Genomic DNA, 144,179 nt, shown 5'->3' on the forward strand with positions numbered 1-144,179 from the left:
CTGTTCAATAAACAAATTTTCTAGGACTTCCTATTTTGGTAGAATTTTTAGAGTTCCAGAAGTTTGCATTAGTTACAGATTGCTACACACTGTTCTGCTTTTGACAGATTCTGTTTTTCGTGTGTTGTTTGCTTATTTTGATGAATCTATGGCTAGGAAAATAGTTTATAAACCATAGAGAAGTTGTAATACAGTAGGTTTAACACCAACATAAATAAATAATGAGTTCATTACAGTACCTTGAAGTAGTCTTTTGTTTTCTTTCTCTAACGGAGCTCACGAGATTTCTGTTGAGTTTTGTGTTGTGAAGTTTTCAAGTTTTGGGTGAATTCTTTTGATGGATTATGGAACAAGGAGTGGCAAGAGCTTAAGCTTGGGTATGCCCATGGCACCCCCAAGATAATCCAAGGACACCAAAAAGTCAAAGCTTGGGGATGCCCCGGAAGGCATCCCCTCTTTCGTCCACTTCCATCGGTAATTTACTTGGAGCTATATTTTTATTCACCACATGTTATGAGTTTTGTTTGGAGCATCTTGTATTATTTGTGTCTTTGCTTGTTAGTTTACCACAATTATCCTTGCTGTACACACCTTTTGAGAGAGCCATACATGAATTATAATTTGTTAGAATACTCTATGTGCTTCACTTATATCTTTTGAGCTTGATAGTTTTGCTCGTAGTACTTCACTTATATCTTTTGAGCGTGATAATTTTTGCTCTAGTGCTTCACTTATATATTTTAGAGCACGGTGGTGGATTTGTTTTAAAGAAACTATTGATCTCTCATGTTTCACTTAGATTATTTTGAGAGTCGTTAATAGCATAGTAATTTGCTTAATGTTAATATACTTGGTGCTCAAGATATGTGAACCTTTCTTTTGAGTGAATTGAATACTAAGATAAGTTTGATGCTTGATAATTGTTTTGAGATATGGAGGTGATAATATCAAAGTCGTGCTAGTTGGGTGATTATGAATTTGAGAAATACTTGTGTTGAAGTTTGCAAATCCCGTAGCATGCACGTATGGTTAAAGTTGTGTAACAAATTTGAAACATGAAGTGTACCTGGCCTGTGCATCCTTATGAGTGGCGGTCGGGGACGAGCGATGGTCTTTTCCTACCAATCTATCCCCTAGGAGCATGCGTGTAGTACTTGATTTTTGATGACTTCTAAATTTTTGCAATAAGTATATGAGTTCTTTTGATTAATGTTGAGTCCATGGATTATACGCACTCTCACCTTTCCGCCATTGCTAGCCTCTTAGGTACCGTGCATTGCTCTTTCTCACCTTGAGAGTTGGTGCAAACTTCGTCGGTGCATCCAAACCCCGTGATACGATACGCTCTATCACACATAAACCTCCTTATATCTTCCTCAAAACAGCCACCATACCTACCTATTATGGAATTTCCATAGCCATTCCGAGATATATTGCCATGCAACTTCCATCATCATCATCATCATGACATACATTACTTTTGTCATATTGCCATTGCATGATCATGTAGTTGACATCGTATTTGTGGCAAAGCCACCATGCATTATTTTTCATACATGTCACTCTTGATTCATTGCACCATCCCTGTACACCGCCGGAGGCATTCATATAGAGTCATATCTTGTTCTAAGTTTCGAGTTGTAGTCCTTATGTTGTAATCAATAGAAGTGTGATAATCATCATTATTAGAGCATTGCCCAAATAAAAAAAAGAGAAAGGCCAAAAAAAAGAAAGGCCCAAAAAAAAGAAAAGAAAAGGACAATGCTACTATCTCCTTTTCCACACTTGTGCCGCAAAGTAGCACCTTGTTTTTCATGTATTGAGTCTCATATATTGTGCTTCAAAGTAGCACCTTGTTCTTCATGTAGTGAGTCTCATAAGTTGTCCTTTTTATACTAGTGGGAAATTTTCATTATAGAACTTGGCTTGTATATTCCTACGATGGGCTTCCTCAAATGCCCTAGGTCTTCATGAGCAAGCTAGTTGGATGCACACCCACTAGTTTTCTTTTGTTGAGCATTCATAGCTCTAGTGCATTCGTTGCATGGCAATCCCTACTCCTCATGTTGACATCAATTGATGGGCATCTCCATAGCCCGTTGGTTAGCCTCGTCAACGTGAGACTTTCTCCTTTTTTGTCTTCTCCACACAATCCCCATCATCATATTCTATTCCACCCATAGTGCTATATCCATGGCTCACGCTCATGTATTGCGTGAAGGTTTAAAAAGTTTGAGATTATTTAAGTATGAAACAATTGCTTGGCTGGTCATCGGGGGTATAGAAGTTGGGAACGTCTTTGTGTGACGAAAATGAAGCATAGCCTAACTATATGATTTTGTAGGGGTGAACTTTCTTTTGCCATGTTATTTTGAGAAGACATGATTGCTTTGATTAGTATGCTTGAAGTATTATTATTTTTGTGTCAATATGAACTTTTGTTTTGAATCTTTCGGATGTGAATATTCATGCCACAATTAAGAATTTTTATATTGAAATTATGCCAAAGTATCACTCCGCATCAAAAATTCTTTTTTATCATTTACCTACTCGAGGACGAGCAGAAATTAAGCTTGGGGATGCTTGATACGTCTCCAACATATCTATAATTTTTGATTGCTCCATGCTACTTTATCTACTGTTTTGGACTATATTGGGCTTTAGTTTCCACTTTTATTGTCACATCCTAGCTAGTCCATGCATTAGTGTGCGCATCATGTTTAAACATCATTTGAATTTGAAATGGGGAAGAACAGAAACCCCCAGAACCCCTTTTAATCCAACTAGGGTTTACTAAAAATTATTTCAATGAACCTGAAATGCCCTTAAAAATGCTCATCACCTTTGCTTTGGTTCAGAGCCTCTGCCAAAAGTGGTGTACCATTTTCTAGGTAATCCTATGGTCTTTGAATTAATTCATAAGTATTTGAATTTGAGCAGTTCAAATTATATAAAATATTGCAAATGCCCAAATATTCCCAAACAGAAATGTTTCATGTTGGAAATAATCCAACTATGGACCAGGAGCAGTTTGGTGATTTTTGGAGCCATCTAAGTATTTTTAAAAACTCCACAAAGTTGCAGAAAAATAGAAAAAGGGAAATAACAGAAAACTTACATGGCGCCCGCTAACCGGCCCACCTGTCGGCCCAGCCCAGCGCCGCGCCAGCGAGCTGCTTGCCGGCCAGGCAAGCAGGCAAGGTGCTCGGCGGCGAGCACCGCATGGGTGCCACGCACCTGCTCGCCGCCTCGCCGCTCCACTCGCCCGGCTAACACCGTGGATCGATCCCTCTCTCTCCCCCGAACCCCCAGATGCCCCCTCTCCTCCTCGGCTCCTCTCTTTCGCGCTCCCCCGCCATGGCCGACGCCACCGCAGCCACGCCGTCGTCGTACACACGCTCCCCGCCGTCCGTGCTCCTCCTCACTGTGTCTAGGAGCTCCGCCGCCCTCAACTACGTCGAGCTAGCCGAGCCCCGCGTGCTCGAGTAGCCCGAGTCCACCGCATCGACTTCGCCCGAGTCCACCGTCGCCGGAGATCCCCTTCAACGCCGTCGTCACTCCGGCCCGTCCCCGGCCGCACCAAGTGTTTCGTCGAGTTCCCTGTGAGCTTAACCATCTTCCCCTCCCTTCCTTTCTTGCCCCCGAGCTGTGTAGTGACCTCTCGGAGCTCAACCGCACCCACCGCCGCGGAGCTCGTCGCCGACGTGCTCCCGGTCACCCTCCGGCCACCACTTGGTGTCCATCGTGCTCACCACGTCACGTAGCACCTAACCAACTACTCCCCGCACCTCACCGACCCCTCTAGCCTCAAGTTCGCCTTCGGCCAAACTCTGGTGGCCGCCTAGGTCGTCGCCGGCGCCGATTCCGGCCGCCCCGACCCCAACCGACTCCACCAGAAGCTGCGGCATGTTCCCAGCTATCAATAGCCACCCTCCGCGGCTCGTTTGGTTGCCGAAACGGCCAAACTCACTTCCGCCGCCGCGTCGGGCTCGCCGGCGGCTAGACGCCGGTGCAGCCGACGTTGACTTCGACCACGGTGGGCCCTGGTTGACTCTGATGAGTCAATGACAGGTGGGGCCCAGCCCTGTTAACTAAATAGATTTAGTTTTAATTAAACTTTAGCTAAACTAATTACCCTGACACCCTGGACCCATAGTCAGGTTTGACCTGGACATCTCCGTTGACCCTGACGTCATTCTGACGCATGGCTGACGCAATAAATTAATTTCTGGATTTATTCTAATATAGGAAATTCCAGAATATAGTTCAAACTTCAAAAATTCATAACTTTTAATCTGTAACTCCAAATCAAACAAGTTATATATGAAAAATGATCAAAAAAATCCAATCTATCCATCTGTACTGTTTTCATGCATGTTTAAACAAGTTAACTTGCTGTTTAGTGCAAAAACATGATAAAGCACTATTTAAGATCACAAATGTGTTTGGAATTTGAATCTTTGGTTCAAATTTGCTCAAACCCATCTGGTCTTAGTTGCATTAGCCCAACACACTCATATTGTCATGTTTCATGCATGCATGATATTGTCGCACATTGTTTGGTGACGGTTGTGTATCGGTGTTCTTTGCGGCAGGTTCTGCCTCCGAGGAGTACCGTGATTACCCTAGCGAAGAATTGTATCTGTGCATCGATCCATCAGGCAAGCAACCAACTAGTTGATCATATCAATACAATCCCATGTTCTCACTTCTGCTCTCTTTTACTACATTAAGACAACACATTTCAAACTGCTGTGTGCTACGGTAGTTGAACCCATTTCCTCTGCATGACCTGTCATTGCCACAGTAATTAGATGAAACCCACTAGCATGTGTAGGAATTGATTGAGCCATATGTATGTGTTGTTCCTACCTTGCTATGCCTGCTATGCTTAGAGTCGTGTCAGGTCTGGTTCATCTGGGTGATGGGCTAGAGTGAAATGATCATGCCGGTATTGAGAGTGATGTGGTGAACACGATTTGGTAAAGGTATCGATGAGAGGCCATGTAGGAGTACATGGTGGGTTGTTTCATTGAAGCCGACCTTAAGCACTGAGATCTGTATGTGTGATCTAAGAATCAGCTACTACCATGCATTGGGCCCGAAACCAATGGACCCTCTCGGCTTCTTATTCACCCTAGTTCTCTGTCCAGGAGTTGCAAGTAGTTTCTGGTGTTTGTAGCCTACTGGAGGCCGTGGAAAGCGCTGACCATAGGGGTGGGCTGTGATGCGGTAGGTACGTGGCACGGTGTACCGGATACCCATTAGGTATCCCGGGAACCCTGTACACATCGTTCGGGGCCGTATGGGAAACCTCGGCCGGACTCCCTGCGGATGGAACCTGGATAGGCAATAAACCTGGATTGGAGACTTAGGTGATTAGGTAGGTCGTGGCCGACACCCACGTTGGGCTTCCGCTTGAAGGTTGCCGAGTACATGTCGTGTAAACGGCGGTAAGTGGTGAGAGTGTGTATGAAGAAGTACACCCCTGCAGGTTTAACCTAATCTATTCGAATAGCCGCGTCCGCGGTAAAGGACTACTTGGTTGCCTATACAGTTCATAGACAAGTAAACTGGAAACTACTAAAAGCTTCAAGATAAGCGTGAGTGCCGAGGATGGCCCTCCGTAGGGAGACGGAGGTGGATTCTCGGTCGTGTATTGAAGTGGTGAGTAGTGGACTCGTGTGCGCAAAACCATTTCAAGTTGGAGTCTCGTAGGATAGTTTAGCCAAGAGTCAAAGCTGGCTTGCTGCAATAACTCCACCAACCCTTCTTGACAATGTGCATGTATGTAGGATCTGACGTAAGTCTTGCTGGGTACCTTTGTACTCATGTTGCTATAATTTACTTTCTACAGAAGGCGCTGCAACCCCTTCTGATGGGTTCTTCGTAGACGTTGACATCGACGAGTAGACTAAGGCCCAGGTGGTGATCCTGAGCACGTGAAGGACCATGTAGTATAGCTAGGCTTTCCAAGCCTCTTTTATTTTACTAGTTGTCTGTACTCAGACAAATTACTTCCGTTGCTGGTTTGTATGACTGTATGACTTGAATGTGGGTCGTGTGACCCGTACTTGTATGTATGTTATGTATGGCTCTCTGAGCCTTTAAATAAAGTACTTGTGTCGTAGAGTCATGTTGTGATGCCTTGTTGTATTTGCACATATCGAGCATATTGTGTGTATGATTGAAATGCTTGGTATGTGTGGGATCTGACTATCTAGTTGTTTATCTTTAGTAGCCTCTCTTACCGGGAAATGTCTCCTAGTGTTTCCATTGAGCCATGGTAGCTTGCTACTGCTCCGGAACACATAGGATGGCCGGCATGTGTCCTTCTTCGTTCCTGTGTCTATCCCTTCGGGGAAATGTCACGCATTGAGTACCGGAGCCCTGTTAGCCCGCTACAGCCCGGTTTACCAGAGTCCTGCTAGCCCAGTGCTATAGCCCGGACCCACTTGCTGATGACCGACACGTTCGATGCTGGGTCATGGATGCCTGTCCCTGTAAGTCTGTGCCACTTTGGGTTTACGACTAGTCATGTCAGCCCGGGCTCCTTATCATATGGATGCTAGCGACATCATCATATACGTGAGCCAAAAGGCGCAAACGGTCCCGGGCAAAGGTAAGGCGACACCCGTGGGAATACCGTGCGTGAGGCCGCAAAGTGATATGAGGTGTTACAGGCTAGATCGATGTGACATTGAGTCGGGGGCCTGACAGCGTTGGCGTCAGAGCCGGACTGCCTGTAGGTTCTCCAAGCCAAACTGGTCGATGTTGAGTCTAGAAATGCTTTAGTTATATGTAGGGGAATTGATTGTGGGATGGTACGTAAGGCTCTTTTTACTTCTTTACCTCATGGCATTCTGATCTGAGTCAGTCCATTCTTCTACCGGGGATTAAGGATTAGGATCTTCTCTCTCTATCAGGTTCACGTGTTACTAATCAGTAGTACCTTATAGGGTTGATGACTACAAGCCTAGTTCAGTTCTACTACCTTGTTATGCTGATAAGTTGAACTCAGAACCTTGATATGACATTGTTGAGTGTCTATGCAATTTTTTTTGATAAATGTCTCAAACCCTTTTTGAGCATTTACAGCCGTTATGCTGTCGAAATTTTACTAGAAATTCTAATGCCTTTGCATTATGGTTGTGCTTTCAGATGGCCACTAGCGACCAAAATCAAGTGGTTCGCCTGACCCGATGCATTGGTGTGACCGGTCATACGTCTATGTTAGTCCGAGTGATGATCGAGACGGGTTACCGTTGATATCCCGAATACACGGTCGAAGAGCAGTTTCGAGATTTTAACCAAAGCCAGTATCTTTGCACCGTCCGGATATTTCCCTCTTATCCTGGTTCTACCGAGGCTCTTCACTGTTCCTATGGGCTCGGTGTTACTATTGAGATGGCTGTGCAAGATGCGGCTTATTCTATGATGACCATCATGCGAGTCAGGTCTGGCCTGCTTCGCAACACCGACTTTCGGTATATGCCGGCTTCACTTCCTGGAGCACATGGTTATCTTCGGGCTATTTATGCTGACCCCAGTCAGGAGGACTCACTAACTCGCACCACTGCTGAGTTGCTCGAGGATAAGGACCGAGAGAATCGGGCCTTGAGAATGGAGCTTTTCAACACCCGCGCTGATCATTGGGCCACCTTGACTCGGTTTGCACCGGCTGTGCAAGCTGGATGCATGGATATGAGAGATCTATATCCTGTTAGGTCTGCTCTGCCGGACATGATGGATTGGCCTGATGTGGGAGGCATCACCCCACCTCGTGGTCCTCGCAGGCCACCGTTTGTTGGTTCAAGACCCCACCCTAGCCCTTTTGGTCCACAGGCTCCTCAGGACCATTTGTTTCCGGATGCTCACGTTGAACTTCCAGGCTATGGAGGAGACTTCTATGAGAACTACTACGAAGATGACTGAGATAGTAGTAGTTCCACTAGGTATTGTAATAGTTGTATTTCCACCGTCCTGTGTGACTTGTGGAATATGACTTAGCATGTAGTAATCCCGGGGGTGTAGGAAAAATAATGTATAGGAGCTTGGGATGCCTTTGATGAGATGTAATCCTCCTCTCACCATAGTAGTACTTGTTGGTCTTGTACTAAACCTCGTATGGTGTGTATGACGATGGAATAAAAGAAGTAGTTTCTGTATCTACCATGTCATACGGATGATCATCTTGCATTCTGAGTTGTCCATTACATTCTACATTCTATGTCGGAATCTTGTCATGTTGGACTAAACCATTGTCTTGTTTTCCTAGGATGGTCAACACCCGCAACAACCCTGCTTCCCCAGAGCAGGCCGAAGGCAGCAGAGTTGGGGATACAAATCTGCCTCACCCTCCCTCTCTGGCAGAAGTTATGCTAGAGGCTGAGAGAAACAAGCGGGAGACCAACCGTTTGTTGGAGCGTATTGAACAGAACACAACACACCATCAGAGGACTAACTTGGTGTCACTCAGTGATTTCATCAAGTTACATCCACCCATGTTCCACCACTCCGTCGAGCCTCTCGACGCTGATGACTGGCTTCGCAGTATTTCTCACAAACTGCGTTCTGCGCTAGTAGCTGAGGCTGACAAGGTCACCTTTGCTGCATATCATCTTGAAGGCCCCGCCAGCCTATGGTGGGAGAATTATGGAGCTATGCGCCCAGCGGACCATGTCACTACTTGGGCTGAATTCAGTGAGGCTTTCCGTGAACACCACATTCCGGAGGGTCTCATGGACCGTAAACGTGAGGAATTTTGTAGTTTCACTCAAGGTCGACTCTCTGTTAACGCTTACAGCAGGGAGTTTGGTAACCTTGCCCGTTATGCAATGGAGGAAGTTTCTACTGATGCCAAGAAGCAGGCAAGGTTCCGTAAGGGGCTTAGTCCTGAGCTTCGCCGCAACCTCCGTCTGCATGAGTGCACATCTTTTCAGAAGCTTGTTAACAAAGCCATCAGTGCTGAGACTGGTCAGACTGATTATGAAGCAACACGCAAGCATGGCCGTGACTTGGGTTCCTCATCCGGTGCTGGTCCACAAAAGCGCCGCGTGTGGGTGCCTAACACTGCCCTGCCACCCAGGTTCACACCGAGGCCATCCTTCCAGGCGCCTCGCCCAGCTCAGCCATATGCACCAGCCAAGCCCTATGGTGGTCCAACCAACAATGCTTCCCCACGTACCAGTTCCGTGACTTGTTTCAAGTGTGGGGAATCAGGCCACTATATGCGCGAGTGTCCCCAAACCAACCCCAACCAGACAGCAAAAACTGTTGGCCGCGACAAGCCGACAGGGAAAGTGTTCCACGCCAAGCCGGCCACCGCTGCACGTGGCCATGTCAACTGTATCTCTGCTGAGGAAGCTCAAGAGGATCCCAACGTCGTTCTCAGTACGCTTCTTGTTAATTGCCACCCGACATCTGTTCTTTTCGATACAGGAGCACCTCATTCTTTCATATCCGAAAATTATGCTCGTTTGCATAACACCGCATTCTGTGACATGCCATCCACTATGGAAATTTCTACTCCTGGTTCTAGATGGCAAACCTCTAGAGTAAGCCATGGAAATGAAATTCAAGTCGACAGACTTGTTTTTCTCGCATCTTTGATAGCTCTCAAATCTTCGAATATTAATATCATCTTGGGTATGGATTGGATGTCAGCCCATCATGCCAAGATTGATTGCTTCTCTAGGACTGTTCAACTCACCCATCCTTCGGGGAAAATAGTCAATGTCTTGACCCGAGTAGCCAAGCGACAGCTATATTCTCTTAACGCCAGCCCGTTGCCAGACCTCGAAGACGTTCCGGTAGTCCGTGACTTTCCGGATGTCTTTCCATAGGAATTGCCAGGTGTTCCACCTGACAGAGATGTCGAGTTCGTAATAGATCTCATTCCAGGAACTGTCCCGATTTCCAGAAGACCCTACAAGATGGCACCTTTTGAACTGGCCGAGCTTAAGAAACAACTTTGTGAGTCCTTGAAAAAGGGTTTCATCCGACCTAGTTCATCTCCTTGGGCTTGCCCCGTCCTCTTCGTCAAGAAGAAGGATGGTACGGACCGGATGGTTGTAGATTATCGACCTGTCAACTTGGTCACAATTAAGAACAAGTATCCGCTCCCCAGGATCAACGACCTGTATGATCAGCTCGCTGGATCCTCAGTCTTCTCTAAAATGGATTTGAGGCTGGGCTACCATCAAATCAAAATCAGAAACAGGGACATTCCGAAAACGGCCTTTGTTACTCGTTATGGCCAATACGAGTACACCGTCATGTCCTTCAGTTTAACCAACGCTCCAGCCACCTTCTCTCGGCTGATGAACTCAGTCTTCATGGAGTATTTGGATAAATTCGTCGTGGTTCACCTCGATGATATACTCATCTACTCCAAGAACGAGGAAGAACATGCCGAACACCTAAGGCTAGTGTTGAAGAAACTTCGAGAGCATCGCCTTTATGCCAAATTCTCTAAATGTGAATTCTGGTTGTCAGAAGTGACCTATCTTGGACATGTAATTTCTGGTAAAGGCATTGCGGTTAACCCTGAGAGAGTTCAAGCTGTCCTTAACTGGACTCCACCTGAATCGGTCAAGCAAGTTCGGAGTTTCCTTGGCCTAGCGAGCTATTGTCGTTGCTTTGTCGAGAACTTCTCCAAAGTTGCCAAACCTCTAACCGAACTCCTCAAGAAAGATAAAAAGTTCGAGTGGACTCCACAATGTGAGCACAGTTTCCAGGAACTGAAGAGACGTTTAACCTCTGCTCCCGTACTGGTACCACCGGATTTTTCCAAGGATTTTGTTATCTACTGCGACGCCTCGCGACAAGGACTAGGCTGTATTCTCATGCAAGATCGACACGTAATTGCTTATGCTTCACGGCAATTGCACCCACATGAGGAGAATTATCCTACTCATGATCTAGAGCTTGCAGCTGTAGTCCATGCACTCAAAACATGGCGACATTACCTTCTCGGTAATCATTGCGAAATCTACACTGATCATCAAAGTCTGAAGTACATATTCACCCAACCGGATTTAAATCTCAGGCAAAGACGTTGGGTTGAGTTGATCATAGATTTCGACTTAGGAATAACTTACACCCCAGGGAAGGCCAACGTCATGGCTGATGCGCTAAGTCGTAAATCTTATTGTAACAACCTGATGTTACAACAAAGTCAACCGCTTCTCCATGAGGAATTTCGGAAGCTTAACCTTCACATTGTTCCTCAAGGATTTCTTTCCACCTTGGTGGCGAAACCTACCCTTACGGATCAGATCATCAAAGCACAGAAAGTAGATCCAGGAATTTCCCGCATTAAGAGAAACATCAAGAAAGGAGTTGCGAATTGTTTCTCCATCGATGACCAAGGAGTCGTATACTTCGGGAATCGGCTAGTGGTCCCCAAGGTGCGAAACCTGAGGCGATTGATCCTTAAGGAAGCTCATGAATCTCCTCTCACTATTCATCCCGGTAGCACTAAGATGTATCAGGACCTACGCCAGAGGTTCTGGTGGACTAGGATGAAGAGAGAAATTGCTCAGTATATTGCTAATTGCGACGTCTGCCGTCGTGTAAAAGCAGAGCATCAACGGCCTGCTGGCACCCTCCAACCCCTAGCTATTCCTGAATGGAAATGGCATAAAATTGGTATGGACTTCATTACCGGTTTTCCCAAGACCAAGAGAGGGAATAATGCTATCTTTGTCGTTATCGATCGTCTTTCCAAAGTAGCCCATTTCCTACCTGTTCGCGAGAGTATAACCGCTAGTCAATTGGCAGACTTATACATCTCCCGAATAGTGTCTCTCCATGGTGTTCCTTTGGAAATTAACTCGGATCGAGGAAGTATTTTCACCTCTCGATTCTGGGAAAGTTTCCAAAATTCTATGGGAACCCGCCTTTCTTTTAGCACCGCTTTCCACCCTCAATCAAGTGGTCAAGTGGAATGCGTCAACCAGATTCTAGAAGACATGCTTCGAGCTTCTGTTATCTCATTCGGAATGGAGTGGGAGAAATGCCTTGCATTTGCCGAATTTGCTTATAACAACAGCTATCAATCCAGCTTGAGCAAAGCCCCTTTTGAAGTTCTCTATGGACGAAGGTGTCGAACGCCTCTTAACTGGTCAGAAACCGGGGAAAGACAATTCTTTGGCCCGAATATGATTCAGGAAGCAGAAGAGCAAGTTCGCATCGTTCGTGAAAAGTTGAAAACAGCCCAATCTCGTCAAAAGAGTCAATATGACCGAAAACATAAGGCTATGACTTTTGAGGTTGACGAGAAGGCTTACCTTCGGGTTACTCCTCTGAAGGGAACCCATCGCTTTGGTATCAAGGGCAAATAGGCTCCTCGTTACATTGGACCCTTTCGCATTCTCGCAAAACGAGGAGAAGTTGCCTACCAATTGGAACTACCTCCGCATCTCTCCAGAGTCCACGACGTCTTCCATGTTTCTCAACTCAGGCGTTGCTTCTCGGATCCTATCCGTGGAGTGGACCACGAAACGCTTGATCTCCAAGATAATCTCACGTATCGAGAGTACCCTGTTCGTATCCTCGATCAAGCTGAGCGTACCACTCGACGTCATAATATCAAGTTTCTCAAAGTTCAATGGTCGCACCATTCTGAGAATGAAGCAACTTGGGAAAGGGAGGATCGTCTTCGACTCGAGTATCCCGCCTTCTTCCCGGAGGAACCCAAATCTCGGGACGAGATTCTTTTGAGTGGGGGTGAGTTGTCACATCCTAGCTAGTCCATGCATTAGTGTGTGCATCATGTTTAAACATCATTTGAATTTGAAATGGGGAAGGACAGAAACCCCCAGAACCCCTTTTAATCCAACTAGGGTTTACTAAAAATTATTTCAATGAACCTGAAATGCCCTTAAAAATGCTCATCACCTTTGCTTTGGTTCAGAGCCTCTGCCAAAAGTGGTGTACCATTTTCTAGGTCATCCTAAGGTCTTTGAATTAATTCATAAGTATTTGAATTTGAGCAGTTCAAATTATATAAAATATTGCAAATGCCCAAATATTCCCAAACAGAAATGTTTCATGTTGGAAATAATCCAACTATGGACCAGGAGCAGTTTGGTGATTTTTGGAGCCATCTAAGTATTTTTAAAAACTCCACAAAGTTGAAGAAAAATAGAAAAAGGGAAATAACAGAAAACTTACCTGGCGCCCGCTAACCGGCCCACCTGCCGGCCCAGCCCAGCGCCGCGCCAGCGAGCTGCTTGCCGGCCAGGCAAGCAGGCAAGGTGCTCGGCGGCGAGCACCGCATGGGTGCCACGCACCTGCTCGCCGCCTCGCCGCTCCACTCGCCCGGCTAACACCGTGGATCGATCCCTCTCTCTCCCCCGAACCCCCCAGACGCCCCCTCTCCTCCCCGGCTCCTCTCTCTCGCGCTCCCCCGCCATGGCCGACGCCACCGCAGCCACGCCGTCGTCGTAGACACGCTCCCCGCCGTCCGTGCTCCTCCTCACTGTGTCTAGGAGCTCCGCTGCCCTCAACTACGTCGAGCTAGCCGAGCCCCGCGTGCTCGAGTAGCCCGAGTCCACCGCATCGACTTCGCCCGAGTCCACCGTCGCCGGAGATCCCCTTCAACGCTGTCGTCGCTCCGGCCCGTCCCCGGCCGCACCAAGTGTTTCGTCGAGTTCCCTGTGAGCTTAACCATCTTCCCCTCCCTTCCTTTCTTGCCCCCGAGCTGTGTAGTGACCTCCCGGAGCTCAACCGCACCCACCGCCGCGGAGCTCATCGCCGATGTGCTCCCGGTCACCCTCCGGCCACCACTTGGTGTCCATCGTGCTCACCACGTCACGTAGCACCTAACCAACTACTCCCCGCACCTCACCGACCCCTCTAGCCTCAAGTTCGCCTTCGGCCGAACTCCGGCGGCCGCCTAGGTCGTCGCCGGTGCCGATTTCGGCCGCCCCGACCCCAACCGACTCCACCAGAAGCTGCAGCATGTTCCCAGCTATCCATAGCCACCCTCCGCGGCTCGTTTGGTTGCCGAAACGGCCAAACTCACTTCTGCCGCCGCGTCGGGGTCGCCGGCGGCTAGACGCCGGTGCAGCCGACGTTGACTTCGACCACGGTGGGCCCTGGTTGACTCTGATGAGTCAATGACAGGTGGGGCCCAGCCCTGTTAACTAAATAGGTTTAGTTTTAATTAAACTTTAGCTAAACTAATTACCCTGACACCCTGGACCCACAGTCAGGTTTGACCTGGACATCTCCGTTGACCCTGATGTCATTCTAACGCATGGCTGACGCAATAAATTAATTTCTGGATTTATTCTAATATAGGAAATTCCCGAATATAGTTCAAACTTCAAAAATTCATAACTTTTAATCTGTAACTCCAAATCAAACAAGTTATATATGAAAAATGACCCGAAAAATCCAATCTATCCATCTGTACTGTTTTCATGCATGTTTAAACAAGTTAACTTGCTGTTTAGTGCAAAAACATGATAAAGCACTATTTAAGATCACAAATGTGTTTGGAATTTGAATCTTTGGTTCAAATTGGCTCAAACCCATCTGGTCTTAGTTGCATTAGCCCAACACACTCATATTGTCATGTTTCATGCATGCATCATATTGCCGCACATTGTTTGGTGATGGTTGTGTATCGGTGTTCTTTGCGGCAGGTTCTGCCTCCGAGGAGTACCGTGATTACCCTAGCGAAGAATCGTATCCGTGCATCGATCCATCAGGCAAGCAACCAACCAGTTGATCATATTGATACAATCCCATGTTCTTGCTTCTGCTCTCTTTTACTACATTAAGACAACGCGTTTCAAACTGCTGTGTGCTACGGTAGTTGAACCCATTTCCTCTGCATGACCTGTCATTGCCACAGTAATTAGATGAAACCCACTAGCATGTGTAGGAATTGATTGAGCCATATGTATGTGTTGTTCCTACCTTGCTATGCCTGCTATGCTTAGAGTCGTGTCAGGTCTGGTTCATCTGGGTGATGGGCTAGAGTGAAATGATCATGCCGGTATTGAGAGTGATGTGGTGAACACGATTTGGTAAAGGTATCGATGAGAGGCCATGTAGGAGTACATGGTGGGTTGTTTCATTGAAGCCGACCTTAAGCACTGAGATCTGTATGTGTGATCTAAGAATCAGCTACTACCATGCATTAGGCCCGAAACCAATGGACCCTCTCTGTCCAGGAGTTGCAAGTAGTTTCTGGTGTTTGTAGCCTACTGGAGGCCGTGGACAGCGCTGACCATAGGGGTGGGCTGTGATGCGGTAGGTACGTGGCACGGTGTACCGGATACCCGTTAGGTATCTCGGGAACCCTGTACACATCGTTCGGGGCCGTATGGGAAACCTCGGCCGGACTCCCTGCGGATGGAACCTAGATGGGCGATAAACCTGGATTGGAGACTTAGGTGATTAGGTAGGTCGTGGCCGACACTCACGTTGGGCTTCTGCTTGAAGGTTGCCGAGTACATGTCGTGTAAACGGCGGTAAGTGGTGAGAGTGTGTACGAAGAAGTACACCCCTGCAGGGTTAACCTAATCTATTCGAATAGCCGCGTCCGTGGTAAAGGACTACTTGGTTGCCTATACAGTTCATAGACAAGTAAACTGGAAACTACTAAAAGCTTCAAGATAAGCGTGAGTGCCGAGGATGGCCCTCCGTAGGGAGACGGAGGTGGATTCTCGGTAGTGTATTGAAGTGGTGAGTAGTGGACTCGTGTGCGCAAAACCATTTCAAGTTGGAGTCTCGTAGGATAGTTTAGCCAAGAGTCAAAGCTGGCTTGCTGCAATAACTCCACCAACCCTTCTTGACAATGTGCATGTATGTAGGATCTGACGTAAGTCTTGCTGGGTACCTTTGTACTCATGTTGCTATAATTTACTTTCTACAGAAGGCGCTGCAACCCCTTCTGATGGGTTCTTCGTGGACGTTGACATCGACGAGTAGACTAAGGCCCAGGTTGTGATCCTGAGCACGTGAAGGACCATGTAGTATAGCTAGGCTTTCCAAGCCTCTTTTATTTTACTAGTTGTCTGTACTCAGACAAATTACTTCCGCTGCTGGTTTGTATGACTGTATGACTTGAATGTGGGTCGTGTGACCCGTACTTGTATGTATGTTATGTATGGCTCTCTGAGCCTTTAAATAAAGTACTTGTGTCGTAGAGTCATGTTGTGATGCCTTGTTGTATTTGCACATATCAAGCATATTGTGTGTATGATTGAAATGCTTGGTATGTGTGGGATCTGACTATCTAGTTGTTTATCTTTAGTATCCTATCTTACCGGGAAATGTCTCCTAGTGTTTCCATTGAGCCATGGTAGCTTGCTACTGCTCCGGAACACATAGGCTGGCCGGCATGTGTCCTTCTTCGTTCCTGTGTCTGTCCCTTCGAGGAAATGTCACGCATTGAGTACCGGAGCCCTGTTAGCCCGCTACAGCCCGGTTTACCGGAGTCCTGCTAGCCCAGTGCTACAGCCCGGACCCACTTGCTGATGACCGACAAGTTCGATGCTGGGTCATGGATGCCTGTCCCTGTAAGTCTGTGCCACTTTGGGTTTATGACTAGTCATGTCAGCCCGGGCTCCTTATCATATGGATGCTAGCGACATCATCATATACGTGAGCCAAAAGGCGCAAACGGTCCCGGGCAAAGGTAAGGCGACACCCGTGGGAATACCGTGCGTGAGGCCGCAAAGTGATATGAGGTGTTACAGGCTAGATCGATGTGACATTGAGTCGGGGGCCTGACATTTATATTACTTTTGGGACTAACCTATTAACCGGAGGCCCAGCCCAGAATTGCTGTTTTTTGCCTTTTTTTAGTATTTCGAAGAAACAGAATATCAAACGAAGTCCAAATGGAATGAAACCTTCGGGATCATGATTTTCCAACCGAACATGATCCAGGAGACTTGGACCCTACTCCAAGCAGTGCCAGAGGCGGTCACGAGGGTGGAGGGCGCGCCCCCTACCTCATGGGCCCCTCGACGCTGCACCGACGTACTCCTTCCTCCTATATATACCTACGTATCCCCGAACGATCAGAATGGGAGCCAAAAACCTAATTCCACCACCTCAACTTTCTGTATCCACGAGATCCCATCTTGGGGCCTGTTCTGGAGCTCCGCCAGAGGGAGCATCTACCACGGAGGGCTTCTACATCATCACCATAGCCCCTCCGATGAAGTGTGAGTAGTTTAATTCAGACCTTCAGGTCCATAGCTGGTAGCTAGATGGCTTCTTCTCTCTTTTTGGATCTCAATACAATGTTCTCCCCCTATCTTGTGGAGAACTATTCGATGTAATCTTCTTTTTGCGGTGTGTTTGTTGGGATCGATGAATTGTGGGTTTATGATTCAGATTATCTATGGAAAATATTTGATTCTTCTCTGAATTCTTTTATGTATGATTGAGTTATCTTTGCAAGTCTCTTCGAATTATCCTTTTTGGTTTGGCCAACTAGATTGGTAGTTCTTGCAATGGGAGAAGTGCTTAGCTTTGGGTTCGATCTTGCGGTGTCCTTACCGAGTGACAGAAGGGGTTGCAAGGCACGTATTGTATTGTTGCCATCGAGGATAACAAGATGGTTTTTTTTATGATATTGCATGAATTTATCCCTCTACATCATGTCATCTTGCTTAAAGCGTTACTCTGTTTTTACTTAATACTCTAGATGCATGCTGGATAGCGGTCGATGAGTGGAGTAATAGTAGTAGATGCAGAATTATTTCGATCTACTTGTTTTGGACGTGATGCCTATATACATGATCATTGCCTAGATATGTTCATAACTATGCTCAATTCTGTCAATTGCTCAACAGTAATTTGTTCACCCACCGTAGAATACTTATGCTCTCGAGAGAAGCCACTAGTGAAACCTATGGCCCCCGGGTCTATTCTCATCATATCAATCTCTATCACTTTATTTACTTGCTTTGTTTTTACTTTGCCTTTTACCTTTTTTACTTTGCATCTATCTATCAAAAATACCAAAAAACATATCTATCAGATCTCACTCGAGTAAGTGATCCTGAAGGGATTGACAACCCCTAAGCGTTGGTTGCGAGTTGCTATCGTTTTGTGTAGGTACGAGGGACTTGTGCGTGGTCTCCTACTGGATTGATACCTTGGTTCTCAAAAACTGAGGGAAATACTTACGCTACTTTACTGCATCATCCTCTCCTCTTCGAGGAAATCCAACGCAGTGCTCAAGAGGTAGCAGCTCCCACATGTTCCATGATGATCTCATCGGATGAACCACGATGTCAAGGATTCAAGCAATCCCGTATACAATTCCCTTTGTCAATCAGTACGTTACTTGCCCGAGATTCGATCGTTGGTATCCCAATACCTCGTTCAATCTCGTTACCGGCAAGTCACTTTACTCGTTCCGTAATGCATGATCCCGTGACTAACTACTTAGTCACATTGAGCTCATTATGATGATGCATTACCGAGTGGGCCCAGAGATACCTCTCCGTCACACGAAGTGACAAATCCCAGTCTCGATTCGTGCCAACCCAACAGACACTTTTGGAGATACCCGTAGTGCACATTTATAGCCACCCAGTTACGTTGTGACGTTTGGCACACCCAAAGCATTCCTACGGTATCCGGGAGTTGCACAATCTCATGGTCTAAGGAAATGATACTTGACATTAGAAAAGCTTTAGCAAACGAACTACACGATCTTGTGCTATGCTTAGGATTGGGTCTTGTCCATCACATCATTCTCCTAATGATGTGATCCCGTTATCAATGACATCCAATGTCCATGGTCAGGAGACCATAACCATCTATTGATCAACGAGCTAGTCAACTAGAGGCTCACTAAGGACATGTTGTGGTCTATGTATTCACACATGTATTACAGTTTCTGGTCAATACAATTATAGCATGAACAATAGACAATTATCATGAACAAGGAAATACAATAATAACCATTTTATTATTGCCTCTAGGGCATATTTCCAACATCTACAACATCTACCATAAAGCCAAATGGAGATGGGACAAGGAGCCAATGTCAAGGCCGGCGATTCCAGATGTCATGGACTGTGTCGCAGTAGCACCGTATCTCCTGACATCCCCCTCTTGTGTTTGGCCCGTACACCATGCACACCTTAGCGAATACAGAGTCGATGGCCTTGGTGGCAGCCGGCAGCGTCTGGGGGACAACTCCTAATTGCCGTCTGCTACTTGTGATAGTTGTTGGATTTTCTCGAAGAGGAAGAGTGATCTAGCATAGTAGCAGATAGTATTTTACTTAGTAAAGAACCAAGGTTATTGAACTAGAAGGAGACGACACACAAAAAAAGTAGCAGTACCTCACACACAAGGTAAATTCTTGCACCCAACAAAGGGAAGGGGGCGTCACTCCCCTTTTCTTGCTAGTTGCAAGTATCAAATCTAGTAGTGACAGGTAAACAAATAAAATAAAAGGAAAGAAAAATAAAACAGAAAAATAGTTGTAGGATTGCTTGATAATAATTTAGAATGGACCCAGGGGATACTTTTAGTCCAGTTGTCAAGCCCACTACCATTCACCTCTTGTTATCCTTGGCAGTTACTCGTGGCTGGTCTCTTCGATAGTCGGATGTCCAGAACGATTTTCTTCATGGTGTGTTAGAGGAGGAAGTTTACATGAGTCAACCACAAGTTTTTGTTGATCCCGATGGTCATCATCATCTTTGTCATTTGGAACTACCGTTCTAGTAGTTTTATACTCGTTGGGTTGCGTTGACCAGGCCAAGCGGTAGTAGTGCTCCTCCGAGCGGTAGTACCGCTTGAGCACGACCAGTGCACATAACGGTTGGATTTGTCTTCCCACTATAAAAGGGGGTCTTCTTCCCCATTGCCCTAACGAATTTGGGCAAGCTTTCTCCTCCATTGTTGACCTCCAAAACCTTTGCCTTCTCTCTATTCCTCTCATGATTCTTGTTAGTTTTTGAGGGCAAAGAAAGAGGAGATCTAGATCTACATTTCCACCAACCCATCTCTTCTCTACGTGAGGGGAACCCCTTGGATCTAGATCTTGCAGTTCTTTGTGTTCTCTTCCTTGTTCTTCCTTCATATTCCTCCATAGCTTTCGTTGTTGTCGCAATATTTGGGAGAGAAGGACTTAAGCACTCCATGTGCTTTTGCCATTGCATTTGGTGCATAGGTTTGAGTTCTCCACGGTGATGCGTGGAAGTGAAAAGTTGAGTAGCTTATTACTCTTGAGTGTTTGGGCACCATAGAGCTTCTGCCTCTTGGGTGCTTGGGCACCCTAGACGGTTGGTGGTGTCATGGAGTTTAATCATTGTGGTGGAAAGCTCCGGGCAAGCATCTAGGTCTCCAATTAAGTTGTGTAAATTGTTGGGGAACGTAGCAAAAATTCAAAATTTTCTACGCATCACCAAGATCAATCTATGGAGATTCTAGCAACAAGAGAGGGAGAGGATGAGCATCTTCATACCCTTGAAGATCGCTAAGCGGAAGCGTTACAAGAACGCGGTTGATGGAGTCATACTCGCGGCGATTCAAATCGTGGAAGATCCGATCTAGCGCTAAACGGACGGTGCCTGTACGTTCAACACACGTACAGCCCGGGGACGTCTCCTCCTTCTTGATCCAGGAAGGGGAGAGGAGAAGTTGAGGGAGAGCTCCGGCAGCACAACGGCGTGATGGTGGAGCTTGTGGTATTTCTGTAGGGCTTCGCCAAGCACTACGGAGGAGGAGCAAGAGTTGGAGGAGGGAGAGGCTGCGCCAGGGGAAGGGTATGGCTGCCCTCCCACCCCCTCACTATATATAGGGGGAAGCGAAGAGGGGGCCAGCCCCTCTAGAGGGATCTAGAGGAGGGGGCGGCCGCCAGGGGAAACCTTAGATGGGTTTGGGCGCCCCCACCCCCTAGGAAACTTGCCCCCCAAGCTGGGAGGGGCGGCTACCCTAGGGTTGGCGCCCCCACATCTCCAGGTTACGTGAGATGGTGTGGGAGGGGTGCTCAGCCCCTTAGTGGTCTGATGTTCCCCCTCCCCTTGGCCCATAAGGCCCGCCAACGCTTGCTGGGGCCTCCGAAACCCCTTTCGGACACGCTGGTCATCACCTAGTACCCCCGGAACAATTCCGGACTCCAATACCCTTCGTCCAATATACCGATCTTCACCTCGGAGCTCCTCGTCATGTCCGGGATCTCATCTGGGACTCCGAACAACCTTCGGTAACCACATACTATTTCCCATAACAACTCTAGTGTCACCGAACCTTAAGTGTGTAGACCCTACGGCTTCGGGAACCATGTCAGACATGACCGAGACACCTCTCCGGCCAATAACCAATAGTGGGATCTGGATACCCATATTGGCTCCCACATGTTCCACGATGATATCATCGGATGAACCACGATGTCGGGGATTCAATCAATCCCATATACAATTCCCTTTGTCCATTGGTATGTTACTTGCCCGAGATTCGATCATCGGCATCCCAATACCTCGTTCAATCTCGTTACCGGCAAGTCACTTTACTCATTCTGTAATGCATGATCCCGTGACTAACTTCTTAGTCACATTGAGCTCATTATGATGATGCATTACCAAGTGGGCCCAGAGATACCTCTCCATCATATGGAGTGACAAATCCCAGTCTCGATTTGTGCCAACTCAACAGATACTTTCGGAGCTACCTGTAGTGCACCTTTATAGCCACCCAGTTACGTTGTGACGTTTGGTACACCCAAAGCATTCCTACGGTATCCGGGAGTTGCACAATCTCATGGTCTAAGGAAATGATACTTGACATTAGAAAAGCTCTTAGCAAATGAACTACACGATCTTGTTCTATGCTTAGGATTGGGTCTTGTCCATCACATCATTCTCCTAATGATGTGATACCGTTATCAATGACATCCAATGTCCATGGTCAGGAAACCATAACTATCTATTGATCAACGAGCTAGTCAACTAGAGGCTCACTAGGGACATGTTGTGGTCTATGTATTCACACATGTATTATGGTTTCCAGTTAATATAATTATAGCATGAACAATAGACAATTATCATGAACAAGGAAATAAAATAATAACCATTTTATTATGGCCTCTAGGGCACATTTCCAACATTCTCCCACTTGCACTAGAGTCAATAATCTAGTTCACATCACTATGTGATTGTAATGAATCCAACACCCATGGGGTTTGATCATATCTCACTTATGAGAGAGGTTATTAGTCAACGGGTCTGAACCTTTCTGATCAGTGTGTGCTTTACAAATCTCTATGTCATCTTGTAGATGCAGCTTCCACGCACTACTTGGAGCTATTCAAAATAACTGCTCCACTATATGAATTCGGTTGACTACTCAGAGTCTTCCGGATTAGTGTCAAAGTTTGCATCGACGTAACCCTTTACGACGAACTCTTTTACCACCTCCATAATTGAGAAAATTCCTTAGTCAACTAGTTACTAAGGATAAGTTTGACCGCTGTCATGTGATCCATTCCTGGATCACTCTTGTACCCCTTGATTGACTCATGGCAAGGCACACTTCAGGTGTGGTACACGACATAGCATACTGTAGAGCCTACGTCTAAAGCATAGGGGACGACCTTCGTCCTTTCTCTCTCTTCTGTCATGGTCAGGTCTTGAGTCTTACTCAATACTCACACCTCATAACACAGCCAAGAACTCCTTCTTTGCCGATCTATTTTGAACTCCTTCAAAATCTTGTCACGGTGTGTATTCGTTTGAAAGTACTATCAAGCGATCTTGATCTATCCTTATAGATCTTGATGCTTAATGTTCAAGCATCTTAATCTAGGTTTTCCATTGAAAAACACTTTTCAAATAACCCTATATGCTTTCCAGAAATTCTACATCATTTCCGATCAACAATATGTCAACAACATATACTCATCAGAAATTCTATAGTGCTCCCACTCACTTCTTTGGAAATACAAGTTTCTCATAAACTTTGTATAATCCCAAAATCTTTGATCATCTCATCAAAGCGTATATTCCAACTCCGAGATGCTTACCCCTGTCCTTAGAAGGATTGTTGGAGCTTTGCATACTTATTAGCATCTTATAGTATTGACAAAACCTTCTGGTTGTATCATATACAACCTTTCCTCAAGAAAATTGTCGAGGAAACAATGTTTTGACATCCTATCTACAAGATATCATAAATAATGCAGTAACTGCTAATATAATTCCAACAGACTCTTAGCACCGCTACGAGTGAGAAAGTCTCATCGCAGTCAACTCCTTGAACTTGTTGGAAAACATCTTAGCGACAAGTCGAACTTTCTCAATGGTGACACTTACCATCATTGTTCGTCTTCCTTTTAAAATCCATCTGTACCCAACAGCCTTATGACCATCAAGTAGTTCTTCCAAAGTCTATACTTTGTTTTCATACATGGATCCTTTCTCGGATTTTATGGCCTTGAGCCATTCGTCGAAATCCGGGCCCACCATCACTTCTCCATAGCTCATAGGTTTATTGTTGACTAGTAACATGACCTCCAAGACAGGATTACGTACCACTCTAGAGTAGTACATATCCTTGTCGACCTACAAGTTTTGGTAGTGACTTGATCCGAAGTTTCATGATCAATATCATCAGCTCCCACTTCAATTGGTGTAGGCGCCACAGGAACAACTTCCTGTGCCCTGCTACACACTAGTTGAAGTGACAGTTCAATAACCTTATCAAGTGTCCACCATCCTCCCACTCAATTCTTTCGAGAGAAACTTTTCCTCGAGAAAGGACCAGATTCTAGAAACAATCCCTTTTGCTTCCGGATCTGAGACAGGAGGTATACCCAACTGTTTCTGGGTGTCCTATGAAGATGCATTTATCCGCTTTGGGTTCGAGCTTATCAGCCTAAAACTTTTCACATAAGCGTCGCAGCCCCCAAACTTTTAAGAAACGACAGCTTAGGTTTCTCTAAACCATAGTTCATACGGTGGCGTCTCAACGGAATTGCGTGGTGCCCTATTTAAAGTGAATACGGTTGTCTCTAATGCCTAACCCATAAACGATAGTGGTAATTCGGTAAGAGACATCATGGTATGCACCATATCCAATAGGGTGCAGTTATGATGTTCGGACACACCATCACACTATGGTGTTTCAGGCGGTATTAGTTGTGAAACAATTTACACAATGTCTTAATTGTGTGCCAAACTCGTAACTCAGATATTCATCTCTATGATCATATCATAGACATTTTATCCTCTTTCCACGATGATCTTCAACTTCACTCTGAAATTACTTGAACCTTTCAATAATTCAGATTTGTGTTTCATCAAGTAAATATACTAAGAATCTACTCAAATCATCTATGAATGAAGAGCATAACGATATTCACTGCGTGCCTCAGCACTCATTGGATTGCACACATCAAATGTATTACTTCCAACAAGTTGCTCTCTTGTTCCATCTCACTAAAAACGAGGCCTTTCAGTCATCTTGCCCATGTCGTATGATTTGCATGTCTCAAGTGATTCAAAATCAAGTGAGTCCAAACGATCCATCTGCATGGAGTTTCTTCATGCATATATACCAATAGACGTGGTTCACATGTCTCAATCTTTTAAAAAACGAGTGAGTCCAAAGATCCATCAACATGGAGCTTCTTCATGCGTTTTATACCAATATGACTCAAATGGCAGTGCCACAAGCAGGTGGTACTATCATTACTATCTTATATCTTTTGGCATGAACATGTGTATCACTACGATCGAGATTCAACAAACCATTCATTTTAGGTGCAAGACCATTGAAGGTATTATTCAAATAAACAGAGTAACCATTATTCTCCTTAAATGAATAACCGTATTGCGATAGACATAATCCAATCATGTCTATGCTCAACGCAAACACTAAATAACAATTATTTAGGTTTAACAACAATCTCGATGGTAGAGGGAGTATGCGATGCTTGATCACATCAAGCCTGGAAACACTTCCAACACATATCGTCATCTCACCTTTAGCTAGTATCCATTTATTCTGTAGCCATTTATTTCGAGTTACCAACACTTAGAAACCGAACCAGTATCTATTACCCTAGTGCTACTAGGAGTACTAGTAAAGTACACACTAATATAATGTATATCCAATATACTTCTGTCAACCTTGCCAGCCTTCTCATCTACCAAGTATCTAGGGTAGTTCTGCTTCAGTGACCGTTCCTCTCATTTCAGAAGCACTTAGTCTCGGGTTTGGGTTCAACCTTGGGTTTCTTCAATAGAGCAGCAACTGATTTGTTGTTTCATGAAGTATCCCTTCTTGCCCTTGCCCTTCTTGAAACTAATGGTTTTTACTAACCATCAACAATTGATGCTCCTACTTGACTTCTACTTTCGCGGTGTCAAACATCGCGAATAGCTCAAGGATCATCATATCTATCCCTGATATGTTATAGTTCATCACAAAGCTCTAGTAGCTTGGTGGCAGTGACTTTGGAGAACCATCACTATCTCATCTGGAAGATAACTCCCACTCGATTCAAGCGATTGTAGTACTCAGACAATCTGAGCACATGCTCAACGATTGAGCTTTTCTCCCTTAGTTTGCAGGCTTAAGAAACTTGTCGGAGGTCTCACACGTCTTGATGTGGGCACGAGCCTAAAATCCCAATTTCAGCTCTTGGAACATCTCATATGTTCCACGATGTTTTAAAATGTCTTCGGTGCCTCAATTCTAAATCGTTTAACATTACGCATTGAACTATCACGTAGTCATCAAAACATGTATGTCAGATGTTCAAAACATCCAAAAATGATGCTCGAGGTTCAGCACACCGAGCGGTGCATTAAGGACATAAGCCTTCTGCGCAGCAATGAGGATAATCCTTAGTTTATGGACCCAGTCCGCATAATTGCTACTATCAACTTTCAACTAAAATTTTCTCTAGGAACATATCTTAAATAGTAGAACTAAAGCGTAAGCTACGACATAATTTGCAAAGACCTTTTGACTATGTTCATGATAATTAAGTTCATCTGGTTATTTAATGAACTCCCACTTAGATAGACCTCCTCTAGTCATCTAAGTGATACATGATCCGAGTCAACTAGGCCATGTCCGATCATCACGTGAGACGGACTAGTCATCATCGGTGAACATCTTCATGTTGATCGTATCTACTATACGACTCATGTTCGACCTTTCGATCTCTTGTGTTCCGAGTCCATGTGTGTACATGCTAGGCTCGTCAAGTCAACCTAAGTGTTTTGCGTTTGTAAATCTGGCTTACACTCGTTGTATGTGAATGTTAGAATCTATCACAGCCGATCATCACGTGGTGCTTCGAAACAATGAAGTTTTGCAATGGAGCACAGTTAGGGGGAACACTTTCTTGAAATTTTAATGAGGGATCATCTTATTTATGCTACCGTCGTTCTAAGCAAATAAGATGTAGACATGACAAACATCACATGCAAATCATAGAGTGACATGATATGGCCAATATCATCTCGCGCCTTTGATCTTCATCTTTGAGGCGCGCCATGATCACCTTCGTTACCGGCATGACACCATGATCTCCATCATCATGATCTCCATCATCGTGTCTTCATGAAGTTGTCTCGCCAACTATTACTTCTACTACTATGGCTAACGGTTAGCAATAAATAAAGTAATTATATGGCGTTTTCAATGACACGTAGGTCATACAATAAATTAAGACAACTCCTATGGCTCCTGTCGGTTGTCATACTCATCGACATGCAAGTCGTGATTCCTATTACAAGAACATGATCAATCTCATACATCACATATATCATTCATCACATTTTGGCCATATCACATCACATAGCATACCCTGCAAAAACACGTTTGACGTCCTCTAATTGTTGTTGCATGTTTTACATGGGTGCTATGGGTTTCTAGCAAGAACGTTTCTTACCTACGCAAAAGCCACAACGGTGATATGCCAATTGCTATTTACCCTTCATAAGGACCCTTTTCATCGAATCTGATCCGACTAAAGTGAAAGAGACTGTCACCCGCTAGCCACCTTATGCAACAAGTCCATGTCAGTCGGTGGAACCTGTCTCACGTAAGCTTACATGTAAGGTCGGTCCGGGCCGCTTCATCCCACGATGTCGCCAAATCAAGATAAGACTAGTAACGGTAAGCATATTGAACAAACCAATGCCCACAACTGCTTGTGTTCTACTCGTGCATAGAATCTACACAATAGACCTAGCTCACGATGCCACTCTTGGGGAACATAGCAGAAATTCAAAATTTTCTATGCATCACCAAGATCAATCTATGGAGATTCTAGCAACAAGATAGGGAGAGGATGAGCATCTTCATACCCTTGAAGATCGCTAAGCGGAAGCGTTACAAGAACGCGGTTGATGGAGTTGTACTCTTGGCGATTCAAATTGTGGAAGATCTGATCCCTCCACATTCAACACACGTACAGCTCGGGGACGTCTCGTCGTTCTTGATCTAGCAAGGGGAGAGGAGAAATTGAGGGAGAGCTCCGGCAGCACGACGGTGTGGTGGTGGAGCTTGTGGTATTTCTGCAGGGCTTCGCCAAGCACTACGGAGGAGGAGCACACTACAAAAAAAAGACACATCCGTGACATTTTGGGCCGAACGATTTTTTTCCTATCATACATATGACACTTCTATGACGATAATTGTGACAAAACCCGGTATCATCATAGATGTGGTGGGCTCCTACTTCTATGACAAAAAATCATGACAGAAAATGGGCTATTCGTCCTGGGCAGGCCGGAGACGCAGCTGCATGAGATTCTTTGGGCCGTCCATGACGGAAAAAACCGTGGTAGAAGCGAGGGCGAGGAAAATTTCGAAGAGTTCCCGGTTATGATGGGTGGTCGGGGGCCGAGCGATGCATGTTTATCTCGTACACGTACGCGCGTGTGTGTGAGGCGTTGGCTCTAACTGATCCCGAGCGAGGCGTTGGGCTCTAACTGAACCCAAGCGATTGCACTGCAGGCTATGCGTTACTGAACCCGAGCGATCGATTCCTTCGATACTACTGCTAACCGAAGCCGATCGATGCTGCCTCTCTAGATGAACAGTGAGCGTTGCGGGGGGGGGGGGGGGGGGGTTGGATGAACAGTGAGCGGTGGGAGTGGATGAACAGGACCCGTGGCGTTGCCTCTGCATGAACAGGAACCCCGATTGATCAAGCCGGTTGGGGCTGGCTGAACAGGACCCCGTGGAGAGCTGGATGAACAGGACGACCCCGTGGACGGCTGGATGAACTGTAGATGGTGGAGGGGTGGATGAACAGTAGCCCATGGAGGGGTTGTTGAACAGGAGCCCGTGGAGAGGGGTGGTTGAACAGTAGCCGGTGGAGTAGCGCGCGGTGGAGGCTGGATGAACAGGAGCCCGTGGATGAACAGTCGTAGGTGGAGGCTGGAGGAGGTCGACGGTGGATGAACAGTAGCCTGTGGAGGCTGGAGGAGGTCGACGGTGGAGATGAACAGTATCCCGTGGAGTCCCGTTTTGCGGTACACCACATCCCTCCCGATGAACAGGACCCTCGTTTCGATCGTAGCACTCCAACACAAGTCCGTTTCGTCCGTTTTGCGGTACGCCACACCCCTCCAGATCAACAGGGCCCCCGTTTCAACCGTAGGAGGTCCGTTTCCTCCATTTTGCGGTACGCCACACCCCTCCCGATGAACAGGATCCTGTTTCGAACGTGGCCGGTCGAACACAAAGCCGATTCCTCTGTTCTGCGGTACGCGAGGCCTCGTTTCCATTGCATGTTCCGTCGAAGCCCTCCCGATGAACACAACCACGCATTCCGTTCCGACCCAACCGGTTGGCTCCCCATGAACACGGCAACGACGCTGTTTCTCCGTTCTGACCCAGCCAATATACACGAGCCCTGGCCGTACGTATATATGCACGAGTAGGCGTTCGAGACCCCGCTCGTGTGTACGTACGTGGCCGTATTTTCTTTCTTGCACCCTGGCTGTTGTACATACATGTACATGCTATGTGCGCGCCTCTACTACGACACGTGCGTGCCTCTACAACGACCAGTATGTACATACACGTTCGCGACTAGATTGACAACGCTACGTACACTTCGACCAGGTGGGTCCCGACTGTCAAGCACTTCCTTGCGTGCGAAGATGTAGCTGGTGGGTCCCAGCAGTCAAGGGGGGCGAATTGTTTTGTTTTTTTTGCCCGGACGCACTTCCTTGCGTGCGAAGGTGTAGCTAGTGGGTCCCAGCAGTCAGGGGGGAAACATTTTTTTCACGAAATACGGTGGCCCGTCCGGTGGGTCCCTGCTGTCAGGTGGAGGAATAATTATTTTGTGCGTAATAAGGAGGCACTTCCTTGCGGCCACCGTGGACCCAGCTATCAGCCTCTCCACATACAGTCCACGTCCGATGGAAGCCATTCCTTGACCACGTTGACCACGCCGCACCGAGAGCACCGGGGCGGTGGACGACGACGCGGAGCCGGGGAAGACCTGGCAGTGGATGCCCACACGTAGAGGAGTATGAGGGTTCACTGGTTCGTTGCGGTGTGAGGCTGTCGTCGCCGCAGAATAGCAGTTAACACGGGGTGTGGGTGAGTAAAGGGATGGCCTGGCCAGCGGTGGGAGTAGTAGGGGGCGGTGAGGCCTCCATCGCATCGCAGCCGGCCACGGGAGGCAGGAGCACGAGGCACGACCGGTGCTGGTTTGGGCGGCTGGAGCAAGAAGACCAGAGGTTGAAGAAGCACTACGGCTGTTGGATGGACATCGTACGGTGACTGGAGCTAGAATCATGCATATTGACTAAGTTGAAAAAGCCCTCCGTCCCCGTCAACTTAGTAGGCCCACAAGTCAGCCTCCCACAATACTGGTTCCCAGCTAACAGGGGGAGTATTCATTTTTTTGTGCGTAATAAGGAGGCACTTCCTTGCGTGTGAAGATATAGCTGGTGCGTCCGAGCTGTCAGCGGCGGTAATGTTTTTTCGCGAAATACAGAGGCCCTCTTGGTGGGTCCCTGATGTCAGGTGGAGGAATCATTATTTTGCGCATAATAAGGAGGCATTTCCTTGCGTGCGGCCGTGGACCCAGCTGTCGGCCTCTCCATGTACAGTCCACTTCAGATGCATGTCGGTCGTTGACCATATTGACCAGGCCGCGCCGAGAGCACCAGGGCGGTGGACAACGGCAAGGCCTAGGAAGGGAACGACACGGAGGCAGGGAAGACTCGGCAGTTGTTTCGCACGCGGATGGGAGTACGACTGTACGAGGGTTTACTGGTTCGTCTGCCGTCGCCGGAGAATAACAACGGGTGTGGGTGAGTAGAGGGATGGCTAGGCCAGCGATGGGAGTACGGTGGGGGTGGTGAGGCCTGCGCGACAGCATAGCCCGCCGCGGGGAGGATGGAGCAGGCAGTCCCGCCGGTGCTTGTTTGAGCGGCTGGAGCAGAAAGAGCAGAGATGGAAGAAGCACGACGGCCGTTGGATGGGCATCCAACAGTCACTGCTTGTGCGTCAACCTTTTTTTAGGAAAGCCTCAAATATGTGAAAACAGCATACAGCCCATCTGCCATTATTTCTAATAATTTACATCCCATTTGCTAATTCTTAAGGTTTGTTTGGAGCCCATATTCTTTGTGTTAGCATTACAGCCCATATTGTGGCCACGGTTAAAAAAATATACGAAATTTTGCATATTTCGGTGCGGTCCGAACTGTTTTTAATCACGAAATTTTGACTCACATTCAAACTGATTTTAAAAATAAATGTATATCAATATAAAATCCAACAAAATCTCCATGCATAAAAATTAATGTAATTTAAAATATCGAAATAAAAAAAAGATATTTGAAACTAATCGCCGGTTTGATGTGTTTTAAAAATGTACAACCCATTTCTCATTACCGATGGGCCATTTTCTCGGCCAGCCGAATGAAAGCTCTCCTCGTCTTAAAAGATTTGCAGCAACAGGCCTGACAATGCGAGTTGCTTGGCAAATCACAAAAAAACTAGGCTTTGGCCGTGGACCCAGCTGTAACGCCCCGGATACAACTTTCCATAATTGAAACTCCAACTCTTGCTTTTCTGGAGATGCGATATGATATTTCCTCCGTGGTTGGGTTTTGTCTTTTGTTTTGCATTGTGTTCATGTCATGCATCTCATCTCATGGCATCATGCGCATTGCATCTGCATGTTTTCATAAAACTCATAGCCGTCCGTAGTTGCCCCATCTTTCTTTGCCTCCATTGTCATTTTGTCAGACCCCTTGTCCTCGTTGACCTCTCTCAGACCCCCTCGCGAGCTTGTCCGAAACTTACCCGAATCCGAACCGGGCTATCATGACCGTTGGATCCGGATCATCCCCTAACATCCGTAAAACATCTTCATTTTATTTATTGGACTCCCTAGCCTATTTTTCTCGACCGTCAGATCTAATCGGAGGGACCCTAACCTAACCACTCGCTATATAATCAATCCAATCCCTAAAACCTAGGTTGTCTATCCCATCCCTATCCTCCCGCCGCCACTCTCTCCCTTGGGATCCTCCCAGATCCCCTTCTCACCCAACCAGCGCAGCCAAGCCTCCACCTTCTCCTCCAAATTCCCACGCCGCCGTCACCCTCTCCATTTCCCTCGGGATATCCAGCAAGCCTACCACTAGCGCTCACCTTCAGACCCACAAATCCATCCATCCCGCAGCCACCCCGCACGCCTGCAGTGCGTTTGCCCGAGACCCCGAGCAGGAACGCTCGGCTTCGTATCCTCCTCCCGCTTGCCGCACCTCACCTCCTCCCGTGCGCCCCCATCTCGCGCAGCCAGCCATGCCTTCCCGCCGGCGACGAGCAGCAGCACCCGAGCCCCTGTGCCGTGCTCCTCCTCTGCCCATGCGCCCGAGCTCGCCCATTGTCACGCGCCTCCAACCTCGAGTCCTCTGCTCCGGCCGTCCTCGCCGTTGACCAGACAAAACTAGCTAATCCGGCGCCCCTGCTCCCTTCTCCTCGCTAATGGCTTCACCCGCGCCGGGGCACACGAGCAGCCGTAGACCAAGTTGCCTCCCGCATCGCGTCGCTGACCACCTCTCCGGCAAGGACCGTGCCCTTCCTCTCCATCCTCCTCTCTGTTATCTTCTTGATCACCGGCAACGCTCTCTCTCAGTGTCTCTCATCTCTCTCGCTTCTCTTCACAGGGAGCTGCCGCCGCCATGGTCGTCCTTGAAGGCGTCGCCCATCTCCAGCCATATCTAACGCCAGGGACCGGATCCGGCCCGGATCGACCTCCCGGAGCCCTCATCGCCGGCCTCCCCTGCTTCTGCGTGCGGGGACGACAACGACCAGCGCCAGCTCCCCTGCACCGCTCGTCCTCTGCTTCAGGTGACACGGACATGCGCTTCCTCTGCCTCGCTCGCCCGTGATTAACCCCGTCCCAGCCGGCCTCGTCACGATCTCCAGCCCAGCCAGCCGGCCTGCCTTCCGTCGAACTGGGCCATGGCCCATGGTGAGCACCCCAGCGCCCAGCAGTTTCGGCCTGTGTCTTTTTTTTCAGATCTGCGTTTTAGCATTATCTAGTGTATTGGCAGTTTTACAGAAAAGTCCCTAGAGTTCATGCATTTAATAACTCATCAATCATGCATCGGATTAAAATAATTTAAACATGTAAAATGATTAGTTTTTCATCTACTTTCATAATATGCCACTTTCATCCATGTTTAAAATGTTTAAAATGTTGTTTGTTTAAATTTTCTCAAATGCCATGTTAAAATGATTTATTTCATAACTAAATAACCGTAGGTCGGTTTTAAATAAACTTTATATGTAAATGGGGTGGAAGAATGCCTAGTTTAACATGGTGCACTCATATTGCATGTTTAACAACTCTAAAATATGGTTTAGTGCAGAACAGTACCGAATCTAAAATATGCATACGAGGATTTTCTGGAATTGTTGTTTGTTCTTCCGGCCTCACTTAAACTTGCCTAGATAGGTAGTTTAATTACTCTTCACCTCTTGCCATGTTTAACAACATTTAATATTGTTTGGTAGCTTAAACGAGATTAAACTAAATCTGTCGATGTGGTGTTTTGTCAATATGCAACTCGTTGCATAGTGAGCTCCACTTAACTTGTAGTATTGTTTGTTGCACTATGCCATGCCATGCCTCATTAAACTGGACATGCATCATACTTCTTTGTGCATCATGCCATGATTATGCTTGTGTTTTTACCATGTTGTTTCCTCCTTTCCGGTTTGCTTCTCTCGTTAGCTTCGGTTTCGTTCCGGAGTTGTGAGGATTCGTTCGACTATGTCTGTTTGTCTTTTCGTGGACTCGTTCTTCTTCCTAGCGGGATTTCAGGCAAGATGACCGTCACCTTGGATCTCACTACTATCATTGCTATGCTAGTTGCTTCGTTCTATCGCTATGCTGCGCTACCTATCATTTGCTCTTCAAACCTCCCAAATTGCCATGTCAGCCTCTAACCTTTTTTCACCCTTCCTAGCAAACCGTTGCTTGGCTTTGTTACCGTTTTGCTCGCCCCTCTTATATCATTGTTAGTTGCAGGTGAAGTTGAAGATTGCTCCATGGTGGATAGGAATTATGTTGGGATATCACAATATCTCTTATTTAATTAATGCATCTATATACTTGGTAAAGGGTGGAAGACTCGGCCTTATGCCTGGTGTTTTCTTCCACTCTTACCGCCCTAGTTTCCGTCATACCGGTGTTATGTTCCCGGATTTTGTGTTCCTTACGCGGTTGGGTGATTTATGGGACCCCCTTGACAGTTCGCTTTGAATAAAACTCCTCCAGCAAGGCCCAACCTTGGTTTTACCATTTGCCTCACCTAGCCCTTTTTCCCTTGGGTTTCCGGAGCCCGAGGGTCATCTTTATTTTACCCCCTCCCCCGGGCCAGTGCTCCCCCGAGTGTTGGTCCAACCTGAGCGATGTCCGGCGCCCCTGGGCAACCAGGGTCTATGCTAACCCGACGTCTGGCTCATCTGGTGTGCCCTGAGAACGAGATATGTGCAGCTCCTATCAGGATTTGTCGGCACATTGGGCGGCTTTGCTAGTCTTGTTTTACCATTGTCGAAATGTCTTGTAAACCGGGATTCCGAGACTGATCGGGTCTTCCTGGGAGAAGGAATATCCTTCGTTGATCACGAGAGCTTATCATGGGCTAAGTTGGGACACCCCTGCAGGGTATAAACTTTCGAAAGCCATGCCCGCGGTTATGTGGCAGATGGAAATTTGTTAATGTCCGGTTGTAGATAACTTGACACCAGATCCGAATTAAAACGCATCAACCGCGTGTGTAGCCGTGATGGTCTCTTCTCGGCGGAGTCTAGGAAGTGAACACGATTTTTGGGTTATGTTTGACGTAAGTTGGAGTTCAGGATCACCTCTTGATCATTGCTAGCTTCACGACCGTTCCTTTGCTTCTCTTCTCGCTCTCATTTGCATATGTTAGCCACCATATATGCTTAGCCACTGCTGCAACCTCACCACTTTACCCCTTCCTTTCCCATTAAGCTTTGCTAGTATTGATACCCATGGTGATGGGATTGTTGAGTCCTCGTGGCTCACAGATTACTACAACAACAGTTGCAGGTACAGGTTTATGCGATGATCATGATGCGAGAGCAATGTTTGCTTGTTTTGGAGTTCTTCTTATGCTGCTTCTTCGATCAGGGGATAGGTTCCAGGTCGGCAGCCTGGGCTAGCAGGGTGGATGTCGTTTGAGTTTCTATTTGTGTTTCATCCGTAGTCGGATGGTGCTCTTATGTAAGATGATGTTGTATTCGTGTGGCATTGTATGCCTTATGTATGTATCCCTACCTATTATGTAATGTTGATGTAATGATATCCACCTTGCAAAAGCATTTCAATATGCGGGTCTATCCTTGGTGGGACCTTCGAGTTCCTTTTGGATAGGGTCGCATATTGGGCGTGACAAGTTGGTATCAGAGCCTCGACCGACCATAGGAGCCCCCTTGATTGTTGGCCATTGTTGAGTCTAGAAGAAAACTATTTTGAGTCTTAGGATTATATATATATCGGAGAGTAGGATTCTTTTTACTCCTCAGTCCCTTCGTCGCTCTGGTGAGGTCTCCTGACGTAGATGTTTTGTCTTTCCTCTCCTCAATTTTTCACAATTTTTTTAGGATCTCGCGGGTATCTTGGAATCGTTCTGATAGTCTTGTGACGAGAACATTGTTCTTGGTGCCTCCTGACATTTAGGGGTTGTGGCAGTGTCTCGGGGAGTTGAGCTCCGAGGTGTTGTCGTCACAATTTTATCGTTGCAGTTCTAAAATACCTGAGTTTTGCCGACATTGAAAATCTCTTTTATGCAGTTGTTGGTGAGATAACCTCGATGTCACCCAGTACTGGGGAGTTTGGGAGTATTGCCCGTATAACGGATGCTTTTCAAAGGTTGAGGTACACGATTTCCGAAGGTTTCTTGGTTATGTGTTGACGGATGGACACAGCTTGGATGTAGGGATTGTTAGTTTTGGGTGAGATATATTGCTTCCCCTGTATCCCCAACACTAGATTTCATAACCAGAAAGTTTCGGGAATTTTATACGTGGGAATTCAAGTAGCTCCTAGAATATCTTTTCGACAGATGCATGATATGGGATTGGGTAAATCTCTATCATATGTATTTGTGCCGACTTATTCTGCAAGCCAAATCCTTTGTTTTTTTTATTTGTGGTATCCGAGTTGCTTCATTGTCAAGTGTTGATTCCATATCTTTCAAGCGGTGTCCTCATATTGCTATGCGAATACTAATCCTTCTTGATCATCGAGGTCGACATGTTAATTCTTTTCCAACCGGCGTGCTTCTCTTCAAGTGGATCCGATCATTTCAACACTTGTGAGATCAATTCTAAATTTTCTCAACGGTGTTTGTTTCATCCGTCCAAAGTTGTCTTTATTTTCCTGCCCTCCCACCCTTTTCTTCAAGGACTAATATATTTTACGCAAGTATCCATTTATTCATGTGAAGTCTCTTCACTCTTTTCAATCAATGTTCTGATCTGGTGATCCCTCGTGAACATGCTCACGAGCTTCAAGTTCATTATTCTTCATCGCTTTTTCTTCTCCGGTGGATTCAATTCAAGCTTTGTCGATCATATCCTTTCCTCGTTTCTAATGCTTTCTCATGCCGATGCACCTCTTAATCATTCACTTCTTCCTATCCATTTGTTCTGGAGTGCTGAAGATATCTCAGAAGGCTTATCTTTTCATTCAAGATCCGTTCAAGCAATTTGGAGATTGTTATCTCATTCAAGTCATTTAATTCTAACGGTGCAATATCTATTTCAAGCAATCCTTCAATGATGGTTCTTTTGAGTGGGCCCTAACCCACAGGTCTTTTCTCAGGATCTTACCTGACTCTTCTAATTTTCCCGGAGCCATTCCCAAATTCTTTTCAAAGTGTGACGTAAGAATGGATTTCATCAGTCACATGCCTTCTCCAAGATCAATTTCAAATTCTTTTCATTGTTGGTTCAACCTTTCTAATTTTCTCCCGGAGTATCTCAGTAATTTTGGTGGTGTTTATCATCGTCATTCTCGGATTTTGAAGACCGAAGAGGAGTTCCTCTTAAATCCTTACCCATTCTTCCAAAGATGCGTAGTTCAAGCTTGATGCCATCCCCTCATAATTGTTTTCAATTGTGAGAATTCCTTTCACCCATCCGGAGCAATTCAAGAGTCTTTTCAGATTGATTCTCCATAGCCCATCATCTCAGAATTCTTCATTCTCAGCATGTAGCTATCATTCTCCAAATCTTACCGGTGAATCGTTCAAATAACCTCTAATCAGTTCATGGCCTCTTCATTCTCATGTATCTAAATCCCCTCAAGTATCTTCATTCATTTTCCAATTCTTCCCGGTGAATTGTGCCTTTGCTACTTTCATTTTCAATTCTTATAGTGGTTCGTTCAAGATTTCACTTCCTTCGTTATCATATCAAATATTTGTTGTTTCCAAATCCCACCGTGGTTCCATCAATACCTTCTCAAGTTTGCCCTATATCTCTTTTAATCCTTTCTACGGGAATAAGTAGTATGCCAAATCCATTGCTTGTCATCAATTTAATTTGATGAAGGATAAGCATACAATAAATCTTATTCTTATTTCCTCGAGGTGATTCAATTCTTTTCTTCCGGAGATTGTTCATGATGAAGTAGTTCTCGTTTCTAGTGTTCCATCTTTTCTTTTTTTCGGAGTTCCAAGTTTTCTCGGTTATATCGTCGCAAAGCGCCATCTAAATCATTGCAAGGCTTCACCTTGTGTTTTCAACCTCTCTTTCTTTCTATCACCCTTTTATTACCGGAGTTCTCCATGGAGGCTCTACATGATGGTTCGTCAAGGATTCTTTTCATTCTTCAATTGTTCTTCAAGATTGCTCTTGAAGTTAAGATCAGCCAAGCTATACTCTAAATTAAACATGGTGCTCAATACATGTTTTGTTTTGTGGAGTTCAAGTATTCTTCATCTTGCATTCCAAAGTGCAATTCTTTCTACCTTATCTTTTGAGGTGGTGTTATGTCACTCTTGACAATTTCCTTCATGTTTCATGATTCATATTGTTGTCAAGAATGAGGTATTTTTAAATCCATCAATCTCTTTGTGTGAGTTATCTTGGTATAGATTTCACCTAAAGCCTTCCCTAAGGAATGTTGCTTTTGTGGTGATTACCAAGGGTCCAAGTTATCTCTCTATCATCTTGGTGGAAGAAGTTTTTCATCTCGTTGGTGTTATCAATTATATTATTTTTTTCCGTAGTGGCAGAGTTTCGCCTCAATTTTGAGAAGTTTTCCATAAGCCCACTACAAGCTTATTCGTTTCATTGTGGGTTTTCCAACAACTCCGTTCGATTCTTCTTTGCAAGGATGATTTCCAAGTTCACTTGCGGCAAAAGTTGTCATTTTCTTCTCCGTCCCTTTATCCCAACGGTCTAACTTCTATTCTTTTGTTACGGAGGCATTGTGATGTTGTGCTCTTCACCCATCACCTCGTTTTGTGAGGATCGTGTTCTTTTCTTGCTTATCCATTTAACCGGAGTGTTGTATCATCTCTTCAATATCTTTTCATCTCATCAAGTTTTCTTCTCTTTTCTACCGGAGTGCTGTCCAAATTCTGTCATTCTTGTTCCTTGGCTATCTCATTATACCGAGGTGGTCACATTCTTTTCGTTCGTGAAGCTCTTATTTCCATGTCTTTCAACCTTCAAGTTCTCGTAATACTCCTTGTCCCTCTTTTCTAACAGATTGTTTGCAATCTCGTTCATCTATGTTGTTACTCTTTCTTTTAAATTTCTCAACCTCTCAAGGTTCGTGTTTTCACTCGTTCGTCAAAGAAGCAACTCAGTTTTACCTCTTCTCTTCCTCTTCCATTTCCCTTCGGTGCCATCCTAGATCTCGGGCCGAGATCCTCTCATAGTGGTGGAGTGTTGTAACGCCCCGGATACAACTTTCCATAATTGAAACTCCAACTCTTGCTTTTCCGGAGATGCGATATGATATTTCCTCCGTGGTTGGGTTTTGTCTTTTGTTTTGCATTGTGTTCATGTCATGCATCTCATCTCATGGCATCATGCGCATTGCATCTGCATGTTTTCATAAAACTGATAGCCGTCCGCAGTTGTCCCTTCTTTCTTTGCCTCCGTTGTCATTTTGTCAGACCCCTTATCCTCGTTGACCTCTCTCAGACCCCCTCGCGAGCTTGTCCGAAACTTACCCGAATCCGAACTGGGATGTCATGACCGTTGGATCCGGATCATCCCCTAACATCCGTAAAACATCTTCATTTTATTTTTTGGACTCCCTAGCCTATTTTTCTCGATCGTCAGATCTAATCGGAGGGACCCTAACCTAACCAATCGCTATATAATCAGTCCAATCCCTAAAACCTAGGCTGTCTGTCCCACCCCCATCCTCCCGCCGCCTCTCTCTCCCTTGGGATCCTCCCAGATCCCCTTCTCACCCAACTAGCGCAGCCAAGCCTCCACCTTCTCCTCCAAATTCCCAAGCCGCCGTCACCCTCTCCATTTCCCTCGGGATCTCCAGCAAGCCTACCACTAGGGCTCACCTTCAGACCCACAAATCCATCCATCCCGCAGCCACCCCGCGCGCCTGCAGTGCATTTGCCCGAGACCCCGAGCAGGAACGCTCGGCTTCGTCTCCTCCTCCCGCTTGCCGCACCTCACCTCCTCCCGTGCACCCCCATCTCGCGCAGCCAGCCGTGCCTTCCTGCCGGCGACGAGCAGCAGCACCCGAGCCCCTGTGCCGTGCTCCTCCTCTGCCCATGCGCCCGAGCTCGCCCATTGTCACGCGCCTCCAACCTCGAGTCCTCTGCTCCGGCCATCCTCACCGTTGACCAGACAAAACTAGCTAATCCGGCGCCCCTGCTCCCTTCTCCTCGGTGATGGCTTCGCCCGCGCCGGGGCACACGAGCAGCCGCAGACCAAGTCACCTCCCGCATCGCGTCGCTGACCACCTCTCCGGCAAGGACCATGCCCTTCCTCTCCATCCTCCCCTCTATTTTCTTCTTGATCACCGGCAACGTTCTCTCTCAGAGTCTCTCATCTCTCTCGCTTCTCTTCACAGGGAGCCGCCGCCGCCATGGTCTTCCCCGAAGGCGTCGCCCATCTCCGGCCAGATCTGACGCCAGGGACCGGATCCGGCCCGGATCGACCTCCTAGAGCCCTCATCGCCGGCCTCCCCTGCTTCTGCGTGCGGGGACGACAATGACCAGCGCCAGCTCCCCTGCACCGCTCGGCCTCTGCTTCAGGTGACACGGACATGCGCTTCCTCTGCCTCGCTCGCCTGTGATTAACCCCGTCCCAGCCGGCCTCGTCACGATCTCCAGCCCAGCCAGCCGGCCTGCCTTCCGTCGAACTGGGCCATGGCCCATGGTGAGCACCCCAGCGCCCAGCAGTTTCGGCCCGTGTCTTGTTTTTTTTTCAGATTTGCGTTTTAGCATTATCGAGTGTATTGGCAGTTTTATAGAAAAGTCCCTAGAGTTCATGCATTTAATAACTCATCAATCGTACATCGGATTAAAATAATTTAAACATGTAAAATGATTAGTTTTTCATCTACTTTCATAATATGCCACTTTCATCCATGTTTAAAATGTTTAAAATGTTGTTTTTTAAATTTGCTCAAATGCCATGTTAAAATGATTTATTTCATAACTAAATAACCGTAGCTCGGTTTTAAATAAACTTTATATGCAAATGGGGTGGAAGAATGCCTAGTTTAACATGGTGCACTCATATTGCATGTTTAACAACTCTAAAATATGGTTTAGTGCAGAACAGTACCAAATCTAAAATATGCATACGAGGATTTTCTGGAATTGTTGTTTGTTCTTCCGGCCTCACTGAAACTTGCCTAGATAGGTAGTTTAATTATTCTTCACCTCTTGCCATGTTTAACAACATTTAATATTGTTTGGTAGCTTAAACGAGATTAAACTAAATCTGTCGATGTGGTGTTTTGTCAATATGCAACTCGTTGCATAGTGAGCTCCACTTAACTTGTAGTATTGTTTGTCGCACTATGCCATGCCATGCCTCATTAAACTGGACATGCATCATACTTCTTTGTGCATCATGCCATGATTATGCTTGTGTGTTTACCATGTTGTTTCCTCCTTTCCGGTTTGCTTCTCTCGTTAGCTTCAGTTTCGTTTCGGAGTTGTGAGGATTCGTTCCACTACGTCTGTTTGTCTTCTTCATGGACTCGTTCTTCTTCCTAGCAGGATTTCAGGCAAGATGACTGTCACCTTGGATCTCACTACTATCATTGCTATGCTAGTTGCTTCGTTCTATCGCTATGCTGCACTACCTATCATTTGCTCTTCAAACCTCCCAAATTGCCATGTCAGCCTCTAACCTTTTTTCACCCTTCCTAGCAAACCGTTGCTTGGCTTTGTTACCGCTTTGCTCAGCCCCTCTTATAGCATTGTTAGTTGCAGGTGAAGTTGAAGATTGCTCCATGGTGGACAGGAATTATGTTGGGATATCACAATATCTCTTATTTAATTAATGCATCTATATACTTGGTAAAGGGTGGAAGACTCGGCCTTATGCCTGGTGTTTTGTTCCACTCTTGCCGCCCTAGTTTCCGTCATACCGGTGTTATGTTCCCGGATTTTGCGTTCCTTACGCGGTTGGGTGATTTATGGGACCCCCTTGACAGTTCGCTTTGAATAAAACTCCTCCAGCAAGGCCCAACCTTGGTTTTACCATTTGCCTCACCTAGCCCTTTTTCCCTTGGGTTTCCGGAGCCCGAGGGTCATCTTTATTTTACCCCCCAGGCCAGTGCTCCTCCGAGTGTTGGTCCAACCTGAGCGATGTCCGGCGCCCCCTGGGAAACCAGGGTTTATGCCAACCCAACGTCTGGCTCATCTGGTGTGCCCTGAGAACGAGATATGTGTCGGCACATCGGGCGGCTTTGCTGGTCTTGTTTTACCATTGTTGAACTGTCTTGTAAACCGGGATTCCGAGACTGATCGGGTCTTCCTGGGAGAAGGAATATCCTTCGTTGATCGCGAGAGCTTATCATGGGCTAAGTTGGGACACCCCTGCAGGGTATAAACTTTCGAAAGCCGTGCACACGGTTATGTGGCAGATGGGAATTTGTTAATGTCCAGTTGTAGATAACTTGACACCAGATCCGAATTAAAACGCATCAACCGCGTGTGTAGCCGTGATGGTCTCTTCTCGGTGGAGTCCGGGAAGTGAACACGGTTTTTGGGTTATGTTTGACGTAAGTAGGAGTTCAGGATCACCTCTTGATCATTGCTAGCTTCACGACCGTTCCTTTGCTTCTCTTCTCACTCTCATTTGCGTATGTTAGCCACCATATATGCTTAGGCGCTGCTGCAACCTCACCACTTTACCCCTTCCTTTCCCATTAAGCTTTGCTAGTATTGATACCCATGGTGATGGATTGCTAAGTCCTCGTGGCTCACAGATTACTACAACAACAGTTGCAGGTACAGGTTTATGCGATGATCATGATGCAAGAGCGATGTTTGCTTGTTTTGGAGTTCTTCTTCTGCTGCTTCTTCGATCAGGGGATAGGTTCCAGGTCGGCAGCCTGGGCTAGCAGGGTGGATGTCGTTTGAGTTTTTGTTTGTGTTTCATCCGTAGTTGGATGGTGCTCTTATGTAAGATGATGTTGTATTCGTGTGGCATTGTATGCCTTATGTATGTATCCCTACCTATTATGTAATGTTGATGTAATGATATCCACCTTGCAAAAGTGCTTCAATATGCGGGTCTATCCTTGGTGGGACCTTCGAGTTCCTTTTGGATAGTGTCGCATATTGGGCATGATAGTACAGTACTCTTCCGATGGAATGTCGTTGACCACATTGACCACGCTGCGCCGAGAGCACCAAGGCGGTGGACGATGGCGAGGCCTAGGAAGGGGATGACACGGAGCCGGGGAAGACGCGGCAGTGGATGCCCACGCGGAGAGGAGTACGAGGGTTCACTGGTTCGGCTGCGGTGTGAGGCTGCTGTCACCGCAGGGCCTGGCTAGCGGTAGGAGTAGTAGGGGGCGATGAGGCCTCAACGGCTGCACAGCCGACCACTGGAGGTAGGAGCAGGCGGTCTCCCCGGCGCTGGTTTGGGCGGCTGGTGCAAGAAGAGCAGAGATTGAAGAAGCAGCAGGACCGTTCGATTCAAATCCAACGGTTACTGCTGCTAGAATTGTTTGTTGACTAAGTTGACAAGCCCTGTGTACGCGTCAACTTAGTAGGCCCACAAGTCAGCCTCCCAACCGGTGCGCCCCAGATGTCAGTGGGAGGAATCATTTTATTCGTGTAATAAGGAGGAAGTTGATTGCATGCGGCCAGGCCAGCAGAGGGAGTAGGATGGGCCGGGGAAGCCTGCGTGGCATCATAGCGGGCCACAAGAGACGGGAGCAGGCAGTCCCGCCGGTGCTAGTTTAGGCGGCTAGAGTAGGAAGATCAGAGATTGAAGAAGCACGTCGACCGTTGGATGGACATCCAACAGTCACTGCTGCTAGAATCGTGTGTTCACTGACAAAGCCTTGCGTAAACAAGTCAGCCTCGAAATATGTGGCGTGTACAACCCATTTGCTATTATTTTTATAATTTTTACTCATTTTCTAATTCATATGGAATTTATTGCAGCCCGTTTTCCATTTTTAGAATTGTTGGCCATTTTCTGGTTAGTACCAGGATCAAAAAATTAACTAAATATGTGGGAAGTTTTGAAAATTCGCAAATTTTTGCTGGGGAACGAAATATTCTTAATGCAAAAATTAATAGCCATAATAAAACAAATTTAAAAATAAATTAGTACTATGTCATGTTAAATCCAATGAAATACGTATAAGATATCAGTGAAGAACAAAAACAAAAAAAGAAACTAATATCCCATTTGCTATAATTTTTTTGGAATTTTCAACCCCTTTTGATATTACTTTTAATAGACATTGACCATACTCTTCGGCCAGGCCGGAATGCATCCCTCCTCGTCTTGAAAGATTTGCAGCCCAGTAATTCGGAGAAAACAAATAGGCCTAGCTTGGGTATTCTTCAAAAAGAAATAATGGGCTACCTATTTTCCCAAAGAAGTGGTGCATGAGCATTTATCTTTATTTATTTATTTACTTATTTATGTTTAGGGGACCATGAGCATGTACCTGGGCCGGATTCATGTGAGAGCCTCCCTTCCAGTTAATTATGGGCTTCTCTATTGGGCCTTCATCAGTGGGCTGCATGTTATCAACAAGTGAAAAATGTGTGCCGTACGAAAAATAGTATGAGCTACGTACGGCATGGGGCACTAAAGGATCGAACCGTGCAACGACTTCCAAACATTGTGTTTGTCGTTCTAACAACACATTTATTCAACCAACAGACGAAATATACTACTAATTGTACATTGAAAATAGCAGCAGCAGCAACCAGGGTTGGGGGTGCAACAGAAGTAGTAAGCAGGCCAGAAGAGTGAAGACGCAGCTCTCTCTTCCAAACCAAACATCATCCATCATTACAAAAAGGGCTACCAAAAAATAACAAGTGTATGCATCAAACTAAATAAAGATCCTACTACACCAAGTGTACGCATCTAACTAACTGGCTCAGTTAGACGTTACTATTTATTAAGCTGTGGAGATTGGCTGACGGCTTGAACCAGATGGGTGCCTGACGGGGGAAACTCCAGCCAGCAGGTCGAAGTCTGATACTTGCGACCCTCTCTCCTACTTTGGGCTGCAGAGCGTGGCGGCACATATCAGGGTATGGTGCATGCAGAGACGCATGGTACGCTGTGTACACATAGTTTTTCCTGATGAACGAAACCGTGCTGTCATCATGATCCTTGCCATCGGTTATCTCCTAGTTAATCGGATAATTCAGTCCGACAAATAGAGAGCTTGTACCAAGGCTACTTACCAGCATCTAGTCGAAAATTCCTGAAGGCCTAGAGAAGATGGGATCCTGCTCAAAGACCTTGCAGTGAATGTGATTGTATTTCGTGAAACAACACGTCCGGTACGTGCGAACGATCATCAATCTTTCGTTGTTGTCTGATCGAGCCAGGAACCACCTGCAACTGCCATGCCGCTTTTCTTTGAAAGGTTCTGGGATTAGGAAGGGTAGGGACACCAGGCGGCCTACAACATCATATCAAGTTGGAGTCAAATAAAAAGGTATCTTGATTTAGTCAATCTTAAGAACAACATGTTATGAGCATGAATATTTTTTCAGTAAATGTTGACAGTAATATAAGCAAGCCATCATGATATCATAGGAAAGTATCTGTGACGCCCGGGTAATTAAGCTACAGTGAACCTCTGCTAATGATGCCACGTCACCTCGATTACTGTTCCTAATCACGTGTTAGTTCGAAACTGATTCAAATTCAAATTCAAAATCAACCAAAGAATAAAAGTTTTCAAATATTAAAACTAAAATGTTCGGAGTGAACCAAATATTGCATAGGTAATTATGGTGGAGAAAGCACACCTTTATAAAATGTTTAAACACTCTAAAATGAATAAAAAAGTAACAATAATAATTATTTAAATGCTTTCAAAATGTTAAACAATTTCAAAACTATTTTGTTTCGGTGCTAAGTGGTTTGTGGCTGTGGCTTAGTTTGCAACCTCTATTTTGGTGCCACTGTAGTATTTTACTAAAATGAGAAATAAAAGAAAACACAAAAAACAGAAAACAATACAAAAGAAAAAAAAACTAAAACCTAAAGCTAACAGAAAAAAATGGAAGACCCCCTCCCTGGGCCGTGGCCCAACTGGACCAGCCCACTGGCCCAGACCGGCCCCCACTCCCCCATAACCCCACTAAACCGAAACCCTAACCCCCCACTCGCTCCACTCCCTCCCCCGATTCCCCTGGATCAGGATCGATCCCCACTCTCCCCTCACCCTCGCTCCTCTCGCTCCCCCCCCCGAACCAGATCGGGACGCAACGCCCCCCCCCCTCGCTAGACCCCGCCGCCCCTGGCGCCCGTCGCCACCACCTCTCCGCCATCGCCAAGCCGCCTCCTTGCCGGAGAGGGGACGGATTCCGGGGGCCCTGCCGCGGATCCGGCCTCCCTCGCCACCCGTCCACGACCACGCTGACGCGGGACCCCGCCCAGAGCTACCTCGTCCCCGCCGCACGAGGACCGCGTCGCCGAACTGCCTCCTCGACGCCGTCGTCCCCGCCCTCTTCCTCATCCCCCACTGCCTAGCCCCTACGCGCCTCTCCCCGTGAGCACCTCTCCTCCTCCTCCCCGCGCTGTGCCTGAACGGCGCCCCGGCACGCGCCTAGCTCCGACCCAGCCCGGTGTGTCAACGGGCGCGCTCGCGCCCGCCCCCGTCCGCACACACGCCCCGTTCCGGCCATGGACTCGCGGTGACCACCGCACCCGTGGCGCTCTTGCCTGCGTCGATGAGCCCCTGCTCGGGTCGTCCTGGTCCGGCCGCACCGCCCACGGCCTCGGCAAGCCCCAGCCCTCCTCTTGTCGTGCTGCCGCGGCTCCGCCGCCCCCCAACCGCGCTACTGGCCCGCGCCGCGGCGAACCCCTCTCCATCGACGCCCCGGCTCCGGACGCTCCGGCCGCCGCGGCCGACGACTCCCCTGGCCGGTGCCCTGCTGCGTTGGGTCAGGGGCTCGGCCCGCTAACGGGCGCCCCGTAGCCTCCTGCACCCGCGCGCCCATGCGCCCACACCCGTTAAGGCCCCCTGGGGCCACTGACATGGGGGCCCCAGCCCCAGAAACGTTTAAAAAAATAATAAATATTAATAAAAATAATTAAATAAATAAACAATAATTAAATTAATTAATTAATTAAGGAATTAATTAAGTTAATTAATCATAATTAGATTAACCTAATCAACTAATTAGTTTAATTAAACAGTAATTAGATTAGTTAAACATTAATTAGACTAAAACAGTCAATGACAAACGGGACCCACACGTCAGTTGACCAGTCAACGCCTCTGTTGACTGCTGACGTCATGCTGACGTCATGCTGACGTCAGCGTGCACTGTTCTGGATAATGTTGGATTAAAATAATTTAATAAATGCTAAAAATGATTTTAATCTTTTAAAATTAATATAAAATAAACCGTAGCTCAGATGAAAAAACTTTGTACATGAAAGTTGCTCAGAACGACGAGACGAACCCGGATATGTAGCCCGTTCGTCCACCACACACCCCTAACATATCAAACCCGCAACTTTCCCCCTCCGGTTCATCTGTCAGAAAACACGAAACACCGGGAATACTTTCCCGGATGTTTTCCCCCCCTTCACCGGTATCACCTACTACCGCGTTAGGGCACACCGAACATCGCGTATTGCCTTGTTATATTTTGTGATGCTTTGTTTGCTCTGTATTCATTATTTCTTCCCCCTCTTCTCTCCGGTAGACTACGAGACCGACGCTGCTGCTGACAAGTTCGACTACGGAGTTGACGACTCCTCTCTCTTGCCAGAGCAACCAGGCAAGCCCCCCCTTGATCACCAGATATCGCCCATTCTACTCTATACTGCTTGCATTAGAGTAGTGTATCATGTTACTGCTTTCCGTTATACCTATCCTGATGCATAGCCTGTCCTTGTTACTACTGTTGATACCTTTATCTTCAATCCTATATGCTTAGTATAGGATGCTAGTATATTCATCTGTGGCCCTGCATTCTTGTCCGTCAGCCGTGCTATACTATCGGGCCGTGATCACTCGGGAGGTGATCACGGGTATATACTACATACTTTATACATGATACATGTGGAGACTAAAGTCGGGTCGGCTGGTGGAGCACCCGCGAGTGGATCTTTGTGGCGGAGCGACAGGGCAGGTTGAGACCGCCTAGGAGAGAGGTGGGCCAGGCCCTGTTCGGCGTTCGCGGATACTTAACACGCTTAACGAGATCTTGGTATTTGATCTGAGTTGGCTACGAGCCTATACGCACTAACCATCTACGCGGGAGTAGTTATGGGTATCCCGGCGTCGTGGTATCAGCCGAAGCACTTCAGACGTCAGCGACGGAGCGGCGCGCGCCGGATTGGACTGGAACGCCTGCTAGGCTAGGTCTGCTTCCGGCCGCCCACGCAACGTGCAGGTGTGCTTAGGGCGATGGGCCCAGACCCCTGCGCGCTTAGCTTTAGACCGGCGTGCTGACCTCTCTGTTGTGCCTAGGTGGGGCTGCGACGTGTTGATCTTCCGCGGCCGGGCATGACCCAGGAAAGTGTGTCCGGCCAAATGGGATCAAGCGTGCTGGGTAAGTTGGTGCACCCCTGCAGGGAAGTTAATCTATTCGTATAGCCGTGATCTTCGGTAATAGGACGACTTGGAGTTGTACCTTGACCTTATGACAACTAGAACCGGATACTTAATAAAACACACCCTTCCAAGTTCCACAGACAACCCGGTGATCGCTTTTCCACAGGGCGACGAGGAGAGGATCGCCGGGTAGGGTTATGCTATGCGATGCGACTGGAGATGCTACTTGGAGATGCTACTTGGAGATGCTACTTGGAGATGCTACTTGGAGATGCTACTTGGAGGACTTTAATCTACTCTCTTCTACATGCTGCAAGACCGAGGCTGCCAGAAGCGTAGTCTTCGACAGGATTAGCTATCCCCCTCTTATTCTGGCATTCTGCAGTTCAGTCCACCGATATGGCCCTTTACACATATACCCATGCATATGTAGTGTAGTTCCTTGCTTGCGAGTACTTTGGATGAGTACTCACAGTTGCTTTTCTCCCTCTTTTCCCCCTTTCCCTTCTACCTGGTTGTCGCAACCAGATGCTGGAGCCCTGGAGCCAGACGCCACAGTCGACGACGACCCCTACTACACCGGAGGTGCCTACTGCTATGTGCAGCCCGCTGACGACGGCCAGGAGTAGTTTAGGAGGATCCCAGGCAGGAGGCCTGCGCCTCTTTCGATCTGTATCCTAGTTTGTGCTAGCCTTCTTAAGGCAAACTTGTTTAACTTATGTCTGTACTCAGATATTGTTGCTTCCGCTGACTTGTCTATGATCGAGCACTTGTATTCGAGCCCTCGAGGCCCCTGGCTTGTATTATGATGCTTGTATGACTTATTTATGTTTTAGAGTTGTGTTGTGATATCTTCCCGTGAGTCCCTGATCTTGATCGTACACATTTGCGTGCATGATTAGTGTACGATTAAATCGGGGCGTCACAGTAACATACTACTGTAAGAGCCGTTTGTAGCGATGACTGGAGTAGGCCAGCAATACGTCCAACCATAGAAGGAGTCGACAGCGTAAATGAAGCCCTTGTGTTCAATGGCATCAGAGAACCATGGAGGATGCATGATCATGCGATGGACGTGCAGATTTATCCACTTACCGCAGTGACCTGTTAGATAGGCGAGACCGCGGTTGAAGAACGCAATTAGCCTAGAGTCTTTATAATTCACAGATCTTGTGGGCACTTGGCAGATTACAACCTTGAGCAAATCAAAATTGGTATCATGTTGGCTACTGTAAGATTCCAAGTATTCTGGGCCACGGTGCCAAAGCAGTGCAGTGTTAATCGATGGAAGGGGGATCAATCGCTGGGTGTAGACCTCCACGAGCATCCAGCTGTCGCGACCATCGACGAGCACCATCCAAGACGTGTTCATGTCGACCCAGTACATACCGTTAATGTAGCTGAGGCTGACGGGGATCGGATCACAGTCAAGGGGGTTGATGCTCACCACCCTATGATCGTTATGCTACGTGACACGCTGTTTCTGAAGATCAGGCGACATCAACAAGCAAGGAGCTGGCTTAAAAAGCTCTGGCCTGAGGGCTTTGAGTAAACGGTACAGCCCTGACGAGCACGCGGCTAGCGGCACGGTACTGAGATTGTCCACACGTGAAACAATGAGCTTGATTACCTCTGTGGGGAGCGAATTCCAGCCACTCTTTCGGTGGACGCTGCTCGGTTCTGCCATTGTTTGTGCTTGGGTTTCGGACGAGGGGGGAGGCGCCTTATCGGGGATGGAAGATTGGACGATATTATGTGCGGACAAATATGGACAAGCGAATATGTGCTACGGGAAGTGGACAGGTGATGATGACTACATCACGCCACTTGACTTTCGAGACACATACCAGCAGCGTAGGGTCATATCGATGTCAGAAAACTTGCTTGAGTAGAGTAGTAGAGTAGGAATCTGCTCTACTACTAGCACCGGAGGAGTAGTATATTCTAATCTAAAATAGTTACAAACTTCAATGCCCGATCGTGGAACAACAACGAACCGTGCTCAAAGACTCTATCTATGTGGTGTTTGGACTTATATGCAAAAAAATAGCAAGATGCCCGTGCATTGCACGGCACACCATCATCACCAACTCGGTTTTTTCTCTACTCCTACTCCTATAAAAGACTCAGTTGGTGATGATGGAGGCGAGGAGGCGTGTTCAGCCAGGCGTGCAGCGGACGGCGCATCACTATTCGATTTGTTATAAAAAACAAAGAAGAGTAGTAGAGATAGAGTCTTAAGGGAGGAGCACGAGGTTGTGGGAGATAAGGATGAACGAGGTAAGGCCTTATCTGTAAATGTGGAGAGAGGTGCGGGTATCTTTTGTAAAATTGTCATAGTTGGCATTCTATCCGTAAGATATAGATCAGACGGTCTATATTACAAGATGGCAGGCATACCATCATCACCAACTCTGCTTTTTATAAGAGTGGTAAAAAACAGAGCTGGTGATGATGGTATGCCTGCCATCCTGCAATATAAGCCGTCCAATTTATATCTGACGGATAGGAAGGAAAAATGGAAATTTTGCAAAAAAATACCCACAGCCACTCAAAATTTGCAAATAAGGCCTTCCCTCGTTCATCCTTTTCTCCCACAAGATAAACTACTCATACAAATGCGTCTTGATGTTCCATGCAACACATGGGCATCTTGCTAGTAGATAGATAGAGACTAGGGAGTACTAGTAAGGACACCATCTACTACTTTGTGTGCTACTCCTGCGCTCCATTCGGCAGCCGCAACGTCCCCTACAGCCACTCCCTCTTGCACTCCATTCGGCAGGTGCTCTTGACATTTGGGGAGCGCACTCTCGTGACTGCTGGCAGCCATGACTTCACCGACGACGACTTCTTCCCCGACCTCGGCAACCTCTTCCTCAATGACATGCGTGACAACCTCAACGCCAACGGTGCTGCTCCCGTTGCACCGTATGTGTTTCTCCTTCCTGTTCGAAATCATGGTAGAATTCATTTTTCTACTCTGTATCCTACTACTATGCTAGTCCACATGATTAGTTTCATCTCTGTTATAGCCGTCATGATTCATTTTGTGCTTATTCGGATTATATCTTGTAGTAACTTTCTCATATATTCAACGCGCAACGTCCCCTATAACCACTCCCGTTTCATGGACGGCCTGGTCGATGCCTCCAAGGAGCCCTTCGTCTACTTCTATGAGTGCCCGATGCCGTTTTGGGGCTCGCCGGCGGACATGGTGCATCACCTCACGGATGCGTGCAACGGTCACTACTGGCCCTTGGCGGAGAACATCAAGTACGAGACGTGCTACCCGTTCACCATGCCGGAGTCGCTAGAGGATCACCACCTCCTGCTAGTCTCGGAGGAGGATGGCAGGGTCTTCCTCTTGATCGTGGGCACTGGCGAGGCCCATGTAGGCTGCCGCCCTGTCTCTGTAGTGTGCGTCAGGGGCGACACCACTGATGCTGACACTAACACAAGGCCGATGTATGGGTGCATGGTCAGTGTTACTACCTCACGTGGGCGGCGACACCGGCCTCATTGAACATACTTGGACTCTGGGGAGCTGGTAGTGGACTTGGAAATCCCATGGCATCCTTTACCCGTGGACGCGGTGCTCAAGGACTCCAAGGAGGTTCACCTGGACATACGCATTATCAAGTTAAATGTTGATCATTAGTATTCGCTCAATGTAATCCGCTGTCTAAGCATGTGGAGACTTCCATGCAGGATCTTGATCTATTGGAGTATCGTGCATGAATAAAAGTGTATCCGTTTATGGTTTAGTCTAGAATCTTCCATGTATGAATTTTTACTACAGTACTGGTGAAAGACTTACGATGAACCATTTCTTACATCTCCTCTGCCCCCTTGCAAGTCATCCTGATTTAATCCCTCCGTCTAGGTGTATAAGGGCATGGTTAATATTACTTAATAGTATAGCCAACTGTTGACTATAAGAAAGTGCCATGTCATCTGTAGCCAACATGTATAACAATCGATACTCAAAAACTAATTCTTAAAGATCATTTATTGCAAAGCACAATAAGTGTTATTTCTTCACAAGTTTTGCATGCAGGTTGAACAGTTGAACGCTTTTGTTTGCAAAAGATACCTTTTATCTATTTCACTCGGATGTTTGTGAGCTCTAGAGATGAAATAATATCCGAAGAAACCTATCGATACCCGTTACACATGAGATGACCCCTACATCCTTTGTCAAAATAAACAACTCCCCGATCAATGCATTTCACTCTTCGGTGCAACGCACGGGCACCTTACTACTATAGATTAGTATGACCAAAAATTGAACTAACATTATATATAGTACGATAAATGCTGATGCATGTCACCTAAAATTATATCATTCAAAACTATGTTCAAATACGAATCCAACGATATAGTTTTTGTTGACATGCACTAACATTTTGTGAGTTAAATCTTCAGTCAAATTCAATGGGGGACTAATAAACCACGACCGATGTAGTACAAGTGTAGAGGGCGGCGCTGCACGGGAGTCTCACCTCTCACCCCGCTCGTGGCGGGCAGTAAAGCCGTCATATCACAAAACCCAACCACTCCCAGTAATAAGTGGCCTGGTAAAATAAACGGACAAGCAACCATCACATCCCTCTGTCTTTTTTTGCATTTTATCTCTCTGCATTTACTTTCTCCGGTTCATCTCGCACACATGATCCCTAGCTACTACTCCTAGGGCCAGTTCTTTTGGCGGCTTCCCCAGCTTTTCCCATAAGACTACTCACAGTGGAGAGTAACAATAAGGCGCCTTGCTCATTTATTTGGGCTTCTAAACTACTACTCCGTCCTGGTTTATTCCTCACCATTGTAATTTGTGCTAAATTTTGACCAAAGATTTAACTGATAAAACGTTACTCCCTCCGTCTAGGTGTGTAAGTCATCTTATGAAAACCAAATAATCCCAAAACACTTAGGCACGGTGCATTAACTTCTACCTCGTTTGTTGTTTCTTGACATATCAACCAATAAGAGATAAAGAGTGTGCATCCTTTTAATGACTTGAGATATCAAACACGACATGCAGTGGTTAGTTCATTGCATGCAATACTATTAATTAGCAAATAAACATAGTAGTGCATGTGACATGCACTAACATTTCATTAGTTAAATTTATGATCAAAATTTGACACAGATTACAATGGGGACCAATAAACCAGGACAGAGGTACTAATCTAGAAGCCTAAAAGAACTGGCCCCTGGTACTCCTACTAGTAGTAGTACTCAAGTTGGAATTCCAATTGCACGGCACAACTTGTTAGGCAAAAAAATCAATACAGGGTGTAGGAAGCGGTTTGGGAATTTGCATGCCTTTCCAACCAGTGAGATACTCCGTACAAAGTACGACAGAGAAATAACCAAAGAGAAGGAAGCTAAAAGTAAACAATCAAACGAGAATTTTTTCATTTGTTTTGCATTGAATCGTTTCACAAGCTTGACTAGTGCTGTTTTTCTACTTTAAAAAAAACGCATCGTAATGTTAAAACGTGCATTTGCACATACATAAGTAATAGTAGTACTCCCTCCGTCTAGGTGTATAAGTCTTCCCTCCTTCTTGGTCACGGTGCACAACCAAAGGTGACTTATTGACCTGGACGGAGGGAGTAGCACAGTCTGCAAGCATATATCGAGAGAGACGTGTAGAGCGATAGTATAGAGTAAAGTTTGTGCTATATGCACGTACTTGCAAAATCCGTATGAATACACAAGGTTTCCAAACTTTCCCTTTTACATAATTATTTAAGGAAGCTAAAAATTCCTGAACGTTCTAGATTTATCATTTGCGTCCCAAAACTAATGAGATCGCCTTACGAAACAAAAATTATACTCCTCCTAAAAGCCACGGCGCTCGCAGGAGCGCTTGCGGCGCGCCACGAGTGCCCTGGTGCGCGGCCGTTTCCAAGCGCGCCGACACAACACCTCTTCCTCAGCCTCGCAACTCGTGAGGTGCTGATTGGCGGCTTGCCGGCGGGGGAGCACGATCTCACCGGTGTGGTGATCCGGTGCCAGCAGGTACTCCTCCTCGCTGGAAGTGTGCACCCGGTCCACGTACCGCCAAGCGTAGATGAGGCGCTTGGGCCCGACTGCATTCAGGGCGTCGGCACGGGCGTCCTCCGCCACCCTCACGGCCGTCGCACGAGCCTTCTGCGAAAGAGCCAATTTCCTGAATCTCTCGGACGCGACATAGGCCTCCCAGGCAGCTTGTTTCGCGGTGCACTTCTCTTCCTCGGCCTTCTTATCCGCATCTATTTTGGCGCGCTCTGCTGGAGGCAAAGCCTCCCACAAGGCGACATCCATTTCTTTACAAATCTCTTCAAGGCTGGGGGGCTCGGCGGGCGGCGCGGCGTTCTCCTCGTAGCAGGGAGCCGACGCGTCCTCCGACGTACATGCTGGCGAGATTGGGAACACCGACGCGTCCACCTCGACACGTCGCGGCGAGGAGCGAAACACCGACGCGTCCTCCTCGACTAGTGGCGGCGAGGAACGGAACGGCGATGAGTCGCGTCGCGGCGAGGAGCGGAACACCGACATGTCCTCCTCGACTAGTGGCGGCGAGGAACGGAATGGCGATGCCTCATGTAGCAGCGAGGAGCGGAACACCGACGCGTCCTCCTCGACTAGTGGTGGCGAGGAACGGAACAGCGACGGGTGACCATCCGCGCGGTGCAGCGAGGGGCTCCTAGGGCTTGGGAGGGGCGATGCAATGGTGGTCGACGTGAGAGGGAGGGGGAGGATATAGCGATGAACGAGAACGTGAGGGGGAGGAGATAGCGATGTCATGGGAGGCGCAATATTTATAGCGAGCAATGGCACACCTACATAAGATATGGACTGAGCTGCACTGACTTAACTGCAGGTCCAGTTGCGTCACTGACATGTGGGCCAGATCCCTGTTGGGCCCATATGTCAGTGACCCAATGCACCCGCAGTTAAGTAAGAGCTACGTGGGCATATTTGTTGGAGTAAATTACGGGGGAGGGAAGGGGTGGAAATATTGCTGGTCACAACAGATTGGACAAGCGTGGGGGGAGGAGAGTCATGCATGCAGATTTTTTCACACGGGGTGGAGTGGTGGGACCACTGGAGGGAGAAGGAGAGTTTGGCAGGCATATTGTTTCCACACATGGAGAGGAAAAGATTTGGAGACGAACGGGCTTCCTGCAGGTATGAGAAATGGTGCATAATAAGTCATCTTGCATTCCGGGCTAGGTATAGTCTCAAGTCATTAAAAACATACACACCCCACACAAGTTCATATTTCAAGGTGCACTAAGTTATTGCATGGCGATGATTAAGGCTGGCCATAATGGTGGTATCTTAGCTGGTATCATGCACACGGGAATAGCAAACATGCTGATGTGGCAAAGAATTAAAAAAGAGAGGGGGGTTAGAGTAACTAGTGTTCATGCATGCACTGGTAAACACATTCTTTTGTGAAGAACGACAACATTAGTTGAGTACTTTTGCAGACTTCAAAAACTATTCCACCACCTCTACTATCTTGCTAAGAGTAGGTGAAAATTTTGAATCGAGCCCTTTAAACTAGAAGGGAGGTAGTGGTACTCTAATAGCTAACCTTGTTCTAATGACAAGCATGCACCTGGACGGGAATTAGTCTGCATTGTGCATTTAAGTTTTGTCTGAAGTCAATGTACCTCTACTTTCACCAGACTTATAGAAAAATGTACTATGAACATTCACAATGTCAAATCAATATTTTTACACTCATTATAAAACGTAGTTCTTATACTCATTATAATCAGTATTGTAGATATTGATATTTTTAGTATAAATTTGGTTGTGGGATTTCATTGATGCCTGTCAAAGCGTGGAGGAAGCGGAGCTTAGGGCTTGCATTGCCGGTCTCTACATAGGTATTTCTCTTCATAGTCCTGTAATTTTAGAGACTGATTGCTCTTTTGTGGTAGCGTCTCTTGCATTGGGGGACTATGACAGGTCTACTATGCGTGACCTGAAGATGAAAGCGTTGAGCATCTTGAAGTTGATCAACAATCTTCAATTGTCAAAGATTAGTCGTTCGGCCAATGTGGCACACTTAATCGCTAAGTATAGCTTTGACAATAGATTAGATGGTATTCTTGTAAATAACGTACCGCCCTGTGTGGTGAATCATGCATGCGGAGTAGGAAAAAAATTGCTCATTTATAGCCGGTCGAAGTCTCAAAGGGCGCGATCGCGCGAGGGAGGCGAAGGTCGTGGGAGGCGGGACGGTTGAGGGAATTAAGTGAAGTTACATCCATGCGCCGACATGGCGTGCGAACAGGAAGAAGCTATACCGTTAGGCCTATGATATGGGTCTAGTAGACATGACATCTAGTGGGTCCCGCATAGTTCTTGAGAACTCTTTGGGGGCTTGCAGCCGTTTATCCACCGGACAAGCCAGCAACCCCATGTCGTTCGCATGCCCTACTCGTCCCCGTCTTCTACCTTACAACAGTTCGCTCCCAGTCATCCCGTCCTTTCACATTAGTTCGCTCCTAGTTTTTTTGCGGGGTACAACCGTTCAACTTCTCCTAACCCTCCTCCAAAATCCATGGCCTCCCAAATCTCCATGGTCGCTGTTGAGTACTAGGTTAGAGCCATCACCGACGATGAGTTCATTGTCATCTACACACGTGGATCTGCGACGGTGAAAGCATGCCTTGCTCGTTTCCTACGCATGTTCAACAGTTCAACGGATGAGTGGGTCGCTGGGCTAGATGTTGAGTACACCACAGTCCTGGGACGAGAGAAGGATCTAAAGTACGAAGAGAGGAAGAAGCCCGCCGTGATCCAGGTTTGCGTACATAATGTTTGCTTGGTCTACCACATATGCCATGCCGACATTGAGTGCCAGAATTTTAAGAACTTCCTCAAGGACAACAGAGTGAAATTCATTATTCTAGGCTTTAAGAACGACAGGGATGTCCTGTGTCGGATAGGTCTCATTGTAGGCCAGCCCTTCGATCTCGAGAAGGCAAGCATGGTGTCCTCCTCTCAACCTTCAATGATGACCCTGGCAGCAGCCATGATTGATCCTTCGTACGCTAAACTGAAGAAACCTCATCACGAGTTTCATCATGCATGGGAGTCAAAGAAATTAGATGAAGATCACATCCTGTATGCAACAATGGATGCCTACCTTTGTTTAAATATCTACAAGGGTTGGATGAAGAAGCAGAGTCTAGTGTCCGGTTCAAGCAAAGAAGCGTCGGCGAAGAGGAAGAGGAAGAGGGACGAGGACGAAGTCGAGGACGTGGACTCGGACTCCGAGTAGGTGGCAGTGCTGTCGCTCATGCTGGTTCTACTGCAGTGTCAAGCGGACTAGTTGCTTAGTTTATTTTCAAGGGTGCGTTGTGCTGAGGCCCCAGCAGAACTATGTTTATGTTCTTTCTCGTTATTTGAACTCTTTAGTATGTACAATAGTACTAGTACTATGTCTTACTACTGTTCTTCTTGCAGTTGGTACTACTGCTCGTATCTTCGTGTTCCTACTGTACTTAATGTGTTCGTACTAGTAGTATAATTTGGGTCAGTCGATTTGTGAAAGAACTTCGACGGAGCGAAGGAAGAAGACGGCAGAAGAGGTGGAAGAAGCCCTTCTAGCCATCCATGTTGCATCAAACGGCTCACAAGAGTCGACTGACCCAAATTGCTCCTTCAGATTGCAGGATCCATGTGGCATTCAAGGTCTCGAAGGTAGATTCCGCGTCTGCACCTGGTTTGCGGGCTCGACGCGCGCGCGACCGGCTTCCGCCACGACAGCCACCATGCGCGCCTCCTCCGCGTGGGCGGAGACGACAATGACACGCCAGTTCCTCCTCGCCATCGTGCTGGAGCACATGCTTGTCCTCCTCTTCGTATGCTGCATGCATAGACGCGGCTCCACCAGCTGCTCACGTACTTGGCAGCGCGACGGCATCGCGAGGAGGGACTGCGGACGACATGAGCGGGCGAGCCTTCGGCTTCATGGCATAGGGATGGCGGCAACACGGCGGTGATGGGCGAGAAATTGTTGGCCGGAGCAGGCGGGCGCCGGCATGCGCAATGGCGGCGGCGGCATATTGACGAGTGCGCACTTTAGTTTTATATAAGGTTGGTCAAACTTAAAAGAAAACCGTACTAGTACACGTAAACATTAGACTTAGGCAGCGCTCCTTTTATTAGTTAGTACCACAGCCACGATACGGAATCCTGTATAAGCGCGTGAACCGCGGCCGCGCGGTCGATCAAATGGTGCGTCACTGTGTCGCGCTCGAAGGACATCCACCGAACCTTTTTGTGTGTGTGAAAACAATCCTTGAATATTACTCAACTTTTTTTCCTGGGAAAGTTCTTGACGCTGCAATATTTCCATATATTTGAATTTAGCTCCAGTTCGTGTTTATTTGGATTTGGACGTTTTAGGTGCGCCCTAGTTTTTTATAATACTGATTTTGTGTGTGTGACTGAGAGAGAACGTGTGTATGTGTCCATATGTGTGTTGTGACGGAAGGGCAATGTGGAGACGGTGTGCGTGTGATACAGACATAGAGAGGTGTGAATGTGCAAATGATCATGCATGAGTGAGACATAGATAGATGCCGATACGTTGTGTATACATGAGAGAACGGTCTTCTAGTTTACTTGTGTGTGTGAGAGAGAGAGAGAGGAGCATCCATAACACAACAACCATCTCTCTTGATTCGTCCGTCCCTCGCACGATCGCATGCAACACATGCATCAACGCGCACATTTTGAAACCCTCACCCGGCCCCTGCCCACCTCAAGGCCCACACAATCTCTTCATGAATACCCATTTCTCTCCTTAGGTTTGTTTTCTCTCAATATTTGACACACACACAAAGAGAGAGAGAGACATGCAGCATAACACACACACACACCCTCCCCCGAGCACACAATTCATCCCCATCCAAGGTTATACGGCGACCACTCTCGCTTGTGCTTCTTTGCACCCCAACATGCACAACACCTCAATCTTCAAAGAGGGCATCGGGAAGATCGAAGACGGCGACCACACCGTGCTAGAGAAATGCAGGGTCATTTGGAAGCAGGGTGATGTGACGACGGCTGAGTGACTCCTCCCCCACCCCCTCTCTCTCTCTCTTGCACAAAATTACCAATCCCTCTCTATCCCGCACAAAATTGTCAATCCCTCAACCCACGAGATCCTTCCCCTCTCATCCATGTTTTTCCAGCTCTCTCATCAAACATGTTGTCTCTTCTCCTTCCACGTATACAGAATCCGGATGCACACGCATCTCACGTATATTACATGTCTCCATCTTTCTCACAGACCTAACTTCTTCCCATCTCTTTCTCTCTCTGTCTCGTTAGGTTTGTCTCCTACTCTCTCATCCACATACATACAATCTTTCCCACCCTATCTGCTCCATCTTCAAAAGCTCTCTCTGCACGTTTCATTCACACATTGGGATATGTCAAAATGTTGCTTCTATAATGGTTGATGTAGAGTTATGGTTGTTTTTGTTGCGTCCTACAAAGTAATAACCATGAAATGAATTTAGATTCTCATTTGACTTGGATTATGTGAGTTTGAGCATGTTGTGAAGTACTATAGACCTTGTATACATCTTGGGATTCGACAATGATTGTAACTATTGAATTGTATAGACCATTACATTCGTAGTCAATAGCCTAATATATTTATTTCACAATTTCAAAAAATGATTAGTTCACTACAAACTAAAAAAACAAATGTGTACTCCCACCGTTTTTATTTAAGTCCGCATATTAGCATTGGTCAAAGTCAAGTTTTGTAAACTCTCAGAAAGCTTATAACAAAAAATATTAACATATACAATAACAAATAAATACCATTAGATTCATTATTGAATGTACTTTCACATCATACATATTTGTTATGGTAAATGCTTAGATTTTTCTATAAACTTGGTCAAACTTTAGGAAGTTTGACTTCGGTCAAACCTAATATGCAGAGTTTACTACTACTACTTGCTAGTTGCTTAGCCGAATCACTCAACACGCCACACAGGGAGTCCAGTGTCACAAAATTTTGAGGTCGGCGGGAAAATCTCCCGCGACCCTGAATCGAGCAGTGGGAAGTTACCATCATAGCCTTCGGAACAGGCCTACGGATGACGCTTGGTAGGGGGCTATTTTCATAACTTCAGGTTCACCCTACCCAGCCAACCCCACCCCGGCACCCAGAGTAGTACACCTGAATACTCCCCATTTTCTATCCCCACCGCAAAATAGACTTCTCCACGGCACCGCAGCCTTCGTGCTCCTCCCCTTTACATCAGCACACTCGTCCACCACAGTGCATCTACCTCATCGAGGACCTCGTACGCCGCACTAAATTTGGTCCACCGTCGTCGTCATACACGGAGCCTCTTCCCCAGCATCGTCTTCCATGGTCTCGGATCTTCTTCCCGGAAGCCGACGCCAAGCACAGAAGTACCACCGTTGTGGACAATGAACTGACTCCCGTTGCCGACCATGACTCAAAGAGGCCGCCGTGACCATCGTTCTCCTCCTCGATTGGTAATGTGTCTATTGAATCACTTAGCAATACATGTGCAGTTCCAATTTTGTTCATACCTACCCTTCAAATTTCCTGGGTGCTATTGTTCCTGTAAAAGTAATTGGTTATAGCCTCCATTGTCCAACAGAATATCAACTTGTAATTGTGCGTCGCTCCTGTATCGCGCTGTGCTTGGGTAGGTTTTTCATCTGCAACCAATAGTGTGACAAATGATGGAACAGTTTTTAGAACTAGCAAGATGCCCATGCGTTGCACGCATCAAGATGCATTTGTATGAGTAGTTTATCTTGTGGGAGAAAAGGATGAACGAGGGAAGGCCTTATTTGCAAATATGGAGAGGGGTATGGGTATCTTTTTGCAAAATTCCCATTTGTTTTCTTCCTATCTGTCAGATATAAATCGGACGGACTATATTGCAAGAAAAAAAGTATAGAGAAAAAAAAGTAGACAGTAGAGAAGTAGAGATAAATATTAAATATTAAGTATAAAATAAATATAACAGTAGAGAAGAGAGTAGAGATAGCAGAGACGTCAGGAAAAGATCGCGTGCGCGCGGGAAAAAGCGGTCGGGCGTGCGCTAGTTTTGGCACGCGGCGTCCAGCGCGCTTGGGATTTTTGCATTCGTGCCCCTAGTTGGGTCACGCTCGACTGATTTGCCCCTAGTTTTCCAACAACTGCGGTTTTGCCCAGCCCACTTCACTCGCCTTGTGTTTTTGCCCTTCCGGGGTGGTTCCGACCAATAACGGTTCGCCATGTGGCGACTGCTCATTGGTCGGAACCGCCCCGAAAGGGCAAAAACACAAGGCGAGTGAAGTGAGCTGGGAAAAACTGCAATTGTTGAAAAACTAGGGGCAAATCAGTCGAGCGTGACCCAACTAGGGGTTCCTTTATAAAATCCAATGCCCTTCACCGCTCTGTGCCTTGCCACCGCTCTCTCCCCGCTCTGTGCCTCGCCACCGCTCTCTTCCTTCTCTTTTTCGCCTCGCCGCCGTCGCGCCACCATGCCGCCGCGTCGCCGGGAAACTTGGGGATACCGCGGCGTCCGCGCGCGCCACTCCGACGGGTTCTCCGCCGAGATCCGGTTCTGCGGGATGCGCCTCGGCCTCAGCAATTTCGACACCGCTAACGAGGCCGCCCGCGCGTACGATGCGGCGGCGTGGCGCCTCCGGTGGCCTCATAGAACATTGAACTTCCCCAACGTGCCGACGCGGGAGCGGGCACAGGAGCTCGCGCCTCTGCCACGGTTAGCACCGACGAGGATCATCGCGACAACCGGAGGCGGGAGCACCGTCTCGGCATCACAGAGATGGACGAGGAAGCCATGGCGCTGTGGCACCAACACTTCCTGCAGGACATCATCAACGAGCGCGAGTTCTACGCGCAAAGGAGGGTGGAGTGGGATAAGAGGAGGGCGGTGTGAGCCGCCTATCGCGAGGACAAGCGTAGGCGAAAAGCGAACGCTCAATTCAACATGAGGGTAGGAGCAGCGTCGCCCTGGGAATCCGACGAAGATCGGTATCTTCACGCATACAGTCAGACGTCGGAGGAGGACATCACTGAGGAGGAGTCGGACGACGAGGAGTAGTTGAATTATCTTTTTTTATCTATCTATGCTGAGAACTATCCTCAACTCTCTTTTCTCTACTTCTTGATCTCAGCACTATAAACGCTTTTTTAAAGCGCCACACATTGCGATTCTGTTGGAGATGCTCTAACATGGCAGACGAGTGCTTTAATGTTGCCACAAGATGCACGAGTATTACTAGTAGTATATTTTTCTTGCCATGTTGAGATTTTAAAACCACGAGTGCGAACATGCAGAGGAGCAATGAAGACCAAACACAGGATATTCGGGACATCTTCAAGGAGCGTGGCAAGTCAAAAAGGAGCTGCACCGAACCTGTAAAACGAGCTTTGGTAAGTAACACCCTTTCAATTACTTTCATTTAGCCTCGTGTTCTTCGATGTGTATATGTTGTAGTTTCTGTTTCTCTTAAGCGTGGTGTTCTTCGATGTGTAATAAGAAGAGTCTTAATCATCCTAATGCTTTCGTTTTTAGCTTGATGTAGGAAGTGGGTGTTCTCACCTTGTAGTCTATTTTTATATTTTTTTTGTCCTTTTGAATTCACTTCTCCGAGTTCTGTTTATCTGGCTTCTACTAAATGGATCTAGGTTGCTCTGAGTATTGATCTAAAAAAGAAGTAACTTGAAGCAGGATGCAGTTCCTGCGAGGAGGGAAGTATGGTCAACCTCGAGATCATGTTTCCAAAATGAGGTTGGATTACACACAAGGTGCCAGTTCCCTAATGATGCTGGATTAGACACAAGGTGCAAATTCCCAGATGATGATGGATTACACACAAGCTAGGTGGAGTCGTCAGCTGTTCATGTCCCCGTGGCATTAGTAAAGGCTGAAAGAAAGCGTGCAGTAGCCCTTGAGAATGTAGCTGAGTTCCTGAAGAAGCAAAAAGAGCAATCAAATGCTGCCACGCCCAATATGCGGCCCTATCCAAAAGGAACTCGAAGGTCCCACCAAGGATAGACCCGCATATTGAAACGCTTTTTGCAAGGTGGATATCATTACATCAACATTACATAATAGATGGGGATACATACAAGAGGCATACAATGCCACACGAATACAACATCACAATACATTATAGCATCATCCGACTACGGATGAAACACAAATAGAAACTCAAACGACATCCACCCTACTAGCCCAGGCTGCCGACCTGGAACCTATCCCCTGATCGAAGAAGCAGAAGAAGGAGAACTCCAATACAAGCAAACATCGCTCTCGCGTCATGATCATCGCATAACCTGTACCTGCAATTGTTGTTGTAGTAATCTATGAGCCACGAGGATTCAGCAATCCCATCACCATGGGTATCAAGACTAGCAAAGCTTAAAGGGAAAGGAAGGGGTAAAGTGGTGAGGCTACAGCAGCGACTAAGCATATATGGTGGCTAACATACGCAAATAAGAGCGAGAAGAGAGCAAAAGGAATGGTCGTGAAACTAGTAATGATCAAGAAGTGATCCTGAACTCCTACTTACGTCAAACATAACCCAGAAACCGTGTTCACTTCCCGGACTCCGCCGAGAAGAGACCATCACGGCTACACACACGGTTGATGTGTTTTAATTCGGATCTGGTTTCAAATTATCTACAACCAGACATTAACAAATTCCCATCTGCCTATAACTGCAGGCACGGCTTTCGAAAGACTATACCCTGCAGGGGTGTCCCAACTTATCCCATGATAAGCTCTCGCGATCAACGAAGGAATAGACCTTCTCCCAGGAAGACCCGATCAGACTCAGAATCCCGGTTTACAAGACATTCGACAATGGTAAAACAAGACCAGCAAAGCCTCCCGCTGTGCCAACAAATCCCGATAGGAGCTGCACATATCTCGTTCTCAGGGCACACCGGATGAGCAAGACGTCGGGTTGGCATAGAACCTGGTTGCCCAGGGGGCGCCGGACATCGCTCGGTTTGGACCAACACTTAGACAAGCACTGGCCGGGGGGGGGGGGCTAAAATAAAGATGACCCTCGGGTTGGCCGACCCAAGGGAAAGGGATAGGTGGTGGTGAGGCAAATGGTAAAACCAAGGTTGGGCCTTCCTGGAGGAGTTTTATTCAAAGCGAACTGTCAAGGGGGTCCCATAAATCACCCGACCGCGTAAGGAACGCAAAATCCGGGAACATAACACCGGTATGACGGAAACTAGGGCGGCAAGAGTGGAATAAAACACCAGGCAAAAGGCCGAGCCTTCCACCTTTTACCAAGTATATAGATGCATTAATAATATAATAGATATTGTGATATCCCAACCACAATCCTGTCCACCATGGAGCAATCTTCAACTTCACCTGCAACTAGCAACGCTATAAGAGGGCTGAGCAAAGCGGTAACATAGCCAAACAACGGTTTGCATAGGAAAGGTGTCAAAGGTTAGAGGTTCATGGCAATTTGGGATGGCTTGATAAACAGGTGATAGGTAGCACAACAAAGCGATAGAACGAAGCAACTAGCATAGCAATGATAGTAGTGAGAACCAGGGTAGCGGTCATCTTGCCTGAAATCCCGCTAGGAAGAAGAACGAGTCCATGAAGAAGATGAAGCCACGAAGACGAACCAAGTGTAGACGAACGAATCCTCACGATCGCAACAGAAACAGGAACTAACAAGAAGAAGCACACAACATGGTAAACACACCACACATGAACATGACATGATGCACAACAAGCATGATGCATGACCAACCTAGATGAGGCTAGTCATGGCAAGAGATGATGCAAACAGGAGCAACACATCAAGGCAAGTTTAAATGAGGCCGGGAACAACATATAACAATTCCGGTAAGTCCTCATATGCATATTTCGAAATTGGTCCAGATCTGAATAAACCTTATGTTCAAGTTGATAAACAGCAAGTTAAGATGAACCGAGATGATCTACACGAGATTCTAGTCAAGTTACATATAAAGTTCATTTAGTTCGGAGCTACGGCCTAGAAGATATGAGCAACACAAGTTAAACATGTCATTGATGCAAAATGCACCCAAACATCAAGCAAACACACCAAAACAAGGATGCAACATGATAATATGAAGGTACATGAAATTCTAAGCAAGTTTCATATAGAGCACACTCAAAACGGAGCAACGGTTCAACACACACACATGAAACAAGTTTAAAGGACAAGCTGTCCAAAACAGCAACTAGGCATATTGCAAGCATCAAAACAACAAGCTACAACATCTCAACATGAAAACAAAATACATGGACATGATGTACAGGTAAAGCATTACAAAACATGAACACTTAGCTATCTCCAGAAATCACTAGAACATGCTCAAACACACATGGTAACAATTTCAGACTTTGTAAAAAATAACATCAGGTTGCAATGTTTAGAGCTATCAAACAACATGTTACAGGAACTTATCATGGAAAACAAAGGCATGGCATGAATCTACTAATTGCATAGATCAAAAGTCCTTTACTGACCATAAGCCAAAAAGGATCAGAAAATATGATGGCACCCATGTAAACATAGCAAGTTATATTACAGATTCAAACATTGCAGGAACAGATTTATGAAGGCATGTTTATGATCTTGTGCAACTCACTACAGAGCAATACATGGCATGGCAAGGCAACCAACAGTAAGAAGGCATGTTTGTGAAGTTAAGAATGGCAAGAGCAAGGTCATAGGGTGCATGGAACACTAGCAACAATCATGGTAACAACTGAACTTAATGTTAACAGGCTGACAGCAACATTATGAAGCAACTTTGGAGCAAGGAAACAACATTCTACAGCAAGCCATAAATGCAACCAGGGTCATGTATGGTTAGAGGATGACATGTAGATCAAAACATATTTAGTGATCATCTCCATATTATGTATAGAATGATTAGTAGCAACATGTTTATATAGCATCACGAAATAACAGATTCAGCTTAGCAAAACAGCAACATCAAGTACACTACTTAACAAGCTCGATTCACTCACCACAAGTCATTGCATGACAAGATAAGCATAGCATCATCAACAAGACATGTTTGTGAAACAAACCAAGTCAAGAACAAGTCAATAGCATGCAAGGATCAACTATAGCAAGCTTGGCCAAATTGAATAACACGTAAACAATCTGCCAGGAAACATTTTGAAGCAAACGTAGAGCACGAAAATGACATGCTAGACTACTCCATAATTGCAACCAAGGGCAGGGATGGATAGAGCATAACCATATGTCTAAAACACCCTTACTGAAATATCTCAAAATATGCATGGATCTCTCTGTAGCATGATGTTTACAAGGCATCAAAATAACAGCAGAACAGGGACTAAAATCAGTAACATCATGATGCCTAGTTTGCATGCTTGTGCTAGTCACCACATTGATCACAAAAATATATTGTAAGCACCTCTGTAAAGAAGACATAGCATATATCAAAACACATGTAGACATCAACCTCATAGGATGCACACATCAATCATGGCAAAAATGACAAAAGAGCTCGTTCTGTTAACAGACAGCAGAAAACACCATGAAGCACTCTTACAATAATGATTCAGGCATCAAGAAGGACTCAAATTAATATGATGCAATGGAAAGAAATGATGTACTCGCTGAGAAGAACAATTTGACATATTAAACGCACAAAACGAAGCTACGGATGAAGAGATACGGCATGACGAACATGGCATGAAAATTGCTGCAGATTCGGGGACTTGGTGAAATCTCGGGGAGGGGAAAGTCAACCTCATGTGGCATGGACTTTGAGGCAGGAGGCGGCTCGCCGGAGTTGTGGCCGAGGAGGTCTCCAGCGAGGTCGAGGATGACGCGAGGAGCTGCTCCCGGACCGGATCCGGCCGAATCCGGCCGGCGGCGGGCACGGGAGGCGCGCGGGGAGGCGCGGGAGCCGGCGGAGGGCGCGGCGGCGAGGCGCGCGGTGGCTCCAGCAGGGAGCTCGCCGGCGGGGCGGGGCACAGAGTGGCGGAGGAGCACGGGCTGGCGGAAAAGGCGGCCGGCGGCGCCCTGGGCGGCGCCGAGCAGGCCGGGCGGACATGGCCGACGGGGAGGTGGCCGGAGAGGAGCTCCTTCGGCGGCGGCGCGGCCGGGAGCCGGCGCCGGCGAGCGGCGGTGCGGGGCTGAGGCGCTCGGGGGCGCGGAGCTAGGGCGACGGGGCTGCCGGGCTCACGCGGACCCGCGGCGGGCCTGGCGGGCCGCGGCGGCGCGCGGGACGGGGAGGGATAGGTGGCAGACGCCGGTTGGCTACGGGTGGCAGCGGGGGGTGACGTGGCGAAGCCGGATTGGCTGCAGTGACGTGGAGGCTGGACATGTCCGGCGCGGATGGACATGTCCGGCGGCGCGGTGGAGAGGGGCTAGGGTTTCATCTTTGATTTTTCGGGGGGAGGTGTAAATATATAGGTAGAGGGAGCTAGGAGAGTCCAAATGAGGAGCGGTTTTCGGCCACGCGATCGTGATCGAACGACCGAGAGCATGGAGGGGAGTTAGATGAGTTTTGGTCCACTTTGGAGGGGGTGTTGGGCTGCAAAGAGAAGGAGGCTTTTGCGGTTACCCGGTTAACCGTTGGAGTACCAAACGACCTCCAAATGGCACGAAACTTGACAGGCGGTCTACCGGTGGTATACCAAGGCCACTTGACAAGCCTCGGTCCATTCCGAGAATGCTTAACACCCGCTCACAATGAGAGACGAAAGGGAAACGTCGGAAGGCATAGGAGCGCCGGATTGCAAAACGGACAACGGGGAATATGCTCGGATGCATGAGACGAACATGTATGCAATGCAATGCACATGATGACATGATAAAATGCAACACGCAAGCAAATGACATGGCAACGATGGTGAATAACTGGCGGACACCTGGCGCATTGGATCCGGGGCGTTACAACACTCCTCCACTAACAAGAGATCTCGTACCGATATCTTAGGACTGAGACGAAAAATAAAAAGGATGAGGTGAAACAAGAACTGAAGAAAAGAAGCAAAGAATCAAGAGCATTCGAGAAGAATAGAGGAACGGCGAGAATTGAAAGCTCACGGAATCAGATAGACTATGAAACCACTCCGGTTAGAATGAGATAAGAAACGAATAAGACTGAAAGGATTTAGGCAGCACTCTAACTGAACATGGAAAGAATAGAACACGAACTTAACCCGAAGAGATGGCAGTTGACAAGATGACCAATGCAATGCCTCCGGAAGAATTGAAAGAATTGAATGACAAGAACTTAGAAGGAAGGATTGAACGGAGTTGTTGAGAAAATCAACAACGAAAGAATAAGCTTGTTGTGGACTTATGGAAAACATCTCAAAATTATGAGGTGATAACCGACCGCAAACGGAAATGATTGGATAACTTAGAAGAACAAAGAAATGCAAAACTCCACTTCAAAAGAATACGGAGAATTAATTACACTTTGAGACGCGAGAAGACAGATACTTGAATTCCACCAACAAAATCTTGATGAACTCTTGGGAGAATGAATTAAATCATGAAGAACCACCATGAACTCCGTTAACAAAAGAATGACGAGATAAAATTGAAGGATGAAAGAATAAGATGAGCGTTGCGATGATTTAGATGGAGGTTCCGACGAAATGGCCAATGAAACTTGAACACCGGAAAGAAAAAGATGAAAACACTTGGAACTAGAATTTATTCATCAAGAACAAACTCCGAAGGAAAGGATTACTCGCTTGGATGAAATAAGAATAAGATTTATTATATGCTTATCCTTCATCAAATTTAATTGATGACCAACAATGGATTTTGCATATTACTTATTCTTCTTGAAAAGGGTTGAGAAGTGACATATCACAAACTTCAGAAGGTCTTCATGAACCACCGGTAGGATTGAAAAGAACGAATGGATTAATATGATAATCAAGGGAAAAGAATCTTTGAACGAACCACCGTAAGAATTCGAAAATGACTGACGAAAGAGAAAGAATCACCGGGAAGAATTAGAAGAACAAATATGCTAGAGGGGATTTAGATACAAAAGAACAAGGAGATCATGAGCTGATTAAGGAACACTTGAACGAAGCACCGGGATAAATAGAGAATGATAACTGGAATGATGGCCTCCGGTGAAAAGAAATGGAATAGCAACTCCTGAAATACTCCGGATGGGTGAGAAAGAATATCTGACAGACTGAAATAATTCGAGAGGATGACATGAAGCTAGAACCACGAAAGTTCGAGAGAACAGACAAGATTTAGAGGAAAAACTCTTCTTCGGTCTTCAAATGACGACGAGAAACACCATCACAATACTGAGATACTCCGGTAGAATGAAAAGCAGAGAGGTTGAGCCAACAATGAAAAGAATTTGAATGAGATCTTGGAGAAGGCATCTGACTGATGGGATCCATTCTTACGTCACACTTTGAAAGAATTCGAGAATACTCCGGGGGAATCAGAAGAGTCAGGTAAGATCCTGGAAAAAGACCTGTGGGTTAGGGCCCACTAAAGACAAAACACCGTTGGAAAAGGGATGTTGAACAGGTAGATGATGCACCGGAACAACTGAAATATTTGAATGAGGTGACAACCTCGAATTAATTGGAACACAGACGAATCTCCTGAGATGTCTTGAACACACCGGAATGATAAACTGACGAGAGGCGAACGAGCGAAGAAAAAAAACACTTGATCCAAGGAAAAGAATGCGATCAACATCGAAAAACATGAATTGAGTCCACCGGAGAAGAGATGAAGAATGTCGAACAAAACGATAATTCATCGGTTGAAATGATTAACGAAAGACTGAAGAGGCTCCACACGAATGAAATTGATGCTCGAAAGAGGCTCAGGCTCCGGGAAGAAAAAGGGTGGGAGGGCGGGAAAACAAAGCCAACTTGGAAGGGGAAAATCGACAAATAATCTTGAATGGAAAACACCGATTGAAATCATGGAGGAAAGAAGGCAAAGACTTCACACGAGTAGGATGGATACTCGATTACGGACTCTGGTTCCGAGATGAAAAGGGGAGGGCGGGTGGGAAAGAAAACAACTGAGGATTGAACTCAAAGATGAAGAGGCTCGAGTCAACTTGACGAGAACTGCACCGGATGCAAAGAGCTGAGAACCAACGATCGGAAAACCAACTGCGTGATCCTAAAGAAAAATTGAAGAGGAAGAGGAGTAGTTCAAAACACCTATGTCAAGATTCCTCACCAGAGCGACGAAGGGGCAGAGGAGTAAAAGGAATTCCTACTCTCCGATATAACTAGACTCTGAAAAATAGTTTTCTTCTAGACTCAACAATGGCCAAACTACACGATCAATCAAGGGGGCTCCTAAGGTCGGTCGAGGCTCTGATAGAAACTTGCCACGCCCAATATGCGACCCTATCCAAAAGGAACTCAAAGGTCCCACCAAGGATAGACCCGCATATTGAAACGCTTTTTGCAAGGTGGATATCATTACATCAACATTACATAATAGATGGGGATACATACAAGAGGCATACAATGCCACACGAATACAACATCACAATACATTATAGCATCATCTGACTACGGATGAAACACAATCAGAAACTCAAACGACATCCACCCTGCTAGCCCAGGCTGCCGATCTGGAACCTATACCCTGATCGAAGAAGCAGAAGAAGGAGAACTCCAATACAAGCAAACATCGCTCTCGCGTCATGATCATCGCATAACCTGTACCTGCAACTGTTGTTGTAGTAATCTATGAGCCACGAGGACTCAGCAATCCCATCACCATGGGTATCAAGACTAGGAAAGCTTAAAGGGAAAGGAAGGGGTAAAGTGGTGAGGCTGCAGCAGCGACTAAGCATATATGGTGGCTAACATACGCAAATAGGAGCGAGAAGAGAGCAAAAGGAACGGTCGTGAAACTAGTAATGATCAAGAAGTGATCCTGAACTCCTACTTACGTCAAACATAACCCAGAAACCGTGTTCACTTCCCGGACTCCGCCGAGAAGAGACCATCACGGCTACACACACGGTTGATGCGTTTTAATTCGGATTTGGTGTCAAGTTATCTACAACCGGACATTAACAAATTCCCATCTGCCTATAACCGCAGGCATGGCTTTCGAAAGATTATACCCTGCAGGGGTGTCCCAACTTAGCCCATGATAAGCTCTCGCGATCAATGAAGGAATAGACCTTCTCCCAGGAAGACCCGATCAGACTCGGAATCCCGGTTTATAAGACATTCGACAATGGTAAAACAAGACCAGCAAAGCGTCTCGCTGTGCCGACAAATCCCGATAGGAGCTGCACATATCTTGTTCTTAGGGCACACCGGATGAGCAAGACGTCGGGTTGGCATAGACCCTGGTTGCCCAGGGGGCGCCGTACATCGCTCGGTTTGGACCAACACTTAGACAAGCACTGGCCCGGGGGAGGGCTAAAATAAAGATGACCCTCGGGTTGGCCGACCCAAGGGAAAGGGATAGGTGGTGGTGAGGCAAATGGTAAAACCAAGGTTGGGCCTTGCTGGAGGAGTTTTATTCAAAGCGAACTGTCAAGGGGGTCCCATAAATCACCCGACTGCGTAAGGAACGCAAAATCCGGGAACATAACACCGGTATGACGGAAACTAGGGCGGCAAGAGTGGAATAAAACACCAGGCAAAAGGCCGATCCTTCCACCCTTTACCAAGTATATAGATGCATTAATAATATAAGAGATATTGTGATATCCCAACCAAAATCCTGTCCAACATGGAGCAATCTTCAACTTCACCTGCAACTAGCAACGCTATAAGAGGGTTGAGCAAAGCGGTAACATAGCCAAACAACGGTTTGCAGAGGAAAGGTGTCAAAGGTTAGAGGTTCATGGCAATTTGGGATGGCTCGATAAACAGGTGATAGGTAGCGCAGCAAAGCGATAGAACGAAGCAACTAGCATAGCAATGATAGTAGTGAGAACCAGGGTAGCGGTCATCTTGCCTGAAATCCTGCTAGGAAGAAGAACGAGTCCATGAAGAAGATGAAGCCACGAAGACGAACCAAGCGTAGACGAACGAATCCTCACGATCGCAACGGAAACAGGAACTAACAAGAAGAAGCACACAACATGGTAAACACACCACACATGAACATGACATGATGCATGACCAACCTAGATGAGGCTACTCATGGCAAGAGATGATGCAAACAAGAGCAACACATCAAGGCAAGTTTAAATGAGGCCGGGAACAACATATAACAATTCCGGTAAGTCCTCATATGCATATTTCGAAATTGGTCCAGATCTGAATAAGCCTTATGTTCAAGTTGATAAACATCAAGTTAAGATGAACCAAGATGATCTACACGAGATTCTAGTCAAGTTACATATAAAGTTCATTTAGTTCGGAGCTACGGCCTAGAAGATATGAGCAACACAAGTTAAACATGGCATTGATGCAAAATGCACCCAAACATTAAACAAACACACCAAAACAAGGATGCAACATGATAATATGAAGCTAAATGCAATTCTAAGCAAGTTTCATATAGAGCACACTCAAAACGGAGCAACGGTTCAACACACACACATGAAACAAGTTTAAAGGACAAGCTGTCCAAAACAGCAACTAGGCATATTGCAAGCATCAAAACAACAAGCTACAACATCTCAACATGAAAACAAAATACATGGACATGATGTACAGGTAAAGCATTACAAAACATGAACACTTAGCTATCTCCAGAAATCACTAGAACATGCTCAAACACACATGGTAAGATTGCAAGTTATAACAATTTCAGACTTTGCAGAAAATAACATCAGGTTGCAATGTTTAGAGCTATCAAACAACATGTTACAGGAACTTATCATGGCAAAAAAAGGCATGGCATCAATCTACTAATTGAATAGATCAAAAGTCCTTTACTGACCATAAGCCAAAAAGGATAAGAAAATATGATGGCACCCATGTAAACATAGCAAGTTATATTACAGATTCAAACATGGCAGGAACAGATTTATGAAGGCATGTTTATGAGCTTGTGCAACTCACTACAGAGCAATACATGGCATGGCAAGGCAACCAACAGTAAGAAGGCATGTTTGTGAAGTTAAGAATGGCAAGATCAAGGTCATAGGGTGCATGGAACACTAGCAACAATCATGGTAACAACTGAACTTAATTTTAACAGGCTGGCAGCAACATTATGAAGCAAATTTGGAGCAAGGAAACAACATTCTACAGCAAGCCATAAATGCAACCAGGGGCATATATGGTTAGAGGATGAGATGTAGATCAAAACATATTCAGTGATCATCTCCATATTATGCATAGAATGATTAGTAGCAACATGTTTATATAGCATCACAAAATAACAGATTCAGCCTAGCAAAACAACAACATCAAGTACACTACTTAACAAGCTCGATTCACTCACCACAAGTCATTGCATGACAAGATAAGCATAGCATCATCAAGAAGACATGTTTGTGAAACAAACCAATTCAAGAAAAAGTCCATAGCATGCAAGGATCAACTATAGCAAGCTTGGCCAAATTGAATAACACGTAAACAATCTGCCAGGAAACATTTTGAAGCAAAAGTAGAGCACGAAAATGACATGCTAGACTATTCCATAATTGCAACCAAGGGCCGGGATGGATAGAGCATAACCATATGTCCAAAACACCCTTACTGAAATATTCAAAATATGCATGGATCTCTCTGTAGCATCATGTTTACGTGGCATCAAAATAACAGCAGAACAGGGACTAAAATCAGTAATATCACGATGCCTAGTTTGCATGCTTGTGCTAGTCACCAAATTGATCACAAAAATACATGGTAAGCACCTCTGTAAACAAGACAGAGCATAGATCAAAACACATGTAGACATCAACCTCATAAGATGCACACATCAATCATGGCAAAAATGACAAAAGAGCTCGTTCTGTTAACAGACAGCAGAAAACATCATGAAGCACTCTTACAACGATGATTCAGGCATCAAGATGACCTCAAATGAATATGATGCAATGGAATGAAATAATGTACTCGTTGAGACGAACAATTTGTCATATTACACGCATGAAACGGAGCTACGGATGCAGAGATACGACATGACGAACATGGCATGAAAATTACTGCAGAATCGGGGACTTGGTGAAATCTCGGGGAGGGGAAAGTCAACCTCATGTGGCATGGACTTTGAGGCAGGAGGCGGCTCGCCGGAGTTGTGGCCGAGGAGGTCTCCGGCGAGGTTGAGGACGACGCGAGGAGGTGCTCCCGGACCGGATCCGGCCGGATCCGGCCGGCGGCGGGCACGGGAGGCGCGCGGGGAGGCGCGGGAGCCGGCGGAGGGCGCGGCAGCGAGGCGCGCGGTGGCTCCGGCAGGGAGCTCGCCGGCGGGGCGGGGCACAGGGCGGTGGAGGAGCATGGGCTAGCGGAGAAGGCGGCCGGCGCCGCCATGGGCGGCGCCGAGCAGGCCGGGCGGAGATGGCCGACGGGAAGGTGGCCGGAGAGGAGCTCCTTCGGCGGCGGCGCGGCCGGCAGCCGGCGCCGGCGAGCGGCGGCACAGGGCTGAGGTGCTCGGGGCGCGGAGCAAGGGCGATGGGGCTGCCGGGCTCGCGCGGGCCCGCGGCGGGCCTGGCGGGCCGCGGCGGCGCGCGGTCGGGGAGGGACAGGTGGCGGACGCCGGTTGGCTACGGGTGGCGGCAGGGTGATGTGGCGAAGCCGGATTGGCTGCAGCGACGTGGAGGCTGGACATGTCCGGCGTGGATGGACATGTCCGGCGGCGCGGTGGAGAGGGGCTAGGGTTTCATTTGCGATTTTTCGGGGGGTGGTGTAAATATATAGGTAGAGGGAGCTAGGAGAGTCCAAATGAGGAGCGGTTTTCGGCCACGTGATCGTGATCGAACGACCGAGAGCATGGAGGGGAGTTAGATGGGTTTTGGTCCACTTTGGAGGGGGTGTTGGGCTGCAAAGAGAAGGAGGCTTTTGCGGTTACCCGGTTAACTGTTGGAGTACCAAACGACCTCCAAATGGCACGAAACTTGACAGGCGGTCTACCGGTGGTATACCAAGGCCACTTGACAAGCCTCGGTCCATTCCGAGAACGTTTAACACCCACTCACAACGAGAGACGAAAGGGAAACGCCGGAAGGCATAGGAGCACCGGATTGCAAAACGGACAACGGGGAATATGCTCGGATGCATGAGACGAACATGTATGCAATGCAATGCACATGATGACATGATAAAATGCAACACGCAAGCAAATGACATGGCAACGACGGCTAATAACTGGTGGACACCTGGCGCATCGGATCCGGGGCGTTACAGATGCTCTCTTCACCTAAGCCAAAGAAGAGATGGAAGAAGCCAGAAATAAGCTAGCAGAGGCAGAGCAGGCTAGGCGTCTCCTGCTATCTAAAACTGTTGTCAATACAAAATTTCCTTCATTATAGCTAGGTTCAAATATTTATCCAGTCAGCATGCCTGTTGTGATGTCCGTGCATCTACTGATGTGGCATAAAATGTTTTTTAGGTCATGTAATAACAACAATTACTTTCCAAACAATAATAGAAGAAGCATTGGACATGGTATAGTTCACGCGCAAGCCCGACATTCCAAGTTCAACTTCCACATCAAACTCATGTTCACAGATATCTGCACATTCATACATAATGTCCACAATCGTGATTCACTTCAAAGCCAAAAAAATGTGAGGAGAGTTATAAATAAAGAAAAACCTCTACTAGTTCCTGCTACCAGTGCGAACACAACAAGTCAAGACCATGCATAAATAATTATATTTTAGTCATTTTTTGTGTTCTAAAATGCCTGCCGGCTCGCGGAAGGATGTGTTGCCAGCACACGCGTGGATTCAATGAAGGCAGGCGGGGAAGTCTTAAGCTGGTTGCACACAGTGAGGAGACGTGCTCAGCCGGGACTGCAGCGAGTGCGGCCCTCTTGGCCGGCGCGCCGGTTCAATGTCTACGCTATGAGAGGTCGCGTCGGTGTCAGAGCAATCACTCCCTCCAGTCCTTTTTGTTTGGGTATAACAAAATCTCGTTTTCCATTCACATTTTACAAGTAAAATTCATGGACAAACTTTGACCCAAAGTACGATGGGGACTAGTAAACCAGAATGGAGGTAGTAGTTTTTTTTAATCAAAGAAGAGTTTCCCCTTCCGATTTTCATTACTGAAAACCAGCATCTAAATCTAAACCATAGTATTTGCCCTAGAACTACCAGTTTCAACATCTTGCAACATAAACACATACAACCATACGCCAAGGAGGTACGTAGTACTATGAATTCCATTTTCGCTCCATACCAATCGTTCTAAAAACTAGTTACTACTTATAACACGCCATTGAAAATCGGAACTCTTAACCCCGCTAAAAAATGATATTTTAAACATGGCCACTCGATCTGTGGCAACTGGCGAGCCACCGCGCTCCAAGTCGTTCACCTGTGGTCCCGACCATCAACTCCTACGGATCAAATTATCACGCGAGCTGACTATTCCTACAAAGGTGCCCCACCACGTATCCGATACCCGCGAATGCAGCAATCGTGCACCTAGGGTTTTAGGGTTTATTTGTTAATGTCGCCTTTACGTAACACTCATGTGTGCGAGACAGCGAGATGCCGACTGCGTGCGTGCGCCTCTTCTCTTCGTATATGTACTCCACCATTTGTCTGGTGTCCAACAAATTATAATAACTACTAGCAATGTGCCAATGCGTTGCCACATGATCAAAGTAGATTAATACATATTCACCGATTTGATAGAAAAAAGTCTAGTTTTGAAATACGTATATCACTAAAAATATGTTAAGTTTCACTCAAAATATATTCCTTTGGCAGTTTTGATGAGATAAGGGAGGAATGTTGTTGGTTTCAAGATTCGAGAAGTGGTATATGTCTAATATCTACTCTTACTAGCAAGATGCCCGTGTGTTGCACGGAACATCAAGATCTTGTGGGAGCAAAGGATGAACAAGGGAAGGCCTTATCTGGAAATGTCATGGAGAGTGCGGGTAAATTGACATAGTTTCCTTCCTATCCGTCAGATATAAATCGAACGACCTACATTGCAGGATGGCAGGCCCACCATCATCACCAGCTCTATTTTTTATCCCTACTCTTATAAAAAGCATTGTGGGTGATGATCGTGTGCCTGCCATCCTGCAATATAGGTTATCCGATCTATATCTAATGGGTACGAAGGAAACTATGGCAATTTTGCAAAAAGATACCCACACCCCTCTCCACATTTGCAAATAAGGCCTTCCCTCGTTCATCCTTTTCCCCCACAAGATAAATTTCTTATACAAATGCATCTTGATGTTCCATGCAACGCATGGGCATCTTGCTAGTTGTTGCAAAAAGCCCATGTGTGTGTGAGAGAGGGAGAGTGGAGGAGGACGGAGTGCATGTGTGACAAAAACACAAGGAGTGTGTGTGCGATAGGTATCAACTTAAAATGAGGCAATAGTGTGTGTGTGCACGATCGAGAGGGTGTGTCTCAAGAAGGGAAGAAAAATCTACATAGATACAAGGAGCGGGAGAGACATGTATGCGATAGTGGAAGCACGGGTGTGCGGGTGTATAAACCTATCAAGAGGCTAGCTAGTTGATAAATGTTTGTGAGAGAAATACGAGTTGGGGTGTGAAAGCGAGAGTTTTGTGTGTGCAAGAGAGAGAGGGTAGTCGGGAAGGGTAGTGGAAGCAGGAGTTGTGTGTGTGTGTCTATGAGAGAGGGGGGGGGTTGTCTGATCGGTAAACAAATGAATAATGTCAGTCTGGGATGGAGACGAAAAGGAGACCACAACAAATGTTGTGTCTATAGGAGAGAGAGAGAGAGAGAGTAATTTTAGTGGTATGGTCATATGTAGAGACATATAGGGTGTGTGAGAGAATCCCATAGAGAGAAAGACAAAGTGAAAGATGAGTGGAGACTATGTGTGTGGCGGTGAAAAAGAAAGCTTAGGTACCGAGTGATACCAAAGAACAGTAGAGACGTGAGAGATAATGAAAATCGTGTAATGTATAATGATAGGGAGGAGTGTGACACTTCTCAAGGGAGACATCGAGAGACCATGTTTGCGAGGATCGGAGAAACATGAAGTGAGCGTGCGGGTGAGCTGGAGAAAAGAGAGTGATAGCTACCTGAAGGAGCATGCATGCAAGAGAGATGGGCGTGAAAGGAGTGAACATAGAAGGGATTCAAATATTTGAATTCGAGATGATGATACATGTAATCCATACTCGAACCAAAAATGATCTATCAAACATTCATACTCATATGAATTCACGCACATATATGTTATTTAATATGTAGATATTACTGATCCATACATTTTAGTAGAACATAATTTGGTTAATTTTTTTCGAATTCAACCTTAAGATTTTGAGATTGTTGTATTTGTAAATCATATTATACATATAAAGGAGCAGCATTCTTTGTTGTGCTTTGGAAAGTATATATAAAAAAATGATGTATATAGAATGTAACTCCAATTGAAAATGGATCCCGCCTGAAAAAAATAGAATACAAACGGGATTTGAATTGAGTTGGCACGAGCGTAAACGTGCATTGTGCAAAATTTGAACGAAGCGGGGAAAGTCGCAGTAACCGCCCGAAACCAAAATCTGCGAGATGGAAATTACTACTGCCTATCCCTGCCAAGCAAAGCCTATCTGCTGGATTTCTATAGGTTTCGATAGGGGTAGGTTTGTAATTTCACCCACATGTGACGTAACCGCCTCTCACCCGGACTCATACACGGTGGGCACCAAAACATAGTGTGTCCTCGGCCAAAATTGACTCCCTCCCCGATTCATATTCATATACACGGTGGGCACCAAAATTAAACTCTCGTCGGCAAATATTTGGTGTATGCCAGATTATTGTCCTATCCCCAACGGACTAATGTTGTTGTGATGTAGTAGAAATTTGAAACGGGGGCTAAATTTGTAAATTTCCTCGCATTTGAGACAAGCGCGCCCTAAATACATGTTTCCCCTTCCTCTCTACCTCCCTTTTCCCCATTCGTACTCCGTGGGCACCAAAACACCCTCTCCACCCCACCCTCCTCCGTCCGCCACCCCATCCACCACCGTCCTCCTCCACCATGTCGGAGCTGATACACCGACGCTGTTTTCCATTACAAGAGATCGACCTCTCTCATCCACGGCTTCGGACCGGGATCCTTGCATCCCATCCTCTCGCTTCATCCCCGCCGTCGTCCACCTTGCCGGCGCTGCTCCTATGACCGTCTCGTCCACCGCGCTCCGCCGCCACCGTCTACCCTCCTAGATCTGGCTCCTCGCCGCCGACAGCCATCGCTACCGCAGCACCGTCAATTCTCAGCAGATGCGTACACGGCACCGCACCAGAGGCGGTACTCTTTCGTATCTGCTCAACTTATTTATCGCAGCAAGAAAATAGATCGCCACTGCTTTACTCTGATTTCTTGTCTTGGTTGCGAAGTTGCCTTTGTCTGGTTTGCACCTTCAGATCTGCCATGGCACGCTCAACACTATACTCCCAATGCTTATGGTTTTCCCCTTTTATATTCCACACTAGTTAAATCACAGTAGACTAAATTTTTCAGAGCTCGCCGGAGTTCGCCGGTGCGAACAAAGGGGCTCGGGTGGTTGTGGGGCCTCGCCGAATGAAGAAAACTCGACGCGGGTGGGGGTTGGGGCGGGGGTTGGGGGTGGGGGTGGCGGAGGAACACAGGCGGTGGGGGTCGGTGGTCCGCCGGCGGCCCGTGCGGTGTTCTGTATGGGAAGAATCGGAGATGAGGAAGAAGATGGGTTAGGAGACGTAGGATCTTCATCCAACCGCCTGAAATGGTCGAGAGACAGCTGGGAGTTGCATTCTTAATGCGCTCTAGTTCATCATGTGTGGGCACTGTGCAACCAACATTTTATTATCCAAAATCTGCTTGCTCTTCTTTACCATGTTCCTCTTCCGTTCTTCTTTAATATGTACTCTCTCTGTTCCTAAATACAAGTCTTTGTATAGATTCCACCATGGACTACATATGGAGCAAAATGAGTGAATCTACACTCTAAAATGTATCTGGATACATCTGTATGTGATCCATAGTGGAAATCTCTACCAAGACATATTTTGGAACGGAGGGAGTTTGATAGTAGTACAGTATGTTCCTTGTACTGAAGATGAGCAGGGACATTCAGTGTAGAGGTCTATACGGTCGGTTGTGATGGACACTTTGAGCCTCTTTGATTCGTAGGATCTTGTAAACATAGGAATAGGATTTGTAGTGGCCTGCCCACTTGAATCCTATAAGAACAGCAAGGAAATGCGGGGAGCTGTGTCGCCTTTCAGAGTTACACTGATATTAACAGTGCCGCACCTTCACTTGAAGAGAGCTGGTATCCGAAGCCTTTCTAGTCGTACCAGCAAACTAGCACATATATTCCAGCAAGCTCCACTTTGCTGATTTTACTCTGATGCTTAAGGTTTTCCTGTTATATCTACACTATGATCTATGTAGCTGCTTTGTGTCGCACTAGCAACAGTTCACTCTTGAAGCTAAACACTGCAATGACTCACAAAATTGGCACCAAGGCATTGGGTGCCATTCTGGATGCAATGAAACTCATACGCTCCCCACCTGTTGACTCTTGTTCAGAATATGATCCTAATGACTCTTGTTCAAAATTGCCACATATAGAGAGACAACATGGAATTGCATTTCTTTGGGCATTGTGATTCATCATGAGTGGGCAACCAACATTGTATGCAATGAAGCGGAACCTCAAGAATATGCTTCCTCTTCTGTTCTTTAACATGTTCCTCTTTGTTTATTCTGTATTTAGTACGTACAATATGTTCCTTGTCAGGACGGGGCGCAGGGACATCTGCAGTCAACAGCTGATAGAGCTGGCCTGTACGTGATCAATAGGCTTTCAATTACTAGCGGCAATACAACACCGTATTTTCAAGCGAGTTCCACTTTCCCGATTTATATATCGTGGTTATGGTGTACCCCTGTTATGTACACTATGATCTGCCTAGTTGTTGTGTGCTCTTGTTATCATGGTTTGGCAATAAACTCTCTATACAGTATATTATGAACCTGTCACACTACTAGGAAAAGGCCTACTAATGGCGCACCGGTTTTGCCTACTAATGGCGCACTACCGGTGCGCCATTAGTAGCACGCCATTAGAATTTTTTACTAATGGCGCACCACTGGTGCGCCATTAGTATCTGGTATACTAATGGCGCACCTGGCAGTGCGCCATTAGTGTGTAAATCCATGCGCCATTAGTATGCCTCCCGGGGGGCCATATGTAACCATGTGCTTTGTCACACTAATGGCGCACTCTGCCTTGATGCGCCATTAGTATCCTTTGGCACATTAATGGCGCACTCTGCCTTGATGCGCCATTAGTATGAATATTTGTTTTTTTTGAATATTTGTTTTTTTTCTTTTCTGATTTTTGCACAGGTTACAAAATATATTATTGGACAGAATATAGACAGCAGCACACAGCAACATCAGATTCATCGAATACAATAGAAGATTAGTCTCCGAATACAATTCATCATATTAGTCTCCGAATTCAAAAGACCGAACAAAGATAAAACATTACAAGTCTCAAGACCGCGAGTATCGAGTTTGTCTTCACATTACAAGTCGATATCGATCATCTAAACTACCATCACATAAAAGAGAGTTGTGGTCATCACGATGAGCATCATCGCGATCAAACTGGTCCCCGACGCCACTAGGGGTTGTGTAATCAGGATCGGTGTCTTCCGCGGCGTCCTCATAGCGGTGAGGTTGTTCCTCCATCTCCTGGGACAGCTCCCAGAATTGTTTGCCGCCCGAACCACTGGCCTCATCGTTGTGGGCCATGTTTCGCTCTAAATAGGAAAAAAGTTTGGTCAAAAAGTTGGTCATTGTCAAGGAACAAGATCATGGTCTCATCATTTAGGGTTTGTCGACACCGAGGCACCCTAAAAGCCTAAGCTTTCATCATTTAGGGTTTGTCGACGCCGAGGCACCCTAAAAGCCTAAGCGTACATCATTTAGGTTCTCATCGACACCGAGGCATCCGGGGCAGCCAAGTTAAGTTTTCATCATTTAGGGTTTATCGATGCCGAGGCACCCTAGGTTGGGCCTAATCACTTGGCACTAATCACTTGGCTCTATTGCCACCTATGTTGGGTTTATCATCTAGGGTTTATCGATGCTAAGGAGAATTCTAAGTTGGGCCTAATCACTTGGCTCTATTGCCACCTATGGTTTAATGCAGCAAGGAAAATTTCAGCATGACCTTTGCTGAAAATAGGACATATGGAGTACCCGAATTTGCCGGAACGGAAGTTAATCAACATTCCGACAAACTCAAGGGCCTCTCGGGGTACCTGCAAATTCATCACGACACGATGGTCGGAGACATGACCTTTGCAAAATGGTCGGAGACACGATGGTCTTTCTCAATGTGATCAATTGATGGATCAACACATAAAACATGTCCAATAAGTATGATTTATAGAGTCAACATCAGTATGAATATATATAAAGTTTTTCTTCATCAGCCAGGCCCATGCAAGTAACTGCATCAGTATGAATATATATAAACAAGCAAAGAATACATGCAAGTTTAAAGTAAAACGTTTCAGTTAATGCAAGTACTCCTCTTGCTCTCTACTTTCTCTCTTCGCTTCTTCAGTTAATTAACTAAATTTTACTAATGTTGTTGTTAACTGAATTTTAATCAGCTGCTGAAGAACACCTTCAGTTTCGTCAGATATAGGTGTAGTTTTCAGAAACAGGAGGGCCCACGTCTCCCCTCCTGGACGTTTCAGAAACAGGAGGGCCCACGTCTCCCCTCCAGAGTTTTCGAGGGCCCACATCTCCCCTTGAAAGGGCAGGACATTTGAGTTTTCGAGGCAACTCCCCACATCTCCCCTCCACTGGCAAGTCCCCACGACGCCTCCTATTCCATTGCCACGTCCAGGTAACTCCCCTCCTATTCCATTGCCGCTCCATCTTCCTCCCTATGCCTCCCTCCTCATTCCATTGCCGCTCCATCTTCCTCCCTCTACCTCCCTCTGCCTCCAGCATCAAGCAACTCCCCTCTGCCTCCACCATCGCTGGCCAGGAGGGCAATGGCAGAGGAATCATGGAGCAACTCCCCTCCGTCTGCCAAGAGAATGGCGGAGGCATCATGGAGCAACTCCCCTCCGTATGCCAAGCATCACCGTGGTGAGGCATCTGGCAAGGAGCCGCTGGTGGTCGACGACGACGTTCCGGTCCTCGGGCAGAAGCGGGACTACACCGTGCCGCTCAAGGTTGATATCCACCTGAAGGAGCCGCTCGATGTCGTACGCACCAGCAATCCAGACGAAGCAGACAAGATGATCCGCAAGATGAGGAGGAGGCTCGGCGGCATGCTTCATCGGAATATCGGTGTTGATGTTGAGTATACCAGGGAAGACAAACCTCCGCAAATTGTTGCAGTTCTGCAGTTATGCGTGGAGGATCTCGTCCTGGTATACCACATCACCGCGGCAACCAAATGGTAAAAACATCCAGTTCTGAAGTTTCTGTCTAATTAGTAGTTTCTGAAGTAGATGCAATAGTTATGAAGTTCTGAAGTAGATGCATACTAGTTCTGAAGTTATGAAGTTTCTGAAGTTCTGAAGTTTCGTTTTAATTAGTAGTTTCTGAAGTTTTTGAAGTTTCTGAAGTTTCTGAAGTAGATGCAATAGTTCTGAAGTTCTGAAATAGATGCAATACTAGTTCTGAAGTTATGAAGTTTCTGTCTAATTAGTAGTTTTTTGGTGATCATACAGAATGTTGTCTACAAGTTTTTGTGATCATTTAGTAGTTGTTATGAATGTTGTCTTGTAATGCAAAAGATTGCAAAAAAATACATCATTGAGATGTTATGCTTGCTGTTTTGATCAAACAGAATGTTGTCTTGTAGTTGCTGTGATCATTTAGTAGTTGTTGTGATCATACTGTTTTAACTGAATTTTGGTCAGAACTGAAGATGCTATTTTAACTGAATTTTGCTTCAACTGAACCCATTTTAATTCTGTAGTTTCTGAAGTTTTTGAAGTAGATGAATTTGATGCACCAGATTAATTTGATGCAGGCCCAAGGAACTCCGCCCGCTCCTGCAGGAGAAGAAGCTGTACACCTTTGTTGGCTTCTGCATTAGAGGCGACAAGGAGAAGCTGAAGTTGTCTGGTTTGGAAATCAACCCCAACAAGTACGTCGACTTGCAGCGCAAATGGAGAGTTCCAAACAATGGAAAGAAGTGGCAGGCTTTGGCTGAGTTTGCAGCCAGCCTCGTCCACCCATCCTACTCAAACATGAAGCAGAAGATCGACAGGAATTCGGACCACCTACTATGGGGGGACAGCCCACTGCCAAACAAGCTCATCGAGTACGCCGCGAAAGATGCGTACGTCACCTACGAGGCATGGAAGAAAATCGAAATCACCAAAGAAGGTTTGGAGCTCTGGCAAGAGGCGGAGGAAAATTGGGATGACCCCTACTACTGGGGATATTGAGTTGTTTGTGGTATTGGGATGACCCCTACTACTGTGTCTCAGTTTGTAGTTATGTGGTTGAACAAGTTTGCTTTTGTTATGTTGAACAAGTTTGCTTTTGTTATGTTGAACAAGTTTGCTTTTGTAATGATGAACAAGTTTGCTTTGGTTGTCAGTTGACATCATCTCATCGCTGAGCTATTCAGGCAGAGCTATTCAGGCATGGAAGATATAATCATCCTTATGGTTACAATGACACATGATCTTTCCAACCACATAACTTAACTGCAAACATTTCCCCTGTAAATTGTAGTTACACATTCCAACCAATACCTGCAGGTTGTAATTTCATACTGAATGACCATCAATGACTAAGTGAAGCAAATAATTGCTATGCAAATAATTGCTATAATCATCCTTGTAGTTACACATTCTCCTCTTGCTCTCTACTTTCTCTCTTCTCTTCTTCAGTTAATTAACTGAATTTTACTGATGTTGTTGTTAACTGAATTTTACTAGTTAAACACATTATAACTTGAGTGTAACTCAGGACAAGTTAAACTTAAGCTAGAAGATACAAGTTGAACACACACCAGGCAGTTTTTATAATATTATCAGAAAAATATCTTCAGTGTAACTCAGGACAAGAAAAATCTCCACCAGAATAGGACTAGCATTTAAGAGTAATTTCCTCCAGTCAAACAAAGTTCGAACAAAAAATGACAACAGTCTTTTGATTAAGAGCCAAGTCACAACACTCTTTGAAGTTCAAACAAAAACTGACAACACTTGTTTGATCTGTCTCCTCCAAGAAAGAGCCAAGTCAGTCTCACCCAACTAGGGAAACATCAGTTAGACCACTAGCAATTGGGAATACACAACTGGGGCTAGGTTTGTGCTCTAGCTAGGCAGTAAAACAGAGCATATAGAGGCATTGTCTGCCTCTGCTGCAAGTGGGGATGTGAGCAGGATTATCACAATTAGATCACTAATTTGCTGGAATCTTATTTACAATTTTCTTCAAACTAGTTACCACTCACTAGTACAATGTTTTCTAAACTGGTTGCCATCATCTCCCTTTTTATCATTTTGGTTATGTGAAATTAGTTGTAGTGAGTGGCCAAGCAACCACTAGCAATTTGTGCATAACAATTCCCGGTAGTTTTACCTGTAAGCCCCCCTCTTCTGGCAACCTAGTAAAAAAATTATACTACACAGGAAGCATTTGTTTCCATCTCTCTGTATAAAGGTTTAGCATTTGGCTGAATTGACTGAAGGAGAAATGGGAAAAACTAACAACTCAAACAAAATGATGCCACTGCCATTCGGCGCTACTGTTGGATTGAAATACTACAGCTGGAATCAACAGGATTATCGCTGATTTCCTGGACAAACAGAGTGTTTGCGAGAAGGAAGAGGGGAGAGGAGGCCGAGCTCACCGGGGAGGCGCAAGGAGGCCCTGCGACAGCTTAGTAGCAACAGAGGTGGCCGAAGTTGAGGAAGACAGCGGCGATCCGAGGAAGAAGAGGTGGAGGGGGGTGGAGGGGTCGAGCGCCATCGCGCCCTGGTTCCACGGCTCGCCGGCCCAGTGTTGAAGCAGATTCTGCCCGCCGCCTTGCCTGTCGCCTCGCACGGTGGAGCTCGAGGGCTGGGAAGGCAGGGAGGGGGTGGGTGGGTGCGATGAAGGCGAGGGAGGGGGTGGATTGGGAGCGGACGGCGATGGGGGGCAGGGAAGGGGCTGACTGGGGGCGGCGACGGAGACGGAGGCGCGGGGGCGGCGGCGGCGTGGGTCGGGGCAGCGCGCGGGTGGATCTGGTGGCGAGGGAGAGAGGGTCGAAGGGTGGGAGGATAGCTAGGGGGAGGGTTCTAACGGCGCACCGTCGAGTCATGCGGCATAAGTATGACTATTCTAATGGCGCACCACACCACGGTGCGCCATTAGAATTTTGTTTTAATCTAGCCCACTAACCATATCTACAACCTAACCCTGTCTACACCAGAACCCACCCACTAGCCCGACTGGTCAGCACGCAGCACACACACTAGGAGGTCCTGGGTTCGATTCCCAGGCTCCCCAATATTTTTTATGCATTTTAAATGCTGTTTTTTATATTTATTTGTGTTTAAATATGTTCAAACTTGTTTAAATCATAACAGTAATATTTTTTTTATAAAAACAATAATAATTTTTTTAAAAATATGTTCAAATTTCTTACTTGAAAATATCATCGGCGGCGGCGGTGGAGCGGGGGAGGGTGCGGGGATCGAGATCGAGATGGAGGGGGAATCGAGATCGAGATGGAGGGGGATCAAGACGAGAAATGAAGACTACGATCTTCTTGCCCTTCTTTTTCGCAAATGGAGTTCTTCTGTGGAATGAACGTCCTTTAGGTAGGGTGGTCCTGCTTCTTCTTGTGCTGTGTGCTGCTACTTCATCATCGTCGTCATGTTCGATCTTCGGGTCGCCGTACTTGTCGAAGTCTTGCTCATTGGCTACTTCATCCATTCCGATGATCTTCCTTTTGCCTCTCCTCACGACAACACGACTGGGCTTTGGCGGGTCGGTAAGCATTGGTCCACTTGGGAAGCCAGTACCCATGGCTCATTTTTCGCGGTGACGTTTGCGCCCGCGGTCTTGGATTTGGCTTCGGGTATAAACACGACTGGGCTTTGGCATAGTGCGCCATTAGTAGGTTTGCAAAAAAGTAAAAAAAAATTATATACTAATGGCGCACTGTCTCGGTCGTGCGCCATTACTAGTTCTAACTAGTAATGGCGCACTTTGCCATCCCTGCGCCATTAGTTTGTATGGAAAAATGGGAAAAAAATCAATAGTAGTGGCGCACCATGAGCATGGTGCGCCATTAGTGTCTTCCACACTAATGGCGCACAAGCAACCCGTGCGCCATTAGTATATAGTAGTGGCGCACTATTTACCTGGTGCGCCATTAGAATCAGTCCTATCTATAGCCCTTTTCCTAGTAGTGTCATCTGCCAGCTATCCTTACTTCTGGAGCCTATTTTTTGTGTACTTTTGCTAGATTATATAAATGCACGCAGCATATTACAACACACATGAGCTCTCTCATCAGAATCCAGTGATAGCACACAAGTGTTTACAGGGGCACCCATATATTAGAATATCATCTGCATTACAAAGGTAATCTCACAACTATTTATGTTTTCATGGTTCTCAGATATTATACGCAATTACAGTGAATATCAGAATCCGTGCATCAGAAGATTATTGTGGAACACTGCAATGACTTACATAATTGGCACCAAGGCATTGAGTGCCATTCTGGAAGCAATGAAACTCATACGCTCCCCACCTGTTGATTCTTGTTCAGAATATCATCCTAATGACTATTCTAACCTCGAGGAGTCAAAGGTAGATGGCCTGTCCTATTCACCCATCAAGGTGCATGTTCTAATTTGGCAAGGTTTTATTGATTGCGCGTATCTTGCATACGTTGTCTTGCATTTCTTCTACTTTGTTGCACCGCCATCTGCTTAGTTTACTCATCATATAACTCGAGATGCCATGCCCATCCATTATCAATACATATTCCATCTGTCATCATACCATGATTTTCTACTCAAATGTTGTTCTTGTGCATCAGACATCAAAAAGGAAGAGGGTGATTTCCGAACCTGAAGGAGCACCAGCAAAGTCCTTGAAAAACATGGTGGTGCCAGAGAAATCAGACAGCGCCCCAGTTATATTGGTTGTACAACCAGTGACACAAAACGTAGGACCGACTCCAGCAGACTGTACCCATACTTCACTGGCAACACCACTAGGCCCACCACACAGGACCTGCACTCCAGCAAAAGGTATACCGATTTCATTTGCCATAGCACCAGCCGTACCACAAAAAAATCCCACTCCAGCAAAAAGTACAGCAAGTCCACCGGCCAGAGACCTATCCCAACTGCAGAGACGGCCAGTTCCTGCAGATTGGAACCCCATTCCATTTATCCCCAGTTTAAAAGACAACGCTTTCAATGTTGTTAGGGACTACGTGCATATATTCCCATCATGGGAAGATTATAGTGAAGACAAACACCATTTTCACATCTTCCTGTCCAACTTACGTGTAAGTGCTATTATTCATGGTTATTATTTTCCTGTTATCTGATGATCGAACACATCAATGATTTACATTACATTGTTGTAACTAGGCGATGGTCAATCTGGATAGTCATGACGAGCAAATCTTGCTTGTGCTTTTCAAGGAAGCATTGCAGCAGTATCGGTGTTACCTGAGGAAATCACACTTTGATGGCAAGTCTATAAACGAATTTCCAGTGAAGTCTCTTGTGCTAAATTTAGAAGACATTGAATGGAAAAACCTTGTTATGCACTGGTCTCGTTCCCAGGATGAGGTAAGTCTATGAAATCACATGACAATTTGAACTTCTACTTTTCCACATGTGCCTTACGGATCTTTTTGCAGGAAATTTGCTCGAAGAATAATTCCGGTTTGAAAAGAACGACAGGATATCGCAAATATGTTGCCTGCTGCTTTGCTCTTGTTAGTACCTATTGTCCTGTATCACTATACTTGCATACATACCTGGTTCATTATGTGACAGCAGTATGCATGATAGCTTGCTTATCAATTGTTCGCTCCAAATTATCTGATCTGTATGAATGGTTACATTAGTGTAGAATATATCCAATGCCAATGAATTTTTTTAGCTCTGCATTGTTCTTGTAAGTACATGATGTCCTTTATTAGTGTACTTATATTGACAGGTAGTTGTTCATGTACCATCACTCTGCAGCTTATTTTCCTTTGCCTTCCATTTTCTACACATCAGATCTATATTTACTCTTACCATAAGGTTGGTACTGAAGAAGTTTAGTTGTGCATTGCTCCATGCTGTGCCTTTTGCCTGTATCGCTGCACATACATTTATAGCTACTTGGTTATGTAGCATCACTCTTCATCTTATCTTAAATATTCTCCATTTTTTCGTATATTATCACATCTATATATACTCTTAACAAAATGTAGAATAAAGGCAATGCTTATGAAGAAGATTCTATGGTAAACTTCTTGAATTGCCCCCCCCCCCATCAGCATGGACAAGGGCTTTATAGAGCCTGTCTTCACCAGCAATGTAAGTTTGTCCTTCTCAAGCCTTCAAACTTTGTTGTATATATTTGGTTAGGCATGACTGCAACAGCTGTTTATTTTTGGTGTTTGCATCAAATTGCATGTTTAAAGTTTATTATGTACTAGTTCATAAACAAAAGTTTGTCCTTCTCAATTTAAGTTTTCAGTTGTACAACCAAGTTCCTTCTTCATACCATGTAAATTAAACTATACAGAGCAAGTGATCTTCTTTTGCACTGCATGTATGCTTCTGTTCTTCATCCGTAATCCAGTGGTGTGGTGAACCTACCCACTATAGCACAATGTCATATTCTGCAATGTCTTAACTATGAACAATGTCATATCATTCTACTATTATTTAAACCATCTCTTTATTTGCCAATCTGAAATGGGGTAAATTGACAGCACACTAACCATTGATACTTATGAGTTCTTGATCTGTAATCTAGTGGTGTCATGAAGCTGCCAACTCCTTCACAATGTCATTTCCTGCCATGTCTTGACCTGAACAATACCATATTGTGTTAATGCATTTTTAAACTGTGTCACTTTATTCGTCAGTAAGAAATGAGATGAATTGTCAGCACTGATACTTTTATGTGCAAAACCTGTCATCTGTCTACTTGTTTATCTTTCAGAGTGAGGAAGATATAAGTGTTGAACAAGCGCAGTCTCATCATCTTGCTCAGGTGCTTGCGCTGCAGCTCGCCAGCTAGGCTAACCTTTCTTGAACTCTATTGAAGTGCTGTCGGTTTTGTATATTATTTTGTCGGCGTGTTTATTTGCACTGGTGGCAATCTTTGATGCCCAGTGTATGTAATCTGCTATCTGCTTGTGCTTTATTATCATAGTGGCGAACTTTGATGCCCAGTGGATGTAATATGACGTAATTTCTTTATTGTATAGTCTAGGTTTTTTCTTATTCACGATGTTGCAGTTATTTTCCTGTATATATATCCTGTCTTTGCAGTAAAGCGGCCAAACCGTAAAATTACGGTACATAATCGGGCCGTCATGCAATCACGATGTATGATCCGCATCATGGGCTCCGTCAAACTGGCCCACTAGTAGATTTGGGAGTTTAATAGGCCGAGTAACCCCCGGTCCTCTTTTCGCAAGAAAACTCAATGGGCTTTTAGGAGGCCGAGAAGTAGATTGGGCCTGAAACGTGTCGAACAGCTCACGGGCCGGCAGCAGCCCGAATTCGACCCCAGTCCATGATTGTGCGAATCAAGTCACGGGCTTTTAACAGGCCAAAATTGTCTCGGTCCTTGTTTGGCCCAATCAGATATCGGCTGCAAGCAGGCCAGATGCAAACCGGGTCGTAGTTAGGCCCAACTATATGACGAGATTTTAACAGGCCGAAATTAATATAGGGCCGAAATGTCAAACGAGCCCTTAACAGGCCGAAACTAATATCAGGCCGAATTACTAAATGGGCCTTTAGTAAGTGGGCCCAAAAGCATAGCGTCCAGTTAACGGGCCGAATCTTATGTGGGCCATAATTGAGGCCAAAACCTCTTAAAGGGTCGGACCTGATCTGGGTCGTGATTTGGCCCAGAACATGGGAGGCTTTTTTAACGGGTCGGATCTTATATGGGCCATTATTAGGCCTAGAACATGGCAGGCCATTAATGGACCGGATAAATATGGGTCGGCATTTGGCCCAAAACATGGCAGCCAGTTAATGGGCCGGCCTACTAGGGTCCTCAAAATCTTGTGGGCCTACAGCTGGGCCGGCCAGTTAGTGTCAGCAAAATCTCGTGGGCCTTTAGCTGGGCCGGTCCATTGTGATCCACAAGAATTTTGTGGGCCTTTACCTGGGCCGGCCCATTATGGCACACAAAAATCTTGTGGGCCTTTACTTGGGTCGGCCCATTATGGCCCGCGAAATCTTGTGGGCCTTTAGCTGGGCCAGCCCATTATGGTCCGCAAAAATCTCGTGGGCGTTAAGCTGGGCCGGTCCATTATATTCCGCAAAATCTTGTGGGCCTTTAGTTGGGCCGGCCCATTTAAACTTGATGGGTCGTGCCACGTGTCGACGTATCATAGGCGCCTTCTGTCCAATGAGTGCATGCCATCTGTCCCAACGATGAGCCGACACATGTTTCCTCCAGCCAATGATGATTTTACACGTGGAAAATCCCCATTGGTCGGGGCTGTTAACGGGTTATCGGATCCAAAACCCGACCCGATAGCTTAACGGCGTTCCGTTACGGTGGATGCCACGTGTTGGTCACCCTTGATGAAATCACTTCTATGACGCGCGATTTATCGTCATGGAAGTGGACACTTCCGTGATGATAATTTTGGTAATGTCATGGAACACTTCTACGACAGCACAGGTATGACTATCTTGATTCTGTCATCAAATCGTCATGGATGTACATGCATGACAAAAAACGTGACCTACTGTGACAAACACGTATCATCACGGAAGTGTATTTTTTTGTAGTGGCAAGAGTTGGAGGAGGGAGAGGCTGCGCCAGGGGAAGGGTATGGCTGCCCTCCCACCCCCTCACTATATCTAGGGGGAAGGGGAGAGGGGGCCGACCCCTCTAGAGGGATCTAGAGGAGGGGCGGCGGCCCGGGGAAACCCTAGATGGGTTTGGGCGCCCCCACCCCCTAGGAAACTTACCCCCCAAGCCGGGAGGGGTGGCTGCCCTAGGGGTGGCGCCCCCACCTCTCCAGGTTACGTGAGATGGGGTGGGAGGGGCGCTCAGCACCTTAGTGGGCTGATGTGCCCCCTCCCCTTGGACCATAAGGCCCCCCAACGCCTGCCGGGGCCTCCGAAACCCCTTTCGGACACGCTGGTCATCACCTGGTACCCCCGGAACAATTCTAGACTCCAATACTGTCGGATTTCGGGTTCCGGCAGACCCTCAAGGTTCGAACTCTGGGGTGCGCGCGGATATCACACCTCCCACCTACTCATGTTTCGTCGCCTCGCAAGGATCTAAACTACACGAAGAACAACACTAGGGACACGAGGTTTATACTAGTTCGGGCCACCATTGTGGTGTAATACCCTACTCTAGTTTGTGGTGTGGTAGATTGCCTCAAGGGCTAGTGATGAACAATACAAAGGAAGAACTGCCTCGCGAGGGGAGGAGTTCTTGTGGAGGTGATGCCTCTTGGGAAGGATTGGATCCGGATCCCTTTCTTCTATGGTGGCTAGCCCTATTTATAGAACGAGGCCTTGGTCCTCTTCCCAAATATTGAGCGGGAAGGGCGCCAACAATTGGCCATTTTGAAGGGGAACATCTAGTACACTTATCCTGGCTAAAGTCGGTCCTCGCCTGCCAAAGACTCTGACGGTGACGCCGGCTTGGGCTCCACGATGACCTCCATCCTGTCGTTCTGCTGGTCTTGGTCTTGTTGCACCGAAATGGTTGCCTTTGCTTGATACTCTTGCCTGCGCTTGCCCCCTTTGCACCAAGGAGTAAACAAAGACTCTGCGCAGGCCGGCGCCCGCCTGGCGCCCGCCTGGCTTCGGTCGGCATGGCTTGCATCATGGGGACCTCGTGAGGTACCCTCCCTTGATCTCTCCGCCTCCTCGCGAGCCAGCCTGACGAGGTTGTTCCCGAGGAAGCTTCCTGTCGTCCGCCCCGCGAGGCTTGGCCCCTCGCGAGGGTCTTGAGCATGTGTTGATGAAGATGGGCCGTGATGGGGTCATGTACCTAGGGTAGGGTCACAGACCTGATCTAAGTACCCTGCCCAAAGACACCCTTAGAAGAGGTCACCTTCCAGTCGACCAACGAGGGACTCACTCGACTGACTTGAAGGACTCGACCACGAAGACTCACTCGACCACCCGAAGGTCAAGAGGCACTCTGCACTGCAACGGCCTGTAATTAAGTAGACTTTATGATAGTAAAGACACTTTATGTGGGGCGTTACCAGTAACGCCCCGGACTTAACTCACCTTAAACCCTCTCCTACGTGGGCTGGCTGGGGTCCTGGCGCACTCTATATAAGCCATCCCCCTCCACAGGTAGAGGGGTTCGGCACCTTGTAACTCATATACATATAATCCACTCGACCGCCTCCGGGCTCCGAGACGTAGGGCTTTTACTTCCTCCGAGAAGGGCCTGAACTCGTACATCTCTTGTGTTTACAACCTCTCCATAGCTAGGACCTTGCCTCTCCATACCTACCCCCCACTCTACTGTCAGGCTTAGAACCACGACAGTTGGCGCCCACCGTGGGGCAGGTGTTTTAGCGATTTTGTGGGGAAGTTGCGATTCTTCCGAGTACTTTCATGATGGTGGCTGCTGGAGTTTTGGTCGAGGGTCGAGAGATCCGTCTCGGCGCTCTCACCTTCATCACCGATGACTCCGCCTGGCTCCAGGAGGCTCCACTCGACGTTGATGCGCTCCCCGTCCGCGGTGCGACGCATTTTCGCGCATGTGTCCGCGGCGTTCTGCTGCGGCAACCGTCGACCCCGTATCGGTCGACTCCTCCATCGTCCACCCTCCCGGTCTACCGCCAGCGCAAGCGCTCGGGCCGGTCGAGGCTTCAGTGGTGGGTGAGGCACGCGGTGGCTCGCCAGACGGCCACCACTCATGTTGCGGCAATCGAGCCCGACGAATCTCTCTACGGCCTGTTCGATCTGTCGACTGGCTCCGTGGAGACTGCATCCGAGTGCGATAGCAGTGATCCAGCGGCGGAAATCCTGATGGTCGACGGGCCCCGCAGTCCCCCTGGCTTTGCCCGTGATGGTGGGGCAGGCGACGGAGGCGACCCTGCACGAGACCACGAAGAGTACCAGCCCGAGCCACTCGACTCTCTGCAAAGAGAGGAACTTCGCCGCAGGAACGTGGATGCCCTGCGTACACCCATCGCAGGAGAAACTTGGCCGAACGCACTCGACTGGAGAATCTTCAGCGAGCACTCGACGAGCACGCGCGGCAACGAGTTCCCGACAACAGTCGACGTCAACTCTTCCCGCCGACTCAGGTATATCGAACCCCAATCCAGAATTTAGCAGCTGCGACCCGTATAGCAGAGTCTATCCAGCCTTCTCAGTCGGAAGCTGGCAGAGGCTTGATGCAGATCAGGGATCTACTCCGGGCAGCAGGAGATCAGAATTCAGCCGTGTCGCTGTCGCGCAACAGAATTCACAGTCGATCCGTCGCTGCAAATACGGTTCAGTCGGCTCACAGCCCCAGATCGCCTCCACGGCGTGAAGGGCACGAGAATCGGCGAGACCAATATGGTGACCGACTCGACCGAGATGATAGGCGTCGAGTGCCCAATTCCCCTCCGAGGGGTGGGTCTTACACTCCTCGGCAGCAAGATGACAGGCGTCAGCTCAGTGCGGGGCGAAGAGTTCCAGTCAACCCCAGAGAACCAGGCTTCGACGCGCGATCCATTATCGTGCAAGGTTTGGTCGACCGGAACAGAGCCCATCGAGGTGGACTCGACAGAGATGCGCCCACAAGCAGTCGAGTGCATGTTTCTGGTCCTGAATGTTTCAGCAGGGCTATCAGAGCCGCAGTTATCCCCCCCAATTTCAGGTTGGCAACAGGAGTGAGCAAGTTCACTGGTGAGTCCAAGCCTGAAACTTGGCTTGAGGACTACCAAGTGGCGGTTCAGATTGGTGGTGGGAACGATGAGGTGGCCATGAAGCATTTGCCCCTCATGCTGGAAGGTTCTGCCAGGGCATGGTTGACTCAATTACCTCCTAGCAGCATTTACACTTGGGAAGATCTGTCCCGAGTGTTCATCAGAACGTTTGAAGGAACTTGCAAGCGACCTGCTGGACTGACAGAGTTGCAAGTCTGCGTGCAGAAGACCAATGAGACTCTCAGAGAATATATTCAGAGATGGATCACTTTGCACCATACTGTGGAGAATGTGTCTGATCATCAGGCAGTCTGCGCCTTTAAAGATGGCGTCAAGAACAGAGAATTGAGTTTGAAGTTTGGTCGAACCGGCGACATGACCTTGAGTCGGATGATGGAGATTGCTACCAAGTACGCCAACGGCGAAGAAGAAGACCGACTTCGAAGCGGCAAGCACAAGCCGAGTCAGTCAGAAAAAGGAAACACCAGTCGGAAACAGAAGCGGAAGGCTGAACCAGCAGCTCCTGGAGAGGCTCTGGCCGTGACTCAGGGAAAGTTTAAAGGGAAACCAAAAGGATCCTGGAACCCTAAGAAGGTAAAGGATAAAGAAGGGAACAACGTAATGGATATGCCATGTCACATCCACACGAAGAAAGACGAAGAGGGGAATATCATCTACCCGAAGCATACCACTCGCCAATGTCGACTCCTGATCCAACAGTTTCAGGGAAAACAGTCTAAGGACAAGGAGAAGGAGTCGGACAAGGCCGAAGACAAGGAGGACAGCGAGGAAGGATATCCGCATATCAACTCCACTCTGATGATCTTTGCAGATGTGGAAAGCAAGAGTCGATTGAAAGTCATTAACCGAGAGGTGAACATGGTTGCCCCAGCAAAAGCAAATTATCTGAAATGGTCCCAAATACCCATCACATTCGACCAATCTGATCACCCGACTCATATTGCCACCCCTGGGAGGCAAGCTTTGGTGGTCGATCCAGTTGTTGAAGGCACTCGACTGACAAAAGTGCTTATGGACGGTGGTAGTGGGTTGAATTTGCTGTATGCAGACACACTGAAAGGAATGGGCATTCCGATGTCCCGACTGAGCACCAGTAACATGAGCTTTCATGGAGTTATACCAGGGAAGAAAGCCGAGTCACTCGGCCAAATAGCTCTGGACGTGGTGTTTGGTGATTCGAAACATTTTCGCAAAGAAAAGTTGACATTTGAGGTCGTGGATTTTCAGAGTGCATATCATGCCATTTTGGGGAGACCAGCTTACGCACGGTTCATGGCTCGACCATGTTACGTGTAGCTCAAATTGAAGATGCCCGGCCCCAAAGGAGTGATCACTGTCACCGGTGATCGGAAAAAGGCAGAAGAGTGCTTTCAGAAGGGCTCAAAGATTGCCGATTCCCAGGTGACAGCGGTCGAGTTCGAAGAATACAAGCAAAATGCAGATCCGAGTGATTTGCTGCGATCCAAGAAACCCGCCATAGAGTCTGCATTTCAGTCGTCCGGTGAGACGAAGCCTGTTCACATTCACCCGACCGACCCCGATGCAGCTCCGACCCACATCTCCACAACACTCGACCCGAAATAGGAAGAAGCGCTCATCCAGTTTCTCCGTGAGAACTGGGACATTTTTGCATGGAAGCCCGCTGGCATGCCAGGTGTTCCCAGGGGACTGGCTGAGCATCGCCTAAGAGTCGACTCATCTGCAAAGCCAGTCAAAGAGCATCTTCGGCGGTCCGCCGTCCAGAAGAGAAAAGCCATTGGTGAGGAAGTGGCTCGACTGTTGGCGGCAGGATTTATCCGAGAGATATACCACTCCGAGTGGCTCGCCAATGTCGTCATGGTTCCTAAGAAGGACAAATCACTCCGAATGTGCATTGATTTCAAGCACATCAACCGGGCCTGCCCGAAAGATCATTTTCCTCTCCCTCGCATAGATCAAATTGTTGACTCGACCGCGGGATGCGAGAGATTATCTTTTCTAGATGCCTATTCCGGGTACCACCAGATCCGTCTGTACGGACCCGACGAGGTAAAAACAGCTTTCATCACTCCATTCGGGTGCTTCTGCTATATCACCATGCCGTTCGGCCTCAAGAATGCCGGAGCCACATTTATGCGAATGATTCAGAAGTGTCTACTCACTCAAATCAGTCGGAATGTGGAAGCGTATATGGATGATATCGTTGTCAAGTCACGAAAAGGTTCCGACCTGCTCGCTGACCTCGCCGAAACATTTGCCAACCTCAGAAGGTATGATATCAAGCTCAATCCATCAAAGTGCACATTTGGAGTTCCTGGTGGCAAGTTACTCGGTTTTCTCGTTTCCGAACGAGGAATCGACGCTAATCCAGAGAAGATCGGCACTATTCTCCGAATGAAACGCCCTGTGCGAGTGCACGATGTCCAGAAGCTTACTGGATGCTTGGCCGCATTAAGTCGATTCATCTCACGACTCGGTGAAAAGGCATTGCCTCTTTACCGACTGATGAAGAAGGCAGACAAGTTCGAGTGGACTCCAGAAGCTGATGCAGCGTTTGCCGAGCTAAAAGCTCTGCTCTCCACCCAGCCGGTGCTTGCTGCTCCAATCAGCAAAGAGCCTCTGTTGCTCTATATCGCAGCCACAGGACAAGTCGTCAGTACTGTGCTTACGGTCGAGCGGGAAGAAGAAGGAAAAGCTCTCAAAGTTCAGCGCCCAGTGTATTATTTGTCTGAAGTCTTGACTCCATCCAAGCAGAGATATCCTCATTATCAGAAGCTTGTGTATGGAATATACATGACCACAAAGAAGGTTGCTCATTATTTCTCTGATCATTCCATCACAGTCGTCAGCGACGCTCCACTATCAGAGATTTTGCACAACAGAGATGCAACTGGTCGAGTGGCTAAATGGGCGATTGAACTTCTTCCCCTTGATATCAAGTTTGAGGCAAAGAAAGCCATTAAGTCCCAGGCAATAGCAGATTTCCTCGCCGAGTGGATTGAACAGCAGCAGCCGACTGAAGTTCACTCGGAGCATTGGACCATGTTCTTTGATGGCTCTAAGATGTTGAATGGTTCCGGTGCTGGGGTTGTCCTGGTTTCCCCCAGAGGAGATAAGCTCAGATATGTGCTCCAGATTCACTTTGATTCCTCCAACAATGAGGCAGAATATGAGGCCCTCTTATATGGGTTGCGCATGGCCATTTCACTCGGCGTCCGTCGCCTGATGGTCTATGGCGACTCGGATTTAGTGGTCAACCAAGTGATGAAGGAGTGGGACGTGAGAAGCCCAGCCATGACTGGATACTGCAGTGCAGTGAGGAAGCTGGAAAAGAAGTTCGAGGGGTTGGAGCTCCATCATATACCCCGACTGAAAAATCAAGCAGCTGATGATCTAGCAAAGATAGGTTCCAAGAGAGAAGCCATTCCGAGTGGTGTGTTCTTGGAGCATATACACACTCCGTCAGTCAAAGAAGATCCTTTCACCGAAGAAGCTCCACAGCCCAAGAGTGCCACAGATCCGACTGAGGTTGAAGTCCCAGCGGTGGTCGACTTGATCATGGAGGTCTTGGTGGTCATTCCCGACTGGACAGTTCCATATATCGCGTATATCCTGAGAAAAGAGCTTCCGGAGGATGAGGAAGAGGCTCGACAGATCGTCCGTCGATCTAAGGCCTTTACCGTAATCAAAGGACAATTATACAGAGAAAGCGCGACTGGAGTTGGTCAGAAGTGCATAACACCAGAAGAAGGTCGACTCATCCTCAATGATATCCACTCGGGGACCTGTGGTCATCATGCGTCCTCTCGGACCATCGTGGCCAAAGCATACCGAGCCGGATTTTACTGGCCAAAGGCGAATGAGATGGCAAAGGAGATAGTGGATAAGTGCGAGGGATGTCAGTTCTACTCGAATATATCGCACAAGCCTGCATCGGCTCTGAAGACCATCCCACTCGTCTGGCCTTTCGCGGTATGGGGGTTGGACATGGTCGGTCCTTTGAGAACAGGGCGAAGCGGCTTCACGCATGTACTGGTGGCAGTCGACAAGTTCACCAAGTGGATCGAGGCTAAACCAATCAAGAACCTTGACACCGGTACTGCTGTTAGCTTCATCAGGGAACTAATATTCAGATATGGAGTCCCGCACAGCATCATTACAGATAATGGGTCGAACTTTGACTCAGAGGAATTCAGAGTTTTCTGTAACTCTCAAGGCACACGGGTCGACTACGCAGTCGAATGGACAGGCGGAGCGAGCCAATGGCCTGATTCTCAAGGGATTGAAACCCCGACTGATGCGTGATCTCAAGCATGCAGCTGGAGCTTGGGTCGACGAACTTCCCTCAGTGCTTTGGGGACTGCGGACCACACCTAATCGGTCGACCGGAAGAACTCCATTCTTCTTGGTCTACGGAGCTGAAGCAGTCTTGCCGAGTGATCTTCTCCACAATGCTCCTCGAGTTGAAATCTACAACGAAGCAGAAGCTGAACAAGCGCGGCAGGACGCAGTCGACCTTTTAGAGGAAGAAAGGGAGATGGCTCTGATCCGGTCGACCATCTACCAACAAGATTTGCGTCGTTTCCACGCCAGAAATGTGAGAGGTCGGGCCTTCCAGGAAGGAGATTTGGTTCTCCGAGTGGATCAGCACAAACCACACAAGCTTGCTCCTTCTTGGGAAGGTCCCTTCATCGTCACCAAGGTTCTCCACAATGGGGCGTACCGTCTTTACAACGTCGAGCATAATATCGACGAGCCCCGAGCTTGGAACGCGGAACTACTCCACCCATTTTACACTTAAGGTTTATCACTCGGATGAGTTGCAATAAAGTACTTCTGTAGTTCATGGACCTCAAAATAATAGTGTCATAGTTCCTCCATAATTTTTGTCACTTTTTATTTTTGTCCAATAAAATTCCCCCTCAGTGGGTGGCTTAGCCGCGAATCCGTTTCGGCTAAGTTTGTAAAAATCCTACCGAGTGGTGAGCCAGACTCCCACTCGGAGGCTTACCTGCGAATCCGATTCGCCTAAGTTATCGAAATCCTACCGAGTGGTAAGCCAGACTTCCACTCGGGGGCTTAGGTGCAGCCCTGTGCTCGCCTAAGTTTGTAAAAAATCCTACCGAGTGAAGAGCAAACCTCTCACTCGGAGGCTTAGCTGCGGCCCAGTGCTCGCCTAAGATATAAAAATCCTACCGAGTGGTAAGCCGGACTTTCGCTCGGAGGCTTAGCTGCAGTCCAAGTACTCGCCTAAGTTATCAAAATCCTACCGAGTGAAGAGCAAACCTCTCACTCGGAGGCTTAGCTGCAGCCCTGTGCTCGCCTAAGTTTGTAAAAAATCCTACCGAGTGAAGAGCAAACCTCTCACTCGGAGACTTAGCTGCAGCCCTGTGCTCGCCTAAGTTTGTAAAAAATCCTACCGAGTGAAGAGCAAACCTCTCACTCGGAGGCTTAGCTGCAGTCCAAGAACTCGCCTAAGTTATCGAAATCCTACCAAGTGAAGAGCAAACCTCTCACTCGGGGGCTTAGCTGCAGTCCAAGCACTCGCCTAAGTTATAAAAATCCTATCGAGTGAAGAGCAAACCTCTCACTCGGAGGCTTAGCTGCGGCCCAGTGCTCGCCTAAGATATAAAAATCCCACAGAGTGGTAAGCTGGACTTCCGCTCGGAGGCTTAGCTGCAGTCCAAGTACTCGCCTAAGTTATCGAAATCCTACCGAGTGAAGAGCAAACCTCTCACTCGGAGGCTTAGCTGCAGCCCTGTGCTCGCCTAAGTTTGTAAAAAATCCTACCGAGTGAAGAGCAAACCCCTCACTCGGAGGCTTAGCTGCAGCCCTGTGCTCGCCTAAGTTTATAAAAATCCTACCGAGTGAAGAGCAAACCTCTCACTCGGGGGCTTAGCTGCAGTCCAAGCACTCGCCTAAGTTATAAAAATCCTACCGAGTGAAGAGCAAACCTCTCACTCGGAGACTTAGCTGCAGCCCAGTGCTAGCCTAAGTTATCAAAATCCTACCGAGTGGTAAGCCGGACTTCCACTCGGAGGCTTAGCTGCAGTCCAAGTACTCGCCTAAGTTATCGAAATCCTACCGAGTGGTAAGCCGGACTTCCACTCGGAGGCTTAGCCGCAGCCCAGTGCTCGCCTAAGTGGACTAAGGAATAAGTCGATTGCAGTAAAGGCGCCCTGCTTTGAACCTGCAAAAGACATTTCGAGCCAAAAGCAATCATATTCAAGCACCAAATTCAAGTTCGAATCGATATCTAAAGGAACCGAAGGTGCTCAGGCGTTAAGCCCGTTAAGGTTTATCGGTTACAATTCCACTCGGCATTCCGAGGCAAATTTAAAGCGTCGAGCTTAGAAGAAGTTTTTTACCCCTCCTGTGGAGGGCTGGAAGGTGCAACAAACTCATCAAGATCAATTCCGTCTGCGATCCGAGTGGCAGCCGCAAGGAAAGTTTCCATAAAGGACCTGAAGTCGTGTTTCTTGGTGTTGGCCACCCGGAGGGCCGCCAGCTTCTCTTCTCGCGCATCTTTGCAGTGGACTCGGGCCAGACACAGAGCAACATCTGCACCGCACCGAGCCGAGGACTTCTTCCATTCCTGCACTCGACCAGGGATCGTGTTCAAGCGAGCCATCAGCGACTCAAGGTCATTCTGAAGTGTCTCCCCGGGCCAGAGCGTCGAGTCGATGCGAGATGTGGCGACCTTCAGCCTTGCGAGATAGTCCACGACAGCTGCAACACGGGACTCCAGTCGGAAAACATCCATGGCAACTTCGTCGTTCACCGGAGAATTGACGGGGTCGAGGTTTGGCTCCAGCCGGCTAGTTTCTTCTTCAAAGTTTTGGCAAAATTCTGCAAGGACGATCACTGAGTCAAGGGAATGGTCGAATGGAAAAACCACGATTGGAAATGATTGCCGAGCATAGAGGTTTACCTTCAAGCATAAGAAACAGCTTCTTGGCAAGACCACTCAGGAAGGCCTCCAGATCATTTTTCTTCCCAGTCAACTTACTGACTTGGTCGGTCAGGGCAGCTTTATCAGTTTTCAGTCGACTGACCTCCTTGTTGGCGATCCCAAGAGCAGCTTTCAGATTGGTATTGTCTTGTTCAAGCTTGGTGACTGAAGCTAACTTCTCGTCAGCAAGCTTGATCTTCTCAGCTAGTTCAAGGTCTTTCTTCTGTTGGGCCTCCCTTACCTTACCTGCAAGTTACAGCAAGATCAGATTTTGAAACAAACAAGGGGAAAAGCAGTCGTCAGGGTCTCACCAAACATACCTTCGGTCTCCTCCTTTGCCTTCGTCAGCTTCTCCTGAACCAGCTTCAAGTTCAGCTCGAGTTGAGTGTGCTTGTTTTCCAGATCAGAGTAGCGAGCCACAAGATCACAGGAGTTCTACGAAGAACCAATCGACTAGATGTCAAAAATAATTCACTTCCGAGTGAAAAAGGGAAAAATCACACGTTTCTAAGACTACAGCCGAATACAAGCATTCGACCGTAGTCTCGGGGACTACACCCAGTGGGTGCACTCAGCGTGCCCCCACTAATCCTATTGAAGATAGAGTCGACCAGTCGACCTCAAAAAAAAAGAGATGTATTCTTTAAGACTGTAATCGACTGCAAGCAGTCGACCACAGTCTCGGGGACTACACCCAGTGGGTGCACTCAGCGTGCCCCCACCGGTTTGCGAAATCCAGTCGACATAGTCGAATGACAGAAAGATTGAAATTATAAAGCCTAAGGCCGACTGCCAGCAGTCGACCTTAGCCTTGGAGACTACACCCAGTGGGTGCACTCAGCGTGCCCCCACTAATCCTATTGAAGACAGAGTCGACCAGTCGACCGGTTTGCGAAATCCAGTCGACTTGGTCGAATGACAGAAAGACTGAAATTATAAAGCCTAAGGCCGACTGCCAGCAGTCGACCTTAGCCTTGGGGACTACACCCAGCGGGTGCACTCAGCGTGCCCCCGCTAACACGAGTCTGAATCGACACACCCAGTGGGTGACTACTATAAATTCTAGAAAGAAAAGTTTTTGATAGCATATCCTAACAGAACAGGCGGTGGTCGACTGACCTGAACATTGCTTTGAAGGGCGGAACTGGCGTCGTAAGCTGCCTGGCTCGCATCCCGGATGGTCCTTAACTGCTCCATCATGATCCCTGCCTGGCGTATCGCCTCCTTCGCGGCGCCAGCTTGGTCCTCTGGGACGTGGTGCGTCGTGAAGAGGGAGGGCTGCTGAGCACTCGTCAGTGGATCTGCGAAGGACACAGTGTGTCGAGTGGTGTTCTCTTCCTCCGCAATCACAATCTCAGGCGCCGTCACATCCTGGGGCACCCTGCTGGCGGACGCTTTCCTACTCCTTCTGCGCTTCAGCAGTTCCTCATCCTCATCATCATCAAGGAGAGTGATAACAGCATTGGGTGGAGCTACAGAGAAGAATCAGGATCAGAGATCATGAGTCAGTCGACTAAAAACGGCGTTAAGAATATAGTACCTGGTTTTGAGGTTGCTGCGTCCTCCATCTCATGGTCATCAGCCCGGGCTGAGGTCTCAGAAGTAGCAGCACTGCAACTCCAAAGAATCAGTCGACTAACTTCAGCGTCAACCAGAGACAAAGTTCACACAAAATAAGAAGACTTAAGCAGCATGATTACCCTGATATGGTGGGGATGGACACCTTCATCTTCGGCAGGAGCTTGGTCGGCTTCGACGGAGCCGCCCGGGGCTGCTTCGGCGCCTTTTCAGTCGGCACCGGAGAGGTGGTCCGAGGGCGCTTGGTCGACTGTGCAACGGTCGCAACCCCCTTGCCACGTTCAGTCGAAGGGTCGTGGACAAGCTTCGACCGCCTTTCTGAGCGCGGTGGTACGACCTCCTCCTCCTCTTCTTCCTCGTCTTCAGCGTCATCTTCATCACCGTCATCGTCGTCATCGTCATCATCATCCTCAGCAACGTCCGAGTCCCATTCCTCCTCCTCCTGGCTCTCGCCCCCACTCGCCTCACCCTCCTCAGTCGGAGCCTGTGCTCCATTGGGCATCGAGTACAGCTCGGTGAGGGCCTGATAGACATCAAGACAAGGATCAATCGACCAATTGGCAGAATAAACAGAAATGAATATGACAAGAACACAGTGGAGAGCAGAGCAGGCATACCTTGTTTGGATCACTGTTGTGGTCGAGTGGAGGAATCCTTCTGGCTCCGCGTGGGTTATCCTTGTTTCCGGTAACGGCGGCCATCCATCTTTCCAGAGTGACATCGTCGACTGCTTCTGGATGGACTCGAGTCTCGTCTTCAGTCCCACAGTACAACCACATGCAGTGGCTCCGGAACTGAAGGGGCTGGATACGACGCCTAAGGAAAACCTCCAGGAGATCCATGCCCGTCACTCCCTCCCGAACCAACTGTACCACGCGCTCCATCAACATCTTCACGTCAGCTTTCTCCTCCGGAATCAACTTCAGAGAGGAGGGCTTGTTCACTCGGTCCATGGTAAACTGAGGGAGTCCACTCGACTGCCCCGGCGTCGACTGATCCTGGCAGTAGAACCAGGTCGACTGCCAGCCTCTGACTGACTCGGGAAAAGTCATGGCTGGGAAGGTGCTCTTATTCCTCACCTGGATCCCCAGGCCCCCACACATTTGGACGACTCGGGTTCTTTCGTCGCCTGGGCTCGCCTTCTTCACGGTCTGAGAGCGACACGTGAATATATGCTTGAACAAGCCCCAGTGCGGTCGACAGCCCAGAAAACCCTCACACATGGACACGAACGCGGCAAGATAGGCGATAGAATTTGGGGTAAAGTGGTGGAGCTGCGCTCCAAAGAAGTTCAAGAAACCACGGAAGAAAATACTCGGCGGCAAAGAAAATCCACGATCAACATGGGTGGCCAAGAGCACGCACTCACCCTCTTCTGGCTGGGGCTGCCACTCCTTCCCCGGAAGCCTCGCAGCTCCATGAGGGATCAGACCCTCATTGGCCATGTCGAGGAGATCTTTCTCCGTGATGGTCGACTGGATCCAATCTCCTTGGACCCAGCCCTTCGGCAGGCGGGATCTAGACGAAGACCCGCCGCGGCTGGTGGATCTCCCCTTCGCCTTCTCCGTCGCCGGCGCCTTCTTCGCGCGTTCCAGCGCCGCCGTCTTCTCCTTGGCCATGGTTGCCGGTGAGACGCGCGAGGAGAAGTTGTGCGGAGGCGAGAGCGAGCGCGCTGGACGGAGACGAAGGGAGCAGAGAAAGAGAATGCTGAGGCACTATACAAAAACCCTCGCCGGGCGCATTTATAAGGTCCCTTCCGAGTGGATGACAGGTGGGCCCGGTCGATCTAATCATATCCAGGAACAGTTATGCAGGCGGGATACGTGGCGAAGAAAGCGGCGCGGGGATCGAGGCGTCTATGTCCCGTCCCATCCGAATGCCGCGGCCCGCTCCGCTTCGCGCGCTTCCCCAAATTTCGCATCCCGCGGAATCCGCGAACGGCAAACCGGTCTGTCAGACGCGGGATTCCCTGCGATCCGTCGCTCGGAAATCGTCAAAGCCCGAAAGATCATTCGACGAAAGAAGAGAATGGATCGAGTCGACTGAAGACAAGTTGGTCACTATCAACGAAGAGATTCTTTGGTCCAGAACAACGCACGACCAGTGTGCAAAAGTTAATCGGAAACAACATCAACTCTTCCTCACTCGAAGCCTCAATCCATTCGGGGGCTAATGATGGGGTCATGTACCTAGGGTAGGGTCACAGACCTGATCTAAGTACCCTGCCCAAAGGACACCCTTAGAAGAGGTCACCTTCCAGTCGACCAACGAGGGACTCACTCGACTGACTTGAAGGACTCGACCACGAAGACTCACTCGACCACCCGAAGGTCAAGAGGCACTCTGCACTGCAACGGCCTGTAATTAAGTAGACTTTATGATAGTAAAGACACTTTATGTGGGGCGTTACCAGTAACGCCCCGGACTTAACTCACCTTAAACCCTCTCCTACGTGGGCTGGCTGGGGTCCTGGCGCACTCTATATAAGCCACCCCCCTCCACAGGTAGAGGGGTTCAGCACCTTGTAACTCATATACATATAATCCACTCGACGGCCTTCGGGCTCCGAGACGTAGGGCTTTTACTTCCTCCGAGAAGGGCCTGAACTCGTACATCTCTTGTGTTTACAACCTCTCCATAGCTAGGACCTTGCCTCTCCATACCTACCCCCCACTCTACTGTCAGGCTTAGAACCACGACAGGCCGTACTGGGCCACTTCCTGAGGCAAGTCTGGGTACCCCCGTTCCCAGAACGCCGACAGTAGCCCCCGGGCCCAAGGCGCGCCTGGACTTGGCTTAGCAGAGAAGCAAAGGGGCAAGTGCGAAGTGCCACGGGCCCCATCAGCCTGCGACCTCGGGTGCCGCATGGCGGTTGATTGGATGTGGGCGTCCCTGCTTCCCCACGACGCCTCGGCATCTGCACGAATTGACAAGAGAGCGGTACCCGGCCAGGCTTACCTTCTTTGCCTTCTCCAATCATTGCCCAGATCCCCTTTCTCGCTCCCATCCTCCTTGCTTCCGAAATCCCCAGATCTAATCCAACCCTGCATCTTAGCAAGGCATGGCGGCTCGCCAGACCCTGGCCGGAGCTTGGTACTCGCCCGCTCTGGATCCTCCGAACGTGTCATAGAAGAACCTTGCTCGGACGCGCCAGATGATGGCGGCGCAAGGCAACGACAAGGCGGCTGCGCTCAAGGTTGGTTCCGCCCTTCCCGAGGACAAAGGAAGCACCTTCTACCCGCTCTTCGTGAGCGCCATCGCCGCCGGTCTGGTGCCTCCCTTTTCCGAGTTCTTCCTTTCTGTTCTCCGCCATTACAACCTGCAAGCTCTGCACCTCCATCCCAACTCTGTTCTTCTCCTGGCGATTTTCGCCTACTACTGTGAGGCTCATGTTGGGGTAAGGCCCTCAGTGGCCTTGCTGCGCCATTACTTTTACCTCCAGGTTTCTCGCGGCCCCATCACTGCGTGCGTGAGCTTTATTCCGTACTCCAGCTCCAATGCTATCTCGAAGCCCGGGAAGAGGATCGAAGGCTCCCGGCTGATCCTGCCTACGAGGCAGCCCGATGCCGTCGACGCTTGGTCCCGCGCGGAGCTCGTCGATCCCCGCGCGAAGCCAGTGCTGGAGAGGATGGACGCGGACCTGTGGCCGGGCAACATGGCGACGGTGAAGCTGAACGGGGCATCGCTCCTGAGGGAGTTCCTGGAGCATCGGGTGTCTCCACTTCGGGAACACTCGCTCCCGCTGTGGAGGCTCAGGGGGGGCAATGCCGCCCTTAGCCCGAGCTCCGTAGTCTTGGCCGACGGAGATCTGGCCGCGGTCCTCCAATCCTTGGTTGGGGGAGACGTGGCGAGATTGGAGGGTGCTCCTGTACCCCTGTTCCTTCGGGATGATTGGGAGCAGGTGGTGAACTCCATGCCTGCTTTCAACGGGGACGGGCTTGTGCCCGCGGAGGTTCCTGAGGACCTGGCGGCCCTGGCGATGGTGAACGTATCCTCCAGCGACTTCGGCAGAGAGGAGGAAGAAGAGGGGCAGGAAGAGGAGCCCGATTCCGAGGCGACCGACGGGGAGTCGAGAGAGCCCCTCCCTTGGTGCAGGTCCCGCGCTCTTCGCCTCATGCCGAACAACGACGAGGATGGCGATGAGCGAGGCGGTGAGTGCTCGCCCCTGATCCCGAAGAAGGACAGGATGGGGCTGGTTCTCCGCGGGCCTGCTCTGGCTCCGAGGCGATCTACAGACGTGCCTCCTGCTCCCGAGTCTCTTGAGGTTGACCCCAGCAGCCGGCTCTCGGGCTTCAAGTTCGTCCGGAGGTTGCTTGAGCCCGCGGGCGATGACCAGTAAGTGCTTGATTCTCGTTTTGCTTCTTGCTTTGTTACTGAGGCTTGACGTCCATATTCTTTGGCTAGGCCAGTGCCTGCGGCGAAAAGGCTGAAGGGGGCCCCTGAGGCTTCGTCCGGGGTAGCACTTCCACCCGCGGGAGAAGGGGGCGGCTGATACGTCCATTTTGCATCATGCTTTTATGCCAATATTTATTGCATTATGGGCTGTTATTTCATGTTATGTCACAATACATATGGCTATTCTCTCTTGTTTTACAAGGTTTACATGAAGAGGGAGAATGCCGGTAGCTGGAATTCTGGGCTGGAAAAGGAGCAAATATTGAAGGACTATTCTGCGCAACTCCAAAAGTCTTGAAACTCCACGGAATACTTTAAAATAAATAAATAAAAATCATCGCCAAAGATGAAGGCCAGGGGGCCCACACCCTGCTCACGAGGGTGGGGGGCGCCCCCCTGGGTGCGCCCCCCTACCTCGTGGGCCCTCTGGTGGCTCTCCGACGCCCGTCTTCTCCTATATGAAGTCTTTCGATGGGAAAAAATAACAAGCAACCTTTTGGGACGAGACTCCGCCGCCACGAGGCGGAACCTTGGCGGAACCAATCTAGGGCTCCGGCAGAGCTGCTCTACCGGGGACACTTCTCTCCGGGAGGGGGAAATCATCACCATCGTCATCACCAACACTCCTCTCATCGGGAGAGGGCAATCTCCATCAACATCTTCACCAGCACCATCTCATCTCCAAACCCTAGTTCATCTCTTGTATCCAATTCTTCTCTCCAATTCCGGGATTGGTGCTAGTAGGTTGCTAGTAGTGTTGATTACTCCTTGTAGTTGATGCTAGTATGTTTATTTGGTGGAAGATCATATGTTCAGATCCTATATGCACATCATTTCCCCTCTGATTATGAACATGAATATGCTTTGTGAGTAGTTACGTTTGTTTCTGAGGACAAGGGAGAAGTCTTGATACTAGTAGTCATGTGAATTTGGTATTCGTTCGATATTTTGATAAGATGTATGTTGTCTAACCTCTAGTGGTGTTATGTGAACATCGACTACATAACACTTCACCATTATTTGGGCCTAGAGGAAGGCATTGGGAAGTAATAAGTAGATGATGGGTTGCTAGAGTGACAGAAGCTTAAACCCTAGTTTATGTGTTGCTTCGTAAGGGGCTGATTTGGATCCATATGTTTCATGCTATGGTTAGGTTTACCTTAATACTTTTGTTGTAGTTGCGGATGCTTGCAATAGAGGTTAATCATAAGTGGGATGCTTGTCCAAGTAAGGGCAATACCCAAGCACAGGTCCACCCACATATCAAATTATCAAAGTACCGAACGCGAGTCATATGAGCGTGATGAAAACTTGCTTGACAATATTCCCATGTGTCTTCGGGAGTGCTTTTCCTATTATAAGAGTTTGTCCAGGCTTGTGCTTTGCTACAAAAAGGATTGGGCCACCTTGCTGCACTTTATTTACTTTTGTTACTTGTTGCTCGTTACCATTTATCTTATCACAAAACTATCTGTTACCACTTATTTCAGTACTTGCAGAGAATACCTTGCTGAAAACCGCTTATCGTTTCCTTCTGCTCCTTGTTGGGTTCGACACTCTTACTTATCAAAAGGACTATGATAGATCCCCTATGCTTGTGGGTCATCAAGACTCTTTTCTGGCGCCGCTGCCGGGGAGTGAAGCGCCTTTGGTAGGTGGAATTTGGTAAGGAAAAATTTATTTAGTGTGCTGAAATTTTCTGTCACTTGTTACTATGGAAAGTAATTTTTTGAGGGGCTTGTTCGGGGTATCTTCACCCCGTCTGGTTGATCCAAGAGTTGCTCCTCAACCTACTGAACCTACTGAACCTATTGAAAATGAAACTGCTTTTCAGATTCCTTCGGGTATGATGGAAAAACTGCTAGCTAACACTTTCATAGGAGATGGAACAAAGCATCCTGACGAACATCTACGCTATGGGGATGATATTTGTGGACTATTTAAGCTTGCAGGTATACCCGATGATGTTGTTAAGAAGAAGGCTTTCCCTTTATCTTTGGAGGGAGACGCATTGACATGGTATAGGCTATGTGATGATACGAGATCATGGAACTATAAAAGAGTGAAATTGGTATTTCATCAAAAGTATTACCCTGTGCATCTTGTTCATCGTGATCGCAATTATATATACAATTTTTGGCCTCGCGAAGGAGAAAGCATCGCTCAAGCTTGGGGGAGGCTTAAATCAATGTTATATTCATGCCCCAATCATGAGCTCTCAAAATTGACAATTCTCCAGAATTTTTATGCTCGGCTTTCTGATAACAATCGCACCATGCTCGATACTTCTTGTGTTGGCTCTTTTATGATGAAGTCTATTGAATTTGGATGGAATTTATTGGATAGAATTAAATGCAACTCTGAAGATTGGGACCTCGACGAAGGTAAGGAGTCAGGTATGACACCTAAGTTTGATTGTGTTAAATCTTTTATGGATACCGATATTTTCCGTAAGTTTAGCACTAAATATGGACTTGACTCAAAGATAGTAGCTTCTTTCTGTGAATCTTTTGCTACTTATGTTGATCTCCCCAAGGAGAAGTGGCTTAAATATCATCCTCCCATAGAAGTAAAAGTAGATGCACCTATTAAAGTTGAAGAAAAGATTGTCACTTATAATGACCCTGTTGTTCCTACTTCTTATGTTGAGAAACCCCCTTTTCCTGTTAGAATGAAGGATCATGCTAAAGCTTCAACTGTTGTTCGTAAAAGCAATACTAGGACTTATACACCTTTTGAGCAATTCAAAGTAGAACCCAATATTCCTCTTGTTAAAGATCTCTTGTCTGATAATATTGATGGGCATGTTATTCATTCTCTAGTGAAACTTCCAGAATTGCTAAACCCTGTGATAGAGATAAACATAGACCTGTGGTAGGCGTGCCTGTTATTTCTGTTAAAATAGGAGATCATTGTTATCATGGCCTATGTGATATGGGTGCTAGTGCTAGTGTTATACCCATTGGCTTATACAAAGAAATTATGCATGAGATTGCACCTGCTGATTTAGAGGAAATTGATGTTACAATTAAACTTGCCAATAGAGATACTATGTCTCCAATGGGAATTGTTAGAGATGTTGAAGTCTTGTGTGGGAAAACCAAATATCCCGCTGATTTTCTTGTTCTTGGTTCTCCACAAGATAGCTTTTGTCCCATTATATTTGGTAGACCCTTCTTGCGTACTGTTAATGCTACAATAGATTGCGAAAAGAATGTTGTTACTATTGGATTGGATGATATGGTTCATGAGTTTAATTTCTCTAAATTTAGTAAACAACATCGTGAGGAAGAATTGCCTAGTAAGGATGAAATTATTGTACTTGCTTCTATTGCTGTACCTCCTAGTGATCCTTTAGAACACTATTTGCTAGACCATGAAAATGATATGTTCATGAATGAAAGAAGGGAAATAGATGAAGTATTCTTTAAATAGGAACCTATTCTGCAACACAATTTGCCTGTTGAAATCCTAGGGGATCCTCCTCCACCCAAGGGTGATCCCGTGTTTGAGCTTAAACTGTTGCCTGATAATCTTAAATATGCTTATCTGGATTAGAAGAAAATATATCCTCTTATTATTAGTGCTAACCTTTCAAAGCATGAAGAAGAAAGATTATTGAAAACTCTGAAAAAGCACCGTGCCGCTATTGGATATACTCGGGATGATCTTAAAGGAATCAGTCCCACTCTATGTCAACATAAAATAAATTTGGAAGCTGATGCCAAACCAATTCATGATCCTCAACGACATTTGAATCCTAAAATGAAAGAAGTGGTAAGAAAAGAAATACTCAAGCTTCTGGAGGCAGGTATAATTTATCCCGTTGCTGATAGTCAGTCGGTAAGCCCTGTCCATTGTGTCCCTAAGAAGGGAGGTATTACTGTTGTTCCTAATGATAAAGATGAATTGATTCCATAAAGAATTATCACAGGTTATAGGATGGAAATTGATTTACACAAGTTAAATAAGGCTACTAAGAAAGATCATTACCCCTTACCTTTTATTGATCAAATGCTAGAAAGATTATGCAAACATACACATTATTGCTTTCTAGATGGTTATTCTGGTTTATCTCAAATACCTGTGTCGGCTAAGGATCAATCAAAGACCACGTTTACATGTCCTTTTGGTACTTTTGCTTATAGACGTATGCCTTTTGGTTTATGTAATGCACCTGCTACCTTTCAAAGATGCATGATGGCTATATTCTCTCACTTTTGTGAGAAAATTTATGAGGTTTTCATGGATGACTTTTCCGTCTATGGTTCCTCTTTTGATGATTGTTTGAGCAATCTTGCTCGAGTTTTGCAGAGATGTGAAGGAACTAATCTTGTCTTGAATTGGGAAAAGTGCCACTTTATGGTGAATGAAGGTATTGTCTTGGGGCACAAAGTTTCTGAAAGAGGTATTGAAGTTGATAAAGCCAAAGTTGATGCTATTGAAAAGATGCCATGTCCCAAGGACATCAAAGGTATAAGAAGTTTCCTTGGTAACGCCAGATTTTATAGGAGGTTCATTAAGGACTTCTCAAAAATCTCTCGGCCTCTGACTAATTTATTACAAAAAGATGTACCATTTGTCTTTGATGATGATTGTGTAGAAGCATTTGAAATACTTAAGAAAGCATTAGTCTCTGCACCTGTTGTTCAGCCACCTGATTGGAATTTACCCTTTGAAATTATGTGTGATGCTAGTGATTATGCTATAGGTGTTGTTCTATGGCAAAGAGTTGATAAGAAATTGAATGTTATCCATTATGCTAGTAAGACTCTAGACAATGCTCAAAGAAATTATGCTACTACCGAAAAGGAACTTTTAGCAGTCGTGTTTGCTTGTGATAAGTTCAGACCCTATATTGTTGATTCTAGAGTAACTATTCACACAGATCATGCTGCTATTAAATATCTTATGGAAAAGAAAGATGCAAAACCTAGACTCATTAGATGGGTTCTCTTGCTTCAAGAATTTGATTTGCATATTGTTGATAGAAAAGGAGCTGAGAACCCCGTTGCAGACAACTTGTCTAGGCTAGAGAATGTTCTTGATGACCCACTACCTATTGATGATAGCTTTCCTGATGAGCAATTAAATGTCATAAGTACTTCTCGTAGAACTCCATGGTATGCTGATTATGCTAATTATATTGTTGCTAAATTTATACCACCTAGCTTCACATACCAGCAAATGAAAAAGTTTTACTTTGACTTGCGACATTACTTTTGGGATGACCCACATCTTTATAAAGAGGGAGTAGATGGTGTTATTAGACGTTGTGTACCTGAGCTTGAACAGGAACAAATCCTACGCAAGTGTCACTACGAAGCTTATGGAGGACACCACGCTGGAGATAGAACTGCACATAAGGTATTGCAATCCGGTTTTTATTGGCCTACTCTCTTCAAGGATGCCCGTAAGTTTGTTTTATCTTGCGATGAATGTCAAAGAATTGGTAATATTAGTAGACGTCAAGAAATGCCTATGAACTATTCACTTTTTTTAACCATTTGATGTTTGGGGTTTTGATTATATGGGACCATTTCCTGCCTCTAATGGATATACTCATATTTTAGTTGTTGTTGATTACGTTACCAAGTGGGTAGAAGCTATTCCAACTAGTAGTGTTGATCATAACACCTCTATTAAAATGCTTAAGGACGTTATTTTTCCGAGGTTTGGAGTCCCTAGATATCTTATGACTGATGGTGGTTCACACTTTATTCATTGTGCTTTCCGTAAGATGCTTGCTAAATACGACGTTAATCATAGAATTGCATCTCCATATCACCCGCAGTCTAGTGGTCAAGTAGAATTGAGCAACAGAGAGCTCAAATTAATTTTGCAGAAGACTGTGAATAGGTCTAGAAAGAATTGGTCCAAGAAACTGGATGATGCATTATGGGCCTATAGAACTGCATACAAGAATCCTATGGGTATGTCTCCGTATAAAATGGTTTATGGGAAAGCTTGTCACTTACCTCTTGAACTAGAACATAAGGCATATTGGGCTATTAAAGAGCTCAACATTGATTTCAAACTTGCCGGTGAGAAGAGGTTATTTGATATTTGCTCACTTGATGAATGGAGAACCCAAGCTTATGAAAATGCCAAGTTGTTTAAGGAAAAAGTCAAAAGATGGCATGACAAAAGGATACAAAAGCATGAGTTTAATGTAGGTGATTATGTATTGCTATACAACTCTCGTTTAAGATTTTTTGCAGGAAAACTTCTCTCCAAATGGGAAGGTCCCTACGTTATCAAGGAGGTCTATCGTTCCGGTGCCATAAAAATCAACAACTTTGCAGGCACAAATCGGAAGGTGGTAAACGGTCAAAGGATCAAACACTATATCCTAGGTAACCCTATAAATGTTGAAACTAATATTATTGAAACCGTAACCCCGGAGGAATACATAAAGGACACTTTCCAGAATGTCCCAGACTCTGAAAAGGAATAGGTATGTGGTACGGTAAGTAAACCGACTCCAAAACAATTTTTAAGGCAATATTTCTCCGTTTTGGAATATTTATAAAAATAGAAAAATAAGCAGCAGTTCGGGGAGGACACAAGGCCTCCACGAGGGTAGAGGGCGCGCCCTACCCCCCTGGGCGCGCCCCCCTACCTCGTGAGCACCTCGTGTGCCCTCCGCACTCTGTTTCCTTGCACGATACGTATTTTGGTCGGTAAAAATTCATTATATATACTCCCGAAGGTTTTGACTCTCGTATCACGCCAATATCCTCTGCTTTCGTTTCGAGCTATTGCTGCTGCAGATTTGAATGAGATGTCGTCCCAAGATTCGGAGGGGGAGAGCTACTTAGATGATTATATTGCAAATCCAAGAGTATATGGGGACGTGGAACGCTATGGCTGGACCACGGAAGAAGAAGAAGATTATGATCCAAAGAGGAAGGAAGAGACAAGCTTTGACGAAGAGGATTGCCCACTGCCTCAACCTGGCGATATGCATGTGGAGTTCAAGAAGTCAAGCCTCCCTAAGGTCCAATCTATCCCACCACGTTTTTTGCAGGACAGCAAGGCAACACTATGCAAGAAGATAATGAAACTTGAGCTCGAGAATGAGGATTCGAGGGAGGAAAATTTTAGCCTCAGGCGTAAGCTAGAGAAGAAAAGTGCAACGACTCCCACTTCACCACCTCCATCACCTCCGAGGACATAATCATCTGGGTATGGGCACTCCCCTTGGCAACTTCCAAGCGTGGGGGAGGTTCCTTGGTATCGTATCACCATCACAACTCCTATCTTTACCGTTTTCTTAGTTTGATCCTTTTAGTAGTATCTTGATTTAGTAGAATAAAGTTATGGCATGATCTAGTTTCGAGTTTTGCTTTATGATCCTTCTCTGTAATCGAGTCTGTGAGCTATATAATAAAGATTAGTGTTGAGTCAAGGGCTTGAGTATTTTGTCATGATCTTGGGTGATTAGAAGAAAAAGAATAAAAAGAATCAAAGATTTCATATTGATCTTAGTGAAAGTAATGACTTCACATAGAAAGAGTTTGATGATTAAAAGTTATTAGGGGTTGGCAAATATAGCTTTGGTCATCGTTGCAATTAATATGAAGTAATAAGGAAAGAGAGGTTTCACATATAGATACATTATCATTGACATCTTTTATGATTGAGAGCACTCATTAAAATATGACATGCTAAAGAGTTGAGGTTGGACAAGGAAGACAACATAATGAGTTATGTTTTCCTATATTTGAGATAAAGTATGTTGTCATGGTTCCTCTACCGTGTTGAGCTTGCCTTTCCCCCTCATGCTAGCCAAATTCTCAGCACCAATTAGAAATACTACTTGTGCTTCCAAATACCCTTAAAACCAGTTTTGCCATGAGAGTCCACCATATCTACCTATGGATTGAGTAAGATCCTTCATGTAAGTTTTCATTGGTGCAAGCAATAAGAATTGTTCTCTAAATATGCATGACTTATTAATGCAGAGAAATAAGCTTTGTACGAACTTGTTGTGGACGCAATAAAAGCGACGGACTGCATAATAAAGGTTCACATACAAGGGGCGATATAAAGTGACGTTCTTTTGCATTAAGATTTTGTGCATCAACCCTAAACGCGCATGACAACCTATGCTTCCCTCTGCGAAGGGCCTATCTTTTATTATTATCTTTTACCTTATGCAAGAGTCACGGTGATCTTCACCTTCCTTTTTATTTTATCCTTTGGCAAGCTCAGCACGTTGGAAAGAACATGATATTTATATTTAATTGGATGTGGGGGAGCATGAATTATTATTGTTGACATTACCCTTGAGGTAAAAGGTTGTGGGGCAAAACTATAAGCCCCTATCTTTCTCTGTGTCCGATTAAAACTCCGTAACCTCAAGTATCGCGTGAGTGCTAGCAATTATGAAGGACTAGGTGATAGTTGAGTATGTGGACTTGCTTTTAAGCTCTGACATAGACTCTTTCCGATGTTATGATAAATTGCAATTGCTTCAATGACTGAGGTTATAATTTGTTGGTGCTCAATAAGGTTTCTGATTCATGCTTTTTGCTTTATGAATTGATCATCACTTGAACATAAGTAATCATATGACAAAATCTATATATGTTGCTGCTATGAAATAATCATGATGCCTTCATGTCCGTATTTTATTTTTATCGACGCCTCTACCTCTAAACATGAGGACATATTTATTGTTATCGGCTTTGCGCTTGAGGACAAGCGAGGTCTAAGCTTGGGGGAGTTGATACGTCCATTTTGCATCATGCTTTTATGTCAATATTTATTGCATTATGGGCCGTTATTTCACGTTATGTCACAATACTTATGGCTATTCTCTCTTGTTTTACAAGGTTTACATGAAGAGGGAGAATACGGGCAGCTGGAATTCTGGGCTGGAAAAGGAGCAAATATTGAAGGACTATTCTGCGCAACTCCAAAAGTCCTGAAACTCCATGGAATGTCTTAAATTAAATAAAGAAAAATCGTCGCCAAAGATGAAGGCCAGGGGGCCCACACCCTTCTCATGAGGGTGGGGGGCGCCCCCCCTGGGTGCGCCCCCTACCTCGTGGGCCACCTGGTGGCTCTCCGATGCCCGTCTTCTCCTATATGAAGTCTTTCGATGAGAAAAAAATAAGAAGCAACCTTTCGGGAAGAGACTCCGCCGCCATGAGGCGGAACCTTGGCGAAACCAATCTAGGGCTTCGGCAGAGCTGTTCTGCCGGGGACACTTCCCTCCGGGAGGGGGAAATCATCACCATCGTCATCACCAACGCTCCTCTCATTGGGAGAGGGCAATCTCCATCAACATCTTCACCAGCACCATCTCATCTCCAAACCCTAGTTCATCTCTTGTATCCAATTCTTGTCTCCAAGTCCGGGATTGGTGCTAGTAGGTTGCTAGTAGTGCTGATTACTCCTTGTACTTGATGCTAGTTGGTTTATTCGGTGGAAGATCATATGTTCAGATCCTATATGCACATTATTACCCCTCTGATTATGAACATGAATATGTTGTGTGAGTAGTTACGTTTGTTCCTGAGGACAAGAGAGAAGTCTTGCTATTAGTAGTCATGTGAATTTGGTATTCGTTCGATATTTTGATAAGATGTATGTTGTCTAACCTCTAGTGGTGTTATGTGAACATCGACTACATAACACTTCACCATTATTTGGGCCTAGAGGAAGGCATTGGGAAGTAATAAGTAGATGATGGGTTGCTAGAGTGACAGAAGCTTAAACCCTAGTTTATGCATTGCTTCGTAAGGGGCTGATTTGGATCCATATGTTTCATGCTATGGTTAGGTTTACCTTAATACTTTTGTTGTAGTTGCGGATGCTTGCAATAGAGGTTAATCATAAGTGGGATGCTTGTCCAAGTAAGGGCAGTGCCCAAGCACCAGTCCACCCACATATCAAATTATCAAAGTACCGAATGCGAATCATATGAGCGTGATGAAAACTAGCTTGACGATATTCCCATGTGTCCTCGGGAGCGCTTTTCCTATTATAAGAGTTTGTCCAGGCTTGTCCTTTGCTACAAAAAGGATTGGGCCACCTTGCTGCACTTTATTTACTCTTGTTACTTGTTGCTCTTTACCATTTATCTTATCACAAAACTATCTGTTACCACTTATTTCAGTACTTGCAGAGAATACCTTGCTGAAAACCACTTATCATTTCCTTCTGCTCCTCGTTGGGTTCGACACTCTTACTTATCGAAAGGACTACGATAGATCCCCTATACTTGTGGGTCATCAGTGGCGAAGCCCAGGACTCTCCTGCCCGGTCATCCTCGCGAGGCCAGGTGGGGCATGCTGGGGCGAGCTCAGCCCCCATGGCCCAAGCGACTCCCGAGGTGTCCTCGCCTGACGCCACTGCCGCAGTCATCGGGGCGCAGAAGGTCCCAACTCATGGTGTTGTGATCACGCTGCCGTCTTCTCCTCCTACTCCGCCAACTGCCATTTCTCTGACTCCTTCTACTATCCTGGATCGTGCTGCTGCTGACCTGGACCGGCTGCGAGAAGATCTTCAGGGCGCCGACCCTCGCTTGGTGGCCGAGCGCCTGGAGCTGGCCTTTGGCTGGGTCCTCTCTGATGCTTCAGTTTGAGCGACGCTGGTTCAGGCCGCGACGGCTTGCGACGAGGAGAAGCATGCCATCCTTTAGGCCCAGGCTGCTCGTGACGCCACCTTGGGTGAGGTTGCGGATGTCCGAGTTCGCTGCAAGGTGCTGGAGAGCGAGCTGCAAGGCCTGCACGACCAGCTCGCCAAGGAGGCCCGTGACCGCCAGGAGAAGGAGGAAGAGATGAAGGCTCGTGAGATTGCCGCCAAGGACCGGGATGCCAAGCTTGATGAATTCCATGGCCGCTTAGATACGCTGGAGCAGGCGTTGGAGGCGAAGAGGATCGAGCTGGACGGCAGGGCACGGGTCCTGGCCGAGGACCGCGTGGCCTTCGCGAAGCTGGAGGAGAAGGCTCACGCCTCACTGAAGACGCTTTATGATGGAAGCCTAGAGAGCCCGCTGGCCGATGCCGAGGATGCCCCGCCAAGTTGCTTCCCTTTCTGGTCCGTGCCCTTGAATATGTCGCCATCGGCCTTGGCCCCATGGCTGAGGCTGAGGCGCATGTCCTTTCTTCTGCAGTGCCGACACGCGTCTTCACCCACGTCTACCTTCATGACCCCAACGTTGACCTTGACAGCCTGCTGGAGCCTGCGAGCGGCGAGCTTGCCGCTGCCACTGCTGAGGTTGTGAAGGGTCGAGCAGAGGCTCTGCTCACGAGGTTTCGTGCCTTCAGCACCAAGCCAAGGCGAGATGCTGCCGATCCTGAGGCTCCACGAGGCGAAGCCGCCCAGCGCATGTCCGTCACCAGCGATGGCACTGCCGGAAAGTGACCCCTTCATGGCTCATGTCCTGTTTTTAGCTCCTGCAACATGCATCATGCCTCGTGGAGGCGTTTAAACTTGTGTTTGGCGTTGTGAAAACAATCTATGGACTGTAATATTTGCTTTTGAATTCCTTGAGATTTGCGTTTTTCCTTCCTACTTGCTTATGTCTACGTCGGCAGAGCCCGGCCCCGCGCATACCTCAGCCGCCGTTAGCCCCGACCGGAAACCAGGACGGGACCAAGGAGTGAGGGGCTACGTGACCAGTTAGGCTCCTGAGTCGCGATGCTCGGGAGTCCCCCTTGACGCGCGAATAGCAAGTAGGGGGGGGGAGATGTATGAGTAAATCTACCGTTCTACGTCGGCAGAGCCCGGCCCCGCGCATACCTCAACCGCCGTTAGCCTTTCAGAACTAAGGGGTGAGGGGCTACGTGACCAGTTAGGCTCCTGAGTCGCGATGCTTAGGAGTCCCCCTTGACGTTCAAACGGCCTTCGTACCTTGGCACCGCTCGGGGAGAGACGTGCGACGAACCAAGCCCGAGGGGTCTGGCTGGGTGGCATGCGTCTGGGCGTGACCCAGGCGTAGCCCTCGTGCCCAGCCCCCTCGCGTGGCACTCCCGAGGGGAGGCGTTATGATGGGGCCGGACACTGAGCTCTGGGCTCCCTGAGGTTGATGTGGCCGGGGGCCACCCTCAGTTGTTTATCACCAGCGCGGAGCATAACGCTTTCATATATGTACAGGCATAGCCGCTCCTCGGTAGTGTCGTCAGCCAGCGCGGAGCATGGTGCTTCCACTGGTGCGTGGGAGGGGGCTCCCCTCCGGGAGGAGCCCCCAGGGCATGTACAGCCCCGCCCTAACATGTGGCTGGCACGGTAGGGCCTGACGAGGTGTATCTGGGCACCCGTGAGCCAGCGCGGGACTCACGGGGCCCTACCTCAAGGCGGGTTGTGCCTGGCTCTGGGCCTTTACTTGTAATGTGCTCCTGCAAATTTGGTTAGATGCTGACGCTCTACGTCCTCAAGTCCCGGCCCTAGAGCGAGCTCAGCCGTCGCTGGTATACCAGGTCGCGATGCCGTGGACAAGGCCAGGAGGTGAGGGCTGGAGAGCCAGCAAGAGTCCATGAGTCGTGATGCTCAGGTACCCCCCTTTAACGTGCAAGCGGCCGGCATGAAGGAAGAAGGGTGCCGCCACAGGCATCAAGTACTGATCATGGTGGGTCAAACACACGACCCGAATAAACGCGAGAGGGATACATGCCACTGGGTTAGGCCCGAGTGGCTTGGGGATAATGCAGCCCGAGGGGCGCCCCCAATAAATTAAGCTAAAAACATGAACCAAAGGGATACATGTCACAGGGACGGACCCACGCGGCCTGGGAATGATGCAGCCCTGGGGGCACTCCCAGCTGAAAATGAAACTCGAAGGATGTCACCTGATGATGTTGAAGATGAAGGGATGCTGAAGTAGCAGACGGCGTGCGCTGCAGAAGCCGATCTTTACGAGCCCCCAGGCCCAGGAGCCTCGGGAGGCTCCGGAGGCGCTAGCGGCTCCTCGCGGACCATCTCCATCTCTGCCAGGACTGTGGAATGCCTGGCCGCTTGAGCCTCCAGGATGCTCCTCATGAGGCGCTGACGCACAGCAGCCGCGTTCGGCAAGCCGTAAGGCATGCGAACATAGCTGTGGGGTGGACCTTCGCAGCGTCCCACGCGTGAGGGCCAGAGGCGCTCCTGAGAGGCGGCTCGGTTGAGTCCTGGTATGTCGATGCAGACGCGCAGCCCACCATCCTCGCCCAGATGGGGAGCTACGGCGGGTAAGCGCGGCTGCCACTCATGACTCTTGACTCCTGCAGCTCTTGAATGATCTCGCTGACGAACTTCTGAGGGTTTGGCCCTCCTTGCCTCGCTCCTTCCTGAGGGAAACATGCTTTGAAACATGCCTCCAAGTGGTGCCCGAGTGCCTCCCTCGTGATCTTAGCAAAGTTGATGGCCCTCCAGGAGAGAGCCCCCGAGCCTTGCTCGAGGAGGGCGTCGGGCGCGCCTTCCTATGTGACAGAAGGAGGCGCCCCCAGAACGGGCGCGGACCCTGAGGGGCTTTCCTCCCGAGGGTTCGGACCAGGTGATGTCTTCTTCTTCTTAGGGACTGCCTCGGGAAGCCTTCCGCTCCTGTGATCTGGGTCTTCAATTGACGCGTCTTGAAAAGCACGCTCCAGAGAACACACATCATCCCTCTCTTCACAAGGCACCGTGATGACTCCACCACTTCCTGGCATCTTCAGGACATTGTAGCTGTGATGAGTCATGGCCATGAACTTGGCCAGAGCTGGGTACCCGAGGATGGCATTGTACAGCAGGCGAATGTGCGCGACGTCGAAGTCAATGAGCTCGGTGCGGTAGTTGTCGTGCTTCCCGAAGGTAACAGGAAGGCGAACCTACCCTATCGAAACCGTGGAACCATCAGTGACTCCTGAGAAAGGCTTGGTTGGATGAAGCTGATTGTATGGCACTTGGAGATTGTTGAATGTCTCGGTGGACAGGACATTGAGCCCTGCTCCACCATTGATGAGGGTCCTGGTGACTTGCACATTGCTGATGATTAGGGAACAAAGCATCGGGAGGACTCCGGCTGTGGCCGCGCACTTGAGCTGATCCGCTGAGCTAAACGTGATGGCGCACGCTGACCACCTGAGAGGGCGTGTGGCCTCGAGCTTGGGGAGGACTGCATTCACTTCATGAGCAAACTGCTTGAAGATGCGCTGAGAGGCCGGGGCCTAAGCGCCGCCCAAGATGCAAGCGATTGCGCGCATTTCCTCGAAGCATCCAGCCCCCTCGTCCTGATGATGGTCTTCATTCCTCCTCGGTTGTGGTGGCAGAGGAGGGAGGCCCGCCTTGTGGGCGATCCTCGCGAGGCTGATCCCTCCAACCTCCCTCGCGAGGCTGGTCCTGCCAGCGGTCCTCGCGAGGTCGGCCACACCACCTTTGGCGAGGGCCACGGTCTTCCCATCATCCTCCACCTCTTCCTCCTCCTCGGCCATAGCCCCGGTCGCTGCGCTCGGGGCGTCGGCCGGCACGCACGTCCTGCACGGCCCGGAGCTCTTGGCATTTGTTGGTGTTGTGGGTGTGGAGGTCGTGGTACACACAGTACCGGCTGCCCTTGGATGACTCAGGCAGATCCCTGCCTTGCTTGGTGCCCGGTTCTGCTGCAATCACAGCACCCCCTTGCGCTTCATGTCCTTGACCTTGGGCTTCTTCTCTTCTAGGTTGGCCCTGGCGCACTTGGTCGCCAAATTGAATAGCTCCAGGGAGGTGCACAGGTCTTCATGGATCGCAAGCTCCTCTTTCATCTTGACGTCACGCACGCCGTTGGAGAAGGCTGAGATGATGGCCTCCTTAGACACCCTGGGGATCTTAAGGCGAGCGTTGTTGAAACGCTGGATGAACTTTTGCAGGGTCTCTCCCGGCTGCTGCTTGATACGGCGCAAGTCGCTCATGGTCGGGGGTCGGTCGCGGGTGCCTTGGAAGTTGGCGATGAATCGGGTGCGCATCTCGTCCCAGGAGGAAATCGTGCCAGGAGCCAGGTTCAGGAGCCAGGTGCGGGCACCGTCCTTGAGCGCCATGGGGAACCAGTTCACCATGACCTTCTCGTCCCCGTTGGCGGTTTCAATGCCCAGCTCATAGAGCTGGAGGAACTCTGCAGGGTCAGCCGTGCCATTGTAGCGCGGGGGCAGATCTGGTTTGAACTTGCCCGGCCAGGCCACGCTGCGCAGCTTGGTGGTGAAGGCACGGCAGCCTGCAGTGGCCACGGGAGGCCTTTGGTGTCGGAGAGCTTGATCTTGGAAGTCTCTATGCACTGCCGCCAGGAGCAGCGCGGGGTCTTGGCGCGCTGGAGTAGGAGCGCGGTCGTGACGGGCCGGTGCGGGGAGCACATGGGCAGCTTCTTGGGGACGAGGGATCTCTTGGCAGCTCTTCTCTTGCTCTTCTAGCACCGAACGGAGTGGGTTCCGTCCAGGGGCCACGCGCCTTGGGGCCAAGGCGCCTTCTTGAGGGGGAGGCGGCTGAGGCGCCCCCGGAGCTTCATTGCCCGCACAGGGCGGGGCGCGGTCCAACGAGAGGGGTGGCGCAGGGGAGCCCCCAGCGGCGCTGACGAGCTCGATGATGTGGGCGAGCCACTCGTCGTAGAGGTCATCGACGGGACGGTAGTGCAGGAGCTCCCACACCAGGAGCAGCGCGGCGTGCGCGTCCGCAGGAGCGTGACGGGCGTGGGACGAGGAACTGGCTGGAGTCAGCGACGGGGTGGCAGTGCGGCCTTCTCGCCGCACCGAAGGATGCAGGGACGACACCTGCTGCTCGTTCCCCGTTGGGCCGGTGGCGGCGTTGATGGCAGGCGACGGGGAACAGCGGGGGCATCCGCCGACGAGGTCCGTCTGGGCGATGTGAGTGGCGAGAGCAGCCCGGCGCTCGGCGCGGGCTCGAGGAGCGTCTGTCATCGATGCGACGGGCGGCGAAACACAGGGCGGTGGAAGGCGGATTCCGGTGCACCCCTACCTGGCGCGCCAAATGTCAGATTTCGGGTTCTGGCAGACCCTCAAGATTCAAACTCTGGGGTGCGCGCAGATATCACACCTCCCACCTACTCACATTTCATCGCCTCGCAAGGATCTAAACTACATGAAAAACAACACAAGGGACATGATGTTTATACTAGTTCGGGCCACCATTGTGGTGTAATACCCTACTCTAGTTTGTGGTGTGGTAGATTGCCTCAAGGGCTGGTGATGAACAATACAAAGGAAGAACTGCCTCGCGAGGGGAGGAGTTCTTGTGGAGGTGATGCCTCTTGGGAAGGATTGGATCCGGATCCCTTTCTTCTATGGTGGCTAGCCCTATTTATAGAGCGAGGCCTTGGTCCTCTTCCCAAATATTGAGCGGGAAGGGCGCCAACAATTGGCCATTTTGAAGGGGAACATCTAGTACACTTATCCTGGCTAAAGTCAGTCCTCGCCTGCCAAAGACTCTGACGGTGCCGGCTTGGGCTCCACGATGACCTCCATCCTGCCGTTTTGCTGGTCTTGGTCTTGTTGCACCAAAATGGTTGCCTTTGCTTGATACTCTTGCCTGCGCTTGACCCATTTGCACCAAAGAGGAAACAAGGACTCTGCGTAGGCCGGCGCCCGCCTGGCGCCCACCTGGCTTCGGTCGTCATGGCTTGCGTCATGGGCACCTCTTGAGGTACCCTGCCTTGATCTCTCCGCCTCCTCGCGAGCCAGCCTGACGAGGTTGTGCCCGAGGAAGCTTCTTGTCGTCCGCCCCGCGAGGCTTGGCCCCTCGCGAGGGTCTTGAGCATGTGTTGATGAAGATGGGCCGTACTGGGCCACTCCCTGAGCCACGCCGCAGGCCGCAGGCAGGCAAGTCTGGGTACCCCCGTTCCCAGAACACCGACAAATACCCTTTGTATGATATACCGATCTTCACCTCTGGACCATTCCAGAGCTCCTCGTCATGTACGGGATCTCATCCGGGACTCCGAACAACCTTCGGTAAGCACATTCTATTTCCCATAACAACTCTAGCATCACTGAACCTTAAGTGTGTAGACCCTACGGGTTCGGGAACCATGCAGACATGACCGAGACACCTCTCCGGCCAATAACCAATAGCAGGATTTGGATACCCATATTGGCTCCCACATGTTCCACGATGATCTCATTGGATGAACCATGATGTCGGGGATTCAATCAATCCCATATACAATTCCCTTTGTCCATCGGTATGTTACTTACCCGAGATTCGATCGTCGGCATCCCAATACCTCGTTCAATTTCGTTACCGGCAAGTCACTTTACTCGTTCCGTAATGCATGATCCCGTGATTAAATCTTAGTCACATTGAGCTCATTATGATGATGCATTACCGAGTGGGCCCAGAGATACCTCTCCGTCATACGGAGTGACAAATCCCAGTCTCGATTCGTGCCAACTCAACAGATACTTTCGGAGCTACCTGTAGTGCACCTTTATAGCCACCCAGTTATGTTGTGACGTTTGGTACAACCAAAGCATTCCTACGGTATTCTGGAGTTGCACAATCTCATGGTCTGAGGAAATGATACTTGACATTAGAAAAGCTCTAAGCAAACAAACTACACGATCTTGTGCTATGCTTAGGATTGGGTCTTGTCCATCACATCATTCTCCTAATGATGTGATCCCGTTATCAATGACATCGAATGTCCATGGTCAGGAAACCATAACCATCTATTAATCAACGAGCTAGTCAACTAGAGGCTCACTAGGGACATGTTGTGGTCTATGTATTCACACATGTATTACGATTTCCAGTTAATACAATTATAGCATGAACCATAGACAATTATCATGAACAAGGAAATAAAATAATAACCATTTTATTATTGCCTCTAGGGCACATTTCCAACATAAATTGCCTCAAGAATTTTGTACAGGTTCGGTGACCGCCCCCAAGGGTTGTCATTTGTATGGATGCGGTGACCGCCCTTAAGGGTTCCTTAGTGGAATCACATCATCTTGCATTGTGTGATGGCGTGAGGAGATTATGGTGGCCCTAGTGGAATTAGAAGCATTGTGCCTCCACATTGCTTCAAACAGAGACTAGCATCTGCAAGGATGTGAACTTCGGGATACATGTCATCTCCGCATGCATCGGTTATCTCTTACCCGAGCCCTTATGCACTTTACTTTGTGTCATGGTGGGCACACGGCAGATGCCAAGGGATGTCTAAAGAGATGAGGAGGCTCGAGGGCGCTGGTGGGCTCCAGAGGCGAGGTTGGCATGAGCGGGCGCGGGACGCCGGACATACCCAGGTTCGGGGCTCTCCAGAGAGATAATACCCCTAGTCCTGCCGAGTGTAGTTGGATGATCGATAGTACAATGTTGCTCCTGGAGCTGTATGAGGAGGAGGGAAGCTGTCCAAGGCTTGGGCTGCTCCACCTCTCCGGTGGTGCGGTTTGGGTGGCTAGTCCTATGCTTGCTTGTGTTTGTTTCTCGCAGGTTGCCTTGTGTATCTTCCGCTACCTGCCTCTGTAGGCGTGGGTTCCTGGGGGGTTTATAGATCAACCCACCCAGGGTTACAATGGTAATATGTCGAGTCGGTGGGTCCGTATTGTCGGTGTCCGAGATACCGGGTTGGGTCCCGCTTGAGGGCTTGTGCTTCGCCAGGTTCCCCTAGGTGCGGGCCCCGCGTGCCTAGGGGGACTGTGCGCCATCTTGTCGATCATCAGGGCGTGGCCGAGTCGAGTTGTGTACAGTGCTCTCCGTCAGGTTGCCGCTTGATGTCATCAGCGGTGAGGGCGGGGGCATTGTTGCCACGTCGGCCCTGGTCAGCGGGTAGCTAAGGGGCACTGTTGCCATGCTCCGGCTGACCATAGGCATGGGTGGAAACACTGTTGTCTTGGTCATCGGTGATTGAGGTCTCGTCCCATCGTATGGCCTAGATGGGATGGGAGCTTGACCCGTGGCTGGATTGCGGCGCACGCCACGGGTGGGGTCGGCTTGTTGTGGAAGCCTTGGTCGCGCCGGGTTCGGCTGCCTTGCGCCAGTAGCTGAGGCCAGGTCGATGTACTTTGCCGGGTCGGCGAGTTTGGCCGGGCTGTGGGCCTTGCCGGGTCAAGCGACCTGGCCAGGTGCGTGCCAGTTTTGAGAGGCAATGCGGGCCCTGCTATTTTTGAAGAGGATCCGGGTTCCGTTGCCTGCCCGGGGTTCATCCCCCCGACTGTAGTCCCCGAAGCTGTGAAGGTCCGCCGTCTTCGCATGAGTGGGCCTTCGCAGTTTCCCCCTTGAGCAAGGCGGATTCTGCGAGCGCTGGGTCCGGCAACACCCACTATGTGCCGGTTTTCTCGAAAACCGGATCGCGGCATCCCGGCCTTGGCGGGAACCGAGGAGTCTGTTGAATCTTGGGGCAACCCCTCGGGCTTTGCACGGGCGCCACGTGGTGGCCAGAAGCCGGAGGGGCCTGACAGGCCACGCGCGTGATGGGCCTGGGTAACGGGCTGGGGCCCGCCGCCGCGCGCCCTTGGCCCACGCGCGCGGACTTATTGCAGCGTCTGGGGGGCGGTTGCACTTCCCTGAGCAGTTACTACGCGTGTATGTGCGCACTTATTGCGGGGTACTGGAACGGGCGCGTGCAGACGATCCCACTTCCCCATGTTTGAACCGAGGGTTATAAATCGGGGGGCAAGGGGGTGGCGGACATTATTCTCGCTCGGGCCCTCCTGTCCCTTTGCTCTCGCTCTGCTCTTTGCAACTGATGCACTGCGGCGCCCGCTGCTCCAAGCAGAGCTTCGTCCGTTGTCCATCTTCTTCCTTCTTCTTCTGTCCATGGCGCTGTCGTCCGGCTCCTGGATGGGCTCGAACATCACCACCGAGGACATCACCCGGCTCCGGGCGTTGCGGCGCCTGCCGCGTGAGACGTACATTGGCGTTCGCCTGCCGCGCGACAAGCAGAGGCCTCGGCCTGAGGGGCAGGAGTGTGTGGTCTTCCTGACGCACTTCGAGCGCAGGTTCGGGTTGTAGGCGAGCAACTTCTTCCGCATGTTCCTGGAGTTCTTGGGCTCCAGCCACATCATCTCGGCGCCGGCACCATCGTCCAGCTCTCCAACTTCGTCATGCTCTGCGAGGGGTACCTGGGGGTCGAGCCCACGATCGACCTCTGGGTGCGCTTCTTCTCCTTGAAGCAGCAGGGCCCTTCGGCCGAGGAGTTCACAGACTGCAGCGGCGCCGTCATCTCGAAGCGGTCCGGGGCGGATTTCCCCAAGATCCCACTAGAGGATTCTGCCAAGAAGTGGCAGAACTCTTTCGTCTACGTCTGCAACCATGGCGCGGACCACATCAACCTTCCGCCCTTCGCCATCGCGCCGCCGCAGGCGAAGACGAATTGGGGCTACTCGCTCTGGCGCCCGTCGCAGGAGATCGTCAACCTCTGCGAGCGGGTGACAGTGATGAGGACGCAGGAGGGGCTCACCGGCACCAACCTCCTTGCCATGTTCATCATGCGCCGGGTCCTTCCACTTCAGAGGCGCTCCTGCCTCATCGGCGAAATGATCGGCCTTCAGGACCCCAACCGTATGGGGTCGACGCGGTTGTCCGTGGAGCAGATTGCACGCGGCGTGAATGACATCTCCAAGGCCAACCTTGGAGAGGAATGGCGGTTTGGCAAGGCGCCGTACAGCGAGTCGAACCTGGCGCCGCAGGTGAGCGTTTGGTCATCTTACTTTGCCGCGCCACACCTTCTCATTCATCCCGACGCGACGCGGGTGATACTTCTGGACGCGATTCGGCATCCTTATGCCCGGGCTCCATTGCAGGTGGCGCTAGTGGCCAGAGGAGCCCGCGGCTCCTGGCGAGGAGGAGGTGGCCGAGTCCAATGCCGGCGCTGGGCGTCGCGCGGATAAGTTCTGTGTTTTCTCTTCTCTTCATGTGCCTTGAGTTGCTGATCATGGCACGGCACGGACGATGCTGACGCCGGCTGTTGGTGTAGTGGCGTTGGGCGGTGGAGGCGGCGACGCGGGCGGAACCGGGTCCTCGCATGGGGCGGCGCCGAGCAGCCTGCATCGGAAAGACAGCGTCGTGCCGCGACCCCGGGCCGCGAAGCGCACGGCGGACCCGGCCGGGGCCGGGAGGCTGGCCAAGAAGAAGTGCAGCAGCGGGCACGGGAGGCTAACCCCGGTCCCGGTCTTGACGGGGTGAGCTTCATTTCTTGTTTGCGCCTGGATCTTTCGAGCTAGTCTTGCTTCTTTTTTGCTCATTCTGTTTTCTTCTTCAGGTCGCCCATCACGCTGGCAAGGGCGGCGGCGGAGGCCGCGGCCTCCAAGGGGGCCGTGTTCCGCAGGAGCCGGTCCGATCTCGCCGAACAGGGATGGGGCGAGTCGGACCTCGGCCTGGACCCGAACGACACCGAGGCCTTGGCCTGGCGGGATAGGAACCAGGCCAAGGCGGAGCTGGAGGCGGCATCAGTCCAGGCTTGGACCGATGCGGCAGCGGCATGGGCGCGATCCGGCGCGGAGCCGGCCTGGCACGACATGCCGGATGGGACGGTGGTGGCGGTGACAGTCTTTGAGCCGTCGTTGGTGAGGGAGCGGGGCCGTGGAGGCCCGGCCGAGGTGGTGATCCTCGACCAGGAGGTCGTGGAGGTGGGCGGCGATACTGTTTGGGAACGTAGTAATTTCAAAAAAATTCCTACGCACACGCAAGATCATGGTGATGGCATAGCAACGAGAGGGGAGAGTGTTGTCCACGTACCCTCGTAGACCGTAAGCGGAAGTGTTATGACAACGCGGTTGATGTAGTCGTACGTCTTCACGATCCGACCGATCCAAGTACCGAACGTACGGCACCTCCGAGTTCAGCACACGTTCAGCTCGATGACGATCCCCGGGCTCCGATCCAGCAAAGCTTCGGGGATGAGTTCCGTCAGCACGACGGCGTGGTGACGATGATGATGCTCCACCGACGCAGGGCTTCGCCTAAACTCCGCGACGATATGACCGAGGTGGAATATGGTGGAGGGGGCACCGCACACGGCTAAGGAACGATCCGTAGATCAACTTGTATTGTTGTGCCTAGAGGTGCCCCCCTGCCCCCGTATATAAAGGAGCAAGGGGGGAGGGGGCGGCCGGCCTAGTAGGGGCGCGCCAAGGGGAGTCCTACTCCCACCGGGAGTAGGACTCCCTCCTTCCTTGTTGGAGTAGGAGAAGGGGGAAAGAGGAGGAAGGAAAAAAGGGCCGCACCCCTTGTCCAATTCGGACCAGAGGGGGGCTGCACGCCTCCTTCCTTTCGGCCTCTCTCCTCTATTCCCGTATGGCCCAATAAGGCCCATATACTCCCCGGCGAATTCCCGTAACTCTCCGGTACTCCGAAAAATACCCGAATCACTCGGAACCTTTCCGAACTCCGAATATAGTCGTCCAATATATCGATCTTTACATCTCGACCATTTCGAGACTCCTCGTCATGTCCTCGATCTCATCCGGGACTCCGAACTCCTTCGGTACATCAAAACTCATAAACTCATAATATAACTATCATCGCAACGTTAAGTGTGCAGACCCTACGGGTTCGAGAACTATGTAGACATGACCTAGAACTATTCTCGGTCAATAACTAATAGCGGAACCTGGATGCCCATATTGGTTCCTACATATTCTACGAAGATCTTTATCGGTCAAACCGCATAACAACATACGTTGTTCCCTTTGTCATCGGTATGTTACTTGTCCGAGATTTGATCGTCGGTATCCAATACCTAGTTCAATCTCGTTACCGGCAAGTCTCTTTACTCGTTCCGTAATGCGTCATTCCGTAACCAACTCATTTGTTCACATTGTTTGCAAGGCTTATAAAGATGTGCATTACCGAGAGGGCCCAGAGATACCTCTCCGACAATCGGAGTGACAAAACCTAATCTCAAAATACGCCAACTCAACATGTACCTTCGGAGACACCTGTAGTACTCCTTTATAATCACCCAGTTACATTGTGACGTTTGGTAGTACCCAAAGTGTTCCTCCGGTAAACGGGAGTTGCATAATTCTCATAGTTACAGGAACATGTATAAGTCATGAAGAAAGCAATAGCAACATACTAAACGATCAAGTGCTAGGCTAACGGAATGGGTCATGTCAATCACATCATTCTCCTAATGATGTGATCCCATTGATCAAATGACAACTCTTTTGTCCATGGCTAGGAAACATAACCATCTTTGATTAATGAGCTAGTCAAGTAGAGGCATACTAGTGACTATATGTTTGTCTATGTATTCACACATATACCATGTTTCCGGTTAATGCAATTCTAGTATGAATAATAAACATTTATCATGAAATAAGGAAATAAATAATAACTTTATTATTGCCTCTAGGGCATATTTCCTTCAGTCTCCCACTTGCACTAGAGTCAATAATCTAGTTCACATCGCTATGTGATTTAACACCAATATTCACATCTGCATGTGATTAATACCCATAGTTCACATCATCATGTGATCAACACCCAAAGGGTTTACTAGAGTCAATAATCTATTTCACATCGCTATGTGATTAACACCCAAAAGAGTACTAAGGTATGATCATGTTTTGCTCGTGAGAGAAGCTTAGTCAACGGGTCTGTCATATTCAGAGCCGTATGTATTTCGCAAATATTCTATGTCCACAATGCTCTGCACGGAGCTACTCTAGCTAATTGCTCCCACTTTCAATATGTATCCAGATTGAGACTTAGAGTCATCTGGATTGGTGTAAAAGCTTGCATCGTTGTAACTTTTACGACGGGCTCTTTTATCACCTCCATAATCGAGAAACATCTCCTTAGTCCTCACTAAGGATATTCTTGACCCATGTCCAGTGATCTACTTATTAGATCAAAATTGTATTCCTTTGCCAAACACAGAGCAAGGTATACAATAGGTCTGGTTCACAGCATAGCATACTTTATAGAACCTATGACTGAGGCATAGGGAATGACTTTTCATTCTCTTTCTATTTTCTGCAATGGTCGGGTCTTGAGTCTTACTCAACTTCACACCTTGTAACACAGGCAAGAACTCCTTCTTTGACTGTTCCATTTTGAACTATTTCAAAAATTTATCAAGGTATGTACTCATTGAAAAATCTTATCAAGCGTCTTGATCTATCTATATAGATCTTGATGCTCAATGTGTAAGCAGCTTCACCGAGGTCTTGCTTTGAAAAACTCTTATTCAAGTATCCTTTCATGCTATCCAGAATTTCCATATCATTTCCAATTAACAATATGTCATCCACATATAATATTAGAAATGCTACAGAGCTCCCACTCACTTTCTTGTAAATACAGGCTTCTTCAAAAGTCTGTATAAAACCATATGCTTTGATCAACTCATCAAAGCGTATATTCCAACTCCGAGATGCTTGCACCAGTCCATTGATGGATTGCTGGAGCTTGCACACTTTGTTAGCATCTTTAGGATTGACAAAAACTTTCTGGTTGCATCATATACAACTCTTCTTTAATAAATCCATTAAGGAATGCAGTTTTGACATCCATTTGCCAGATTTCATAAAATGTGGCAATTGCTAACATGATTCAGACAGACTTAAGCTTCGATACGAGTGAGAAAATCTCATCGTATTCAACACCTTGAACTTGTTGAAAACATTTCGCAACAAGTCGAGCTTAGTAGATAGTAACACTACTATCAATGTCCGTCTTCCTCTTGAAGATCCATTTATTTAACATGGCTTGCTGATCATCGAGCAAGTCAATCAAAGTCCATACTTTGTTCTCATACATGGATCATATCTCAGATTTTATGGCCTCAAGCCATTTCGTGGAATCTGGGCTCATCATCGCTTCCTCATAGTTCGTAGGTTCATCATGGTCTAGTAACATGACTTCCAGAACAGGATTACCGTACCACTCTGGTGCGGATCTTACTCTGGAAGACCTACGAGGTTCTGTAGTAACTTAATCTGAAGTTTCATGATCATCATCATTAACTTCCTCACTAATTGGTGTAGTAGTCACAGGAACTGATTTCTGTGATGAACTACTTTCCAATAAGGGAGCAGGTACAGTTACCTCATCAAGTTCTACTTTCCTCCCACTCACTTCTTTCGAGAGAAACTCCTTCTCTAGAAAGGATCCATTCTTAGCAATGAATAACTTGCCTTCCGATCTGTGATAGAAGGTGTACCCAATAGTTAACTTTGGGTATTCTATGAAGACGCACTTCTCCGATTTGGGTTTGAGCTTATCAGGTTGAAACCTTTTTCATATAAGCATCGCAACTCCAAACTTTAATAAATGACAGCTTAGGTTTACTGCTAAACCATAGTTCATACGGTGTCGTCTCAACGGATTTAGATGGTGCCCTTTTAAACGTGAATGCAGCTGTCTCTAATGCACAACCCCAAAACGATAGTGGTAAAACTGATAAGAGACATCATAGATCGCACCATATCCAATAAAGTGCGGTTACGACGTTCGGACACACCATAACGTTGTGGTGTTCCAGGTGGCGTGAGCTGTGAAACTATTCCACATTGTTTTAACTGAAGACCAAACTCATAACTCAAATATTCGTCTCCGCGATTAGATCGTAGAAACTTTATTTTCCTGTTACGATGATTTTTCCACTTCACTCTGAAATTCTTTGAACCTTTCAATTATTTCAGACTTATGTTTCATCAAGTAGATATACCCATATCTGCTCAAATCATTTTGTGAAGGTCAGAAAATAACGATACTTGCCACGAGCATCAACACTCATTGGATCGCATACATCGGTATGTATTATTTCCAATAAGTCAGTAGCTTGTTCCATTGTTCCGGAGAATGGAGTTTTTAGTCATCTTGCCCAAAAGGCACGGTTCGCAAGCATCAAATGATTGATAACCAAGTGATTCCGAAAATCCATCTTTATGGAGTTTCTTCATGCGCTTTACACCGATATGACCCAAACGGCAGTGCCACAAATAAGTTGCACTATCATTATTAACTTTGCATATTTTGGTTTCAATATTATGAATATGTGTATCACTACAATCGAGATCCAATGAACCATTTTCATTGGGTGTGTAACCATATAAGGTTTTATTCATGTAATCAAAACAACAGTTTATTCTCTTACTTAAATGAATAACCGTATTGCGATAAACACGATCAAATCATCTTCATGCTCAACGCAAACACCAAATAACATTTATTTAGGTTCAACACTAATCCCGAAAGTATAGGGAGTGTGCGATGATGATCATATCAATCTTGAAACTACTTTCAACACACATCGTCACTTCACCCTTAACTAGTTTCTGTTTTTTCTGCAACTCTTGTTTCGAGTTACTACTCTTAGCAACTGAACCAGTACCAAGTAGCGAGGGGTTGCTATAAACACTAGTAAAGTACACACCAATAACATGTATATCAAATATACTTATGTTCACTTTGCCATCCTTCTTATCCGCCAATCACTTGGGGTAGTTCCGCTTCCAGTGACCAATCCCTTTGTAGTAGAAGCACTTAGTCTCAGGCTTAGGACCAGACTTGGGCTTCTTCACTTGAGCAGCAACTCGCTTGCCGTTCTTCTTGAAGTTCCCCTTCTTCCCTTTGCCCTTTTCTTGAAACTAGTGGTCTTGTCTACCAACAACACTTGATGTTTTTCTTGATTTCTACCTTCATTGATTTTAGCATCACGAAGAGCTTGGGAATCGTTTCCATTATCCCTTGCATTATAGTTCATCGCGAAGTTCTACTAACTTGATGGTGGTGACTAGAGAATTCTGTCAATCACTATCTTATCTGGAAGATTAACTCCCACTTGATTCAAGCGATTGTAGTACCCAGACAATGTTAGCACATGCTCACTAGTTGAGCGATTCTCCTCCATCTTTTAGCAATAGAACTTGTTGGAGACTTCATGTCTCTCAACTCGGGTATTTGCTTGAAATATTAACTTCAATATCTGGAACATCTTATATGGTCCGTGATGTTCAAAACGTCTTTGAAGTCCCGATTCTAAGCCGTTAAGCATGGTGCACTAAACTATCAAGTAGTCATCATATTGAGCTAGCCAAACGTTCATAACGTCTGCATCTGCTCCTCCAATAGGTTTGTCACCTAGCGGTGCATCAAGGACATAACTCTTCTGCGCAGCAATGAGGATAAACCTCAGATCACGGATCCAATCTGCATCATTGCTACTAACATCTTTCAACACAGTTTTTCTCTAGGAACATATCAAAAGAAACATATGAAAGCAACAACGCGAGCTATTGATCTACAACATAATTTGTAAAATACTACCAGGACTAAGTTCATGATACATTTAAGTTCAATTAATCATATTACTTAAGAACTCCCACTTAGACAGACATCTCTCGAGTCATCTAAGTGATCACGTGATCCAAATCAACTAAACCATAACCGATCATCACGTGAGATGGAGCAGTTTTCAATGGTGAACATCACTATGTTTATCATATCTACTATATGATTCACGCTCGACCTTTCGGTCTCCATGTTCCGAGGCCATATCTGCATATGCTAGGCTCGTCAAGTTTAACCTGAGTATTCTGCGTGTGCAAAACTGGCTTGCACCCGTTGTAGATGGACGTAGAGCTTATCACACCCGATCATCACGTGGTGTCTGGGCAGGACGAACTTTGGCAACGGTGCATACTTAGGGAGAACACTTCTTGATAATTTTTAGTGAGAGATCATCTTAAAATGCTACCGACAATCAAAGCAAGATAAGATGCATAAAGGATAAACATCACATGCAATCAATATAAGTGATATGATATGGCCATAATCATCTTGTGCTTGTGATCTCCATCTCCGAAGCACCGTTGTGATCACCATCGTCATCGGCGCGACACCTTGATCTCCATCGTATCATCGTTGTCGTTTACGCCGTCTATTGCTTCTACGACTATCGCTACCGCTTAGTGATAAAGTAAAGCATTACAGGGCGATTGCATTGCATACAATAAAGCGACAACCATATGGCTCCTGCCAGTTGCCGATAACTTCGGTTACAAAACATGATCATCTCATACAATAAAATATAGCATCACGTCTTGACCATATAACATCACAACATGCCCTACAAAAACAAGTTAGACGTCCTCTACTTTGTTATTGCAAGTTTTACGTGGCTGCTACGGGCTTAGCAAGAACCGTTCTTACCTACGCATCAAAAACCACAACGATAGTTTGTCAAGTTGGTGTTGTTTTAACCTTCGCAAGGACCGGGCGTAGCCACACTCGATTCAGCTAAAGTGAGAGAGACAGACACCCGCCGGTCACCTTTAAGCAACGAGTGCTCGTAGCGGTGAAACCAGTCTAACGTAAGCGTACGCGTAATGTCTGTCCGGGCCGCTTCATCTCACAATACCGCCGAACCAAAGTATGACATGCTCGTAAGCAGTATGACTTATATCGCCCACAACTCACTTGTGTTCTACTCGTGCATATGACATCTACGCATAAAACCAGGCTCGGATGCCACTGTTGGGGAACGTAGTAATTTCAAAAAATTTCCTACGCACACGCAAGATCATGGTGATGGCATAGCAACAAGAGGGGAGAGTTTTGTCCATGTACCCTCGTAGACCGTAAGCGGAAGTGTTATGACAACGCGGTTGATGTAGTCGTACGTCTTCACGATCTGACCGATCCAAGTACCGAACGTACGGCACCACCGAGTTCAGCACACGTTCAGCTCGATGACGATCCCCGGGCTCCGATCCAGCAAAGCTTCGGGATGAGTTCCGTCAGCACGACAGCGTGGTGACGATGATGATGCTCCACTGGCGCAGGGCTTCGCCTAAACTCCGCGACGATATGACCGACGTGGAATATGGTGGAGGGGGGCACCCCACACGACTAAGGAACGATCCATAGATCAACTTGTGTTGTTGTGCCTAGAGGTGCCCCCATGCCCCCGTATATAAAGGAGCAAGGGGGGAGGGGGCGGCCGGCCTAGTAGGGGCGCGCCAAGGGGAGTCCTACTCCCACCGGGAGTAGGACTCCCTCCTTCCTTGTTGGAGTAGGAGAAGGGGGAAAGAGGAGGAAGGAAAAAAGGGCCGCACCCCTTGTCCAATTCGGACCAGAGGGGGGCTGCACGCCTCCTTCCTTTCGGCCTCTCTCCTCTATTCCTGTATGGCCCAATAAGGCCCATATACTCCCCGGCGAATTCCCGTAACTCTCTGGTACTCCGAAAAATACCCGAATCACTCGTAACCTTTCCGAACTCCGAATATAGTCATCCAATATATCGATCTTTACGTCTCGACCATTTCGAGACTCCTCGTCATGTCCCCGATCTCATCCGGGACTCCGAAATCCTTCGGTACATCAAAACTCATAAACTCATAATATAACTGTCATCGTAACGTTAAGCGTGCGGACCCTACGGGTTCGAGAACTATGTAGACATGACCTAGAACTATTCTCGGTCAATAACCAATAGCGGAACCTGGATGCCCATATTGGTTCCTACATATTCTACGAAGATCTTTATCGGTCAAACCGCATAACAACATACGTTGTTCCCTTTGTCATCGGTATGTTACTTGTCCGAGATTTGATCGTCGGTATCCAATACCTAGTTCAATCTCGTTACCAGCAAGTCTCTTTACTCGTTCCGTAATGCGTCATTCCGTAACCAACTCATTTGGTCACATTGCTTGCAAGGCTTATAAAGATGTGCATTACCGAGAGGGCCCAGAGATACCTCTCCGACAATCGGAGTGACAAAACCTAATCTCGAAATACGCCAACTCAACATGTACCTTCGGAGACACCTATAGTACTCCTTTATAATCACCCAGTTACGTTGTGACGTTTGGTAGTACCCAAAGTGTTCCTCCGGTAAACGGGAGTTGCATAATTCTCATAGTTACAGGAACATGTATAAGTCATGAAGAAAGCAATAGCAACATACTAAACGATCAAGTGCTATGCTAACGGAATGGGTCATGTCAATCACATCATTCTCCTAATGATGTGATCCCATTGATAAAATGACAACTCTTTTGTCCATGGCTAGGAAACATAACCATCTTTGATTAATGAGCTAGTCAAGTAGAGGCATACTAGTGACTATATGTTTGTCTATGTATTCACACATGTATCATGTTTCCCGTTAATACAATTCTAGCATGAATAATAAACATTTATCATGAAATAAGGAAATAAATAATAACTTTATTATTGCCTCTAGGGCATATTTCCTTCAGATACCCCGCCGCGGGCCGACGTGGTCGAGCGCGCGGGGGCTGATGGTGGTGGAGGCGGCGTCGTCTTGGAAGAGGCGCTGCGGGCGGCGGCACCGGAGGTGTCGCCGGCTACGGAGGAGGCACCGCGGGTGGCCGTGCCGGAGGCCACCCCGGTAGCTGGGCCGGTGGTGGTGACGCGGGGCGTCCCGGTGTCCGGGTCGTCATTGGCGCCGGGAGGGGCATCGGAGGAGGTGCTGGCCGCATCGCAAGTGGCCATCGGGGACCACGCCTTGGTGCCCCGGCAGGGAGGGCACCGAGCTGCCGTGTCGCAGCCGGCGTGGAGCGGGGGCGCCGCTGTCTTCGGGCCCCAGACCTAGGAGGAGGCGGCGCTAGACGCCGTCAGCCACCGCATGCGAGGCCGGACGAAGCGGCTTGAGGCCTTCGCCCAGGACGAGGTGGAGCGGACGCGCGACCTGGAGCGCGCCGTGCTGGTAAGTCTTCTTGCTTTCTCGTAATTTCTTCTTTGTGGGGGCGCGCTAGCGCACCCACTGTGTGTAGCCCCCGAGATTCGGGCCAACTACGTAGTAGTTGGGTCGAATCTTTTAGAGCATTGCCCTTGTTTTTGACTTCTGATTTTTTCAGCATCTTGACGCCTCCCGGGTTGCCGCCTACAACCGTCTCCTGGGCAAGCACCGGGAGCTCATGGAGCAGCTCGCCGCCAAGGAGGAGGAGCTCTGTGTCGCCTTAGGTACTCTTGGGATCTTTTTTAGTGGGGGCGCGCTAGCGCACCCACTGGGTGTAGCCCCGGAGATTCGGGCCAATTGTGTAACAATTGGGCCAAATCTTTAGTCTTGCTTTTTTCTTCTGCTGAATCCTTCTTTTTCATAGCCGAGGTGCTATCCTGGCGGACCCGTCTGCTCCGGGCCGGTCATCACTACGACCGACTTGTTGCCGACACCGGTCGGCTTGGCGTCGAGGCGACGCAGGCAAGGGCAAAGGCGGCCGCAGCCCGGCGGTCTCTTGGCGAGGCCAACCGGCTGCATGAGCAGCTGACGGGTCACAAGAGCCGTATTGAGACCGAGGTGGAGCTTCTCAAGGCGGAAACCGCCAAGGTCGCGGAGGCGCAGCGGGCCCTGGTGGAGGCGGACCAGCAGCACGGCCAGCTGGCCGACAACAAGGGCCAGTTCCAGGCCGAGGTGGATCTCCTGCAGGAGCAGGTCACCATGGCTGAGGGGGGCTGTGAGGACGAAGCCCGCCGCCGCGAGGTAGCCAAGAAGGCGGCCGAAGACAAGGACGCCAAGCTGAAGGCGGCCCTTGCTACGATGGCCTACTTGGAGAAGGCGCTGGAGGAGCGCGACCGCGCCATGGAGCGGGAGCGGCGTGGTACGTTGCTTGAGGAGCAGCACCTGGAAGAGTCCTTTTCTAGTAAGTGTTGCTTCTTCTAGTTTGCCGGGTCGGGACCCGGTATTTCTTCCTTGTTGTTCTTCTAACTTGCTTCTTCCTTTGTGGCAGGGGCCTTCCCGGAGACGTAGCGGCTGGCGGAGGAAGCCGTCCGCTATCAGCGCGACCCGACCGACGTTGTTGGGTCCGGGACAGATCCGCGGATGGCCTGGACCTTCCCGGAGATCATCGCTGCTGCTAAGGCCTACCTGCGGGTCCTGGGGACGTAGATGGAGCGGCTGTCCCAGGCCGGCACCGCGATGACGGCGGCCCTTTGGCCGGGCACCGTCGTTCCGAGCAGCTTCACGCACCTGGCGCGCTGGTTGGAGACGGGCCTGGACTGTCTTTGCGAGTGGCGTGTCTTCGCCGCTCATGCCGGTGCCGAGATGGCGCTCCGGTTTGTGTTGTCTTGGCATCCGGATCTTCAGCTGGACGCGCTGATGGGCCAGCGGGCCGGCTCGGAGCAGTTGCTGCAGGAGCAGGTCGGCCGGATCGCCTCCCGGGCCAGCTACATCGCCGAGTTCACCTTCCATGACGAGTTCCATCCGGAGCGGACGGAAGACGTCAGGGCCGTGGATGGCGACGACTACGGCTTGCTTCACCATGATCCGGAGGGGAGCTCGGAGGAAACGGGCGTGTACGGCAACACGAATGTCGAGGAGGACACCGGCGACTCGCCGGACCCGGAGGACGCCAGGGGAGAGCCGTCGATGTCGCGATGCGGCACTGGAGATGCCTGAGACACTTTGTAAAATTTGTTAAGTAGCAGGTCCACCCACCCACTAGGGCTTTTAGGGTGTAATGAACTCGGGCCATGGGCCTTCTGTTAAATATTTATGTGTAAATGTCGTGAGTGCCTTTGCTTTTTGACTTCCTTTTTTGGACCGACTTCATGCGCTTTTCCTTTCTCAAACCTCCCCCCCCCCCCCGCGAGTCAGACGGCCGAGGCTCCGGTCCGTGACAAGGAGTTCGATTCTTTTAAAGGAGCGCACAGGACTTGGGTCCTTCGAAACGTTGAGCGCAAGCGAAACACCCACTGGGCTGGCTGGTGGCAATCCGGCGAAGCCGGTTGGCGAGCAGCCGGTTATGCGGCTTGTTCACTTGATGAATGGCGGGCCAGGTTGATCGACCCGGCAGCCTTTGACTTAGTGTATGAAGCGTAAAGGAGCTTTGGTCCGTTGTGCTTGCCAGCCGACAGCCAAAGTTGGATCTGTGGCTTTAGGGCGAAGTGAGGGGCCGCGGCATCCTAACTTTTATCAGGAATCACCAGGTAAGGCGGCGGGGTGGCGATCGAGCCGGCCAGCCCCCGAGCCCCGGGGTCGAGTGAGTCAGACCGGTGGCCGGGTTCAGTGGTATAGTGATGCAGAAAAAATAGGGACACAATAAATTGGTCGGCAAAAGGCAGCCCCCGAGTCTCGTTCGGGGACCCCATAGTTTCATGCATTTACAAAAGGCGATGATACATACACTCATGTGGCTAACTGTAAAACGGGCGGAGGAGTTCCGCGTTCCACAGCCGTGTCGTTTCTTCACCAGCGGTGTCCTTCTTGCGCTTCTTTGACTTGCATGCATCGATGAGGTGGTAGGCGTTGCGATCGCGCAAGGCCCTGCTCACGATGAATGGGCCCTCCCATGGAGGGGAAAGCTTGTGCTGGCCTGCCTTCTTGGACGAGTCAGAGGACGAGGTCACCCTCGCGGAACGTGAGGGGCTTGATCTTCTTGATGTGGTAGTGCCTCAGCCTTGCTGGTAGATGGCTGAGCGACTGAGCGCCAGGAGGCGTGCTTCTTCGAATAGGTCGACGCCATCTTCGCGGGCTTCTCTGGCTTCGGCTTCGGTGTACATCATGACGCGCGGCAAGTCAAACTCGACGTCGGTTGAGATGATGGCCTCGGCTCTGTAGACAAGGAAGAATAGGGTGAACCCGGTCGACCGATTCGGCGTTGTGCGAAGACTCCAGAGAACGGCCGACAACTCATCGAGCCAGCTGCCGGGTGAGCGGATGAGTGGCTCGATGAGTCGTGGTTTGATGCCGGACAGGATGAGTCCGTTGGCCCGCTCGACCTGCCTGTTGGACTGCGGATGCACAACGGAGGCCAGGTCCAGGCGGATGCCGGAGACGGAGCAGTATTGCTCGAGCACGCCCTTGGAGAAGTTGGTGTCGTTGTCGGTGATTGATACGTCCATTTTGCATCATGCTTTTATGTCAATATTTATTGCATTATGGGCTATTATTTCACGTTATGTCAATAATATGGCTATTCTCTCTTGTTTTACAAGGTTTACATGAAGAGGGAGAATGCCGGCAGCTGGAATTCTGGGCTGGAAAAGGAGCAAATATTGAAGGACTATTCTGTGCAACTCCAAAAGTCCTGAAACTCCACGGAATGTCTTAAATTAAATAAAGAAAAATCGTCGCCAAAGATGAAGGCCAGGGGGCCCACACCCTTCTCACGAGGGTGGGGGCGCCCCCCTGGGCGCGCCCCCCTACCTCGTGGGCCCCCTGGTGGCTCTCCGATGCCCGTCTTCTCCTATATGAAGTCTTTCATTGAGAAAAAAAATACAAGCAACCTTTCGGGATGAGACTCCGCCGCCACGAGGCGGAACCTTGGCGGAACCAATCTAGGGCTCCGGCAGAGCTGTTTTGCCGGGGACACTTCCCTCCGGGAGGGGGAAATCATCACCATCGTCATCACCAACGCTCCTCTCATCGGGAGAGGGCAATCTCCATCAACATCTTCACCAGCACCATCTCATCTCCAAACCCTAGTTCATCTCTTGTATCCAATTCTTGTCTCCAAGTCCGGGATTGGTGCTAGTAGTGTTGATTACTCCTTGTAGTTGATGCTAGTTGGTTTATTCGGTGGAAGATCATATGTTCAGATCCTATATGCACATTATTACCCCTCTGATTATGAACATGAATATGCTTTGTGAGTAGTTACGTTTGTTCCTGAGGAGAAGGGAGAAGTCTTGCTATTAGTAGTCATGTGAATTTGGTATTCGTTCGATATTTTGATAAGATGTATGTTGTCTAACCTCTAGTGGTGTTATGTGAACGTCGACTACATAACACTTCACCATTATTTGGGCCTAGAGGAAGGCATTGGGAAGTAATAAGTAGATGGTGGGTTGCTAGAGTGACAGAAGCTTAAACCCTAGTTTATGCGTTGCTTCGTAAGGGGCTGATTTGGATCCATATGTTTCATGCTATGGTTAGGTTTACCTTAATACTTTTGTTGTAGTTGCGGATGCTTGCAATAGAGGTTAACCATAAGTGGGATGCCTGTCCAAGTAAGGGCAGTAACCAAGCACCGGTCCACCCACATATCAAATTATCAAAGTACCGAACGCGAATAATATGAGCGTGATGAAAACTAGCTTGATGATATCCCCATGTGTCCTCGGGAGCGCTTCTCCTATTATAAGAGTTTGTACAGGCTTGTCCTTTGCTACAAAAAGGATTGGGCCACCTTGCTGCACTTTATTTACTCTTGTTACTTGTTGCTCGTTACCATTTATCTTACCACAAAACTATGTGTTACCACTTATTTCAGTACTTGCAGAGAATACCTTGCTGAAAACCGCTTATCATTTCCTTCTGCTCCTCGTTGGGTTCAACACTCTTACTTATCAAAAGGACTACGATAGATCCCCTATACTTGTGGGTCATCAAGACTCTTTTCTGGCGCCGTTGCCGGGGAGTGAAGCGCCTTTGGTAGGTGGAATTTGGTAAGGAAAAATTTATTTAGTGTGCTGAAATTTTCTATCACCTGTTACTATGGAAAGTAATTGTTTGAGGGGCTTGTTCGGGGTATCTTCACCCCGTCCGATTGAGCCAATAGTTGCTCCTCAACCTACTGAACCTACTGAACCTATTGAAAATGAAACTCCTTTTGGAATTCCTTCGGGTTTGATGGAAAAACTGCTAGCTAACACTTTCGCAGGAGATGGAACAAAGCATCCTGACGAACATCTATGCTTTGTGGATGATATTTGTGGACTATTTAAGCTTGCAGGTATACCCGATGATGTTGTTAATAAGAAGGCTTTCCCTTTATCTTTGGAGGGAGACGCATTGACATGGTATAGGCTATGTGATGATACGAGATCATGGATCTATAAAAAATTGAAATTGGAATTTCACCAAAAGTATTACCCTATGCATCTTGTTCATCGTGATCGCAATTATATATATAATTTTTGTCCTCGCGAAGGAGAAAGCATCGCTCAAGCTTGGGGGAGGCTTAAATCAATGTTATATTCATGCCCCAATCATGAGCTCTCAAAATTGACAATTCTCCAGAATTTTTATGCTCGGCTTTTTAATAACAATCGCACCATGCTCGATACTTCTTGTGCTGGCTCTTTTATGATGAAGCCTATTGAATTTCGATGGAATTTATTGGATAGAATTAAATGCAACTTTGAAGATTGGGACCTCGATGAAGGTAAGGAGTCAGGTATGACACCTAAGTTTGATTGTGTTAAATCTTTTATGGATACCGATATTTTCCGTATTAGCACTAAATATGGACTTGACTCTGAGATAGTGGCTTCTTTTTGTGAATCTTTTGCTACTTATGTTGATCTCCCCAAGGAGAAGTGGTTTAAATATCATCCTCCCATAGAAGTAAAAGTAGTTGCATCTATTAAAGTTGAAGAAAAGATTG

The sequence above is a fragment of the Triticum aestivum genome, chromosome 1B, assembly GCF_018294505.1.
Source record: "Triticum aestivum cultivar Chinese Spring chromosome 1B, IWGSC CS RefSeq v2.1, whole genome shotgun sequence".
Classification (NCBI taxonomy): Eukaryota; Viridiplantae; Streptophyta; class Magnoliopsida; order Poales; family Poaceae; genus Triticum; species Triticum aestivum.